Below are 144179 nucleotides of genomic sequence, written 5' to 3'. Positions count from 1 at the left end.
CTCTCTAAATGCTGGCAATGAAAAGAAAATAGTACAAATAACCGAAAAGTTGCAGATAACCAAAAGGTAGGATCAACACTAGAATGGTCAGCAGCTTGGGACAAGCAATCACCTGAAGATGGCCACAGTCAGCAGAGGAAACAAAGTGCAATCCATCCATTTATATTACAGTAACACTGTAAGAACGCCAGCCAGGATCCACATTTTGTTCAACCAGGAGTTATAAAAGCAATCACACTCTGCTCTGATTGAGATATACAGCGAGCTAAGAGAGATTACAAGTCTTGCAAACAGAACAAAGAGCAGACCTTTTCCTCATTACTGAGATCTAAAAGGCAGCAGCTGTTTGTCCCTTCTGCATGCTTTCCTATTCCCTGTACCCAGCTGGGATCTGAAACAAAAGGGCCAAATTCCTTGGAGATCAGATGCTTCTGTACAGTTTAGTTCTTTGCAATATGCAGCTCATCTTCACTACTGAGGCCCTTCCAGAGACAAGTCTGGCCCAAAGCAGGTAGTAACAAAAATCTCAGAGGAAAACTGAGTTTCTCTCAAGTTTTCCAGCACAGTCGAGCAGATCCAAGTGTTTCTGATAATCATCAAAACATTTGGATGTTCTCTAAAGCTTATCTGAGCCAACCAGAACCTCAGGCCCTTCTGGGGTTTGTCCTGCATTGGTCTGACTAGGCTTCAGACAGTCACTGTATTGTATTTTGAAAGTGATTTACTTTGTTGTGCTCAGAGCTGCAGCCAATGGAGTTAAGAAGACTGCACTTCTGTGCCATATCACACATGCTCATATGTTTGCTTTTCCAGTCTCTGCTGTTTGATCCTCTGCAATGGATTCTATACAGATACAAAAATTATACGTGACGCAGGGGAATAAATTCAAACAAAACAGAGGCTACTAAAAAAAATTATTAAAAGAGTAGCAGGGATGGGATTTCTCTGCTACAGGCTAAGTAATGTTAATTTTCTAGAAGCTGATCCAGCCTTTATACTCGGTGGCTCAGCACTGCAGGCAGCGCATCTGTTTGCTGTGTGAAGGTCCTGGGTTTGGGAAGGACTTGGCATTCCTCCTCGTGTGGTCAGCAGGGTGTCTAGAAACTGATGCTTCGCTTGATGTGGCAAACTACAGGGTTCCAAGAATAATGATGTCTGAAACATTTTCCACAGAATAAACAAATAAATTTATTCCTTCTTCCTCCTAGTGACAAAGCCTAACTTGCTATATTTAGGGCGGCTCTTTCTTGATTTATAGATCGCAGCTTAGTATCTTATCTTATTAGTAAGATATATGAGAACACGTACATCTTTGTCTTTCACGTAACAGCCTTTAGCCTGTTGACTGAGTTTCAATTGAATCTGATGGGGAAAAGGTCTCAAATATATAACATTCTTGCAACCTTCACACACACAAAAAAAAAAATAGCACAGAGAAAAAAGGGGTTATATAAGTTATCTCTTAAGAAAAAGGCTGCAGTGTTAGCCAGACCTTTATTGGATACCAGATCGCCTGCTCTTAAGGTTTTCCTCGTCTTTGAGGAATGGCAAATCCTAAAGACATCACCTAAAGCACTCCCAAGAATTTGCTCAGTCTGCATGCCCAATCAGGGGTATGGCCACAGTGCAGCATTAACAGTTATTATTCTAGATCAATCAACCATTGCCCCTAAACGTCTGGGAAAGAAAGGCTTCATTAGCTCATCTTCCCATAGGAATACTTCTTCTGAAGTAATTTGGACCAAAATTCAGTAAACAGAAATTTGAGCAACAAAGTGTGTAACAAACAATAGATCTCAGCCCCTGTCAAGACGTGGCTTCCAAAAGCTTTTCTTTCTTATTGCCTGTTTATTGAAAACAACACTGAAGTAACTACTATAACAAACTAAGAAGTAGAATTCCCATTTCTAAAATGCTAACATAAAAAGCTTTACCATAAAGAGATGTTAACTTGGACAAAGCTTTGATTTCCTGAGACACATACAATCAATCCCTCATAAGCTCTCTTAGATCCATAGATGCTGCCCAGTAAAAGATCAGTGGATCTTTCACCACTTTCATACTCTCACTCCATCTCAAGTTACAATTACTGAAAAATTTATACAAAAGCAGTTCAACACAAGAAGGATATTCCACTGCAGAAGATACACACTGATGGCACCCAACACTTACCAGAGTAAGTGAGAGACTCAAGTTGCATAATGGTGAATTAAGATGAGAACTTTCTCTTACGTTAATGGAAATCATGAAGAGGGTGAGAATGTAGCTCATGTTCACAAAGCAAAGCTATAACTCCTTGTGCATCCAGTGAACATGGTTGGAAGAGTAAATACAGCAGGACAAGTTCATTCCCACTCTGGATCACTGTCAGGTCCCATTCTCCTCACTCAGTGGCATGCCTGAGAAGTCTTGGATGGAAGCCCTGATCAGCTAAACGAAGCCAACCATTGCTAATGTTGAACTCTGCTCGCTTATGAGATGGCACAAAATCCAGCCCTCACATCCTGCAAGGGTCCATCCTCATTCAGCTGAACGATGGGTTGTCAGCATAAACATACGTGCTTGAAAGTGAATTTCTGTTACCGCAAAAGAGCTAGAAGGCTGAGAAACTGAAATCTATGTGAGATTCAGATAGCACACAGTCAGTTTCCCTATTAATATCCACAGCTTCCAATTATAATGTTACAAGGAAAAGCAAAAGACTGAAATCTGCAGATAGGATACAGTCAGAGAAGAAATGAGTAGCAGTTTCCTTGAGAATTATGGCTGTGTATGTGTGGCATACCATATATATGTATACATACACACAGAGAGACACAGGCATCCCTAGAACCTATTGACAAGAGGTTACAAAGACAATGATGATCATATCTAAACCGCACAAGACTTGCCAACTGCCAGGGTAGTGGATGCTACTATTCCTCCTACAAGCAACCAAGAAGCCAGCAGGCAACAATTTCACTGGGGTCACTATTTACATGAGAAGCATATAAAACAGAAGCCAAGGTGTAACAGGCTTTCCAGTTCATTACCCAGTCCGAAAGCCGATCCAATGAATAATGATTTTATTTCTACACTACCCTAGCATCCAAGTCCTCTGCCATGGCACATGCATTACTCTGGCAAGAAGGTGATAGGAAATTTGTACACCGGCGCGTGAAATGAAAATGAAACTAGGATGAAATTCATCCAGCAAAATAGCAGTCAATTCAAGGGCTCATTGGATATGTGTGAAGACTGATTTGGTGCCTTGACTACCAAAGAAACACAAATTACGTGTAATTAAAACCTGCACAGAAAAGTTTATGACTATCCTCTCAAAAGTATCACCATCACCAGAATCTCCACATCTTTGAAGGGAACAAGAGCTGCACTGACCATGATCTCACCTGTTGTCTTGAAGAGCAAAGCAACGCTAACTATGTGGGACACCTATCATGGCTGTGTACACCAATGGTCTTAGAGGTATCATAATTCAATCATGCTCAGTATTTATTTGGGGATAACTGCTGTTATGTAGGACACTGGATCATGAGTAGTTAAATGGAAAATGTAAAGTCTTGGTGAAAGCTCCTAAAGCCTTCCAAGGACTTTCCAGGTGACTGCTGCTAGCTGTACAGAGTCAAGTATTGCTCTTCAGGACAGAAATATTCCCTTTACAGAGGCACAAGGAAAAGAGCCCGAATGTTACACCTAACAGCAACTAAGAATAGGTTAGTTCTTAGTTGACTAGTAGAGCTTTCAGAAGAGGTTGCTGGCCCCAGCATGATCATTTCAGGCTGATAATCAGTTGTGTCATTAATTTGTTATGCTTTTTAAACTCCATCACTTTGTTTTTCAAAACCATCTTAAGTTCTGACTTTTCACTTTTACTTAATTTGTTCTGTTTGTGTGCATTTTAACAGCCAGGGTTATTAAGAGTGGTTTTAGAATGGGTCATGTTCAGAGATGAAGTCATAAAAAGAGTTTCAGAGAATTATATGCTTTACCACCACTGTGCCATCACCCTATGGCAATTTATCCATCTTCCTGTCTTATCTGAGCTCCTGAAATACATGAAGCACAGCCTAGAATTGCATTTTAGCAGCAGGTTGGAGTAATAGATGCTACAAGGAATAGTGACATTCCTGATGCGTGATGTGCTGTGCACCACAGGGAGTTGAAATCTCACTTTGTATGCCTTATGGCAAGCCATAAATTCCTGATTTTATGTGCTGATGTAAAAACCTGTTTAACGAATCCATTGGAGCAGACTGCCTGGATCAATGTTATGACAGGCACACAGAATCCCAATGGTATCCTAGGAGGAAATATCAGAACATCTCGATTCAAAGGTATTAACGTGCTCACGAGAACACATTAGAATGAAGGAATTCCTGTCTCCATCTGAAGAGGCTCACTGTTTGTTGTAGCCATACAAAAGCTGAGATGCAGCTGGTAAAAGCACATATTCTGTTTCCATCACATCTGTCCCTGAACAAATTCTGTGGGCAGCTAATGACATGTAACAACTCCCCAGACAAACTCATAGTGTTCTATGTAGCTAATGTTATTTGTGTATGTGTGTGTGTGTGGCTGGATGGCAATGTATTTTTAACAGAGTGGAATTCATCACTGTTCTTGGATACTCGGAGAGACAAGGAGGACATATATATGAAATACATTGACAGGTTTGAAAGATGAGTAAGAAGGGATCATTCAGAAGCATAACTAAGTATTACACCGGAATTTTCTCACCCAACATACAAAGAAGTACTAGGAAAATCACTTCTTCACGTTGACTTTAAAGGTACGCATCACTGCATGCACTAAAAGGGTATGATCTAAAGACCCATAGAAATGTATGGAAAGCTCATGGAACAGGCAGACCATAACAGCAACACATACTGAATACACTTATATTCTCGCCACTTGGTAGAGGTTATTATTAAAATGAAGTTAGCTACAATCCAAATAGTCAGGCCTCATTCCTTAAGTTTTACAATTGCTCCGGTGTGCATATACTTGGAACGAGCCTTTGATAACCTAAAGTGCTGTAAGATAATGCAAAAAACAGACAAACAAACCCCTCAGCTCTGAGATTCTGAGATATTCAGAGGAAACGTACACACTAATAATTAATCAGTCAACAGCCAAACAACAGAAACACACAGAATCAGAATGACTCGGATTAGCTCACATTTAACAGTGGCTGCAGAAAAACAATGGGAGTTGTAGGACAGACCCAAATGTGTTTAATTCATGGACACTGCATACAAATTCCTTTCTGCAGCTGCTGAAATAAAATAATAATAATAATAAGATTGATCTTTATCTGTGTGCTCAACATTTCCCAGCTTAGAAAAATCTTGAAAGCCCTGGATTTACGTGGATTTAGCTCTCAGGAAAGAGGCTCTGAGAGAACTTTCATCTTCGTTGCAAATCCCACAAAGACATGACCTTGCCATTTATAATGCCACATAGCACATTAGAAAGAGAACTACCATACCTGGAGAAGAGGCTATGAAAGTGTAATGGAACAAGCTTCACAAAGGTTAGCGTGTGTGAGGTAAGAGTATTTCCTCAGAATAAATCATCTTGACCAAAAGCAACGCAAAGTTAAAAGGTCTGACTTTCCTCATGCATGTGAAATTCAGGTAGGATTTTCCTGCTTGAGAGAGTGCGCACATTATTCAAACAACTTTGAAAGGCTTCACATTTACTGTCAGGAGATTATCCATCTGAAAATGCAGTTCCTTGTTTCAGATGTCTTTCAGTTCGGCACATAAAACATTAAGTAAGACCAATATTCGACGCAGAAATTAATGTACGATCCAGGGATAATTACGTGCTGATGGCTTGCATTGAAATTCGTTGCTAACAGAGAATATTGGTATTGTCAACGAATGAAAACATTCTCCCCAACACCAGCTGAGCCTGTCCTTTGCCCAAGAAGAACTGAAGTCTTAAATTAATTGTCACAACACTAATCCAACTCTTTGCCCAATTAGACTGTTGCTTGAGTCATTAGAGTTCTGATGAACTGTAAAACGTTGTCGTGGAAGCTCACAGTTTTCCAGTATCAAGGATCTCAAACAGTAGACGGAAAAAAGAAATAAAACACTTTTGTACAACATTAATACGGTGCACCGCAGATGGGAAGATACTTTCCAGAAGCAAGGGTAGATAGCTGGAGTTGCACCAATTTGTCTCTCAGTTCTCTGCCTTCAAGTGAAGGAAGTTACCCGCATGTGCAACCTGCTTAACCACGCTTGTCAATTCCACAGAAAGAATAGCTAGCTTCTGTTGCTTTCATTTTGAGCCAACATGTTCCTGTGTCCTTTGTGACAGTTCATTCAGCATGATCAACCCGTAATAATATGCAGTACACGTTCTGTGTTACATAAGCTTTTTCGTAAGAAATTAATTTTTTATTGAATTTTTAACGTTAGATTACTTTTTTCATGAAATAAAAGATTGTATTTTCCAGTCCATGGATGCAAATCTACAGATAAATAATGCAAACAATGTTAAAATACCAATAGATATCAGTCTACTACAAAATAATTACTTACTTCCCTAGAGAATGTTTAATTATTGCTCATGGAAATCACACACCAGTAATGAGCAAGCCAAGAAAAATCTCCTTTTCAAAGAGCTGAAATACTACTAGCATATTTTGTCAACTAAAATGCACTACATACTCCACTCTTTGGCTCTAAATATGCTGTCCTAGAGATGGTGATTTCTTGAAACATATCAGCTCCTTTTCCTTGCCTAGGCATAAGACACATACCTTAGTAAGCATCTGAATGAATGTTAGATATTGCATTCATCACAGCTGCCAGAGCTTACAAATATCAGTTGTTTGGCACATGGCTTCTCACGTGAGAGTTTTCATAGGCCCCTGTAACATGCCTGGAGGTGCTTATCAATTTAAAGATGGGCAGGACAAGACCATGCTGAACTGACAGCTACTACATTCATTTTTGCATATACATAGTGTGGAAGAAGCAGCAGATAATTTGGACAGTTACTTAATAGGTAAACAATCCATCAGTTCCCCTAGAAAAGGTTAAGTAAGGTTCTAGGCTTTCCTTACCTAAAAAGAGATCAAAGGGATCAACTCCATCAAACCTACAGCCCAAAAGAGTTCTCCAACTCTTAGATCATCTTTTCAAGACACGCAAGAAAAGACTGTAAAATCTGCATGTTATAATCTCAGACTCAAAGGTAAGAAAATGCTTAATGGCAGTAGAGTGCTGGAGCCAAATCCGATGGTAACACAAAGCAAAGCACAGCTCCTGGTAGCATTGTTGTGCCAATGCTCAACAGCTCTTGAAAGACTGATCTTGTCAGGGTCTCAGAGAAATGCATTTAGGCAGACGGCATCTGACAGCATAGGTTGCTTTATACTACATACTTGTTCAATGGGGTAGAAAAAGAGAGCATTGCCTGTCACCAGGAGAGAAAATCAGTACCAATTCAGAACAAATACCAGGTCTATAATGGCTGTACACAGATGTTACTAGAGTAAACTTGAGAAAAACATGATTAAAAGGCTGAACAATCATCCATCCCCCATTGGGTGAAAACATTCAGAGAAGCTTGTTGAGTGGGAACATGTGCAAAATGAATGAATCGTGCATGGACCCCAGATGCACGGGAACATCTGTGATGATGATGCTGGCATAGAGAACTACTTGCATATTCATGCCATCGTTATCATGACTTCTTATCCTTTGTCCTCACTACAGTAGACAACATGGACCTTTAGAAGCTTCCCAAAGCAGTTATCAGCTCATTTTTTCCAAGGGTAAAAAGAGATTGCCCATTAGTGTAGTGTTTCTGAAAGAGACTGAAACACGCCCTACGGGCATTCTGAGAGTAGCTGCATGTTGACAGTCATCCCCATTGGACTGACCAACACCTTGCCTCCCTTCCCCCATCTACCTATACCAATGGTTTTCTTCTCCTGTATGCAGACCACAAGCTTTTGAGGCCAGAGATCTTCCCTGTGTGTATGCACATACACAACACAAACACTTTATGATCGACATTAACAATACAAGCATACAATAGTGCTAACTTCAGGAGCACTCAATTCAAAACCATCATTTAAACAGGGACACCTTTACAGTAATCCCCAATATTTGCCATCAGGAATTAAATTAATAATGATGTTATATGCCTAAATACACAAGGCATACCTAACCTCAAAACAGTGTAACAGCAGTGCACAAGAAGCTGTATCAAGGAGTCCTGTCCTACACTGATAGCCAGCTTTATCAGTACCCATGTGCTATAGCTGACTTTTGCAAGCCTCTATATCATAATTCATAGGATCTATTGCTACCCAGGAAAGAATTCACATTATGTCAACTGCAGGCAGACTTGATGAATTAGAGACTTGAAAGAGTTTTTTCCACTGTTGCATCAAGGAGATGAAGCAAGGGAATAAGAGAGCTCCAAGCTACCCTCACCGGCACAAGGGAACGCTGCTATCCAGAGGTTGTGCCACCAGCTGGCAAGATCCACACCAACCCTTGGCCAGGCACCATTCTCTCAGGGCACTTTGTGATGCTGATGAGCAAGTTATCCACTTGGAAACAGTATAAATTTGTAAACACTGCAATAGGTTGAGACTGGGGATAAACAGACTTTGTAAATAATGCTGTAGATTCCTCCTCCAAGTGGCACTGGGCAAGTCCCACGGTTTCTTTGCATTTTGTCTCAAGTGATGAAGGTGAGAGCAGATCTACTTCATTGAGATCTACTGATGGAAAGATGTTAAGAAGTAGGTGGGGTTCAGTACCAAATTCTGTTTCCAATCAAGCTCAGCCTAACATATATAGACTACACAGGAAGAACAAAATACGTAGGAGGATGGCAACATTCAATGCTTGATCATACTGAACTGCTCCTGATTTATTTTAATACATCTCCAAAGCTACAGCTTATCAGAGTCACCTGAATAATCCAGTTATAATTCTATTCCATATTTCTACCTAAAAAATTGAAAATCTTTAGTATGCAATTAATATAGCTGGCAATGACACAGCACATACATCTGCCTTCTTAGACCAGCTGAGGTTTAATAACCAATACGCCCGATGGGCTCAAATAATTTAGAGCTCATATTTGTTCTCAAGAGTGGCTCTAGTTGGCCAGAGGTTTCACCACTTCCCCATAAATTAAAGGGAAGAATGAGTAGGAGAGGGAGGGATGCACAGGGGAAGAGGTTTGTGGGAGAAATTCTGTGCATGCAGGAGACAGCTTTGAAGACGGCTTCCCATAAGAAGCTGCTTTCGTACAGTCATTCTGAAGTATTAAATTTTGATAATTCTTTAATCACTGCAGTTTAATGAGGTAGAGGCAGGAGGTGAAAGGGGAATCCATCATGTCGGTTCAAGTACCTGGCTCTCTTCCTGCTGGGAGCATTTAACATAACGCAAAGTCTAAAGCCCTTCTTTTGCAGCTGCAGCTCAGAGAAGGGGTTCTGTAGCCACCCCAGGGCATGTGGTTTCCCTGAAGAAACCTCATTATAGAATCAGAAGCCACCCTTCATTTCCCAAACAATAAAAAAAAAAACGTGCTGTTCAAAAAAAAAAGCACAAAGTGGATGGATTTAAACATAAGCTTTTTTTAATTTTAAAGTTAGTCATGAAAGATTATTTTATCCTGTGGGATTGCCTGTTGCTTGTGTCACTGCAGATCTTTTTTGATGCAGTGCTTAGCTTTTAATTCACACTTCATGAATATTAGCTAATAAAATCCAACCCAAGTCTCCAGTGATGCTTATGACCTCTCAGGTATTATTATTATCTTATTATATTATTTATTATCTTATATTATTATCAGGTATTATTATCTTCATGATGAAGCTCTTATATTTTATCCCTCAGAATCTCCAAGCATTTTGTAAATAAACAGGTTGCTTTTTGCACCGCTAATACACTGAGAGTGAGGTAAGTGGCCAGCATCAGCAAACCCTATGATCCACCCTGACTGTGCTGCTACCCAGGTAGGTAATGTGCACTGCACAATGGGGCCAGAATGTCAGAGAGGAAATAGCAAGCTCCCTTATTTTACAATAGCTATTAGAATCTGCTGTTTTAGCAGATATACTTGCACAAGAAAACGCAGTAGTGCATTTCCATTGTAATCACTGTGGAGCTGCTGCTGCCTGTTACAAAAGGCTAATGCTTGGTTGTTTCTGCCCACGTGGAAACTCAGCAAACTTGTTCCATATGGAACAAGTATATCATATATCCATATATCAAGACAGTACTGGAGCAGCTGCAGCTGGTACCTTTCTCCAGCATCAATTTGCTTCTCAGGAAGCGTGGATCTGGACATAGTTTTTAACACTGGGGAAATGTGTTATTTCAGATCATGTCCACACAGCCAAAAAACTTCACCCAGTTCCTATCCTCTGCCCTTCTTGTCAGTACCTTAATCCTTCTCTTATTAATTTGATACTAGATCATCCCAAGAATCATTGCTATGATTCAAGATACTGAAAAGCTGTCATAATTTTTTTAGATCTGAGCAAGTGCCTTTTCCTTCATCCTGTCAGACAGGATGTTAACAGTTTGCTGCACATAAACCACAGCATAACCCCATCCTCCTGCTACTTAAAGAAATCTAAGGTTTCACACTTATCACTTTTTAACAACACTTAAGCTGTTCTCTTACTAACAACCTTTGAAAACTGACGTATATTCACACAGAGACAAACATATGAATTATAGTTTTCAGACCATCACTATTAAAGCACCTCCTTGCAGCAAGAAGATTACAAAGCACAGTTACTTTCTACATGAGCGTTCTGATGTGCCCAGCAAAATCATTTTAAGCAACTAAATGCTGATTCCCTTGTAGCATGTCCTTCCAAACTGCTTGCATCTGCTAACACAGCAGGGATGGTCAGTGCTGGTTCAAACGTGCATACCCCAGAGCAAATCCAACCAGTAATTCTTTCTGTGTTATCCATTTCCTGCAAGAACTGCTGTAAAGCTCTTTGTATTTCTCAGCATCTGATAGGGAAGGAGGAGCAGTGTCAGGGAGACCGAGGCAGCACACCAACAGCCTCAGGTACAGAAAATGCCAGCATGGGAACCTTTCCTCATAAAAGCCCTCAGCACTACAGCTGGTAAATAGACTCTGTTTTAGCAAACATGGTTTTCAAGACCAGAGTCTAAGCTAATTGACAGTGCAAGCTTGAAGAGTCTTTCTTCTCTGACACACAGATTTACTACCATCAATGTATCCTTCATCTTACTACACTGCTGCTTCTTGACCCCTCCAAAAGCCATGCAAGAAAATCAACACAAAAGCTAAATTCACCAAGTAAATGCCTTTCAGAATAAGGCTCTGCCAAACAAAATGCAGGAAAATTGTGTATACAGATTTTGAAGCCTTGAAAAACAAAAGAAACTGACAGCATGTTCCCTCCCAGCATTCTCCTCTTTCTCCTTCCAACTGCCCATAAATCTCCAGTGTTAGACTAGACCGCCACTAGTTCCATAGATAAAAGTTCAGCTTAAGAAGTCATCAGAAGTGTAATTTTAACAGTGTGGCCATCAGCCTTCACTTGCTTGGAACAAACATTTTCATTTCTCAGAGGCAAAAATCTTCTTATTGCTTCATCTCAACCACTCAAAAGAAAACATTCCTTCATTTGAAGTCAAATTTCCCAAGCCATTCTGAAAGCTGTAATGATCACCTTTTTCTGTTTTTTGATATGTACTAGAAAAACAAAGAGGTTAGCTTCCTTCCCTTTATACGCAAAACATCACAAACAACATCTCTAAAGCCAATTAAAAGTCAGGCATGTCATTAGCAATCCACTATCCAAAGGGAAGGAGAGAAAGAAAGCAACACCACAGAGTATTGATGCCCATTTGAACACTGATGGCTTTTTCTTGGAGAGAGGTTGAAGTGCCATTTAGAATACATACGCTCGCTTGCCTTTATTTTGCACAGAATTGGTTTTAAAATGGATAAAGCCTCTTGGGCTCTCAGAAAAGAATTATCCTCTTCCTTTCCCCCCTTCTCACAAATAGAAGTCAGCTCAGTATTGTTTTTCTGTGAAATAAGTTCTGCTTAATAACAACAATCCTTTCCTCTTTGCTCACTATTAAGGTCACCATTCTCTTCCTTTCACATATTTCCCAAAATTACTGGTCCCACAGTATGTATTTACTCCTTTATAGGCCTTCACAAATTGATTCCAAGCTTTCCAAAACATCTCCAGCTCCCTCTTTAAAGACTCAGATTAAAAGGTACTGAGACAGGACATACCTTTATTCAACTTTCTATCACTGTGAATTACTGTGGAAATACAAGCACTTCCATTTCCCTTCTCCTTCACATAAACTCAAGTTTGCATCAGTGCCTGAACTCAAACCTGAGTTTCAGCTCTCCCTGGTTTGGTCATCTCTCTCCAACTCAGCTCAAGACAGCCTGCAAGGAAGCAGCATCTCCAAAACAAACCACAACTGCAGTCTAAGCAATCCCAAGAGAGAAATACGAACGTCACCTTCAGTCAGAGCCTTCATGCTATAGCACATGAAGTGCTAAACATCTCCAAACGCCACAGTCTCTTGGTGTCAGTGCTGTACAGACATCAGTATAGCATTTTCTAGCAGCAATACAAGCAAGCTGTGGACTGAAAGGCCTTACGTTGTCTAAAACATCTGTGCAAGGTGATGACATTTCCCTTCAACTTCTACTTGCCCTTATTTTGTTTGCTTTGAGATACCAGATTTCACAAGTTCTCATATTCTGGCTCTTATCAGAAGTATACATTTGTCGTTGATAGCTTTTACTAAAAGTTATTATTAAAAAACTTTTCACTTTTATCTCTTATCTCTTTCCACTCCAGAAAAACCTTATCACTCCTTTCACTAAGCGTACGATAATTGGAGCTTCGCAATTACAGGTACAACACACATATTTAATGGACCGATTTGACAAGCTAAAAGAATTCTAGCTCGCTTATCTATTTAGCGTTTTAATAGTGCTTCTTCCCAATTAGTCTGTAGTTATAGTAACCAAGGTAATTGTCAATGACTAGAACCATAAATAAAGTAGATCTGTAAGAGTCAGCAGAGGAGGACTTTGCTCAAGAAACAGGGGAATACATTGGAAGGTTTCAGAGTTAAATGTTTCAAGAGGTTTGAGAACAGGAGTTGGATTAATAAGGATCCTCAGGAAAGACCAGCAAATACCAGAAGTGTTCTTCACAAGCACCAAGTGTTGGTAGAAAAGCTGAAATGCAGAACCCAGATTGCAGAGCCATGGGTTCATTTGGCCAACACTTGTTATTCCAGGGCAGCCAGATGAGTGCTTTGCCTGTACAAATACTCTTCTTTCCCTGCCCCATCCTCAACTTCACTTCTCTTAAGTTAACGCCATAAAACAGTTGTACACCCCTCAGACAGGCCTTTATCTTTCTTCCTGCTCCAATTATAATCATGATCTTACTGAATATATTCAATTATACAAAACTACCCCAGGTTTTCATGAAACAAAGCCAAATTCCTGCCAGGGTAGGGAAAAGAAGCCATGCTAAAATACAGAGGACGCCGGTTTTTCAGTGTTCTACTGATTTCCCTTTCTTTTTCCCTGAAGTATTTTCCAAATACCTTTTTCCAACATTATGTAAGAACACAAAGGGAAGTTTCTGAGCTTGCTTCCTGCAGATATTAAAGTCAGGGAGTCTCCCCACAAGGCTGAATACTTGGCAAAACTTGTCCCTGCTTTACAATTCTTGTACAAAGACCAGCAAGATCTCCCCAACTTACAATGTGTTGCTCCACCTCTACCATTGGATTTAGCTTCCTCATTTTTCTGCCTAAGCAGAAAAAATAGCAGGCAAAGTTCTGAGTGCACCTTACTTCCCCTGCCTATAGCAGAAACTGAGAAGTCACGTACTTTTCAAGCAGTTTTTTTTTAAAGATCTGGGAGCTGGAAACATAGAGCTTGTAAAGACGCATCAGATATACATCTAAAACATGTAAAACAAAACAAGCAAATCGATGTGTGCCAGCAGGCTGCAGTCCCAATTCTCAGGGAAGAAAAGTCTCTCTTCAACTATAATAAAAATTTGCTTGCATAAGGCATGTGGAACCGTGCATAGAAGAGTATAATTAGGGCCTACTAGGAATCTATACAGTGATTGAATTGCTAAGGAAATACTCAATCACCCATTAATCCCCCTGCTGCAGAAACTTCCTCTCTGTGACATCATTTTCCATCTAGAACTGCAGGACTCCCAAAATTCCTTTATTCTAAGGCCTGTTCTGTCTTTGCACTCTCTTGTACAAGATAAGATGAAGTACAATGAGAACAACCACCTACACCAACAGACAGTGAGGCTCAGAGGTCTCAAAGATACATTCCATCCTTCTTCAGAGAACAAGTGTGGCTGCTAAGGTTGAAGTAAAACATAACTAAATGCAATAAAGGGAAATAAAGGGGGGGAAAAAATGAAGGAAAAAAGCAAAGGAAAACCATGATTTTTAAAGAAATAGAGGCAGAGAAGTGTGCTATCTATAGCTGTGAAAATCAATGCAAATAGCAATGGGTTTAAACTGAAAAAAGGAAGAGCCACATTAAAGCAATGCACAGGAAAGGACTGCCTCTGGAAGCTGCAGTGTGACAGATTTTATAAGTACGGAGTATCTTTCCCTGATGGAGAAAGAAGGACAGAATGGCCTTTTGAGATCTTTTCTAGGTCTGCAGTTACAGAAGGGCATCCTAACATTGGCTTTTCTTTGCAAGAAGTCTCTGGTCTGACACACATCAGTTCTGTATCCAATACAGCCAATTCTCTTCCCCTAAGACAACCAGACAGCACTTCTTTTACTTCCTCAGCCTTCAAACTCCCACCAAACCATTCTAAATTCACACAGTTGGGCTCAAAGTACCTTTTTATTTCATTTTCCCATCATTAAACTTGCATTAAAAGATGTACTCCACGAACTGTCACTCAAAAAGAACAGAATTTTAAAGAATGTCAAAATAAACCTTTTCTCAATTTTTCAGCGTTTTTCCTCGACCTCTTTCCCATCCTGACTGAGTTTTACAGAATCAACATTATTATTTGTTTTCAATGACCGGGGTATGCAGCCAGAGTATAAAAAAAATGATAACAAACGATTATATATAGTTACTACTCACATACACACGCAGGCATATTTTCTCCCTTTAAAGGCTACAACAGCCCCTACTCAAACATCCATCCCTTTCACATTCTCAAGCTCCCAAATGCATTGGTGCTATCTGCTAAAATCAGATCCTACCTGAAATTAACAGATCTGCTGGCTCAGATTTGTTTCTTTTTTAAGCACATACTGCATCGAATATGTTTTTAGATCACGAACACACACCCCTACTCTGGAAATACAACTAATTTTCAAGTAACCCTGCACTGTCAAAGGGATATAAGAAACAATCAGTGCCAAGATGGACGTTTCCAGCCAGTTTTCATTGTGAGAGCACTGCAGTGGAGGATATACTGCCCAGTTCACAACCCTGCTATTTCTGTTCATTGCATCTCTGCTGCTCCCATTTTCCCTGAGCTTTCATATGCCTGCTGGTGCCTGCAGTCCCACGATAGCTGTAATCCAAGGGCTGGCTGCAGCCAAGAGATAGCCTCTGCCTCTTGGCTGCTGCTCTGCTTCCACACGTCCCTGTGCCTGCACGTCTCAGCACCTCCTAGCAAAGCAGAGTGGGAAGCTTACATGGCCATTGCTCTTTTTAGCTGTATTTTTCTCTCCTGCGTCAGTGTTCAGCCAGATCACTTCTATTATTTGTGCGCAACTACATGCCCAGTGTTGGCACAGAGAAGGAGGCTTTTCTCACCCATGAACCTGTCTCACAGCTTCTGCCTGCCTCCATAAACCCTGAAAACCAGTAAAAAAAACCAGAAAGCTACTCAGCCTTAACTCTGTACCACAGTGTAGGTGAGTTATTTTATACCGGAGTTTTCAAATGGAGCCAAAAGCAATTATGCACATGAAACAGTGAAATTCAGCATGAGAAGATGCATGCTCCAAAGAAACACCTTCACCTTTCTAATGTTTTAGACATTTAAGGAACACAAGCTTATGGATCGCATGAAGAGGATAAACACTTCTGTTGGTAATACACAGATATTATTTGCATTTCTGTGTAGCTTAAAGCCAGCTTGAGGTTATACAGACACAAAAGAAAAGGACGGCCCTTGCCAAGAATCTGCCACATGAGGAAGGAGATGAGTTCAGGCAGATAAGGGCACAGAAGTAAACAGCAAAGCAGGACTAAAGCTGCATCACACAACAGTCTCAGCAGCCAGCCAGTCCCAGCTTTGAAGACATTGCAACAAAACAGAGCTCAGAAATTTGTTTTAAAAGAGTAATTTGAAAGGACCATGAGATGGCTTTGCAGTGTGCACGCGTGTGTCTTTTTCCAGGGATGAGGCAGAAGCACAAAGCTGTTTCCTCTTAATATTTAACAGCTGGGATATAGGGACTGGCATCTGAGCCTGATCAGATGTGGGAGCTGACTTCTGATACCAGCCATAAGATAAGGGGTAAGGCACAGACAGGCTGTGAAAGGCCTTAAAAGTAAACTCCAGAGATTTAATGTGATGAAGAAAGAGGCAAGGAAGGAATATAAAGAGAGCAATGACACGGTCCAAGTGACAGATAAGGAAAAAGATCATTGCAAAAGAGCAGGTTCAAGCATAAACATAGCAAGAATTAATTAGATTAGAGCAGAGAAAGAAACATCGCTGCAACTGAAATCAGAGCCTCGCTGCCACTGTTAGCTGCAAGGAGGGTTAGGGAAGGCTGCATCCACAGACATTACAGAGAAAGAATCTCAGAACTGAAGTTAAGTATGAACATGAGAATTTAGGAAAAACATGAAAAGCATATCAAGTATTCATTTTTGCACATAGCACTATAAACTTCTCTTTAATAGCTCAGTCTCTTTCTCTCCCCTTCCACTAAGCAAGTTCATCCTGAACTTGTAACTGGTGCCTCAGAACAGAGCACGGCACTCATGTGAAGAAAATCTCTCAGCTGAGGTTGGTTTTCCATTCTAGACTGTAGAATTACACAGCAAGTGAAGCACAACAAACTCTAGATCACAAGAACAAACCAAAATAACCTTTGCTGTCCAGTGAGTTTTTCTATACTTTCGTGGAAGAAAGAAACACGTCGCTGTATTTTTTATTTAGCTTCAAAGCAGATTCCCATTTGAAAATGGGAAGTTTCTTACTATGCAACCCCACCAAAGGGAAGGGAGATGTTACTGATCAATTCAATCGAGACACCTGCTGGGTATCTGCTGGCAGCCGGTGAGGCTGTGCTCCTGGGCTCCCCCTCACCGCTGCAGGAGCAGCAGTTGCACACATCAGGGATTACCCCAGCAAAGTGATGCATCAGCCTTTGGCAGAATAAAGTAAGGACAAGAAAACAGCAGCCTTCAGACATCACTGTGTGCAGTACCCTGGGTGCTACCACGTTCCCCTGCTGTCACTAATAAATTCCCCGGTAAGAACACAAAGAGTTTTGGAGGTGTCGCTTTTTTGCTGCTTTCTTTAGACAGTGGAAGCATTAAAGTCAGTAATGTTGTTTATCCACATGCAGCCATGTATAGCAAATACATATGCTTAGAATAAAGAAAGTTCCTCCAATGACCATCCCTACGGGAACAGAATTTCCATAGCTTTAACCCAAATAATTGTTGTCATGCAAGAGGTAGTTTTTGTAATACAAGCACTGACAAATACAGATAGAGCACACCAGGGACTCTGCTGCAGTTGGCATCTCAATGAACCAAAGCATGCATAAATAAATAAATAAATACAAAGGTGGAATTCTGTTAAAAAGGAAACGATCTTGTAATATTTCAGTCCTGATTCCCTCTCCAAGAATAAAAAAAAAAGAGAAAAAAACACCTCATGAAAAATAAAAATAAAATAGGGAATAAAACTGAAAGTAGAAATAAAATGAAACAAATATTTGAAATCAATCTCCATGCACAGAAAATCCTAACACAAAAACCAGCTACCGCCTTCATAAAAGCTGAGAGTTGAGTTTTCAGGACGTTCACATACCTGTCAAGTAGCCCACACTGCTGCTAAGGCAAAATCCCCCCAGTGTTTATGCATCCAGAAAGTGAACAGCTTTCAAAACTTGCACTGTTTGGGCAGGTGCTCAGCATCCTCATTGATTATCCTAAGAAATTCTGGAAATTAAGCTATTTCGGTTCTCAAAGAGGAGATTACGTCTTCAGACAACACAGCCTGAAGGAGATGTCTGCTGTAATGTCTCTGAAGACACAGTTTGGCCTCGTTATGTATAAGAAACGTCACCACCAGCTTAAAATTAAACTAAAACCATCACAACAGAAGTGACATGCTGGACTTCCATAAGGAAGATCTACACCTTTGGTTTGAAAGCTCTGGCCAAGTGAAACAAAAGCTAACAGGAGTCCATTGGGAAGACACGTTAGCTTCATGTACCAACAGGCCAGCAGTGACATCCAGCATAACTATGAACTGTATTTAGAGACAAAATGTAAGAGGTGCTGACAGAAGGTCTTCAGGCCAAACCCTCAGCTTTGTTTGCTCTATTCCAGCAGGAAAAATAAAACTAAACCCATCTGAAAGGTTAATCAACACAGCAGCAAGATACAGATACTACAGAAGGTCAGTTCTGATTCGTATTCATGACCAGAAAAACCATAATGACAGAAGTAGAGCTGAGAGAAAAGGTAAAGGGTATGAAGGCTGCTCCAGAAGTAATGCCTCCAATATCATCATGTTGGTCCACGACTTTGGAGGCAGATATTGGTGGTATGGCAGTAGAGGTTGAACCTTGTATCAATACTGCATTCCATTTTGTTATTGTATGACAGATGGCAGCAGAGTAGTAGTGACAGAATGGTGTCTGATATGGAAGAGCAGATGAAGCAAGACGGTGTAATTGAACTCCTCTATTTTCTATATTAGACACTGTTGTTGTGTTCTTGGTATCTGTTGTAGTTTTCATGGAAATAGGAGGAATTACTTTCGGAACAACCTACATAGCACTGCAAAACCCAACAGCTGCCAAAGCATTTCAATCACATATTGCTTAAACGGGCAACATGAGGATAAAACAACTTGGAGAGTTGTCTCTTGCCTTTAACGCACCATTTTCACAGCAGGAGTGCACAGATCCCAAACAGCTTCATCAGAATGATTTGGCATAAACATGACATTATAACTAAGTGCACCAATACACAGACTAGATCCCAGGCCAGAATACTGCCTGTGGTGCTAAAAGCAGCATACTCTGCATCAAGAAAACACTGCAGTCTGCACAAGTTGATTTCCCCACTCTTCTGTTGCTGGTACCCAACCTTCCAGAGGCCCTTTTGTGTTTCCTCATTGACAAGGACGATGGTGTTGTTAACCTTTTGTAAGAGTTAAGAAGTTGTCTTGATAAGAAATGGCTTAGCTGCTTTCACCTCCTTCTGCCCTGTCTCTATGATTTATGAATTAAGACATGGTTCACGCTGTGAGGGTTGAAGAGCCTGGGCACATACAGTTCTTTTCAGCTGCACCATTCTACTTGCTCAGATCCTCCTTTAACACCGAGTTAAATTTGAACAGTACCTGTTAGTAAACTTATGCTATGCTTGAAAGAACTCTGAAAAGGTTTGCAAAACGCTGTAGTTATTTTTTGAAGGGTCTAATTTTTTCCTTTGTAGCCATCTCATTACTTTCAGAAAGCCTATACACATTTTCAACACCACCAAAACTCAAAGAAGAAAAAAGAAATAAAGGAAAAAAAATAATAAAATACAATTTGATACCTTGAAATAAAGCAGGAAATGTAATTAAAGACTTCAATTACTGTTGGCATTTTCAATTCTGTTGCTGCAGGAGGCCATCTTGCCAGAATTGGCAAAGCAAGACTCCCCAGGGAGAGGCTCCGAACTATGTTTCAGACCACTTTATTAATCATTTCATCATCAAAAGAGCCTTATTTAAGCTCAGCATTTAGCGATTAAATGTTACACATTAAGAGCTGAATATTCAAAGAGATCTGCTTCAGACTACTTGGTGCACGTGCATATGTGCTTTCAGCTTTGTTGCACTGAGTGCATGGAACAGCTTGGGTGCATTCACATTTGAGTCTTCAAGCTGAGATGAATCACATGAGGACAAGATTTCAGACCTCTTTCCGCACACTGAAAAGCCCACCGGTGCTTTATTTACAAAATTACAAAGCAGTTTATGTAGTGTGGAACCCTACACACAAGTTCTGTGCTCACAAAAAAAGAAGAATCATAACGTTCATTGGCAGAGGATTCATTTTCAAATCTCATTTCAGGCTCTTACTATCCAAGTTTTATGTTATTACTGAGAAGACTAAAAGATGATTTACATTTTCTTCCCTTGGGGGTATGACACTGACAGAGAGAAAGTGACTTCTTCAGAGAGTACTGAAGTCAGAACGGATAAAAGACGAAGGAAAGTAATTTGCTGTGCACCCAGACTTTGTAAAGAATAAAGCTTAGACATCTTTGCAGACATTCGAGATCAGGTTGGACTGGACTCTGAGCTCCAGATGGAGCTGTAGGTGTCCCTGTCACTGCTGGGGACTTGGACTAGACAACACTGAATGATCCCTTCCAACCCAAAAGAGACCATGAAGTCTGGAAAAATGCAGTTCCCTCATTACCACTGACCAGAGTGTTTAAGTTTATGCAGGAAATAACACACTTACAGGTAGTAGGCCTTGCTAGTTCTCAAGTAAAATTGGCTCACAAGGAGGCAGTGCTGGCATTTCTATACACAAAACCTGCAATTAGCAGAATTAATCACAGGGAATGGGGTACAAAATTGTATGAAGTTCCTCTAAGGGGGAAAACCTCAGTTCTTACTGAAGTCAACAAGAGTTGTCAGCAGACTATTTTTTTTTTATGTAGGTACTACGTGTGATGACAAAGGAAAGCTGAGGATCACATTTTAAAAGCCCGTGAATGATGAGAGGAAAACCATCAGTCCTCAACTCATCAAATGACCTGGTGTTTTATAACCTGGTACTTCCACATCTAGCCTGTCTCATCAGGCATAATCTCAGTTATGGAGGCATATTAATGTTGCTAAGTGTGCATAAAATATCATATATGAAAATAAATGGAGGAACAGCTTAATTTACAAATAAAAATTTTAAGGCAAGCAATTAAGGTTTCCCCATCCATTTCTTCCTCCAAATCATTCATTCCCATAAAGGTTTTCTGTGACGTAAAATGATACTTACACATCTACAGCTGATAGATTGGCCACCGGTTTTTTGATGACTACCCAGCATTACAGGCATGTGACTAATTTGAAGTGACTTTCAAGGCTATCACAGCATTTAAATACGCTTCAGTGTGTCAGCCACCTGCCAAAACTTTAGCTGAATCAAGCAGTTCCAGATCATTGGAGCTCTAATTATTATAAGCACAAGTGGCTCTTGGAACAGCAGTGAGCTCTACACAACTGTGTTGGCAAGCACTCTACAGGCAAATGAATTAAACTCCACTTGCTGATTCTGATTACTAGATCATTCACTATTTTCTGATCGTTTGGTTTCACAGGAAATTAGTGTCAGTGCTGAATGCTTCCAGCATGATAGAAGGTGTGCTAAAAATACACGTATTCAAAGCATGTAAAGGCAAAAAGCATCCCTCCATTTATGCTCATGTGATAACAAGAAACTAAGCTGATGCATTTTAAGAAGCTATATTTAGCCATAGAGCAGCAAGAAACTTTACTGCTTATTCCTTGCCTCCTACAGATGCAACACTAGGACACATTAGCTGAAAACACCTTTGGTAGTTATGGTCCCATCTCTATTAACACCGGTCACACTGCATGTCAGGAAAGCACCTGTTAACACAAACAAATCATTTCTTGCCTCCTCGCTGTGATAGAATCTTTAACATGAGGGGTTTTCAGGCCACGATGATGTGTTGGGTTATGACTCCTCCTGCCCGCTAGACAGACAGCTCCTGACTCATCAGTAGGATGGAAGACAATTTTCAAAGGATCCCAAAACGAAGATGATTTAGAATTATTATTTCTGACTGTCAATTCTTTCAAATTTCATTTGAAATGGCATGAAAAATTATGAGTGTTGCCTAAATATATACAAAGACTTTTAACCATATCTCAAGTTGGAAAGATGAGCTCAGACTTTCACTGCTTTTAGAGGCCACAACCTCACTCAACAAGGACCACTACAAGGCAATTCACATTTGTGTAAGGTGAAAAATAAATAGCAGTACAAGCTCACAATGGATAAAGTCCCCAATAAAACAAGACTGTCTTCTTCTATCACCATCAGCCAAGAAACACCGATTAATTTTGAAACTTAGGCAGTACTGGGAGGGCTCTGTATTGACAATGTTAACACAGCTACAGCGGAAACAGCAAAACTGAGTTTTGTACACTGCTAAATTAAAATGCTGCACATCCACCACCTCACTGCTCTGGCTTTAGTGGTTTTAGTCTTTGGAAAACTAGCAAGCAGTTCTTCCTCTATCCTGGAATCCTGCAGCTACCACCAACCTTCCAGTAACTATCAGTTCTCAGATTATTATATACAGCGCATGTCATTAATTAGATGAAATCAAGTGTTCTCTATTATTAAACATTGTTCTGCACTGCAAATTAAGTTTCATTGCTCAAACAATTCCAGAATGATGGGAGAATTGCAAAGCAAGGTCAAGTAGTTTCTCATTTAGGGCACACCATTATAAAGCATGAAGATGTTCTATGACAGACTGTAAAGTTACACATTTTTCTTCATATCACAGTAAACAGTCATGCTAACAACTTGTCATTCCCCAAGAGACCTAAGCTCTATGTACTGCATACAAACAAGTGATGTAATTCTGCATTCAGCTTTATAGAAAAAGGATCGCAGTTCTTTACAATCCATGTGAAAACAGACTCAAATAAAAAGCAAATGAACAGCGGAATCAGGAAGCTATCAACTTATTCTTTCAGCTGATGCAAGGCACTGGCATTCAAACCACAAACATGCTCTGAGAGTTGCTGTACAGAACATTTGCCAGTCCTCGAACTTCCATTTTCTGCCTTCTCGGCTTCTTTTCCTTTGTCTTTTGTACATGTTATTTGATTCTCCATATACCATTTAACAATTAAAAACTCCAAACTGAGATCTACATACAGGCAAAGCGTGCTTGCTGAAAACACACCAACATCCCCTAAATACAGCACCAGACTTCATGGGATTTCTTTTTCTTCTTACAGGACAGCTTCAGTTACTTCATATGCGTTAGAAAATAATTATTTGGAAGCCACAGGAATTGTTACACGCTGCAGGGCACCACAACTGGTGGAGAAACACCAAGTTGTGCCTGCACAGCAGAAGAGAGACACTCAGCACACTAGCTAGGGAATGGATGTGCACCAGCCTATAGCTCACTGTGCCAGCAAGTCCCCAGGGATGTCAGCAAGAACAGGCCAGAGAAGCAGCAAACTTCTCCCCACCTATCTTTAACTTGCTCAGGGGAAGCAACGCAAGCACAACGACCCAGACTTCTCATCATGGTTGCTTTTTTGGACTACCTATCCATGGAAGCCACACTGCTGTGAAGCACTGCCTTTGTTGTTCAGCCAGCAAGGTTACAGACAGATGTGATTCCTGCTCTGCCACTCCTCTGACTCCAGCGCAGACACCGCTTTAGTCATTCCCAAGTGTTCCCTGCAGCTCTGAAGCAGGACAGCAGCAAGAAAAATCTCTGTTCAGTTTTGAAGCAGAGAGGTTGGCACAAACCACATTTCATCTGCACAAACACACTTTATTCATGCATCTTTCATTCCGTGCTCTGTGTCTCCTGCGACAAAGTAGTCTGACATCCATCTGGTGAGAGATAGCTGAGTACAGTTTCACTCCACTATAATAAAGTTCCCCGTGCTAATCCCCCAGGAAGGCAGCAATTATCTCCTACCAGACAGGTGTTAAATGCTGCCTTCCAGAGAGATTATCCCATCCTCTCTCGCTCCCTTCTGCCCTAGCTGCACAAGGGATGCTGGTAAATAGAATATGCCACTATCTCAATAGCAAAGAAGAGTCATTAGCTCCTGATCTCCTGACAGGGATTCTGAGCAAAGCAAGGATGAGCCAACTTTGTACTAGCTCAGTTCCTTACTTAGAGCAAGATGAAAAAGACCACAGTTTTCCACAGAAAGCTTTGAAAGTGATTCATTTTTCAAGATTTCAGATATTTTCTTTGCCTATTATTTCTATTCCTACCTATCAAAATGGCAAAGCAGAAAAGAGAATGGGAAGAAAAAAACAGCACCTAAGAAGAGTTGCACGCAAATAATTTGTTTCCAGTTTTGTGAGATGGGCCTTCCCTCGCCAGCTAGAGGACTGAAAAAAACACTGTAACTTCCCACAAGAACACAATCACATAAGAGAATAGCCTTAATATCACCTGAAGTTAATGCCACTTTAAAGACAGCCAACTGTTTTATCAGCCATCAAGTGGTTGTGTGTGTGTACATATATATGTATATAAAAATAAGCAGTCCATGCACATAGAAATCTGTGTAGAAATACTGGCCCCCCACCCAAGATTTTTACTATTATTATTATTCTTAAAGGATTGGAAATAATGAAGACAATAATTACCACAGCAAATATCTTAGATTTTCCCACTCTTCAAGAAAAAAAAAGACGAGAATTACATTTCTGATTACTCCTAAATACAGACATTTTTAAAGTACAATTCTTGCTGTTAGGCACTAAATCTTCTAATTTGACAATACAACTTTAACAATAGAAGAACATTCAAAGTATCAGGTTCTATTAATTCATTATTCAAGAAAATATTTCCATTCCTCTTTAACAATTTTTTAATGGCAGATATGAAAGCACTGCCTATTCAGCTCCCATTGGGAAGGTTCAAATCACAAGCCCTTCCCTGAGCAAAAGCTCTTCTCACTCGCAACAACAGTGGTTGGATTCAGATGCTTTCACTCATCATCTTGGCTTCTTTTCCCAGTGCCCAAACTTCCCATCAAGCAAGAATTCAAAGAAACCTTCACTTCAGCTTCACTGTAGATACCAATGTCACAAAAGGAACAAGCGAAGGTGAAAAATCAAAATTAATCTTCAACTTAGAAGATTAATAGACAGTCTTTGCTTTAGCTCACATTCATTGCACAGAGCCAAAAGTCTGTGAGAGATATTCAGCCTCCAGAGAGGAGCAGAGCGTCCTACCAGTATGACTCTATTAATCCCAGTCTCCTGTGGCCAAGTCTCTTAGCAGAGTGGCTGTTAGTCAATCCCTAGCACTCAAGAGTGATAAAGGGAAGGATTAAGGTAGAAATATGGGATCTGAGCATGTGTTAGGAAAAGAATCCTTAATGTTAAGAAAAAAATAGCTTCATGAGAAAGAAGATACCAAAATGAATGTCTGAGTGCCGATGTGCAGCCGCTTGTCATTAAAGCAAGATAAAAGAGCATACATACAGAGGTATAGTTCCAGAGCATAAACAGTTGTCGTACTTTGTTGACATTATTAATGTTGACTTCATGTGCCCCGCACAGCAGCCTAAGCTAGACAGTAAGGAGGCCGATGCTACCAATTTGCTGATATCACAGGCACAACAGCACATTGCTACCAAACTCAGACTACTGGTTTAATGCTCAGGAAATCTGCACTGCAGCAAGTCAGCGTAGGGAAAAAGAAAACCAAACACATGTGGATCATAGGGAGATGAGAGAAGAGAGATGGTGCAAGTAAATCAAATCAGTTACAAACAACATTAACATCTCCTTTGGTAAAGAGCTGATAAATCCACCTTTCAATTAATTAGCATCCCTCCAAGAAGTCCCTCACAGCAAGTAAGATCTTCCCCCAGAAAGCCTGCAGGAGCCCACATTACTTTCTACTGTACAGCCCTGACACTACTCATCTGTCACAGGGAATCACAAACAGCTACAAGGGCCTCAGGATGCTCTTTTTTCTCTGTCCTCTCCTCCCCTCCTACAGAACAAGGTGGTTTTCCACACTTTCAGCTCTACCATCTGGAAGAGCTCTGACATAGATGAACCCATTCAAAACATTCCCTACCAGCTTCATCCCACTGACTGAAAAGAGTGGACAAAAGAGAACAGTCATCTACATCCTTCAAAGCAGGCAGGCTCTCAGCCACCCAGGGATACAGCCAAGGGCTGGAGCCAGCTGTGAGTTTGACAGAGCAGGGACCTCAATGAGGGGCAGGCAATGCAGAGGCAGCTCCAGAGCATCATTTCTGCCAGCCCCAGAGGGCTATTACAGCAGGCTTTAAAGCTCCTCTGGCACCATCAAGATGAAGTTGTATTAACCACCATCTGGATCTGCCAAAACACTTCAGATTATGCAGCAGTAATGTTCCAAACATTAAAAGTCACTATCTGAGGAAAGTTAGAGAACAGAACAGGAGATACGTAGGTATTCCGGTGGAAGGGCAGTACTCCCAGCTATACATACTAAGCTGTAGCTATCAGAGTTACAGGGAAGCAGGAGTAAGTTTTCCTTCAAACTTCACCAAATTTTAAACAAAGAGGAGTTTGGGGTTATAACTTGGGATGAAAAAATAGAAAAGCTTCTTCTCATCCAGCTCTGCTCATTGCTCCTGAGTAAGCAGATGTTTGTGGGCCACGTGTCATCACAAGCTATCTTATGCAATTCTTACTCCCCTCACACAGCCCTAACCTTGACTTTAACAGGACTGCATATAAACAAGTAAGACTTCAAGTACCCAGCAGTTATCCCACTGCGCACCCCTTTACCATGAGATGCCTGTGAAATACATAAAATAAGAACATCATTTTTGTACCCAATTATATTTAGTAGCGTCTTTTTCTACAGCTATTTCCTTATAAACCTAGGATCTTCTTCTAGTATTTAGTAACTCGCTTGTTTTCCTAACCACATCTTCCCTGGGGATGTGCATTCAATCACAAATAAGCTGTTTACTCCTTTCTGACCAGAACCTACTTATGAAATTGTGGCTATTTTTCTGGGCAACACTTCCTATTGCTAAAAGAATTCCCTGTGGAAATGCCCTACTCATCTACACTTCACCTCCTGGTGATAGGTAGTGTAATTTTACATCCCTTGCCTCCTGAAGGTTTTTCCTTCTTTTTATTGCAAGTCCCTGTAAAATTAAAATGTCTTCACCAAACTAAAAAGGCATGATTGAATTATCACCAATTCCCCCTCATTCCTCATTGCCTGGCCCTACTGTCACATTGAGAAGGATACCAAAACATTCCTTTTATCACCTGTAGATTTCATCTTTTAGTGATGGAATAAATAAATAGAAGCCCTCACGGGGAAAAAAAGATAACTGCAGGAAGAGACTGAGGCAAGAGAATATAGCTGATCTTTAAGCTGTGACCTGTGGTAGTAAAAGGTACCAACACAAAACCCCAATTACACTGAATTCTTAGATGTTCAAAAGGAGAAAGTGCACACAGCATAGGATCACTTGGATATATAAAGTCCTGTCAGGTGAGTGGGACTGGACAATGCAAGGATATTCTGAATAAGAATTTTTAAATGCACAGATTGCTCAATTCAGAAAAACACAAGTGCTATAAGGAAGTAGGTAGCAGGGGTTATCTGGATGAAAAAATCAATGCAGACTGCTGGAGGGCAGTCAGAGGAAGAGACTGCCATGTAGAATGATAAAACCAACAAACATCCTGCCATGTCCAGCTATGACCCTTTCTTCCAAGTATTCTGCCATTAGTGGATCTGAGATACACTTCTTCCCTCCTGCACAGCACTATGTGCATCACTCTCATTTGTCAGTTCCACAAATTACCCCCTTCCCATTAACAAGTGTTTTCTGCTTTTTAATCAATATGATGATAAAAAAGATTTAAGCATCTTCATTTTTATGCAAGTAACACAATAACTTTTCAGAACGATTATGACTGTATGGATTTTCCCTGTAAGTCAGTAACTGCACCTACAGCAAGTCAATGTTCTCCTTTCCTCACCAGAGATTTCTATGGCCTGAGCTACCACTTTGTATATACTTTTATTAATGCTCCTATTGAGGTTCACTCTCCAAACCACCAGCACCCACATCATCTACTTACTGTTCCTCTTCCCACTGACCTAAGAAAACCAAGTGGTTAGGTGCAAATTTTACTGGTTTGACTGCTTATGGTGAAACATGCACTGTAAGACGGCAGCAGAAAGGGACAATAACTTGGGTAGCAAAGTGACCGCAAACGATCTTGAAAATGTCTCTGGATATTTATGCAGATGAAAAGGCCTTGGAGTAACACGACAGCATGTACTTTCTCAGTTTATGGATTAGTCACCTGTTGCAATACATAACCTCTCTCTCTGCTCTGGACTGCTGTTCTGCTAACAGAAGCTAGCCCAGCACAATGCAGCTGATAGACAGCATCAGGTACCCAGCACTTCCCATCCTGTCTCAGGCTCTGCTTCCCTTTCAGCACAGCAACTGGGGGTACAGAATCATTCCCCCCTTCTAATCAGCAACACATTCATACTGTTACGTGTTACTGCACACATTGGTTGGCATCAGCACACGTTTATTACATCTGGATTTACTGGATCATTTTTATAGAGCTTGCCATTCACAGTTTATTTAAGCATACTGCTCAAGGTTAGATCTTGATTGCTTCCTAGTGCATACATATTTGAAATACATTTTGAAGTACAGAAAATACTATTCACAGATAAATATTAAGTTACACTGCTGAAAGTCTAAGTGACACCGTTAAAATGCCATCACACAAAACAGTAACAACTTCTCCCTCTGACTGAAACGCGTGTAGTTTTATTATCAGAAATAGTCTACAGTCTGGGAATAACAATAAAAAGCCCACAGGTCATATGGTCAGAATGACCATAAGCCAGCAAGGATGCTGGTATTTAATAGAAACAAGTGAAGATGTACAGAGAGTTCTGTTACTTGAACGAGAGAGAAACAACTTTTTCAGTAGATAGTAACGTATACTAAATACAGGCACTAAATTTTACTGAGAACAAATGCGTATCCTTATAATTGCATGTGGGCGTTGTGCCTTCCTTTAGTAATTCTTTAATACTAGTATGCTTAACTGGAAACACAGGTAGTAAAGAAGTCTGAGACAGGATAAGAAGAGGGAAGAAAAAAAGCCTTTGTATATTCCTAGATGTCATTTTAACAACAGCTGATACATTACAATTGTATGCACTTTTTAACTGCAAGTAAAATAGCCATTACACTTGTAACATTTTATGTGCAACGTTATTGGAGAGAAAATGGCTTTGACAATATATATTTGAGAAATTGTTGCTCTTATTCACAATTCATGAACACAGCTTCCCTGCAATATATCAAATCTATAGCCAGGCTTCCATCACATTACCTTTTAGGCAACAGTTAAACTGATACTCTGTGGTTTATAGGACAGAAAATCAAGAAACGTTTTTCAAAAACAAAAAAAGATTTTATCTGGTGGTAAAAAGAAGGATTTAATTAAAACTTTCTATCTGTTTCTCTTGAAGTCCTGAGACTTAGAGATATTCAGATCAGCCAGAACCCAGTAACCATCACCAGAAGAGCATGAAATCCAATGAACGGGAATGCAGTAAGTGCAAAGAATGAAAAAATCTAACAGTGCCAAGGTTCCATTTTGTTCAGCTGTTACTATTTTCACACTAGTGCAAATGCAAAACCAAAGCAAAAAGCATCAAACCCACATATATTTAATAGAAGACAATAACCTGGGAATATAAACATGGGGACTGTGGCAGTGCAACTCATTAAAGACACAAGAAAACCTTTCATAAAGAAAAAAATAAAATTACATTTTCAGAGCAAAACTAAGGTAGAGAAGGAGGAAAATAGAGGTGAATATTTATAGACTCTCCAAGCCATTATCATGTATGTGTAAAGGGCACTAACTGTAGATTAATCGAGTCTCTCACTTCTATCTGCTTCAAATCCAGTTCATGTTGATTCTTTCTCGTGTCTGTTAAGCAGTAGCCATAAAATGAATTTTTTTAGCCATTCCTCAGTGAAAAGGCTCCTCTAATTTACTAGAAGAATGCAGCCAAGCTTCATCTGTTCTGTGACATTACAGCAAATAATTAGAGTTATCTAATCCTTCTGTATATACAGTACACAGTTCAGTTTTCATCTTATAATGGCAAACTGTCAGGGAAGGCAGTTGAGCAGCCAAAGAGAACGATAGAATTTAATGTGTTGTGTGTTTCAGCTATTAGAGAGGGACACCAAAGTACTCTCTACCCAGGAAACAGGAGGAAGATTTTCCAAAGTGACAAATGGGTAGATAGTCCATCTTCAGCTCTACTTACATACTTTGGTATCCACAACACTCCTAGGAAAGCTGAGCTAGGTAAAAGGAGACAGAACATTTTTCCTCTTGCATTTCAAGTGTAATTGTATATAACTGTATGGTTATGCCACCTATACACTAAAATTCTCTGGTTTTCCCATTGCCTACACATAGTTTAATCCAGTAACCTTACATTCAACTTCAAAGACAAAAGTGCATTACCTCATCTCTATGCCCATTAGAGTGACTACGTTATTTTCACTCTAACACTGCATAACTCAAAGTATTGAGCACTGAAATCTCCAGCATCCACCCTAAGAATCTCTTTGTGTAGAAAATAGGTGTGTACATGAAGACAGTGAACTCTAAAAGTTAAGTGAAATTCAGATGGACTGACTTACCCACATTGATACTTCTAGGGTTACATGATGAAAGGCGCATGTATACCTAAACATACATCCCATTATCACCAGTAGTTGTTTCAGTTCCAAAAGAAAACAAATTCTGGCTAGCCTCAATCAAAGCAGGTAGCAGCAGTAAATCTTTAAAAACAACAGGAAAAGATTTCAAAATATGTGCTCCATAAATAATATACAAGGGGAAGCTGCAAGTGCAGTATTGATCCCAGTTGTAAGTTGAGACGCAGAGAACTGCAGAGCTGGCACTCACAGCCTTCTGAATTGACAATAAATCCCTGGTTTGCCAGTATCCAAATGATTATTCTGCACATCTCTAGTTGGAGGGAAGTCATTAATTAGTTTGGTTTCCTCACACAGGAGGTAAAGGTAGAATTATCCCACAGTGCTCTGTGGCCTGCACTTTATTTACAACTTGTGTGGGACCTTCTGCAAACTGATGGGAAAAATCATCTCTCAGTAACTGCAACATAGCCATGCAATATAAAATGGAATCAATGAAAGAGAAAGGTAAAAATTATACCACAAATGTATTACGTATCTGATTACTGATATTAAAAATGTAAATGCTGTATAGCTGTGCAGCAAGGGCATCTGAAATGCTCAATAAATTAAAGAGTGTAGCCAATAAATGTTACTCAAACGATGCACCAAAGGAACAGAGTTACAGGTGTTCTCCTGTGTAGAATGCTCTCCTCAAAGGGGACTGTCTGCATCATGAATGCAGCACAGGTGTCTAACGTCAGATGCTCCAGATATTCTTAACAGTGCCTAGGCTGATGCATGCATCATGTCACAGACACACAAAGAAAGCATCCTTCTTAATTTCTGTATTGAATATGTGTGTTGTCGCAGAAAAACTGCCACTGTGTCACAGCCAAAGAACTACTTTGTGCAGCTTGGTTTGCCATCTCACCCTAGAACTATTAAATACAGAGGGTGCTGATCTATAGGATGTATTTCTCAGTTCTTTATTTTTGAAAGTAAATACGATTTTGAAGGAAAGAAAAAAAAAAATCTTTATACCACCACTCAATATGAAACACTTCTGCAGATTTTTCATAGCACAATTTATTGTTATTATTAAACACAGCTTCATTTTTGGCACTTTCCTGGTGTCTTTCTCCAGGACTTCAAAGCAAAACAGAGAAGTGGAGAAAGTGAAAACTCATCTGCTCAGGTGCCAAGGTGGAGGAGAAGTATGACTAGCAGGAGATAAGAATCTACAGATCTTGATTTACTGAAGTTGGAAAGAAAGCCAACCAAATATTGTAGTGCATTCATAAATTTAATAGGGTTTTAAAGAGGTTTACACCATCTTCAGGTAATAGATTCGGTGGGCTGTGCTGCAACTGTTCTATGATCTGTTTTACAAACCTGAAGGAACAGAAGATCTTAAAATCCCTTTAAGCATTTTTATTCAACGCACCAAAGAATATCACAGAGCTAACACACCACCAACTGAGATCACCACAGATCTTACTTCAGGTCTCCTGTAACAAGATATAGGGCATATACTTCCCCAAAGCATCACTGAAACTTATAGTTAAACAGAAATAGAACTACCACAGAACAGCAGGGCCCCAGTACATGGCATCCAGCTAGTTTGCAACAAAGACAAAGAAGGTTAATATGAGAAACTTCTCAGAGAAATCGAAGAGCTGAAAAGTTTTAAGTACTTTGCCATACTCGTTTCCTGTAACGCTGATTTCTGATTAAGCATCAAACTACTTTTTAAGCCTAAAAATAAGTCACATACAAACAATTTACTGAAAAAACCCTCATTTGAAAGCTTCTGTTCTTGCTGCAAGTCAATAATTCAATTTATCTGCACAACAAAGTTCACCCTGGCCACACATTCACATTTTCTCTCAGAGTCCTCACTCCACAGACTCTGTACAGAGACACTGCCAGGCCTGTCTTTGCAAATCAAGATGAAAACCTGCTTAACAGTTGAAGCCTCTTAATGCAAAGCACTGCTTTCTGTCCACAGTGTGCAAAAACAGCAATAATCTACTGCAAGTTTCACTACTAGTTGCAATGCTTGTGAGTACAGATGAGGAAGAGAGGTTTCTAGTAGTGCAGTCCTTGTCTGTACAGGACTTCATATGTCAAATGTTTTCATTCAATCCTGAACACAGTTTGCAGTCAATAAACACAAAGTCAGCATTGCTTTGGACTAGCCAATATATTCAGCATTGGCTTCAGTTCCTGCCCAAGGCACAGAGAATTACCTCAAGAACCAAAACACAACATTCTCAGAACACAGAAACAGCAAAGAGAAGCTTCTCCACTGGATTTCATCTTGCTTAAGATAAGCTTAAGTCATTGCACAGTTTAAATCTGTATTATGACATTTTATCGCTAAGGGGAGGAAAAACTAAACAAATAGTGTAAAAACCACCTGGAAACCATTAACCAAATCTCATATTTCATTACTATTTTGCTGTGTATTTTCTGAAATAATAATTAAATCTGCTTTCATGGTGACAGATCAGATCAAGTCTCTTCAAACTGATATGGTCACAGACTTCATAGTCAAACATTTCTACCTCCTCATGTTACATGTGCTAGAACAAGCATTTCTGAACAGATATTCTTCCACAAGCTCAAAAATACTTTCAAGTGGATAACATTGACTTCAGACCCCATGGCTTTTCCATTAACTTTTTGGCTATCAAACCTCACACTGAGCCAGGAATGCACTTATTCAGAAGATCAGAAGGGAATTCACACTGTTGCAAAGCCAGGATTCCAGAGCATTCTTTAGCATTAAGTACAGAAAAAACACTGAACAAAACTTAGTGAAACAGGAAAAAGTGAGAAGTTAAACTGAGGGACGTTTTTCCACCTTGCTCATAGAGAATTAGCCTACAAATATAACTGAAAGATAACAAGGACTTACAGCATAGCTACAGCTCCACTAAGGCTGTAGAGCCAGGTCTTCAGCCACTACATAATAAACACAACTCTATCAGTAAATGTGTATCCATCCATTTCACTTGGAAAACTGTCATGAACACAGCTGCCCTAATATCTAACAGGGCTTTACTCCCATCAGCCTCTCAATTACTCAGCAATAAAAAATTAGAAGAGTAAAGCTTATAGGAATACAAAGAAAACACCAATTAGAACTACACATGTATACACACATACTGAGACAGTTGCTGTAAGAAGCTTCAGTTCTTCCATGCCATCAAACAAAGACAAAGCTTAACTTTCTAATACACACTAAGGCATACCAAGATGCGTAAGAATAGAAAATAAGTACAGATAACCATATTGAAGGCCATTAAAGGAAAAATGAGATACATTAACATTAAAAAGAATAATAATAAAGGAAATGCTCATATAGCTTTAGGACAGTGGCCATGTGGAAGAAAAATACCCCTGTTTTATTTGCTTAATTCATTAATATGCTTAGCTAAACGTTAAGCATTTAACCCAAATATTTAGTCTTTAGTTCACGAACAACCTATGAATTCATATTTTCTAGTTACTTTTTTCTAAGGGGAAAAAAAATCACTTCAGAAAGATGAGAGAAATGAGAAAAAGTGCAAAGAGTTAAAGGCTAAATTTTATCCTAACTTCAAGACTCTGATTTTAGCCATCAACTACAGCCCTACAAAGTACAAAGGTTATGAGTTAGTATCTGACTTACCTCTAATGAAGAAAAAGTTAAGAAATCCTGATCAGAACACCTGCTCTTTCATCCAGGACATCCAATAATGAGAGACAGAAGCACTGAGATGAAAAATAGTGCTAACACTTAATTGAAAAAAGTGTGTCTGTACAAGAATTGCCAGCCAAACTTCCTGCTCCAGGTTCGTAGCCCTTCCACCATGAAGTGAAGAACACAACCTGACCTCCCATGTGCAGCTCATCAACTACACCTGAGGCATTACCATCCAGAAAGCAGCAACAGATTGATTTCAGCTGATTGATCCATGTGTTTTTTTAATTAGGGGAAAATACTTCTCAAGTGGCCTTGATTGAGGTCTGGAAAGCATTAACACCTATGAACTGTATTAGAATCCCTTATGAAATTACTGAAACTATGAGTCAGCTGAACTGTTGCATACGGGCATTTATTTGTATGGAAAAACAATATTTTAGGTAAAATAGTGCTCTTGTTTTTCCCTGGAGAAGACTAAATTTCTTTTCTGTATACATATTAAGTAGTTAAATGTAAAACATTTATGAATAAAAGTATCCAGATGGATTTATAATAAGATGAGCTTGAGAAAGCAGTTAGAAAGTAACTAACATTAATAGGAAAAAAAAACAGCACAGCTATCCTGCTATATGAGATGCACACACTCATTAAGTTAGCATTCCACTTTCCATAAATGCAAAACTTGGCAGTTTTGCATCATTAAGTTATGCTTTCTTGAACATACCCGTGAGTTTTGATGTGTTGACTCAACACACCAGAGACTCTGCATGAAGATCTCACTGTGCCACAGGGACTACAGCTGAGATGCAGTTCAGAACAGCTCCCTGCACTTACAGCAAGGAATGATCCTAGTGTGAGTTTCTAGGCTGTCTCCAGAGAAATGCAAGGTTGTTTTTTTTTCTATCCCAGATACTGCTTAAATGAAAGAAACCACCCCTACCCACGTCACTAGATTCCCAGCTGGTGCAAGTCAGCACAGATGCTTTCATTTTAGTTCAGTGACTGCAGTTTACTTCCACCTGAGAGCTCACTTACAGCCTGCAGTCGATAGGCCCATTTAGTCTGGTTGGGGGGCAATCTTTAAGAAAACAAAGAGCCTAATAGGAATTTTAGAAGTCTGTGTACCTGAAAAAAATATTTTAGGAGACCTATTTTATTATTAAACATATTAGGACTAGAAAAGCATGAATGAACTGATACAGAGAATTGCATGAAAATCAGTTACATTAAGAATTTATTCCTAGAAGTTTCCTTTATACCCACCTTTACTACAGACTTTATCCATTAACGTTGAAATGTCACCAGCATTTGTTTTTAGCTCCAAGCCCTTTAAGTTCTGTACAGCATCACTGAATTGCACAACTCAGAAATCATTGGGATGAGAATATTTTTACTTAGGCAATTCTGCTTGAGCAGCCATGGGCGCCCTTGCACAGAGAAAGCTAAACTGCATTAGCAATGCCCCCCAGCAGAAGTGCTCCTACCTCTGTTGCTGGCTGGGTGTTCTTGTTTCCACAGCACCCATAAACTACTACCATCAGAACAGAAAGGTGAGGATATCACAAGAATAATCTAACAGGCAGAAGAGATGCACCAAGAACTCTTAACTGCACTGTCTTCTTTAGTGGCTTCTTAGGCTTAGACTGACTTCAAGCAAGACACCACAACCTGTAACATAAAAGCACTGCCTATACCATAGTTTCTTTGCCTGTCCTAAACTCTGCTTACCATGGCCCAGTGGGCAGAACAGCTGCTTCTTTGTGCTGCTATTCGTGAGAGATTCTCAGCTCAGTTCCTGCCTTGAGAAATGATTTTTCTACCTGGCACAGAGATTTTAACAACATTTCACAACCAGCAAAGTCGTTTCTGCTTCTGTTAGAATCAGGCAGGGCTGGGCTGAAAGGCTGGAGAGGATTTATGGTGGAAAGACAGAATTAGGAAGCTTCTATGTAAAAATGAAATCCCTTTTCCTAGCAAAATATTTTGTCACTTACATCAAGGAGACGCTGTATTACTGCTAGGGTGTTTTAGAGAGAAAAAGGCATTTCCTCTTGGCCCATCTCAATGCAAAATGTAACATGTTGGTTTGAATGATCTCTGGCAGAAAAAACATACTACATAACAGCCTCATAATTTGCAGTTATATGGTAAATCAGTGACAGAATTAAGCATACACAGCTTCATTTCAGAATCCCAACTCAACATCCTGAGCTCGCTGACCTGTAGGAAATGTAATGTATCAGTGAAGCATAGCTATGCTGTTCCTATAGTGGAAGCGATATTTCAACAGCAGATTGCTTCTAATAGCATTCAGGGCCAGGCTGTGGCTGGGAATGAGTGCTTCCAAGGGAGAAACTGCAGAGATGGTGTATCACACCAGAAGCAGCCAAAGTCTTTCTAGCCCCTTTCCAACAGTAGCACCAGCAGCGTGGGATTAGCAGAGGGTTGGGAAGAAACCAAGTCTGCTTCACTTGGCTGGACAGAAATAAATGGCTACAGAAGACTCGGGTAACAGTAGGCAGGCTCAAGATGTTCTGTGGTTTCCCTATCAGCGTAGGAACCAGATGATTCTTCCTCTCTAAAAATTGCCCCTGTGCTTCAGTGAAGTAGATTCTCAGGAGGAGCTCACTATGTTTTCAAGATAGATTTCCTTTCCGCTCTTATTATTACTCCTTCTCTCCAGGGATATAGTATAGGAAGCATTTAAGTAAATAACTAAATGATGATAGGGGGTGGAACACGTGACATTTCTGGCTTTGCTTTGCAGTCATCTGTCAAGGATCAGGTTGAGGAGAATTATAAAGCTTGAAGTAATAGTGGTTCAGTGTCCCTGCAAGACAGAACTCATTGTGACTGGCTCAATGTCGATTTATAACCTGGAGCATGAAGCCTTTTAAACTCTCTGTAATTTTTCAGCTGCAAGGGATTTGGGGATCTTATCAGTGAAGAAATAATATTGTTAAGGCTTCTTTCTTGCAAGTGTATCAGGCTTCTTATTAAATCCATGAGCTCCTTTCAGAAGTCGTGGAATAGAAGTCTTAAAGATCACGTGCTGCCAGCATTAGGCATCCCTGAGTCACCTGGGTTATAGCTGGATATGCAGGCAGTAATGCATAAACATTTCCTCTATGTGACATTAATCAGCATACTTTATTAAAGGATACAACAATACTGCTTAGCCAGGATATGTAATAAAGGAAACTGTCTGATTTAAAGTGGTATATTCCAAGTGATGGCCTCGCTGCCTTGTCATTCTGACAAGGGCCTGTCACATCTAATATTCCAGCTCCAGAAATGGATTCTGATTCATAACTCAGGGGTGGAAAGTATCTGCACCTTGGCCCCACATCAAGACAGCGTCTGTTCATCCCTCTGTACTTACAGGTTCCCTGCCTGAACTATGATACATGAAATGTTATTGGTTTTGCTATAAATAAATAGTGATAAAATCACCCGGTCTTTTCTTTAAATCCACTGTGGTGATTTCTTGCACTGGTGCATTCCCTACTAGCTACAGATTGATGGAAATGCACATGCGAAACACAAGCTTTGCTCTCCTGTTGCCTTAGCATGAAGTCATAATACTGAACATCTCCACTAGAGAGAAAACCAAGACAAGCTGTAGTGCTGACACAGCCAGACAAGCTGGAGTAGTCGCTGTGAAAAGGCACATATTCCTTCTGAGGGACTCTTTTATGTCTCCAGGCCAACAGCACTGACAAAAAGGATTACTCCATAGTAACTTATAGTCGTATTTACCACATCACCACCTGACCGCGTGAATAGTAACTTGTATTGCTGCTACAGCCATTCTAGCAAAGCTGCAAATACATTTCCCTATAGCTCATCAACTAAAATAAAATAACATGCACATCTCTGTGGCTTGAGAACTGCAGCACTCCAACCTAACCTCCAGAAATCAAACTAGTAACCCCCAAACAGACAAGAATAAAACACTAAACCTATCACCTCCGCCAGGCTTTTATTAAATGTTTTCATATATGTATGTATATACCTATATAATCTAGGAACGGATTCAAAGTATTAATCAAAACTGTACGCTGGCTATTCCCTAGCATCGCTCACTGCAGCAATTTTATTTTCTATACAGGGAGAACACAAAAGGTCTTGGCATTTGAAAGTCTGATAAAATTTCATTTGTAAGTTTGTCTGATACAGGCTTCAAACATATCAAAATGCTGTAAAAAATATTAAACGTGACAAGCAATACGGTTAAGGCAGAGTAAATCAAACCCCCGCATGCAAATCAAACCTGCCAACTCAAGAGATGGAGCGTTCCAGAATATTCAGGTCTTACTCAGAGCACACAGTGTCACCAGCACAACTCCAATTCCTTTTAGCAGGCTGGGGAAGCCAACCTGTTAAAAGTGATCCACTACAAAGCTGTATATTACCATCCTATCCCAGGATCCTTGTGGACTTCTTTTAATGATTACCATTTTATTCAAAGGGAGAAGGGTGGAATAAAAAATATGTAACTGCCTTTTAAAGAGTAGTTTCAATAAGGTGAGTAGCGAGTGTGGTTGTTGTGTTGGTGTTAAATGCTGTTATAAATTGGGGGTGATTTGATTTGGCTTCGACAGTATGTGAGGGAAAGGAAAATAAAGCCAGCAGGAAATGTGTCAGCTCCTCATACAACTTGAAATAGTGATTGTTTCAATAACAGTGATACGGTTTGCCATAAACATTTCTATTGGGAAAACACTACTATGCTATGATCATTACAGCAAACAGAATTAGAAAGTACTCATAGAGCAGCAGAAATTAATGTTATGAACTATGCTGTTAAGAATATAGAAATGCTAACATGGGGGAGAGGGGAATTTGTGTGTGAGCAGAGCTGTGTACACAGATACTCCAGATACTCTGTGGTATCAGAAGAGAAACAGAACAGCAGCAGGAAAAATGAGACAAAAAGGGGACGTAATATTTAAGGTGTTCCTTCTTCATCTGTTTTTACAGAATAAATACATCTAACATTGCTTTTCATTGGTGATTTAGACTTCCAGACGTCTACCCTGGTTTGTTCACCATACCTACATAATGTGAAATCTAATGAAATATATTAAAAAGAGAGAAAATAAACAAAACTGATCAGGTCTCGGAGTTGTGCATAATTGTGTCAGCCTTCAGATTTTACAGGAACAAGAGCTGCTTTTATATTGCACACTGACACACACCTACATAAACACATCATATTCCCAAAGCCTTCTGGTACGTGAAGTATTTTTGGCTTGATTTAGTAAATTGCAGGCGTTTTATACAGAAAGCCCATTATTTACCCCTGAATTATTTTAAGAAAGCACTCTGCACAGACAAGCTACCAGTTTTCTGAATGGAAAAATGGGTAAGTTGTATATAACCTGTGACCTGATGGGCACAACACCCAGGAGTCTCAAAAGTCATTTCTACAGTCTAGAATACAGAGCAGATAACAGGATAGGAAGGATACTGGATGAGTGACCCAAATCTGCCTCTGGAAGACACCCTATGGGCTTTCTGCATGACTCCTCTGTGATATAAACATGGTCTTTGAAAAGAAATACCCTTAAGTGAGAAGAAAAAATAATAAAAAAAGGAAACCTAGACACTTGCAAACACAAAATAATAGAAGGATCATCCGTTTTGTTTTCAAAGCAACCTGCATTGCTGCATTTCAAGCTGAAAAGAAGCCACTTTTGCTTCTCTGAGGAGAAAAAGCCACTATAGGGTTGATACAGAATACTCACACAAAAGATGTGCCTCATGCAAAGATTACTTCATTTGTTCATTCATTTGTTACTTCAAAACAGTCAATCCCACTGTATCAATATTTCTTTAAAAATATAAAGCTTTCCCAAGTTATGACATTTTGCTGCCTCACTCTTAGCTGCTTCATGGCTGACTTACAGCCCTGAGAAAAAAAGCAGCTCATTACAGAGAAACTGGTATAGCCTCAAATCCAGCAGCACAATCAGTAAATACAGCTATTATCGTGATTAATAATCATGATACTATGAATGAACAGGGGCAAAAGATTGATGGTGAGAAATGCAAAGAAAACGGAGTACATAAACATCCATTCCTACCAGTGGATGACAAAAAAACCTGAAGCTATCTAATGGGATGCCACTATTAATTCCTTTTTAGACTAGATGGGCAAATATTGATTAATATTTACGACTCACATCATTAAGTAGGTAACTTTAACTGAGGTTGCTCTCATAGAACCTGTGGGATGGGGAAGCATCAGCTCCATCTTAGTTGGTCATCTTGGAATTTCCTTCCATTCCTTTGAAATGCAACAGAAAACAGTGCACAGCTGGGAAGGATTCTCAGTGACAAATGTTACATTTAGAGCTGTCATAAGCATATACTTTCAAGTATCACACTCCAGTGTGTGCCAGATCTCCTGAAGGCCTCCTTTGTATGCATTAGGTACCGGGGAAAGTTGACCTAGGATGAAAATATTCTGTCTCAAATCTTTCCACACTTCTAGACATCAAGATATACAGCCAGACTGGGTCAAAGAGTTGAGGCTATAAAGAAAAATCCTGATCTTTTTATCATCTTATAGCGCCTAGGAAATGAATGTATCCACAAATAGGGGAATGTTTAAAAGCTGCCTAGTAACTTGCTATAAAATTTAAAATTCAGTCTACTGGATGCCATGCATAGATGTTTACTCCTTTCAAACAATTCCTATATTTACTATGCATATATACTCAAGGAGTTCATGTTTTTTAACACCTTGCCTTTCCATGCCTACGACCTCAGCAGTCAAGCAGTAAAATCCATCAATTTCTCTCCCAGAAAACAAACCATATATCAACAAAAGGAGATTAGACAGTCCCTCTCATAGCAGTTTTTTCCTTGCTTTCTGTTGTCTGATCATCAGCAGCTTCAGCTGAAGTTCTGAAAGCTCAGCTGTTCTGAGAATAGGACAAACCAAAGGAGCATCCCCTCAATCTCAAAACACTTGCTATGAACACAGAAGTTGGATGGTCCTGCTCAAGGTCTTTATAAGGACATCAAGATATGGTCTTCCTGTTGGTAAACTTGGGAAACAGAAGACATACCTGTACTTAGGCATAGCAACACAGACCTGAAATGAGGTAGATATGTTCAGTAATGCACAGAATTTCTGGTGTCTTACACCACTGAAATTAATAGATTTTGAATATTTTCTATTGTCCTTGCAAACACTACCTATATTCTCATAACCTTGATTTAAGATTAGCAGTGCTTGAGGCACAGAAGCTCTTAGTGCATCAGGATTTGATCAAAACAAAAACTCCAATGGCATGGATATGTTTCCATCCCGTCCCTGTTCCCTTGGCCTCGCTCTGCTCTGTGTGGGACACTGCTGTGACTGCATTCTGTTTCCGATAACTGAATAAGCCTAAATGAAGGGAAAAGCACCAACACTAAAAAGAAAACACCTGTGGTCTTTATTTGTAAGCTGCAACCATCACTAAACAGGTGGGGAAGAGTTTTTCCTCAATACAGTTCCAAACTGTGCTTTTTCTTTTCTCTTACAGGTCTGGCATTTCACAGCATCATGTTCAGAAACAAAGAAGCAAACCCAGGCTGTTGTTAAACCTTCTCTGAATTAAAAATAATAATAATTAAAAAAAATAAATAAGTGATGACCCTTTTTTCTGACCTGCTTATGACCATGTTGGAAGTAAAACACAGCTGGAGCTCCAGAGGACTGCTGGCCTTTAGTGTATTCTATGCTTCCAGTCAAGCAGTGGCCAACTCTGTACGTGTGTCTATTCTCACCATGGAGTTTTTCAAGCAAATAATCCAATGCTGTTAAAAGCTGATTAAATCCTGCCTCTCCTTTTCCACTGGAATACCACTCATATCACTTCCCATCCAAAATAATTGCAAATATCATTGCCTACATATAGCCAGAACAGAATATATGCTACAGCATCAATGATAACAGGATTCATGTTGAGTCACAAATTAAAAGCCCCTTTCCTCAGAAAAATGAAGGACTCACTCTATGATACTCCTTCTTCCAACTCAGCCAAAGGGAATAATTCAAGGCCCAGTTGTGCAGTGCTACAGAAAAGAAAGGGAATGTGCCTGCTCTATGAAGCAGGTGTTGAATACTGTCATAACTGCAGCCAAGTTAATAACATTATAATGAGCAGTAATAAAGAGTCAAAAGCAATAAAAAAGGAGAAAATAATCTCTCCAGAATCATGCTGTACTTGGTATACCCTGAGAGAAAAGGGTATTATTGAGTGGAAGGGGAGGGAGAGCAGAGGAGGAGTAAGGGAGTTTCTGATCTCGGTACAAGTTTTTGACTGGAAAATAGGGAAGGCTGACAGACCCACAAAGACAGTAAATGCAGAGTTTTGTTAATGTGGTGAATTTCCTAATACCAGCATGCAACATATTTGCGATCCCGTTCATGCAGTTCATGAGCAAAAGTTCTATTTGACGCTACAGGAAATTCAAATGTAACCTGTCCACTCAAGATATGGTTTCACATAGGTCAGAAAATTATCTTCTCTTGTGGAGCAAGCAGTCGTTTTCAAAGGGAGCCAAGGGCTATGGAAATCACAGGAGGCATTCCACTGATTTGTTCTGGGTTTGGATCATGACCTATATGAAACATTCTAATGCAATAGTGGAAGGGAAGGTTGTGCAGAGACTGTTGTCTGCCTTTGTTCATTTTCTAGCTCATATTTATACTCATGTGAACAAAAATCCTCTATGACAGTGAAATAGGACCACATAAATAAAAGTCATTTCTTGCTTGCTGCAACCAAAATAACATCATTTGTGTGTTGTCTGCACAATTTCAATGGTATTAAAAGAAATCCATAGTTTCACCAGACCCACCATCCACATACCTCCCATTGTTAAAGTTACATATTTTTGCTGTAATTAACGTACTTCATATTCCACAAGTATTTGTTTCAAACCTTGTTTTCAGCTCTGATTTCTCTGGAAATTCCTATTTGCTTCCTCAGTATATTGCTAGTGATAACAGCACATAAATTGCTGCACAGCTCTGATTCCTGACTATCATATACTATAACAAGAAAGTTTTCTTTCTATGCTATTTTCGAGTTTTCCATATCAACTGCCTGCAAAATCTCTAATCTTTCTCCAATGAGAATTCTGAGGTTCTGAATATGTGGAAACTTCAAGGAGAGGCGAGTGTGCCCAGAACCTTTGGAAATGGAGACACTACATTTACCTTTGACTTTCCAGTCTAATTCACCAAGTAAGCTGCTGGAACCAGGCTGCATCTTACTGCATCCCTATCCCTGCACAAAGCCAGCAATGCAATAGAGCTGATCAGCCACTCCACAGCCTGTCATTGCACCAATTCTCAAGTCCTGGTTACATGTTTAACATTCATTTCCCACAGAAACATGCAAATTCAGTATGCTATATGAGTTGGGGTGGGGGTGGGGGGGTGGGAATTCAAGCCCTTTTTCCAACTCTTATTGCCTTTGCATCTCATTTTACTTGGAAGGATTTGAAAAGAAACCTAAATGAGGATTCTGAGTTCAGTCAACAACTGTTTGGACGGAGAAGACATGAAATTGCATGTACAGTTTTCTTATGCTGAGGTCTTCGCCTCTACCCTGCTCAGAGAACTTTACTCTTACAATTCAAGGTATGATTATGTTGCCATTCCTACCAAAACTGAATACTTTTCTGTAACTGAAAACTGATTTAGGAACTAAAAGCTGTGACATGATGTTGCGTGTCATCTCAGCACCTTCTAAAGATCCAACTGTACCCCACATACCAGTTTTCCAAGAAACCAGACAAAAAGTGACAGCAGAAATATTTAAGGAAAAATGAACCTGCTGGAGGAAAAAAAAAAAAAAAGAAAGAAAAGAAAAAGTATTAAAATATATTGAATGCAAATGTGATTGTTTTTAAACCCAATGTTGTTGTAAGATAAATTCGACATCGGACAGGCTCTTTAAAAATCAATTTGCACTTGCTTCCTCTATAAAGATTTATCCCTGAGAAAAAAAAATCCATTAGTATTAAAGTGCTTAAAAACTTGGCAGACTATCTCCAAAGGCATCAATTTCTAGTGCTAATTACCACTAATTATTCACTCAGCAGTTGTAAGTTGCATTCAGTCCCTGAGGGTAGAAGAGAGATTTGTCTCTCTCCTGCGTAGCATGTTTCATATATTTGTTTTAAGAGATTTTTACATTCAGACATCAAAACAAGACTTGGAGTTCTGCAGAACTTTTCTGTCAACAGGAAAGTATCAAGGTTTCCTTGTGTACAATGAGGAATCTCTACAGCCCCTGAGCATCCTCCACCTGGCATGCCGGGTGTTCTCTATCACGTTTCTGTTGGACCCCACATGATGTTTCAGTGTCTAAGCAGATTTAATTTAGTAGGTTTCTGGCTGCTCAGGCTTGAAGGTCTAGCATCCAACCCGGCTGTTAAACAGCTATGCTTAACTGACTCAGAGCTTATTATTCATGACCACAGTTACTACAGAGGCCTTCACATGCTAGATCTCCAGTGCTGAGACTTGGAATCACACCAGACCCCCCGCATCCCTTGAAATTTACTCCTTCAAGCACTATGAGCAGCTAATAGACTTGGATGCTGGTACTGCTCTGCAATGGCTAGAGATGATTCAACTCTTTTTCCCCAAGGTGAGTCAAGATGGAAGTTGGAAAAGCAAAATTTTTCAAGGAACAAGGCGTTTATTGGGATATTTATTTAGAAACAGCAAATGATTTCACTCTGGCAATTTCATCCCAAGCCAATTAAACTCACGTCTTCTAATTTAAAGGTTTGTCTCGTTGGTGCGAAATTCAACTGAAATGGATCTTTTTGATTCCCTAAAGAAATAAAAATAGTTGACAGTAAATGAATCCCTCTGTTCCAAGAAAAAAAATGTTCTTTTTAAAATGCCATAATTTCCCTTCTTGCCCTTCTAAGTCCCTTTCGTATCCCTGTGTTTTGTTACACTGCCAAGTAAGTACTAGGGAAAATAAAGATAATTAAAAGAGAGATTGAAATTGCCCAATGCAAGAAGGAAAGAAAATGGGGCTGAGGGGAAAACCTGTTGAGAAGAATACAAATGCAGCGTGACACCCCTTCTGCTCAAGAAAAATAAGATAGATGTGTATGAGAGAGAGAAGCAATAAAGGGTCAGTAATAAAAGAAATATATCACTTGTAGAATTGACTAGACTTTACTTGAGATTTATAATCCATTCTAACTGTAGTAATTTGTGACTCCAGGAGACAGACTGCCTATTAGATATCTAGGAATAAAATACATACAATGAGTGAACTCACTTGCTCCTCCGTTGTGTTATTTTAAATAACACACTCTGTAGCAGAAATTCTTAATTTAATTCAATTTTCTCCCAGTCAACAGATGACAAAAACAGACAGAATGACTCAAATTACTTTAACCCCAATACTATGTACAAGTCAGTAAGTGAATTTGCCTGTCTCCTAATTTCTATGCTCAGCGTGACACGTCACATCTTCCAGTGTTCCTTTAACTTTCTTGGATCGACACATCTCTGATCTTGCCTACAAATGACACTCTACTCTTTACTCCTGAAGCACACAGATGAGTTAGGTGCTTCTCAAAATCTTGGTATTAGCTTTCAGTAATTGATCCAGCACAGCCCATCTTGGCAGCACAAGGTGACACTGCCCTAGAAACTCCTGAAAGGCCAATGGTAACATGGCATGAGTTTCACTGTCTGTGGGATAAACAGGACCGTGCTTGCAGATGTTGTGAAATACAGCTGCAAAAGTTACTTAGAAGAAACTCTTACACAGCCCACTCTTATCAAAACTGTAATTTCCTGATATAATGAACCAAAGCCTCAGCTGATAGGAATTGCTAGACTGCCAGAGCTGTGCTGATTTACAACAGCAGAAATTAGACTCACTGACTACAGCTGAAGTATGAGCAGAGTATGGAACCTTTCAACACAACTAAAGGCACGGTGAATGCCTGAGCACTTGGCAGGTTTATTAGCTTGGATGCAGCGCTATGTGAACACAGTAGTAGCTTCTGGTAAGCTTAGACCAAGGGAGAGTAAATTTGCATCTAAGAGCTTCTAGAGGTCAAATCATTAACTTTACAGCATGATCGGTAAATGTTCTCTGAGAATATCAGAATGCCTTTGCAAAACTGAAATTCACTGCTTATTCACAGCTCTCAGCAGTCGTGTAGTTCCACTTCAAGAAGAAAGTGAAGAAATGAAGTGAAAGAACAGGGAAATTTCACAACATCCAGTAAATGGCAGAATTTTATTCCTCAGTTCAATTCACATCCTGGTATGAAATCACTGCCTTCATGCGCGATCCGGAAAGGAATTGTTTAAAGAATCTGATACCTGAATTTAATGCAATTTTGGGACTTCTTTTTTTTTTACATTTCCCACTCTTTGCCTCTCAGTTGTTTGAAGACATTTTTCAGAACAATTCTCATGTTTTGCTTTGCCCCTTGGCTCAGGAGGAAGTACGTCTTGCCTTGTTAAAGAATAATTAGCATGTTCTATTAATCATCTCATTAATAGAAAAGAACCGTAAGTGACTCCTGAGACTTCTGAAAGTCCTTACTGAAAGAAGGAAAAGCAGAATGAGAATCCCTTATGGATGTCACTTTTTTGTACATTCGGTGGGACTATTTGTTAATTAAAAGTACTCTTTACTTTTGGTTCCGGTCAATGTGAATAAATTAAGGTGATCAAATTGATTAAATTCACAATCCTTGCACCAGTTCAACTGATAGTTCCATCCTACAGACCAAAAAGAGATATCAGCTTTAAACAGAAAGCAGTTACAGGAGGTTGCTGTGCTGGCATGTTCACAGATTCCCTTAGCAACGTTTTGTTTTCCTGTACAACTTTAATTTGTTGTCTTTGAAAGACCTGTGCAACAAATACGGCTTGCAGGGGGTTAATTATTTTAAAGGGGTGATTTTTTTTACAACAGTTGTTTCTTACGCAATCTTGTCTTCCACTCTACTGAGCAATTGAAAAGATTTCATATAGGACCAAACTTATAACGGTAGAGAAATTGCACAGACCCTCCAAGGACCTGGATGACAAAGATACAATTTAACTTGCAGTTCAGGGATATGGGGACTTCTTGCAAAGAAAATGGAACTTTAAGACATAATTTGAAAGCACCATAACAAATGCAATTTAGCTGATGCTGACATGACATGCTTCTCAAGGACCCAATTAAACTCCAGCCATTTCTTATGTAGTTGTGGGTGGTCACTTCGGATCTACAGATTCCTGGCTATTCACCACCAGAGGACTGGGAGGAATGGGATCATGGAAGGATTTAAGCACAGCAGACTGTGCCCTGCAGCCATCTGTCTTCATTGCAGCCTCTTAGCCTGGCTGCAGCTGGTTCATGAAGCGTGCTAGTCAATGTGCTGCATGCAAACAATATGGATGTCAGATGAGTCTGGACTTCAGAACTGGTTTAGAACTGGCCTCTTTGAGACAAAAAAATGTGGATGCACCCACAGATGGATGTCATGTTCATTTTTATGGTAGCTGAGGACACAACCATGTGTATTTTACTTGTATTGGTAACTTTTGCCAGAAAAACTAATGCTGCAAAAGCCCGAATTCAACCAAAATAAGGATTCTGGTCATTGTCATTAAACTGCCTCCAGACAGTCAAGTATTTAATGAAGCGTGTCAGTGTGCCCCAAAGAACAGATGAGAAATTCAAGGCAGTGAATTCATGGTTTTGCATAACATTTGGAATAATTCTATAGAAAGAATTTGATCCCTCTGCATCCATGTAAGCAAACTCAATTCACCCAAATGGAAGTGGGTCACGTTCTCAAAGCTTACTGAAACATATGGAAAGTTATCAGCTTTTCCAGGCTTTGGAGTTTGTCCCTAAATCCACAATTACAAAACAATGGAGAAGTCAAAAACAGAACCCCCCAGAACTGTTTTGTGCTGACTTCTGGTAACATTTCTATTGACATCTGCCTAAAGAGATTGCCTTATACCTTCAGCGAACAACCAGAAACAGTAATCAGTGTAATCAGAAGTATCTTCTCAAGGTATAACCAGAAAGAGCAAAGTGCACTCTTAAATACAAGGGGAATCTGCTTCCTCTTCATACAGTCCATTTCTCCTAGAAGCTGGAAGTGATCACTGATAGAGTGTTTTCATTTTCATTGCTTTCATGGTTGGGAATGAAACTTGGTGTAATTTCATCAGAACATGCGTATTTATAGTGAATCTGCAAAGAGCTGTCAAAACAACTGCTATCGTGGCATTACATCGAATCTTTCAGATTGAAAGCCAGAACAGAATCATCAGTCCAGACACAGCAGAGAAACGCAGAACCATGAAACGTGTATTCAGTTCAAAAACATCCCAAATGCCAACACAAGCTGCAGCTTCCTCAGCAGCCAGTGATGAACTCTAATGTATGAGAAAGGATGCTAGAGTGGGCCAGTTGCTGAAATGCCTTTCAGTAAGGCTGATTCCAAGCCATTCCCTTAATCCGTTATTTTAGTTACGTCCTATGATCAAACAGCAACAAACTGCTTGTTTTACCTCTTTGCCAAGTGGTTGAAATTAACTGTTTTCTTCCTTGGCTGTAAAATTTTTTCAGGGCCATTTGTATGGACCAGAAAACAGATGATCTCCGGGGAGAAAAACATTGTCATAAAGACTACAGTAAAGGAGACATCAAACATGAATCCAAGGTAAACATGTCTTCATCCATTAAAGGTCTTACTCACACCATCAGCCTGAAAGAGGATGCCCGTTGTGCTCATTAGTGATCAAGCAGCTGTTGGTGCTGGCAGCAAACATACGAGAATTGGCTATTTGGCTTTCTGAGCTCATCCATATTAATGCCTTATTTCCACAGAGCAAAATTTAGGTGCTTCCTGAAAATGCCCTTGGTGTCATCACCTCCTAAACCTTGCCAGGTAGATCGCTCCAAACATTTATTACTTTCAGACAGAGAAGATGCTCCCCTGTGTCTTTATTTCAATTTAAATTCCATTTGTGCTCTTTTGTCAGATTTTCTGCATTGAGTTATGAATAATGCTGACATTAGCTCTACCATTATAGAGTTTGAGCTCTTTAATTAGATCCCCTTATTCAACTTTTTTTCTGAGGTTAAGGTTTTAAACCAGTCCTCATAACTCATTCTTTTAAAGCTGAAGGCAACGATGTCAATGCTTTACTCTCTTGTTCCTCTTTTTCACATCCCGTAGTATTCCTTCCAATGTAACAACCAGAATTCATTGCTTCAGTTGTGGGCTGTCCACCCACAGTGCAATGACAGTCACACATGCTTTGGATGTGCATACTAAGATACATCCTCATTTCTGCATGCCTAAAAACCAGCTCAGATTCCAGGATGTCCAGGACATCCTTTCTGTTTGCTTTCCTAATTCACAACTCTTGCATTTGTTTTGCTCTTTTTGCAGTCCCCACTGTCTTTGCCTCCCCAGCACATAAATAGACACCTTAAATTCTCACCTAGTTTTCAAGTAGAAAGAAATACTGGGAGCTACTGCTGTGTTTCTGGATCTTTTAAATTAGAGGTTTAGATTAGTTAGAGACAGCTGCAGCTCGAGAAATAAAAGATTCCTTATGTACACAGCATCAAGGAGTATTGTGAAGCACCCAGTTACAAGTTCACCTTTAAAATGAGCAAGTACTACTGCTGCCATCTGGCAGAGAAACTGAGTCTGGGCATTGAAGTACCATGAGCTAAGAAAGAAAGGCTAATGTCTGAAAGGGCAGCTCTCAATTTCTGAGCTCTCAGCTCTATCCACTTGAAAACAGTGCAACTGTCTGCGAAAATATGTCTCATTTGCTGTATGTGCTGTCTCAATATCAAGTATATATTCATTGTTGCCACTTCTTCTGTCTTCTTTCCTGGATGCAGGATTTTGAAGCCCATAGAAGAAATGTTTCTCTCACTGGAGGTTTTTTTAAGGACAACTTACAATGTAGACAGAAAGACACATTCACGTCTCGGTATGCTGAGAGCAAAGCATGAACATCTCCTTAAGGAGGACATAACTAAGACATTCAACTAGTCTGTCCATAAGCTCTGGTAAGCAAGACAGTCCTCTATTCTATGAACCTCATTATGGTTTATGTCTTGCTAAGTGATGCTGAGACAAGATAATATCCAGCCCGTAAAAGATTCAATGATAATGATTCTAAATGTTAGGCATGAAGAACCAATTTCTTGGACTGGGGGAGAGAGGGATGAACAAACCGTACTATCCAGTGTCTTTTACAGTATCTGTATCACTGAAGAGATATGGATTCAGAATGCAGGAAAGATGCTGTGCCAAAATTAAATTGCAGTGGATTGTCTATTTCACAGCAACATTGAAATTAATTTTCTATTTCTATTATGAAAAAGGATCCCTGAGAGTTTGAGAGCAGGGGAAAAAAAAACGCTTTGTAAAATGATATGCTAAATCCCCCCAAACAGACATTAACAGTAATGGTAAGGGACAATCCACAGCTCCGTGGCAGAATAAAGGCAGCTGAAAGTGTGTCATCACCCCTTTCTATGACAGCTGCCTCCAGGATCGATATTCAAAGGAGATTCAAAGTGGTGACACAAACCAAAACAGGCATGCACAATTCCTTTGGCAGCTTGAAATGGCAGGTGGGAATGGAGCATCTATCTGTGCCCAGCAGCCTTGACATGTAAAGCCATTTGTACTCACTGTAACCTAATCCTACTTTTTACCTGCTAGAACACACGGGCAGAAAGGAAACAAGTCTATCAAGAAGAGCGAAACGCAGGGTGTAATTACACTCTATGGAAAGAGACAACTAGCTGAATTTCCTTTTTTAATAGTAAATAGAACTAGTAAGATCACCAGCATGGTCTTCCCCTGCAAAACAGATGAATTTGGCCCTACCAGTATAGAAAGACAGCCAAATAATCAGGGGTTAACTGTCTTCAATAAAAGCCTCACCAGAAGCTTATTTAGAGGCACATTCATAGGAACAATTACAAAAAGACTCAATGGAGACAATCTGAACTGTAACAGTGGTGTCACATAAGGGAGGTTACTGTGGTGGGGCTGTGTGTTCAGCTCCCCTCAGCATCCAAGATGTTCTGTCCCTGCGTGACCATTAATTCTGACGTATGTGCATGGGTCTGATCCCTGCAATGGATCCAATAATACATGCAGAAGGAGAAGAGGACACTGAATATGAGTGTGTATTCCAACTTCACATACATTCCAAGCCTGGGAGTGATGCACCCTGAGGTATTTCAGCCAGGATTTATGTACCTTTTTAAGAACAAAAGGTGAAGTAGGTCTGACTTTGAAACTGCAAGTGCAGATCACCATCAATGAAAGGAAAGGGAGAGAAGGGCTCAGAGCAGGTAAACAGCAAAAAAAACCACATCCCCTCAGTGCACCTTCTCTTTCCAGGTATTTCTGAGCAAAGCAAAGCAGCTGAATTTCACTTTCTTTGCTGGAAGTCCTCTAAACTTCATTGCTTCCTTTCACTTGTGTAACCTGTGCACAGATTCACTGAACACTGCTTGCAGCAGACTGTGTAATAATTTAATGATTATGTTCACAGGAACTGCCTGTACTCTGTTGCTTTGTTTTCAGAGCCTTGTGATTGGGACACAGGAAAGGATGTTCGCTATTTTGCTTTCTGATGGCTACTGCACACACCATGGGCACATCATTGCACCTTGTTTTTACTGTAAGCCATTATACCCAGGGAAATAACATAAAGCAATGCAGGATGCTATGGGCAAGGAAAAAAGAGGCACAGCCAGCAAGGAATGTGCAGTGTGTGCAGAAGGTGACAGAGAAGAGGGGGGAAGAGACTTTAAACAAGCTTTGGTTGCAGAGCAACCTCTAAAACTATGAGAGAAAAGTCTATTGAGATCGTGGCAGCCCAGGAAGGACTGGGCTGGGCTGAGAGCAAACTTGAGAAGGAAGATAGCTGCTGCCCAGCTTCAGGGTGTGTATGTTGGGTGATGAGTTGCTCACACTGCTGTTCTATATCACTCACACATTTACTCAGTTTGTATAAAATTTATGGTTCTGCTCTGTCTTCTAATTAGACCTGGTTCTAGGATTTGCAAAGCCAGTGCTCTTGGTTCTTAAAAGCAAAAGATCCTTGGCTGACCCCAACCTCTTGTGTCGAGCCATGAAAAGCATCATGTCAAGATGTACAACTGAGTTAGTAAGAGCAAGAACTTCCCCACCCCACCTCTCACAGGCTCCTTAGTCTGCACTAATTAAAAGACACACACACCTGTCAGAGATGACTTGCCCAGAAGGCACAAAGCTCTGCCCTCAGTCCCACATAGACCCCCAGCCTGGGCCCTGCTGGAGCATTCTGCCTGCCTCAAATTAGCACAGCGCAGGTACCTTGTTCACAGCTTCTCTAATCAATCAGTTATGCACACAGTCCTTGTGTATCCAGGCACATATTTGAAAGTATAATTGCCACAGCAAGACAACACAAACTAGAAACATTAACAAATCTTATTTTCTCACATCCCCCTTTCCAATCGAGGATCTGAATAATTTAGTACGGGTTGACAGCCCTTGATTACACTTTGCACCTTTTAAAATTGTCTAAATGAAATTTCAAGTAATTGAAGCAGCAAGTGAAAATGACACATCTTTGTTGTTTGGGTTGTCGTTGTTTTTTTGCTTCATAGACACGAGTGCTGGAAGTGACAGTTTTTAGCAGCCTCAAGTCTGATTCTCCAGCACTTTTCTGCTAGGACAGTGAAATGCCTGATGCATGTATGTATACGTTGGGCTGTCTGCAGGTAGATCTATCCAAGGGGCTGGGGAAAGTGGAACTCCTGCAACTGGCAGAGCCTTCAAAAGGTACATGCAAAGAAACTGCTGCTACTTATCAGCAAGCTGCATCTAACTTTGCTAGCTGCTCACTTGAGCAGTAAGTTTATTAGCAAGGGGACCTTGTTTTCTGCCTCTGGAAAGTGATAAGGGAGTCTATAATATTACAGAAATGAAATCTTTATAATTACTGTTTATAGGAGTTTAGACTGTATACAAACTGTGCAGACATCTTGGGAATATTCAGCGTGGCTGGAAAGCTCAGAAAATGAGTTCTAATTTGTAGCTTTCGAGCTTAATACCAAAAAACAGGTTTCCTGATGGCATTTCTAATTTTAGAATGCACATTACTGAAAAAAGAAAAAATCAATCTGATACTTCTTTTTGCCTTTACAGGAGATCCATTAAACAGGGATGCAAAAAGAACATGCTTTCAGCATATAGGTGACTTTCACATTCCAGACTTCAAAACCCAGGCAAGACAGAGAAGGTTGCAAATGCTAAGCAGCTCCCAAAAATAGGTCTGTTGCCCTTCACAGAGGGAGGAAATAGAGGATTGTAGCAGAATGAATACCTGCAAGATCTCGGAGCAATTTTAAGCCTGCTCTTCCAGACTCATCTGACATTCTAGTGGGAGTCTGTTTCATATTCTATCATCCTCTTCACCAGGTCACACATCCATAATATACAGTCTTGTGATCTAAACTGTCCTTCTTAAAAGGGATGATGCATAATGTGATCGATTTTTTTTTTTTACACTGACAGAAACAGAACTGTCTAATTACAAGTAAATCTTTTGTATGCGACAGGCCCAGAGTAAACGAGAAAAACACTTTTTTCTGCCCATAAAGTCTGAAATGAACACTTCTTAAATGATGACAATGGAGGGAGGAATCACTTCAGGCTGCTAAGGAAGCTTGAGGAACACCGAGGATGCTTTGTCCTTGCTCTTACCTATTGATTAACAGTAGAAGAATTTTTAGTGCAGGCTGGAAAAAAAAGTCTTATGTAAATCAGACTGAATCAATGCCTCCTACAACTGCAACATGGAACTAAATTCTGGGCAGAAGAGATACTGGTTAATTTCTGATAGCGAAGGAATTGGACTGGCAGCACATTCTGAGACAGACACAAGATGCAGCTGAAAGATGCGTGGACTTAGCTGAAAAAAGAGCAATTTATAAGGACTGGTTTTCAGCCCATTTTACTGAGGTCTCAACCTTTCACAGAGTGCATTTGTACTTGGTGTAAACATGACCTTGCAAACTACGGCTTCTTCATGATTTGCTCTCTTAGGACAGCTTTCAATGGATGGCCTTGAGGACCATTACTGAAAGGAGCCCATGCTCCTTCCATAGGGAAGCTGGCAATTCTTTTTAAAATGAATGAATGGATAAATACACGCATTAAACTTCTTGCTGGCTTTTTTTTAATGATTTTAACTATTTACCAGCTTCCTCTTAAAAAGGTGATGTATTTTATTCGCAGAAAAGTAAATTGTTTCTAGAAAATTAGCACGTTTTGTTAACGTACTGTTTAAAGAAAACCTAATTGGCAAAGAAACCCACTAACAACCAAAGAAAACAATCATAAAAGGTTTGGAGAGAAACATTTCAGATATTTCAGAAAGTTATTCCCATTTAGCACCGTGCACGGTTCTTCAAAACACAAATTACACATGAGATGTTATCCCTGGAAATCTAATTTAGTTATTACCATTTTCTTATATAGAACAAATGAAAAGAAACACAGAGAAGCGGAGAAGAAATGAATCTATCAGAAACTGAAGCATGTCAGCACGGAGCGCTGGCATTTCAACTCAATTCTGCAAACAAAAAGAATGATTACAGAAGGAAAGAATTTAGAAGTAAGCAACGAAGGAAAAGAGGCATTTATTACAAAACGCCATCGTGCAGTGCCAGATCTGGTTAAGTACAGCGTGTCACTCCCTCAATGGTTAGATGCTATTCAGTTTAAATCAATCTGACTTAGGACAGCCATGAGTGGAAATTCTTATAAGATGCCACAGAAATATAATCAGCTTCCAGAAACCCTCGCTCTTCTATCTATAAAGCACAACAGCAGACTAATATGAGTTGAGGATGAGCAAAGCTTGATGATGTGAAGGCCCACCCTGCACAGTTTCTGGAGCACACATAACACATCTCATCAAACTGTAAGAGAATTTGGAGTACAAAGTTTGCTCATTCTGTATTTCTAAGTGAACATTTTTTCCCCCAAGGATGCTCATTTCAGCCTCCAGAATTAACTTCTGCTTTCCTGAATCAATGCATTTTTCAGCTCCTCCATGTCAAGAACGCTGAAGTGAAAGCTTGGATGCAAGTACCCCTTGTACCCTGAGGAAAACATGCAACATGTTTTTGTTTTTCTCCCATTCCTCCTGTGCTCATGGTGGTTGGGGTTTACAAATAGCTCTGGCTTTTAAAACCAAACCATGCAACTTGATTCATTAAAGCACTGAAATGTCAGAGAAAGTGGGACAAAGATCACATCAGGCTGATGAGTTTGTAATTACAATGACTGTGTTTCTCTTCTCCCAAATGCCTGGCGCTGCATGCAGAATATGCTTACAAACTAGAGAGGAAAACTGAGCCTGCATAGATGCATAGATGATGCTCTCTCACTGCAAGAAAAACAATGGCTGGTAAAAGTAATGATCCTGTGTGTTTTGTTTACCTGGCTTTGGCAGCGATCCTACATGCGCTGCCTCTTGCCTGCAGTCCATTGCTTGAGACATATTGCAGAATGACACTGTTATGAATACAGGTATTATCGCTGCTGGATTCCAGGTGATTCACTCCCTCAAAATTGTGAGCATCATTAAACCAACTTTCAAAGTGTTCCACAACTCCTGAAAGGGACCAGCACATCATACAGGCCTCCTTCAAAGGACTCCCCTAGGCACTACTCAGGATTCTCCCTCGTGACAGATACTGCTGCAAACAGCAGCTGCTTTGCCTCTCCTTGTATTATCTTAGAGGGAGGGAAAGTGAGAGCTATGAATCAGCCGGCTATCAGGAATCCAGGGATAATGAAACAAAGAATAATTAAGGTGCCAGAAGTACCATTTGGCACATATAAATTATAAGTAATTTTTGAACACTGGTTTTCCCAGCTCCATAAAACTTCTATTCTTCCCTGGTGAAATCAGGCCAGCATTGCAGCATAGAAACTGCGGAGCGAGTTCTCATAACAATTATATTCTACCCTTGTTTCTGTTTTGACTTGGGAATGGCAAGCTTTCTGATGGAAGAATGAAGTTTCTTATATGCGTTTACAGATGGCTGTCTATTTGAGTGACAGACACATGTTGGAGCAGCGTTAAGTGCTGTCACTCTGCTTAAGGAGTAGTTGCTTTGGAAAGATTACAATTTTATGCTAAAGAAATGATATCAAACTAAAAATAAATAGTGCAATTAGAAAGCAAACATTGTTTTTCTTTCAATTCTAGACCAATATTTGTGCCAGGAAGTAGAATGGATACACACATTTGTTTGCCTAGAGGGCTGCGATCTTTTATCTTTTTCCCAGTGAAAGGTGGATTACAACTGTTCTCAAATCCTGAAGAAGTTCTGGAATTATTATTATTCTTTTTCCCAGAGGAAATAGAAAGGAACAAAAAGCAATTTGGTGTTGCTACAAGAATCTTTTCCCTCCTATTAAACAAACCCAGGGAAAGCCAGAAAAAGAACTCTGCATTTCAAAGAAGGCTTTTTTCCCCCGTCATAAACTCTGTTGTTCCCGTTGATTCTCTCTAAAATTCCCAGTGCCACGTTAACTTCTGCTCAAACCGTACAAAGGGAAGCACTCAAACATCAACGTATCTAGAAAGGCTTTTTAGCCAAGTATGGTGTAAGAAAGTCTGAAAGAGAGAGGTTCTGCCAGCAAACTATGAATTCAATGATTCTGTGAAATGCAGAAAGCACTCGGCAGCAAGTACTTGGATGCCTACTTGAATTCTATTTGTCTACTTCTATTTTGAAGTGAAAGAAACATGGATGTACCCTCCAGTCATACGGATTATGAAATACATTCCAAGAGCACATTCAATAATATCAAAGATTGGAATGAAAGGCTGTTTATTCGAGAGTTTGAGGGGGAACAGACCTAGAATGTACCTAGACTGCTTGGATAAATCACCAAGAAAAATCCTGGACTTGAGTAAAAGTGAAAATGCTGAGCCAGAATTCGGGAAGACCAAATGAGATGGTTCAGCAAAGCCTTGTCAACCTGTCATCAAATACCTGATACGGAACTTATCTGGTAAGGGATTAAAAGGGGATGTGAGTCACGATGGTTTTGTGGAAGAAAAGTTTTGTAAGACTAACTTAACTGTATACCCTGGTAAAACCTCTGGTATTTTTTATGAAAGTAACACATTTAAATTCCTACAAATGTAATGTTAGAATACTGTAATGCACAATACTCTGTTGAAATTTAGCACTTTACCTCCCCAAGGCAAACATTAAGTGAATTAATAACAAGCCACACGGCAGATTTTACAAATCTATTTTCAGGGAAAGCTGTCGTGGAAAAATGGAATTTTAGTGCATCGCTGCCTACTAGAACTCAATCCTTTCATCAGTGATCCAGAATTAACTGTAAAATCACTGTTGAGAAAATTGGTGGCTGCTGTAGCTACTGCTTGTAAGAAAAATTGGTTAGAACAATGAACAGAGCTACCTGGTAAATTGAGGGGAATTCAAGCAAGGGGCACTTATACACAGTCAAATGCAACTGGCCGTAGCTGAACACACAAGGAAGGCAGGCCATGCCTATCACACAAAGGATTTATAACCTGGAAAGAAATTGCTCTGAAAAGATTTGTTGCTCAAAGCTGATATGCAGCTGAAAGTGTGAGAATCCAGGATGATGCTGTACCAAAAAGGTCTAAAAAAATCTTTGCGTAAACAGGGATAATGTGAGTGGAAACGCAGTTTTTATCTCCATGCCCAACACTCATGAGTCTGATATAAAAATTCTTCTTGCAGCTCTGGTACCAATACCAGGAAAAGAAGCATAAAAATGAGATTCAAATAGATGCCTCACAATACTGTACTTAAAAAGCTCATTCTACATAGCTTATCATAAAGGAGGGAAAAAATGTGCCTTGAGAACCAAGAGGAAGATAAAAATGCCATGTCCTATAGTCTTTTAATCTGGTAGAGTAAAAGACGAGAAGATAAGAGAATAAAGATAGGGGCCCAAAAAAAAATTCCAGTATTTTTTTTTTTCAGTTTCAGACTGGTTGTGCCTTTACAGAAAGTGTTTCAGTAAAACATTCCTCAGCAAAAGCAGTATGGGAGAAATGCCTGATCTTCCATCGTAGAGACTGAAAGTTTAGATTAGTACACATCAGGTGCAGCTGTAGGACCTAAAGGCATTTCCATTCAGCCCAACACCTTTCATTAAAGGTAGCAAGGACAGCTTCCTTTAGGTAGTGGACACAGCACTAACAGCCAAATGTTCTTGTGTTATGCCTGAATAACCTGGATGCCCCTTCTGCTTCCATAGCTCACACAAGAAAGAAAGGCAGTTACCTTGTACTGGGGTTGGTACCCATATTCCTGACCTTATATGGGCTCTTACACAACCTTCTCCCCTCAGAAAAGCCTTACACATTTTCTTAGGTGCTACATCAAGCTACCTTCCACTCCTTGGGCTGTGTTAAATGTCCAGTGCTCTCAGATGTGCTCTTTTTTGGGGGGCTGAGTGGCAGGACTAAAGTTTGGGGAGATAAGAATCCTTCTCCCTGTAAAGGCTATTCAAATCTTGCTCTTAGACACTTGATTCCAAAAGGAGACTGTCATAGGTCTGATTCATTCATTCCTTTCAGTTTGCTTCTGTCAAAAGGGAAACAACACAATAGCTGTTCTCCACTCACAGTTGAACTGATTTTCTATCTGTGCTAAGGAATAAGAGTAGTAGAACATCCAAAAACAAGATTAGGGCTGAATGACATCTGTCTTTACCCCGTGAAGGAAAATGGAGTATTTAGAAGTAATTTACACTTGATTTTTATAGGAATTTAAGAAAATATGTAGGCTTGCTTGAACCCTGTGATTAATCCACTCATCTGCAGTTGACCTTGTAGCGATACCTGAATTAAAGCTGCTCAATTCCATGCTGTATTTGACACCAGATTAATTTCTGGTCCTTCCTGACACAGTTATTCTTTTAAAAGGCTTTGAGTATTAAAGAGGAATAGTATCTACTGACAAGGAGATGGGCCGTTCTAAATTAGGGCCACTGGATGAGCAGATGTGAACAGACTGATTGTAGCTACTGCTGCAGAAAAAAAAAAGAAAGAAAAGCATTCAACAGTTCTACTGGAAAGTAATGCTTGTTGTAAGTACAGTCTATTTCTATATGGCTGAAAATTTAATTCTAGAGTGCTGCCATCCAAATAATGAGGTCAAGGAAAAGGATGTAGGAGCATGAGGACTGCAGTGTATAGAACTGCACTGTACTGCAGACAGTACAATGGAATATATTGGAAGGCTGTTTTCTCACTGATGGCATTTCAGAAAGAAAATGCATTTTATATCTACAGCATTTCAACCCATTTTAGAAATGCAGTTTTTCCTATATGTGAAACTATTGTACTAGTTTATCCCTGAAAATGGGTGTTGCAGTGCATTAGGATTAGATCCACTATGCCATCCCATAAAGCAGATGAAAAGAACATGACTACTGTTAGGTCATTTGCAGATGCTGCCAACAAAGAATGAATACTTAAGGAGGGCATTTATTTAAAGGATTGCTTTAGGAACCAAAGATGATCAGTTCAGATCAAATGTCCCTTACTGAAAAGTAACTCATGAAGAAACACAGTCCTTAGCTGCTGCTGAGAAAAATGCACTCTAGTTCAGGAGGTGGCCAATAAAGATGGTTTAAGTTGAGTTTGAATTTCTTTGGCTGGTTTTAGGCCTGTTGGCAACACACAGATTGTGAGCTCCCTTCATGGCACCGCTGTGGGAACACAGCCTAAAAGAGAGGTTTGACCACAGCCTGCTCCTCTCAACAGTCATTTTTTCTCTAAAACCAAAGCAGGTGGGGAAAATGAGGTGGCAAACATTCACTGAAGTATCTCTTTGGAGGAAACCCCTTCTGAGTTGGATTTCCCCCTCCCAGCACAACTAATTCACCTGTGAAGGGAGGACAAACAGAAGCTATTTTACTCCAGACATACAACCCAAACAGGCTGCAGCGCCACGGAATCCCATCCAAGGAGTCAGCTTTGTATCTCATCAGACACATCTTACAGCACATTTTCACATTGGTATCAAGAAAATCTCTCTCCAGAAAGGATTCATCCTTTTGCTACTAATGGACACAGACAGACCAAGAAAGTGAGAAAGAGAGAGAGAAAATACATGGATAGAGCAAGTTCAACATACAGACACAATTATTTTTCCTCCCCCTGGTGAACTGTACATGACCAAGTCATAAGTTTCTGGCATTATTTCAACGCCAATAAATTCACTTGAGTAGTTACTGGTGGATGCTCATTTACAAATATCCTATATTAGGAACATAAGTTATTTGAGCGGCGTAGACAGAATTAGTGTTTCCCAACATTTAACATCTAGATCAAGGTTTCTGGAATGAACACTGACAGTTACAAATGTTCCTTCTGTTAAAATTAGCTGCTTTGATTAAAAATTGTTTGGTAGAACATTCACAAGAAATGAAGTCTGAAACAGGACTGAACTCAATTTTGATGAAAGGGTTTTCTTTTCCAAACTGAAATAAGTATTCAGGAGAGATGATAGAACTGGAAAGAGACCAGCATCAAACCTCACATTTTTCCTTAGTATTCTTGCTTTGAGCCCCAGAACATGCACTGTGAGGAAATAAACTTTGCTGTACAGCTGTGCTTTTTGACTAATGAATTATAACTAACATCCCAAAATATATTTATTGCCAAAAAACAGTCGTTCCACACTCAACACATTCCATACATGACTACAATTATTGGTATGAGCGTATCACCCTGGGAACAAATGTTGAATGGGAATCTATGGATATTTACCACTTACTTCATCTTTCTCTTTTAACGTGAGCATTAGATAAACAAGGTTCTTTCTTGTACCTACAGGGAGAACTACTACAGGGTGCTCCTCACAATTCCAAGCTCCTTTTGCTACTCCTCTTATTGCAGCAAGTCATTTTAATGTTTCAAACTCCCCTAGAGGGTTACGTTCAGAAAAAGCTTACTTAATTACCTAGTGATTCAATAGATGATTCATCTGAGATTCACTTTAGCATCTGTAAGTCCCGGTTGTCCTTATTCCAGTGGCTTCCATTAAAATGTCAATCATACCATGGTTACAACTAAGGGTTTACCTTTACCTAAGGCTGGCACCTGACTTGAAACCTATGAGGACTTTTATTAGAATAATATGGACTACTTGTGGTCTGAAGCCTGTGTGAATATTTCATTTCCTCCCTGAATCAAAGCTTAAGAATGCCCACAGCTCTTCCCCCGAATTAAACAGTAAATCATTGTATTTTATAATCCATCATAAATGTAAGCTACCAACCAAAATCACTTTTCATTCCAATCACTCTTTCTCCTACAAGCTAACAGTAACAGCAAATTTGTATAACCACTCATGCAGTAATCGGTTCATTCTGTTTGATTTCTCTTCCCCAATAAAGGAAAAATGATGAAAACATCTACTCCACTTTTAATCTTCATTGTAGTCCAGTAAATAGAAATAGTAAACATAACAGAAAAGTGAGAACATCCTCAGAAGCACAGCAACCCATTTGATGTATGTTTTCGTTATCTCTGTTCACACGTGACAGGTGATGAAGAAAAAGGAAGAGTTAATAGAGCTTGTATAATTTATTAATATGTGGGTAGTGCGTGCATGAACTTACATTAGGAATCTCAGCTAAAGCCATTAATGTAAAGTCTGTATGAAATACGTATATGATGGAACAAACATCTTCAGCGCAAGTACAGTGAAGATACTGTATGGATTATACAAGGACAAGAGCTAGACAATAAGGTCCTGTTGAGCTCAAGTTATTCTGATTATACAGGGAACTTGTCATCTCTCAATAAAAATGGAAGTAGAATATTTCTGGCTTCTGATAGCCTGCTCAGTACAGCCTCACAGGTGAGCATTCTCTTACAAGAAGTGAATGAAGCATTACTAAGAACTGCAACAAAAGTTATCTGAAAAGCAGGTAATGCATGCTTGTTTTACCTTTGGGGGCTTAACTGTTGGCTCGACTGGAATCCAGATCTCCATTAATTAAAAGGAGGTGGATGCTCCCCCAGCGCATCTGCTATTGGGAGTGCTGCTAATTTAGACAAGCTGGTGTTTAGATGGCATTAGATTGCATTCAGGACTTGGACTGATTAGCAGAAGACAGAGATCTAAGATCCAGGCTAATAACAAAATTGTTTCCAATTCCCTAGTTTGGGTTATTTTTATTTTTCACCCTGCAGTGAGCAAAAATAAGAAGAAAAGCCACAGAGACACCACTGGTTCTGAAGTAACTGCATTCCTTGGCGATTCACAGAGGCAAATTGCTGGCTTCTTTGAATGATGGACACGTGATTGATTTATGATTGCTGCTGATACAGTTACTTGTTAAAGGGTAAAAAAGAAAACAACATAAAAAACGATGCATACTTTTGTAAGGCAGAATAATGTCTCAAGTTACTCTAAAAGTCCCTGGAAGGGATCTCATACAAATCTGAATGTCTAAGGCCTAAAGGAAAATGAGGACTCAACTACATGCACCATATAAAGTGGCACTGTAAAAAGACCTTGAATATCATGCATGGTCCTGGTCCTTTCTTCCCAAAAGGAATATATTACAAGTGGAGATGTTTCAGAAAATGAACACTAGACCATGCAGAAACTCCCCATAGCAGGAATAATAGAGTAAATCAGGACTATTCGATTTAGGAAAAGGATCATTTGGAGGAATGTGTGCTCACTTTCATGCAGAAGTGAGAGCATCATGTGAAGTATGGGCTGGCTTGATCAAAATTAATGGAATGAGTAATTCCTCCCTCTACAGGCAGCAGATCTAGGAAACTTGAAAAACAAATGGAGAAGAAATCTACATGGAGATCATCAAGGAGAAAGTGAGCATATACTAGGAATATAAATTAACTGCATATTAGGAATTAACCATTACATTCTGCTCTATTTATGACCACACTATCAACACTAAGTAAATAATGGATTTCTTTACATAATTCAGCATACTGTGCAGCTTTAAGCAGCTGAGACTGAGCAAACTCTGAACATCAGAAGCCAGAACTAAGTATTATCACAGGCATTGCACTGCAAGGATGCATCAATAGTGCTTTTCAAAGGCCTGATCTACCAGCTCTTCTTGGTGATGTGCCAACATCAAGCTCAGGATACCACACTTAGCAGAGTAATAGTGGTATAAATATGATAATTACTGGTTTGTAACATCTATGGCCTTGACTTGTAGGAGATGCCTACAGAATCCTGTGCATGGTGTTGGTTTCGACAACTAATTTACAGCCAGACTGAGACCGTGGCGAACACCTCACTTGCTCACAACCTCCCCAGGGACTCCAGGCAGTTTCCTGATCATAGTTTTTCAGACAAAACTTGTAAGAGCGGTGCGAGATTTGTAATTAAAACTGTTAAGCAAAAGCACTGGAGCTTAATCAGTATTTTTTAAACCCTATTTGCTTCATGTATATGGAGATGCCACCCAGGGCCAAAAGCAGTGCTGGGAGTTTCAAAGAGTCTATCGCTTGAAGTGCTGACCTAGTATAACCATTTCATACATGAATTTATTTAGAAGCCTACCAATTAGACAGCTTCTTTGTAAGGTAAACACGCATGAATCATCATACGAGGTCTGGAGAAGAATTAAGATCAAGTTTATTTTTTAAATGGAATACAAAAAACAGAACAGTGAAGGTGGCAACTTGGCACATGCACGATGCATCAATATTTGCTCTGAGCAATTGTTTCTCTGAAGATTAGAAGGGCTGAATCTATATGCATGAAAGATAATTTGAGCTGAGTGACATGCAAGGAAATCTCTCTTTTACTTGGAGGAGCTGCTGTAAAGTGACTATTTGAATAGCCACTCAATTAGTAGTAGCCAATACACGATCTCTGATGACTAAGACAGTATTCAGGGAGCACCTTTTCAGAATAAACTTTTAGACCAAGTGTGATTAAGACTGTCCAAGAGTTTAAGTTTCCCCTGATCACTTCAATTAATTTTGAGGTCTGTTAAACTGGTGTGAGTGTGCAAAGCAGATTTCTACAATCAACTCTCAATTTAATTGCTTTTATTTCCCTTGAGGCAACTCCAATCTTCCTTCCCTTCTGCACTCTTACTCACTTCTCACAGAAATGACCTTCTAGCAAAGGGAAGATTCCAGTGTATTTCAGCTGTTAACAAGGGGGGTACTTCATGCACTTCATAATATTTGCACATGCTCATAAATAATATCTTTTATACTAGATATTTGCTCAGTATATAGTGTTTCCTTGCTACCTCCCAAGACCCTTTAGTTCATTATTTCATCTTAACCATTTTCTTTCCCCCTGATGCAAACAGCATCAAAACTCCTTTCTAAGTGATGAGTCTAAAGAACCATTGGACTCTAATGGGGCAGAAGCAAATGCGTAACTGCTTTGCTGAATTGGGGCCATGAAAATGAACTAACTTGCTTGCATGTCTCCATCAGCCAATTGAGTGTTGGTCTTTCATCAGCTGTGGTTAACAATAGGTTGAGAATAGCTCAAGGCATCCTCAGTGGGAAGGCTCTGCTTGGGGAACTGCCTGCTTCAGGAGAACAAACTGTCACTCTGAAAATCCTTCTCTGAGTTATTTTCTTGATGACTGCTCAATTCTCACTGCACACAAGGTCTGATATTTAGAACAACCTCAGCTAAAGCCCATATATTTTGTTATTAAATGCCGGATATTGCTTTAACTGGACACTTTGCAAATGGACTTAATAAGAGGTGTATCCAGTGACAGACATTTATAGCAACAGTGCTTTATCTGCTAGATTTAGTATGAATATACTGAAAAATCATACAAGCAAAACAATCTTGGATGTGCCTGCATTACAGCCTGCAGTGCAGCATACAGACAGAGCAGCTAGCTGCAAACAACTTACAAGGTTCCAGGAGTCCAGCAATGGCAAAAGAGCTCACAGCAGGTCAGTTTACTGTGTTCCTCACAAGTACAAGCCAGTGAGTTCTATGATGCATACAGATATCTCATTAAAAGAGAATCCAAGGCAAAATTAAAAGTGATGGTATTTGTGCAGTAAATCAGCTAGCAAGGGCTTCCATACATACAAACACAGTAAAAGGACTGCTAATTGTTAAATCTGCTCAGCTGAGGTGCAAATCAATGCTGCAATTCATAGGGGTTGTATGCAGTTTACAACCTATCCGTTTCATTTTATAGGAGCAAGGGCTGCTCCAAAAGTAATGCCTTCTATTTGATTATTTGGACCGTGACAGCAGAGGCATCAAGAAATAGGAGGAAGGAGAAAAATCAGAAAAACACGTATTTGCTGGTCACTACTGCAGTAATACACTGAGATCAATTCAGAATCAATTCCAGGGAGACACAGACATTGAAAAATATACCTACATCCCCTATTAAATAACTACTATGCTTTACCAGTTAGAAAACTCCAGTGAAACACAGACAAGAGTCTTTTTATGACTATGCTGCATCCAAATTGGTTCACGCAAATAAGCCTGGTAAAAGCAGATTCATTCAGCATATGCAAATCCAGACTGCTAGTTCCAGGAGTAGATTCATCTTGTATAAAATTAGGTCATTGTCTCCAATAGATGAGGGAATCTACAATGGCCAACACTCTGTAGAACAAATGACATCCTTTTCAAATTGGTTTCATTAGCCTCTTCATCCTATCTGTATCCAAGTAAAATGTTATCTGGTTTTTTAAAGGGACTCCTCTCAACTGTGAAATTCAAGGAACTTGGTTTATGGAACAGTATTTTCTTCTGAGATCTGATTACAAAGTATGAATTTAATAATCTGTAAAGATATGAACAACCTTTGTAGTCAGTACAGAAAGCTTTTCCGTTAGCTACTGTGAGCACTTGGGTTTAGACACTTCCAGTTCATTAAACTAATTGGATAAGCAAGAGTTCATTCTTCTGGAATAACCAGTTGCTCCAGGAAGTGTTGCTGACAATTAAGTAAGTGACACTTTTTCTTCTGAAGCATAACCAGCGAGTGTCCCAGCAAAGAGCTCCGTTCTAACAGACATACCTCCTCAGAACAAATCATTAAATGGCGGCTATAAACCAACTACACAGAAGTAGGGTGTTTCCTCTAGTTCTTCAGGCACTTCCTGAACACAAATACACTGTGAACCTCTCTCTGACCAAAGACAAGTGCAAGCCTGCATATTTCAATGCTATTGGGCACAGATGGTGGGCAGGCTGCCTCTCATCTCACCACGCAGAAATAGCTGATACTGTTTATCTGTGTTTGTCGTTTCAAGAAAGGCAGCTGAGGATGCTTAAGCTCGGGATAAGAGAAAGCTAAAGTAACTTAGCTGGATGAGCTTGAATTTCACAGGATTACTTCTTATTTTTATTAGAAAGCTATAATGTGATTCTGCTCTCTTTCTTCCCCAGAAAGATCATGCAGAATTATCTGCGTTCTATAGAATTCCTGCAGCACAGACTCGGAGCAGCATGGCGTACTTCACTGCTTTCAGCATGCATCATACATATTTAACTGTTTTCAACATCTGTCATATATAACTGTCTACTACATTCTTGAACAACTGGAACAATTCAGGAAAGTGAACTTTATTTTTCAGCTCTTTGCTATTTGGGAGCACAGAGAGTTCAATCAATTCCTCAAATCTCCTACTACACTCAAAAGAAGCCTAGATGGCAAAGAAATAAGTGAGACAAGTGCCATTAAAAATATAACAGAAATGAAATAGCCACCATCTCCTATTCCACCTACATAGTTTGCTCTTACTCTGTGGGTTAAAGCCCCAAGATTAATTTCATAGGTAATCTGTGGATCACTTTAGTGGTGAAGGCTGTACACCAAGACTAGTAAAGCAGTGCGGTTAATGGCATTCAAGCCTTTCTGAGTGCCTCTTCTGCACTGGTTTTCAGAATATTGTTCTACATTTTAGTGCTGTCACATTCTGTAACTCCTGTTATCAGTATGACTGTGGTTACAGAACCAAACTGGAAAAGATAAAGCATCTGGCCTTCTAGAAGCTCAGTGACTCAGTCTTTAGGGTAGCTGAGCACCAACTTTGCAACGTTTGAAGAACCTGCTGAATAGAGCATGCTAAATAGATGTCTGTATTTTAGACTAATTTCTTCAAATACAGCAATTAATTCAAAGCTAGCAACACAGATTTCCTTTCTAGGCCTGGGCAATCAAACAAGACATTTGAAAGGCATTATTTTCCCAAAAGAAAGCTCAGACCTTTGTCATCTCCTTCAAGCCATGTGAAAAGCCGCTATGTTAGCTCTTTTACAGCTTGATTGGTGCTGCAACGACTTAATTTGGCTGACTCTATAATTAAGAAGATACTTAAGACTTGTCAGCAACAACAGTCAGCTTGCTCTAAGTTTAAGCTGCATGACAAGGATGATACCCATCTTCAGGCTTCTGAATATAACACATTAATACAATTGTCAATGCTTTAGCATCATTTTTTTTTCTCAAATTTCTTCCATTTTTTTGGTCTATCAAGACAAAACTGCATTAGAAACGGCTCTTATCATTTTAATAGTCTTTAAATTAGGCTGACACAGCCTTAAATAAAGAGATATTCTATGGAAGAAAAGAAAGAAAACAGAGAAACTGTTTGTAAAACATAACACTTGTGCCCAAAGGGACATATCATTTTCATATTTTAAATCTGAATGCATTTTAGTTATTTTGTGTTTTTGCAGCAATCAGTTCACATTATGAGAATAGGGTAGTATAATTATGGAAATTAAGTACAGATTTCAGTTGAATGAACTCATCAGATGGAATTACAGCCTTTCTAGATTGGTCGCCTGGCTTTATGTCAGATGATTTGCATAAAACATTTAGCTTAATGAGAAGTAAACAACAAGACTGCAGAATGTATTAACCCAAGGGGGTGTGAGCTGACATGTAAGAAGTATTAAGGTAGTGGCATTTTTTTATTATTATTTCAAAGGCAAAAAGGAAGCCTTGAGAGCAGATTAGGGACATAAAGGTAATTCTGGCTGGTGCCATAATTCTTCATGACTTATTCTTTTACCACCTACAGTCATACTGTGAAATAATTTTTCAGGTTTATTTACATTCAGTTGCCTGTCAGCAAACTGTGACATAATCTAGTTATGCTTTCTGATAGTGTTCACAGTCACAAACACATCTTTGTGTTCAGAAGCTGAATTTTCTTCTGGTCAGTAGTCTGGAACTTGCTCAAATTATGTTCTGGGATATCCAGGTATTTATCTACAATGTCTGCAAAGTCTAATTTTCATTGGAAAGTACAGTGCCATACACATGCATCTTTAAACTCAGAAACACTACCATTCTAAGAGCACATTGATAGCAAATCTACTCTATGCAGTGAATATTAAAAGGGCTCCTTCTTTCTGTTCCCATGGCAGCATCAGCTTATTGGATGGGGTTCTCCAGGAGGCCTAAGCAAAGCAGGCAAGAGATGCTTGGAAAACACTACTCTTCCTGTTCAGATTTTTCAGTCTCTGTCTGCGAGCTGCCTTTCAGCCTGATGCAGCTTAGCATCCCCATGACACTATTCCTTCTGGGTATGTTTTGTCTGATTTTAGATCACTTTTTGAAATGTTCCCCTCTTACGCTAGAAGTTGCACTTGCATTAAGAAAGTGCTAAATGAGCACCTTGCTCTTTGTCTACAGCACTGTGGGCTGAAAAGAGAGACTGCAGAAGAGAGCAGTTTCTTCCCTGATATTTAAGCGATTTGTTATTAATAAATCATTCAACACTGTACCTCCAACAAGAGTAAAAACGTGCACAAATGATTACAGGAGACAAGTTAGTGCATCTTAAAACATAACCACTCATTAGCTGAAAATAACCACCCTCAGTAGATAAGCAGCATTGCTTCCGAGTTGGATTGCTTGTGATCATCTGACCATACACACAGAGCTTCCCCAAACTCCAGTCCCTCTGACTGCAAATCAGGCAGTCCGTTACTTGAAAGAAGCGTCCCCAATTAATAACGTGCCATTCACCAGCCTCACACAGAGAAGAATAAAAGTCCACAAGGACAATTTACGTCCTGTTGCTCAGTCTTGCATTTAACCTACACATGTGATCAACTCAGGGAACAGCCCAGACCAGTCAATAAAGAAGAAGTTAGAAATTCCATGGCAAGTTTTGATTAAGGTACTCCTGACTTCGAGGCATGAAATAAACTGCAGTGTTTCAACGGGATCCTGGAGGTACAAATTTTACTGATCTTTTTTCCTCAAAAAAAAAACCACCCTGTGAGACTGTCTGAATACAAGAATACGAATAAACTTTCATCTAGGGCCGCTGTTACCCTTGCCTAGAAAGGACTAGTATTGGGAGAGATTGCCTTTCCCAACTCGTGACTGTTGGTGACAACACACAGAGAAGTTACCAATTCATTGAGATGAAAAACAGCGAACCACACGCTGTGTTTAGATTTCAAAACAGAAGTTTGTATGGCAGTAGGGAATGGGAAAAAAAACCCACTCTGCTTTTGCTGCCACACGTGTTCGTTCTACTGCTGAGTTCTCCTTAATGAAATATTGGCCCCGGTTCAAAGAAGCAGAGTAAGAGATGAGAAAGAAATAGTGGTGCAAAAAAATTACTGACCCTTGAGTCGAGTTGAATACAGAAGCAGCGTAAGTAGAGGGTTCCTTAAAGAGTATGTATGACTCTATGAGATTATGACTTGCTGCACTTAGAGTAACAAAGTGAAATAGGAAAATCTGGTGTGCTGGATGAACGTGCGTATCTCAGTAGAAAAGATGAGCTGGTAGCAAATTAAAGGCTGCCAGGTGAGCAGCCACACAGCCAATATGAGAACAAGATTGCTGCTCATTTCAGAAACGTCACATGAAGAGCCTTTGGGATCTGACCTGTAGCACCTCCAGCCAGTGGGAATTTTGCTAGCTATACAGCTGACTCAGTCCTCCATCCTGAAGTCAGACCACATGCCATTACCACAAACACCAGAGATTCTCTCATCCAAGCAGTGTTCTAGTGAATACCACCAGAAAGAAATCGGTATCAAACCTACAGTGGTTTCTTCAGAGAAGAGAGAAAAACTTCCTAGCTGTTCATTTTCCAATGTGTGTCCATTTTCACCCCCAGTGACTGATTTTCAGCATCAACCCACTTGCCCAATACTCCAGCAGTGCTGCTCACTATGCCAAAATGCCAGCTTCTGTCCTACAGGGAATTCTCCTTCAGGGACAAAATTCCCCTAGACAGTCTCAATACAGAAACGTCTTAGAATCATAGATTCTACCTTTGGGATTCTTGGGGATGAAGAATGCTACAAGGAGATGCCGGGGCTTGTATAATTAAAGATGTGAGGAAAAAAGGTATCTTTTCTGTTCCCAGAGATAATGATGTGCCTTTCATACAGCTGGAGTAAATCAGAGGCAAAGCCAGGTCTCTTTGTGTTTGTAATTCAGCTGAGTAACAGTTTATTTCTCTTTCCTTCGGTTTATGCTCTGCTATAAATCTGTACAAGGCCCATAGCTCAACCATCAACTAAATAAAGTGATACTTCTTGCTTAACAAACACATCCTACCTCTATTGATCACAAAATGCGTTCCAAACTTAAACAAGCATGGAAAACGTAGTGGGGAACAAATAAAATAGACCCAATCATTTAAGAACATAAGATGACGTTGAATCAGAATATAGAAACCTAAACATAAAGTCATGCTCACCCCCCCCCAGAACACTGATATTGAGGGATGTGGGAAAGGATCTGAAAGAGGAGTTCTCAGAGGAGGAGAGACTGTCAGGAAAGGAATACCCACCAACTGTTCAGTTAAAGCTGGCCCCCGTGCAGACAGAAATTAAAGATTCATTAAGGCAGAAACACAAGACTAGAAAACAAAGTCTAGTGATTATAGAATTCAGCTGAAATAGTTTGGGGAGGTAATTTAAAGATTATGAACGGTGCTCAAACTGTTTACTGCATGTGGCCCCAAATCACTCGTCCAATAAATCAGTGCCAGAGCTCCTGATGCCTCCATTGGTGCCTTGTCCACCTGCATGCCACAAATCCTTCCTTTATTAACTCCCACTCTCACCAATCCTGCAGCAAAGTTGTAGGGAGGAAGGAAAACGCCCTGCCCTTTTAAGAACCAAGGAAGCAATGATGAAGCAATAAACTTTCAGAACTATGAAAATGAAAGCCAAACCAAAACCTGAATCCCTCCAGATCATTCCTTCCTAACCTGACCTGGGTCACTGGGCTGTCTAACCTCTTTACTTTCTCCTTACAATAAGAGATCCAAGACTCCTCACACTCCATGAGCAGACGCTGCAGACAGTGCTCTGATGTCCCATTCTTAAAGCAGGAAAACAAGAGCATTACAAGGTATGTGTTTGCTTCCTATCTTGAAAATTAACCAGTAACTATATTGATAGTCTGAAAGGCATTTTTACACCACGCCCCCTGTCTAAAGTATATATTGGCAATTAAACTAACAACTAGAGTGCATTCGAAAGATCTGCTGTGCAACTTCTGTCATGTTTTAGACTATGTCTCTTATGACATGAGCTGCTATATGACTCTCAAAAAAAGGAACTTTTCCTGTTTCACGCCATCCAAGAGTGCAGAAAGGAAACCGGCTAGAAATGAAAGCACAACTTGTGTTTCAAAAGCTGTTAAAGCCTATGAAAATATTTAGATTTGGGTAGTGACTGCCACTCCCACACATCAAGAAAAAGTGGCATTTCTGAATGGCATCATTACAGCCTGAAGAAAGAAGAAAAAGCCACTTTCAGGTCACCTTTCTCAACAGTTTCTTTCCCTGGGTGCTCTGACAGAGCAGCTCTCATTTGCCCCCCTAACAACAACCTCCGTGCTGCACATCACAATATGGAACTGGCCAAAGTAGGCCCAGTCTGGCTTGAAAAGGTTACATTTGGGGATCTTTCCTATAATTGAATCTATTCTGAGTTATGCCCTCCTTATATAAATCCCACCTGCAGACACACTTCAATTTCCCTATTTATTAATTTATTTGGGGAGGGTGGTGCCAAGTGTTGAAAGCATACAAGGAAATCAGCATACTTTTCAATTAACTCCTCTTTGAGGTTTCTTAACAGTTCTGTGAGGTTTTACAGAGATGTTGGGAAAGACTTGTTGATTGCATCTGTCTGTAATGACTAGTTGTGGAAAATGAATATGCAGCATGTATTTATTGAATTCTGCTCTGAATCTGAATGGGGTGCTGCTGCTTAATTGAGGACTCCAGTAGGTGTCTGACAACAAGGTTTTTTTTTGGTCTCATTCCAGAACAAAAATAAATACATTTGATTTATGTTTAACAGTATGCTGACATTTCCACAGCTAAAGCACAGAGATTAGAAAATATTACTCCAATAACAGCGTTGCTCAGTAAAGTTTAAAGGGGCCACAAGAAGAGCCCATAGCAACAGAGATAAAGTGACTAAAATACAGGTATTAAAATAATTCCAGGTCTTCTAGTGCCCACGAAGGTCACTATAAACTTCTGTGAATTGAAAGGAATTCTTCATTGTTTTCTTATGTGCTTTGTTTTCTTCAAAATAGGGTCTGTAAGTGATGATGCTTTGCTGGAATCTCTTAAAGTGCACCAACATTTACCATAAGCAAATGTGTCTGTTTCTATAGGACACCAAAGCCACGTGTATCTACATGAAGCTTCCTCACCCATGTCACAAAGTGAGTTCTATAGTGAACATACTCATCTGTGTCCATCCATGCACACAAACACTGTTCACCAGTCTTTAAGTGGAGAAATTCTCCTTTGCCTTATAGCATACCCTCGGTTCTATTCCATAATAAACATCCTACATGCAGTCAAAGAGGTATTTACCACCTCTGCAGTCACTCAGGCTAGTTTAAAACCAGTTTCCACTAAGGGCACCTTAGGACACTGTTTAGAGCTATTGACAAATCTCTTGATTAAATGCATTACCACATCCCACACGTGACTGCACAAGTATTATATCTTTGACAAGAAAGGAGACATGAAGCCTAATTGAGTTCAATTTAGAAGGGCTGTAGAACAAGCCAGATACCATGGAAATGCTGTATTTTACAGTAGTACTGTAGCAATTTTTTTTTAACAGCAGCTGAAACTCATTTCCACACTTCTGACTTAACAAAAGAAAACACAGCCAGGGCTCCCAAGTATAATTAAATTGGTATCCATCGTTCAGCAGTAAAGCACTGTAAAGCAAAATCTCTTGCAGGGGCTCTTTGCCCTTTTGTTTCAACTTGCAGAAGGCCAGGACAGTTGAAAGATGAGCAAACATCCCTCCAGAAATAGGAAATAAGAATGCATTTCTGCTGAAGATTGGAGAAGCAGTAGCACAGCAATGCAAATACTGGTGTGTTTACAAATATTTCAGAGGGTGCTCTGAATTTCAGGGGGGGATATATAAACTCCTTTACTTGTAAGGATCTAACCCAACGCCCACTGAAATACATGCCAACAATAGTAGTTTCACATATGAGTCTGCAGATTTCCCATATGAGCTATTATCATCTGCATCACCCAAACTTTAGGGCCGTGAACCCATAACAACTATTAGATTTCTGTATCATACATAGGAAGCTGAACTTCCAGATGTCTCCGAGAGCCAGGAGCACAACACTCACTTCTGACATTGCTTTGCTTACACCAACAAATCACCACAATAAGATCCAACAGAATTGCTGCAGGAAACAAATCCCCAGCAGTATTAAAGTACACATAGAGCTGAAAGGGAGCTGATTTGCTTTCAAAATCACTCTCAACCCAAGTAGGATAAAAAGAAAACAAAGAAAAAACCCAAAACAGTCCATTTCTGTGAGCAGAAATCTGCCATTCCAGGCTCCAGTTCTTACATACTGGCTCTATATTGCTGCAGTTTGACTCCTAACACTGAAATTCTGGAATGCCAGGGATAGTGCCACGTGTGCAGCACTGTTACCTGCTCTGCACCAAGCCTGCTTGCATTAGCAAAGCAGAAGTTTTAATCATTTATATAAACATATGATGTAGCACTTGAAGGCATATTAGTGAAGTATTGATCGCTGTTTGAGACTTGTTCATGCATTTTGTACTAACCTAACTCGTAGCAAGGACCAAATTGGACAGTGATGTCAATATACATACATACAGACAAGTGTTATTTTGCAATGGTTCCATCTCCACAATTCTTTCAAATAGTTCTACAGAACTAAAAGCAGTAAAGTAATTAAATTACCCTCCAAATGACCAGTGAAAACAATGCTGATTTTAAAGCAGGATTTAAATGCTTGCTTCACAACACCAGCATCAGCCAAACCGCGTTTCCCAAATCTTTTGCATTGTCAAAGTATTTTGGCTCAATATGAATGCACAACAAGTGGCTCTTGAGACACTGGCAAAGGCATCTGTTATGCAGCATGTAGCATCCAAAAGCCACCTGTGTGTTCGTAGATAATGCGAGGCATTCACATGTCAGAATGGATCCTTTGTGGGTTTTTTTTTCTGAAGTTATATCTAAATAAATTTCTCCTGCCAAGTACATTTGAAGGAATTTCCAACCAAATGATAACATGATTTTTCTGAGTCCCTATTAACTCAGCTGCCTTGATGTGTGTTTTTCGTATGCCTATCTGCTTTGATCTGCATCACTGTTATTTTTTTTGCCTCTCGCTTCATCCAAGCTTTCTTATTATGCTGATTTTCCCTTACTGTGAAACACTCTTTACTTTCCAGCCCTCTCAGGCTCACCTCTGAACTGGACCAGAATTCAGGTGGAAGGTATTCAGTGCTGATGCTACTTCCTGTATTGTCTTTCCAGCACCGCTCGGAAGCTAAAAATACAACTTAAAATAGCCAATTCTTTCACATGGCAGATGAAATTAGGGTCACCTTCCACCAGACTTATTAACAGTAGAATAGTTAAGAGCAGAAGACATCCAAAAATCTGGTCTTCTGAGCAGAATTCAGTGGCTGCCCTTAAGTCTTTAAGAACATAACAGCAACCCTGCTAAAATCATCCAAGACTTGAAGCAGGAACTGCAAAGTAGTGCTGAGGGCAATGCTTCATTTCCTTCTGTGATGGGGTTAATATACTAATGAAGTTCTACCCGAGGTCTTTGTTCCCATCAAAACTATTAAGTACATCCCCAGGAAACATTCCTGGTTCAAGAATAGTACAGCTTTCTCCCCACTACAAAATTCCTTCCTAGCAGGTTGTCCTGCTGAAGAAAACAAGGGTAACAATGCTACCAGAGACAAGGATGTGAGCGAGAACAGAGAAACTCTGGTCTACCTTAGAGTATAAGCTCTGCATCCTTTATAACAAGGACTTCAGGGCTTCCATTCAATAAAAATACCACGGTGATTTAATGAACTCTGAGACACATTCTGGGTGCAGATGTCGGACTACAAACATGAAAGGCTGAAATCCTGTTTCCTTGCTAACAAGGTACAGCCTCGTGTCAAAGCTCATCCATACTGCCAGCCAGTGTGCCCCAGTTCAGTGTAAAGGGCAATTTCCAACCAGAGCCATTTGGGTTCTGTGCTGACACTATTAAAAATGATGCCAACAGCAATAACACTTTTCATACAGTGGACACCTGTATGCTTGGAATAGGAGAAAGAACATCAGCTCATTTCATTTTGGCTTCCAAACGGCTGCAGGTGGCAAAGCTATTTGCTTTTTAACAGCAAAGAATGGGGTCCAAGCAAAAAGGAAAAGTCTGTTACCTCATAGCCCTCTTCTGCCCCTTCACATATATTCATTTAGAATTCGGTAAGACGCAGACTGAAAGTAAATTATATTCCCCAGGAAAAAAAATATATATATATCTCCATAGTGACTTAATACAATTCTGTAAAAAATCCCAAGCCACAAAAATCAAGGACACTGCATTGTGTGGCACAAGTACCATTTGTCACAGCACAGACACCAAAGGCACAGCACTAAATTGAGCAGAGTCACTCCTATAAAAGCAGGAATGCTCTATAGCGAAACCAAATGCTAAAAGCAAGGACAGAACCTAAGTTTTTGTTTACATTCAGATCCAAGTCTACAAAGATCATTTAAAAACCACAGTGTAACGGATTTGTTCCATTATCAGATTGTGTTATAGTTCTTTAAGATAAAATACAGGTGAATCCACTGTAAGAGGGGTGGGAAGGAATGAACATAGCTGGATTCAGATGGGCAGCTAAGCACGCTTTGGGGGTTTCAAGGATGGTAGGCAGATCTGCAGCACAGCTGGGAGCCTGTGGTTCATGCTAAGAATGAGAAGAGCAGATAATCAGGCTCCAGAAAGGGGAGGGGGGAACATTTCTGGAGCCGTAGGGAACTGAGTTTGCTGCAACTCAAACTCATTGATGGAATCCAAGCCAAGCTTGGAGCCAAGAGTCCCTCCTGTTGGACACTGTGGACAAAGAAGCCATCCAATTTTCCCTGCATTTTTAAAAGGAGACAAGCTGCTTTTAACCACATATGAGTTTGAAAAAAAAAAAAAAACAACAGTAATTTGTGAAGCACTTTCAGATCATCAGAAAATACTATTTCCAAGGGAGGGGAAAAAAAAGTGGAAATTGAGTGGTAGGAATAAAAAAAATACACAACATCACTGTACAGTTATTTTCTATGGATGGTTTGGTACAATATTCTTAATAGGGTTTGTGAAAATCAGGATGCTTTCCTGAGTCCAGGTCATTTCCCTGTGCACCACCTCACCCAACACCTTTGCAGCCACGACCAAATAGGCTTTTTAGTTTATGATGCACAGAGCAGATCGAGACAAGCAGACTGAATGGAATAGAAATTCATTTTTGTCAGTAAAGGAAGCAACTATGAACTGCAAGAATTCCACTAGGACAAACAAAGCTCTATCCACCAACACTGACCTCAGGATGCCAATGAACCTGATGGTCAAAGAATATTTACTCCCCACTGTATTTGCAGACAGCAGCACATGGAAGAAAATAGTCTGAGAGAAGCATCTGCACTCAGACCTGGGAAAGCAAAAGAAAGCAAAAAGGAGGCAAAGCAAACCCAGTATGTTCCATCTTAGCACTGGTGGGCGAAGCTGTAGCTGTAAAGGAAGACTCAAGAATGTAAATGGACATCAGCAAATGAAGAATATGATGAAGGAATCACTTTAGTATTGACATGCAGATAAGATACAGATGTCCACTTCTAACAAAGCACTGAAGCAGGATGCAAAGTCACCTACCAGCCCTAAACCAACAACTTTATGCTGTGCCCAGGACAAAACCTCACCTATGCAGCGGGACTGTGAAGTAATGCAGCAGCACTGACCTGCAGATCCTCCAATTCAGAGCTCTTCCTCCTTGATTTGCATAGGCCAAACAAGATAGTTTTGTTGTTTGTTTTTTTAAGCTCCATGTCTTTAAGATATCCTTATTTAAAACTAGGAGGCACTGTTAGCTTCATTTCTGTTGTTTGATAAAACCAAGTTTTCCCTGGAAATATACCCTTAATCAATAGAAAAATAAGTCACTGCTACAGAAGTTGATGTGAGATATGAAAAAATGCATTATTTTTATTCCTATTATTGTTTAATCTTACTTAACGTTTTAAAAATGACTTTTCTCCTGCCTTACACAATGCACAACAGGACTGTTGATCCTGTTATACCTAAATCAGCAGCAACCTCAAGCAGGTGTTACACTTGGGAGACAACACACTGTAAGCAATTAGAGAACTGTATGTAAATACATAATTTTGTCTGAGAGAAAAAAAAAAAAAAGCTCTTTGGTGTGATTGAGCATCATTTAAAAATTCCCTGTTAGAAAAGGTAAACAGCCACCAAGCTGTTTGATGCAGGATCTGAAGATGTGCTTCCCTGCAGGACAAGCCCAAGGAATATACTGTTCATCTCTGTATGGCCAATGGATGCTTAGGCCTGAGTGTGCTGTAGAGTTTTGCAATCTTCATTCCCAAGACACTCTGCTTTTTGAGGAACTCATTCACTAGACCATGGTTGCATGCCCACTAATGTTCCTGAGTAAGCGTGTACATCTGTGACACACACACACGCTCTTGTAGTAGTCCCATTGGCTCAGGATGAAGGAGGCTGTGACAGGCAGTGTGAGCAAACAAGGAGAGCAAAAGCAAATGGGGACAGCTTTGGCTGAAAGTTCACTGATTTTACCAGAGAGATTTTTTCCAGGTAGATTTTCCCCTAAAGTTTCACCCTTTCAAGTGACTTAAAAGCTCTCAACTTCAAAATATCTCAAGGCCTGGAGAACCACAGCCCCTCAGGAAGCTGCATGCACATTAGTGCCCAAATGGAGGCCCCAAATGGGGGGAATCTCTTACCAAGAATCCTACACCAAATGAGTGGGACGGGCATGACTTTATTTTCTTCATCCCAGTGCTTATTGGCATTAGCCATCACACCTTCCATTAGGGCTGATGTTTCCTTCTCTCTCTCAAGACTGTAGCCTGTTATTCTCATGACTGCTACAGCTAGTATTACCGATTACATCATAAACTATAGTAACTGTGACTGTAACTATAGCAGCAGATTTGCATTAGAAGACTTCCCCCCTCACCAATACAACCTGTTCAACTGAATTGAGGAAAAAATTCTCCAAATTAGCCTTATTTTTATCTTCAGGGCATGTGAAATACCAATGTTTCCCTCTCTTTGCCTGTCTTAGATATGCTTGCCTCTCTGAGAGGACTGAGAGAAGTTGAACTTCAAGAAGTGAAGCTTCCCCAGTGGGAAAGCATGAGATTCGAGGTGTTGAATTCATTTTAGATGACGTTTCAAGATTCTAGGGGTTTCTTTCTGCTGCTTTGTTGTTGTTTCTGTTGAGTCTGTCAGGCAGAGAGAGTTAGTTGGGACTGTTGTATGCTACTGCAGCTGAAGTATCTTTGATATCTGACCTCATTCATTTGACCTTAGCTTGGGTGTCTTTACTATACCACACTTTGCAATTCAAATATGCCCTGACTTGATTACACAGAAGCTGTTCTGCAAACATACTCACTGACCTGACTAACAACAGGAACTGCTCCTCTTTGCTGGGGGCAAAAATAAAGCCATGAGTATTTCTTTAGACACTTTGCAAGGAAATACAAGTAAATCTTCAGTCAATTAGAAGCAGACCAGTATACTTCTAAGAGTCTCAGACATTCACACCTTCCTTCTCCAACTACACTGCATCAAGCTGATACTGGCTACTAAACTCCAGCTGTGCTCTGAAGAGCATTGAGCAATGCCATGTAATCTGACACAGACAAGCCCATGTTTATAGCTGCCATGCAAACAAGCAATGCAAAGTACATCATGTGCAGGCTTATCAAAAAGCAGGAGTCAAATCTGAAGAACCACAAACTCCAAACCTTGGTGAAAGAGCTGCTCTCTCCTTTCACTTCAGAGCCGTGATTCCACCTCGCCTTCAGAGATTACTGTGTTGCACATGATTAACAGCATAAGGCAAATTAATATTTAAGAATTCAGCACCGAAAGGTAATTACTCAGCTAGCACAGGCTCACATTATTGATGCTTGGCTCCTTAAGAGATTTTTTTTTGGAGTGCCTATAAACTAAATTAAGACATTTAAAACATTATGGAATTACACATCATTACTTTTCCCGATCTGCATATTTCAGCAATTGTTTATGCTATGTAGAATGAAGAACTGCTTCTTGCAAGTTATTTCTAAGAAAAGCTTGGACTCAATTATGTACCTGCAGTCTCTGATAAGAAAGGAACCATCCTCACTGTTGCAGCAAAGGGTTGCAAGCAGATGTAAAAGAATACCTCCTTCATAGCTTCTAAAAACACACAATGAAGTGCATCCCTCCACACAGTACAGTACCCACTTCAGCTCACTTCGACTCTTCAAAGAGCATCAGAGAAAATCTGTGGGGCTTCACATTTCTACACGACCCATCCCACAATCAGAGCACTGCCAGCCTCAGTTTTGGTCTAAAAAAACCTTGCACAAATGCACGGAGCTGTTACCTGCCATCAAGCTGCAGCTGATGGAGAAAGCTGTACTCCTCACCTCAGTAACACAACCAGTCATGAGACAACAGACTTGTTTTCTACGCCATTTTTAGAGACTTAAGTGTTTCTCTAAAAGCATAGTCACACTAATCTTGTAGCTACAGCACATTCAACAGCCAGTGTCCTACATAAAGAATGAGAGCCATGGTTAAATATCATCGCTTATCGGCCAGAAAGAAACGTTGTATTACATATAAATGTAATGCAAGAGATGTACCTGGAGTTTAAAAACGAATGTTATAGTGGCTCTGAATATATCAAGAGCCGAAGTGAGGAAATAGAACTCTCCTATGTATTTTTCTATGAATAACTGGCAACATACAGCAGAGATCAATATAAGTTTTTGCAAGAGGCCACTGATGATTTGAACTGTATTTGGAATTCTCTGCACAGGCCATTGTATGCTGAATCAAAACTACACAGACACTGGTCATAGTTGAATGAGAGAATGAGGATCCTAAGGGCCTTATGTGAAGTGGTCTTGGGTTAGAGCCAGGGAGAGTAGGAATAGCATTTGGATCGATGCCACAGGACAAGAGAATGGCACAAAAATAATTACACCGACAATATTTTGCAGTATTAAGCAACAAAGGCATGATTTTGAGCATATAATGCCTATTCACTTGTAACTGGTCCAAATGGGATCTCATTCTTCACAAAGAGGGCTTGGAGAAGGGCCTGACAAATTGTCATCCTCGTGCTGTACCTACATATGTTCCACAGCATACAGGGGTATAACCTTAAATTAATGCATTTTATAACTCGAGCAAAACTCATCTCGTTCTGCGGTGTAGAACTGAATGGCTGCACTTGGCAGGCACTGCTGAGCATTTAAGACCTCTCTTTACAGGCAAAATAACAAGACTCATCAACCCCATATTGTGCTCTTTGCTAAAAAACAAAACAACAAAAAAAACCACCCTGAAATTGGAAATAACATCTGTGAAGTAGCCTTCTGCTAAACAAAACCCAACAAGATGATTCACGGCTCTTTTATCTGAATAAACAGGCCACCAATAATTCAATTGGACCCTCTTCAGTCCTCACTCAGCCTACCAGAAGATAGCACTGGTTTATTCTGTGCCCTGGGGTTTAACTAGGGAAGCTGCTGTGTTGTCATGATAGCTTCACAATTACGCGTTACCACCAGGGGAAAAAACAGTAATATTACAAGAGACACCTACACTTGACACTGTTGCCCAAACGAAAAGGCAAAGACATGAGATTTGTGCTAGAAGGCTGGAAGAGAAACACGCTATTCACTGGGGAGAGGTGAAAGAGCTGTAGGACAGTCTGGTGTATAACAGAGCCACCTACTGGAAGGCTGCCGCTGTGAGCTTCTCTACCTCATTCACCTGCCTTCAGCCTCCCCAAATGAACCCAACATTCACATCTGGCTCTTATTAGCTGTCCATACTCGTGCAGTAAGGTATGGGTGAACACTAGATCTTGGTTGCTGATTGCCACACACCTAGAACAGGAAGCAATCCCTGTGTTTAAGTCGTGTTTACACTGGAATAAAGCTGCACGCCTTCTGCAAACCAGTAGTTTGCTCAGGTAGAACAGTCCACCCTCCAGTTATGTTGGAGAAAAGGAAGTCAAAGCAGAAGAAACGTGCTGTATTTCAACTCTTCCTTTGCTTCTACAGCAGAACAGGAAAGCTTATTTTACTTACGCAACGCACTGTTTTATGATGGGCTGATTCACCAGTGCTGAGGAACATTCTTCCTTTTTTCTTTTAAGAAACACTGAGTAACCTCAGCTCCCACTTCAGGAGGTTTTTTCCATCATTCCTTCTTTTTCTCCTGCTTTTTTTCCTCCCCCTGAACTTCCAAATAGAAAAAGAGAACCCATCTACCTAGACAAAACACTGCCTGTGTAGATGCTATAATTCTTCTCCCAGCAACTATCACATTTCTTGAAGTAATTTCAAATTAAGTCTTAAGAGCTGCAATCAGCCACCATTTTAGACAGACAGACCTGCATTTGCATCTATCATAGTCACGGTGCTTATGAAGTGAAATATCACTCCTAAAATGAAGCAGATTACCTTCCATGCCCTGCTGCCAGATGGCTTGTATAGACAGTAATTGAACAAATACTTCCTAATCTGCTTTGATAGTATTTTTAACTTTATATTTGAGCTCACCATTAACACTGATGCTTCCGTGCAAGAAACCTTCAATCCCAGGGAGACAATCAGCTGAAGAAGCCAAGTGAGTCAGAATGAAGAGGCCATTCATAAGACTGCAGTCCACTTCTTCAGATAACCGAGGAAATAACAGACCTGTAATTTAAACACAAAATCATTGCCATACAGATCATGAAATTTCACTGAACTATAATGTTAGCACACCTTATGTGTGACATATACACAAAAAAATGCTAAATTCGATATTTATGGTTAAATGCTAACATCCCATAATAGTTTTACAGTAGCGAGTGGGCCAAACTCCTTTTTTCTGCTTTAGAGTTGGCAAATAAGCAGCCTCCGTCCTAAAAAACCTGCATATGTGGCCTACTGCCTAAAGAGTGCACGCACAGCCCTGCTGTCAGACATGGATGTACATCACTTCTGAGCATCCATAAGAATACAGCAGTCAAAGGGGTTGAAAGCGAGGACAACTAGAAACTGCAAGATTGAAAGAAGGGCTTCTGCTATGATAGAAGCTTGTGATTTGAGCGGTAGGTGTGTCCTCGTGGCACTCTGCAAAGGTGATTTTGCACTGCTGTGCACAGCTGGCCATCAAAGAAATATCAACTATAGGTTACCATCTTCCTGCCCCTCCAATGAGCAACACGTCTCTATTGTATTTGTTTTCCTTCCTAAGCTTGCTCAACCCCACAGATATAAGAACACCTTCAAAGTTTTACAGAGAGGGGTCTTGGCCTTCCTTGAATTTCTTATGTATACATACACATGTAAAATGCTGTGGTTAAATAGTCAAACAGCCCTTCCGAAAGAAAAAACAGCAGCCATTTATTCTCACCAAATCACTCCATCTCCCAGAAAACATCCTCACTTTCACTTCATGGGAGATTTATCTTAGAATCATTTAACAGCCATTAAAAAAAAGTTGTGGGTTTTTTTTTTTTTCCTTCCCCTCCTCTCTTAGATCCCGAAATCATGATGAGCTTGTAATTAACCACAGTTTGTAGGGGATTTGTGAAACTATTATGCTGCACTATAAGGACACACACTTTATCAAGGCTTGAGCATGGTCTAATTAATAGAGATAGCATGCAGCCCATTAATTAACTCAACATGGTAATCAAGCATCCAGAAACGCTGCTTAACTAACCCCAGCGTACCCATGGGCAATGCATTCAGTGAGAATGTGATATGTCATCTGCTGTACGGCACACAACAGTGTTACCTTTGGAGCGTGGTGCTCAGGGGTTAACGTGACAGAGACTGTACAACAGCAAAGGATGAACTTCTCACATTGCCCCACGAAGAAGAGTGAAATGGCCTTAATGGAATGATCACCACCTTCATTAAACCACAGCTAGAGATCTTTGTCCCTATATTCTATGTCACCCATGTCTTTCATGCAATTATCAAGGTTTGCGGAGTGTTTGCAGACACCAAGCAGTGCAGGAGAGCACAGTGCAGGAGAGCACAGCAGGGGTGCCAGCGGGTCACACGCACTGGTGCAGCTTCCTCACCAGCACGGCATGTAGGCTCCAATTCAACACTGGTAAAAACTACAGGAGAACTTCATCCCATGCCCATGTTCTAGGGAAGAGTTAGTGGTAGAACCCCTTGAGTCCACTCCACCCTCATTGCATTTTTATGGGCAAAAATAACGTGAAATACGGAAAACTCCTCAACATCCCTCAGCGAATTCACCCCCCACGCTCAGTCACTGCACGCCATTTCAACACCCAAAGCCTACCTGAACCGCCGGCTCCAGCTCCCCGCCCCCAGCTCTCCTGCTTTCAGCTGCTAATTGCTGCGGCCGGGCTCCAAGTCAGCTCTTTGTTCCCGAGACCTAAGGGCCATATCTTCGATTAGAGAGCCTATACTTAAAGCAAAGCTAACTGCGTCGTACGCCGACGGCGCTTGTCGCATTAATGGAGCGCCGCGTGCTTCCTCGCACCGGCTGCGAGCAGAGCACATGCAGACCGCTTCCTTCAGCCGAACGGGCTGAGCGCTGGATTGCTTTGAGCTGAGCCAATCAGAGCACGGGTTTTGCTCACTTAAATTCTCCTTCCCCCCACGAGGCAGTTTGCTGAGTGACCACCTGTGTCCTGAGGCGGGGCTGCAGGAGCAGCTGGTGCTGATTGCAGCTGCTGGAGCTGTGCAGAACCTTCCAGAACCTTCCAGAACCGCAGCTGCCCCACACAGGTGCACAAAGAAAGGCTCAGGTTGCAGGAAGGGCTACTGCTGTCATGTTGGTCCAGCTTGGGCTTTTGTTACATGGAAAGCAGTGAAGGAGAAATAAGGCTGAGGTGTCTGTGCAAGAGAAGCTGACATTTAGGAAGCACAAAGGAAGGATGTGGGGTCCCTGCAAAACGAGATAAAGCTGAGAAGGCGTGTTTCGGTCAGAAGGATCTGGTTAAACACACTTATCTTGCAGATACACGACAGGAGATGCCAGCTTAGCACCTGCGTGTGAGTCTTGTTTACTGGACAGAACGAAGAGTGATACAGGATACAGAGATAGTTCCAGTCGGGCAAAATAACAAGCTCTGAGTCCAGATTACAAAGTGTGTATAAACAAAGGGAACAAGGGGTGAGCTGTGGGAGGTGAACTGAGAAGAACATGAACCTATGTCAGCCTATGGGGAAAAGGGGAAGGGCTGACCAGCATTGGGGTGCAGGGATAAAAGAGGGGCTGTGTCCCCCAGCACTTGGAGATGCCCCACAGGGGTATCCCTCAATGGACTCTTCCTTTGCTTGAATAAATGAAGACTTTCATCTGTTTCTTTATGGGATAAAGATGATCGAGCAAACTTGTGCTGGCCAACATTTTCCTAACAGTGGGATGATCTCCATCCGCATCATGACTCTGACCTGCTACTGAAATTGGACTTTTGTGCCATTTCCAGCCACCGCTCTTTGCTGGGCTGTCTGTATGGAGAGCCCAGAGGAACTGGTGCCGATTCCTGGCTTAGAGCTGCCTTCCACGTGCCGTCAGTGAGACACTGTGGGAGCCGTTTAATATGTGCAACGCCGATTTTGTATAGCGATAATTGTTTTTAATCAGAATGTTGTGCACTACGAAGTCAAACACATTACAGAAGTCTAAATATATTATGTCAACACAACTACTTTAAATTAAGCAGAGCTAGGCCCAACTCAAGAGCTGTTCATTAGGAAGTAGTGTTGATTTAGGAGGTAACTATCTTGCCCCAGAAGAACTGTTATCCTAATAATTTTGCCTAGGATGGAGCTGCTGGGAGGGAAAGCAGCACACTACAATACTGTGGTCCCTTTACTCACTCCATGATGTGGGCTATGTGCAGCAAAGGATGTGGCAGCATTTGGTGCATATCATAGTGACATTCAGTCCTGCTGATGCTATCATTGCTGTTATCTTTTCCGTAGCAAAAGTGCTGCAGACCTCCCTGTTGTCTGCAGTAATTAAATATCAAGATGCCTATCCTACGTGTGACCGTGCTATTGTGAGAGGGGTGAAAACCTTGAAAGCTGTCCAGGGGTTAATTTTGGAGATGTATTGCTTTTTAAAAATGGTTCATAGAACCATTTTGTATAGACAGTAATGGGCTCATTTTTCAAAGGTGCTGATCAATGAAGGTAGCATATGAGCAGCAGGCTACGCAAGCTTAAAAGAAAGGATGACCAAGATGCTCTCTGTGCTCTTCTCCTGGCATAAAACAGAATCCTCTGCTTATGCATTCCTCTGCCACTTATTTGAAACCAATTTAATTTGGGCATTGAAAGTTGTAGGTAGCGTTCAGCCTGCAGAAAACAGACAAGGGATAATGAAAAAGGGGCATGGCCTAAGTTAACAGGCTGCTGGCTCCTGCCCTTCCCTCTTGGCAATGCCTTTTGTGAAAAGGGAGGAAAGGAAAAGAAAACCTTTTGCTTCAGCTGGCAGAGTGATATCAGATACAAAATTGTCTTTAAAGTGCCCTCTAAGTGAGTTAAAGTAACTAACCAACCTCAATGATTGTTCTGGTGGAAGGGCAATCCTGCAGTATTTTTTCTTTTATTCTAAAGGGAAGAACATCTGCTTGTCTTCACTTTTGGCCTCTTTGCTCTTTAGACCCCAACTCTAACAAGGCTGTATTTTAGCTCCTATCCCCATGTCGATGTGTGTAGCACATGTACACCATCACAGTCTGTTCATATTAAAGGCATTATTTTGATTCCTAAGCATTTTGCGGGCTTTATATTTTCCAGTGGCTGTATTTTTCTCAGGAAAAGAAAACTAGAGGTGCAAAACAGTATAGAATAAGCTCTCATTCTCAGTCACATTTACTGTAGGCAGATAAGATTTATATGAATGGGAGACAAGAGACCACGTACCCACCAGAACTGATGTCTCAAACCACCCCTACGCAGTGATGATTTCTGTTTTAGCCTCTTCCACAGGTCCTGTCACAGTGAGGATTATGGTTCAGCAGCTAGAAAGTGCTCTGTGAGCCCAGCATTCTCTGTATCCTCATACAGAGCTGCTCACAAACCATGTTTTCCTTTAGCCAGGCCTTCCAGATCAGTAAGCAGAAGGGGGACACAACATTCACCTGTTAATGTGACCACTGTTTGTTGACCATGCAAAGTGCAGGCTATTATCTGGACCCATTAAAGCCAACTCAAAGGTACATCCTCTGGGAACGCATACAGTCTCAGAGGCTGATGTTTTTGGACACATCCCAAGGTGCACCGTGTGTGTATTTGGAACAGTGGAGGAGAACCACCCACCACCCTGGCTAAAATTCAGGTTAATTAGGACCCCCTCCTGTCTCTGTTTCCTGATGATTAAAGGATCACCCGTAGAGATGACACCTGTCAGCACGAGTTATCAAAACACATCAATCTATCACTTAGTGTTGCTTTGGTTTGTATTTTAACTAAAGGAAGCATTCTGTTTAATTCAAGTAGTTTTAACTACCACCAGATCTTCCGCATAAGGAGTGATTGCAAAGCTATAACCCAATTTGAGAAAGGAAGACAGCAAGGCCAAATTAAACCGGCAGGTTTGAAAATCTGAATTCAGTGGCAGTTCAAGTTACACACTACTCTTAGGTTAAAAAAAAAACCCTCCCTAATTCTATTTTAAAGACTCATTTTCCACAAATGGCTGAGCTGTTTAAGTTAAAGTGAATAAATAGCTAATGAGCCATTAAAGTCTATAAGACTGTATGGCCTCCGGGCAGTGGTACCTGGATTCAGCCAATTATAGTTCCCTACGATAAGATGAAGACATCAGGTTGTTATTGGAATATATAAAGGTTGAAGACACTGTTAATAAGTCACTACAGGATGTGATAAAATTGTTTAAACTGTTTAAAAACTCTCAATGTGTTTTGCTAGACACATTTTTACTGCTAGGTTTTTTCCCCCATAAAGTCTAATCCTTTCTTTGCACAGCCTTGAGAACCACGCTCTGCAATATTGCATTAATACCAAAATGTGATTTGTTTCTATATTTCCACGTTTTTAGCACGTACTCTGGAGGTTATGAAATATTAATAGTGGCAATTCTTCAAGCCTGGCATAGAGAGAACAGCAAGGAAAAGAAAGAAATTAAGGAAATACCAAAAAAGTGTTTTTTAAAACCAAAGCAACTGTCCAAGAAAGGAGCCATAAATTGTGAGAGCTCTATTTGCCTTTAAGCATTCCCAACCTCATGGAAATCATTCACACCTAGCTGCTGTATATCTATCCCTACGTCTTTTCAAGCTGAAGAACTCTTCCTATTCATAATGAGAATTTTCCTCTGTTGAATCTGTTTATTAATCTTTAATAAAAGATGTGGAGCCAAGCATATAAGATTTGACCATACAACCCAAATACATAATGAGAAACATGAGAAATCACCCTGAGCACGCAGGCACTAGACTTGCAAAGGTTTGTATATGTGCATAATTTGCATCCCTTGGGTTTAAGCTTTCCAAGGGGAGCAGAGATTTGTCCTCTCCCTGACTCACATCTTCCTGAAGAACTCCTGCACAACTTCTCTGTCTTCTTTTAAACCCTTCAGTGTCATCAAGCCCACCTAAAGTCAGGCCTGGCTAACCCAGACACACCGCAGCTCAAGATTTTGGTGCTTTCTCTTCTTTTCTCTGAGCATGCTTCTCTTCTATTTGTTTTCTGCTGACTTTACACGACAGGCTTTTGGGGCAGCCTTTTTTATTGTGTCTGCACAGCATTTAGTGCAGTAGCATCTTGATCTCTCTCCAGGGTGACTTGCTGTGGCTCTAGGCAGCTTAACTAACTAATGTAAAGGCAGTGCATCAGGGGGCGGCTAATGGGACAATTCACAGGGCCTAAGGTTAAGCATATGAATAAATACGCACCCAGTGAAAGGCTGCCTGATAAGAGGCTGAAACATTCCATTTGTTAAAGTCACCAAGCCTTTTAGCAGGAGAAAATTCTCAGTACCATTTTCTTTATGACTTGCTCTCCTATGACTTAAGTAGCAGTTATTTAAAGAATTGTGATTCTGTCTTAAGAACTGCCGTATAAAAGCCATAGACCACACTATATTTTTACAAGCATATTACAAACCTCCCTGACTGATCAAGGTTTTTGACAGGCACATTTACACATTTTCATTCCCTCTGCTTTCGCACATAAATGTACCGAAGGTTAAAAGCACACAGAGTCACTGGCATAGCTTTATTTCCCAGCAGCATAACTTGCTGAAAGACTTATGTTTGAGCCTTGAACCGAGGAGCATCTCGCCTTATCCCCTCCTGTGCCTGGAGCAGATCTTTGGGCCACAAGTGCTGCTGAATTATCACCGATGACTAATTCAGTTTTTCCCACTGTCACAGTTCTATTCTGTTTTGGCTCAAAGTCACCAAAGGGGAATCATCTTTCTACTAACTTTCGGGACCAGAACCTCAGCTTGAGTAAGTCATCATAATTCAAATGACATCAACAGAAATAAGATGATATTGTGTCAATTTATTTCCTATGTACGGTTGTTGCTCCAAAATGTCTATCCTTGCCTCAGTGTTGCAGTGTGAAATACAATATTCCATGTACATGCAATCCTTCTCAGTTGTGCAATTCCAAACTTAGTCAAGATGGGAAGATCTGGAATATCATAGTACCATAGAATCGCTGGGTCCTTATGAGAATGCCTTACTGCTCAGAGCTGCACCTTCCCAATGAATGTAAGCAGAGTGATGCTACAGGAGGGAATTTACTGAGCACGTGGCTCTCTGTGGCTGTGCAAATGAAGGGCTCGAGAACACTTTCTTGGAAAATACAGTACCAATCTTCATCCTACGAAATGGCTTCATTGATTTGAATCCCCTGATTTCACACCTACCTCCCTCATTAATGGCTTGTGATTGGGTCCCTGACTTTGCAGCGGTTTATTTATGACGCTGCAGGCTTAGTGGCGACTCACCAAGCTTAATTTCTTATAGACCCAAGGAAAGGAAGGAGGATGAGAGATGATATAGTTAAAGTCGCATAGCAAAGCAAATAAGGAATGTGACTACGTGATAAATACATCCTAAAGGAGAGCAGTATAATCTCAGACAATAAGGAGAGGCTGAAAGTTGGGGCATTTGACTACTTCCAAATTACATTTACATCAGCCCTGCCTTTTTGCGTGTTAAAGATTGCTCACAGCTACAAATCAGATTCTCCAGGTATAATAGATAATGAAGGGCTAACTTTCTAACGGCACTTCCAGTCATGACTATGTACTGCAATCTCCTTTTTATTAAGGGATATTAATGTCTTGATTACATTCTTCAGGGTTTTTTTTTTGTGGTTTTGTTTTGTTGGGTTGTGGGATTTTTTTGCATTTCTTTCCTATCACTATTAGACATTATTAGGATGCCGCTTGCTACAGGCCAAGAACGTAACTTAAAACTTGCTGTGAACAGCTGTGCTTGTTGGTCTCAGACAAACTGTTTCAGAAGTCCCAAGGTACAACGAACACATACAGGTGACAGGAAAAGAACGCAGCTTGGGTTCAGAAGTACTTCCGAGATGTGTAAGTTTTACAAACATGATTACAAACACATTTTGTAATTTAAAGGACGGATTACCTATAGGTTGGATGCAAGAGTGCGTACGTTTTTATTGCTATTGTTTTTTAATGGGTCCATTCTTTGCTTTGAGGAAGCAGAAGAAAGTAAGTGGCATACAAAACAGTAACACGCGTTTAATTTTCACCAAGAAAAAGAAAGCCAGCCTTTATTTTTGTTTGCAGCCCCAAGAATAAATGTAGAAATGAAAAGATTATGAAGTACAATAGTAATTTCATACAATGTAAACTGTAATTGCACTACAATCTGCAGCCATCAAAAGAATGTAATGTGTGAACTACCTGAAAAGACAAAATAAGCTGGCTAGGTAAACTTCCCATCTGATTTATTCTTAGTAAACACTGTGCTGCAGATGAACACCTCAGGTTCCCCTGCTTGTACGGCTGCCCTGCTTGTTGGGTATCCCCTTAGAGGAAGCACTGGAGTACTGTCAGTTTACAAGCAATCTATTAAGGGCCTGACAGGTCATCTAGATTTTGAATACCAAGGGAAAAAATCTTCACATTTTTAAAGTCTCCAGCTTTAGTATCTGGGTCTGCGCTTCATTAGGCTGCTCCACTTCTTGTTCAACCATGTTTTGAAGTTAGATAGCAGCTTTCGCTCGGTGTTCCTTCCAACAGCATCTATGCGAGCAAGAATAAAATGCTAAAGAAGCCAAGAGAGATTAAATTATTTCTGCAAATCATTCAGCAAATATTAACTAGAAAGAACTGAGGAAACAGGCACCCCCATGCCAAACCCGGTCTGTAAGCCAGAAATTGAGCAGTTCTCATTATCATGCTCCTGGATCTACATCCCATTGCTTTCCTGTCCATGGAATGGAAGCTCTGCTATGCTGGATGAAGTGCTCACGCAGTGGTTCCGTGTTTATAATGGTTCTGTAGAACCGAACCCGCAAGGAAGAGAGGAAGGCCTTCAGTTGTTTACAGCATCATCAAGAGGTTCTGCTCCAGTTATAGTTTCCTTCCTGAACTTCATGTTTTTTGATTTTTTATGTTTGTAAACATATATGTATTTTTTTTTCTCTGTGTTTTTGTGTTTGCCAAACTGAGAAACAGGTGAGCTCAGCTCTCTGTCACACGACAGAATGCTTGGATAACTACAGGGCAGAAAGGCCGGAGAAGTGCTTCCTCTGCTTATTGACACAGAAAGCACAGGAGTATCAGCCACACAACTGAGTGCCACTTGAACGAGGATGAATTGCGTTCTGAGATCGCATTGCTCAGCTGGAATGACCATGTAAGCACTGGGCAGCACAGGCTGCTCTGCCTGGTCCTTCTGTCCCAGCGCACAGAGACCATCTGCACAGAGCAGTTCCCAGCAAGTCTGGACCAGATGGTGCCAACCAAGCTTCTCCAGTCTCCATTTTCTCACCCTTGCTTGTCAAAACAATAAACCTATGGACTGAAAATGAGCGCTGTTATTAGCGATTCCATTTATAATGCAAACGTCTCTCTTTCTAACTGTGAATTAATGAAGAAAACAGGGTCACAAAGATGTAGCTGAGGAAGCCTTTCTGTCTTTGGATTTACTGAGTTTGCACAGATATAAAAAGAGAATCTGCCCACCCAGCCGCTTTTTCCTAATCTGTTCTGAGCAGAGCAATAGCACAATGACAGGAAATAATATTGTCATTTAACTTAACACAAATCAAATGCAATCCAGTCAGAGCCGTGCAATGTTTCACAAGCCTTAAATAGACTGAGCGCTCCTTCCTTGGGAATTAGATATTGCAACCATTCTACAATAAGGTAAATTGAGACGTACAGGGATTAAGAGCAGCAAGACTGATTTCTGTGGCTCAGCTGGTCTTCTTTTCAGAGACACCAAGAAAACATCTCTCTTCTTCTGTCAGTTTAAGCTGTAGGCTCTGACTGATATTGGTTTACAGTTGGTTTATTAAGCTGGACACCTATAACTTGCCATTGGTGATTGCTTGAGAAAAAGGGGAACTGTTGAAGTGAATCCAGAAAGGAAGCAGGTGAGACATGAGACCCGAATCTTAATTTCCACATATAACTACGAAGCCAATCTGGTTCCTACAGTGATATTAGCAACAGGTTCGGAAAGCCCTCTGCACTTAGAAAGAAAACAGATAAGCCAAGGAGAAAAATTAATACGCTTAAATTAAATACGGCAACAACAAATAAAACAGCAGACTGTTTGTTATATACCAGAGACTCTGCAGGAAAGCACTGCACCCATTATTTCTTATTATTGCTCCAGGAGAGAAATTCACAGGGAAGGCAAAAAAAAATGAAGTTAGCAATGATTTTTTCACTATGAACATTTCTCCAGGGATGACTTATAAAGGAAAAAAAATGTAGCCTGGGAGAAGAGAGCTAGAAAGAAAGGATTATCTACATTTATGTATTTAGTGAGACACTTGCACCCACACTAATGCTGTTATAGGGAAACCATTAAACAGCACTTTTACACCTCTTTTTATTTTGTCTTAATGCATGGAAGAACCGTTTAGTCAAGAAGTAGTAAATTGAACGATGCATTATGGCTAAAGCTGCAGTAGGTAGGAAGAGATAATCCAGTGTGATGCAAACTCCTTCCAGTTAGGATGAATCTCTGTTGTATGGGCTAATGACTGGAGTGGTTGCATGCACTAACTGGGGGACTCTTCACACAACTGCCATACCCATAACCATGCAACCTGATCTGGTGTTGCTGTCATCTTATCTGGGGAAAGCCAAGGCGCCCTAAGCATCCACTGCATCACTGAGGACCAATGACACTAACAGATACTCTGCGAATAAAAACGTATACACAACAGACTGATGTCTGAAGGAAAAGTGGGCAGATGGGATGGCAGACAGCAATGAGGAGGTGCAGCGTAACAAGAAAATGAGAAGTTTTCAAACACGGAGTGGTGGCAGAGGGAAATCAGTTAGAAAGGGCTGCAAATCGTTGATCTTAAAAGTGATTCAGAAACATCACAGTGTGAGAAGTCAAGAAGGATGACAGCATTTGGGTCAATAGCAGGCTTTAGATGAAAGGTAATACTACATGAAGCAACGCATCTAACATCATACAGAGCAGTAGGTACTGAAATGCAGATAAGTAAATAGAAGGAAGGCTAATGGAAATATAGAAGAAAGAAAGAGTATTGAGTAAACATGCCAAACAGAGGGTGGAACAGCTAAAAATCCAACAAAAGTTAGTACAGAATGAGGTTGCCTTTTAATAAGTTAGCACCAGCTGTTCAGTGGAGGATGGAGGGATTATGTTCATTATTTTATAAGTTCAGTTGCCAAATCAAACCTTAGAATCACTGGCCAGAATTGTCAACTGCAAACAAGGATTAGGGTAAATCTTTTGCAGAGGCACTGAGATGAAGCAGAAATGCATTTCCTGCCTCTCAAAATGTCCTAAAAAGTGATGGATCAGAAACAGCAGAGCCTACTGACCTAGAGCCTTCCCAGTTCAACATCAGTCTAATGCTGTATTAGGATGACTACTGTCAGTGTTTCTCCAGGGTCTGCAAAGGATGTGACACAAACTCAAACTCTTGGCCTGGTGGTGCTGGCAGAGGAGATCTGGCAGAGCTCTGGCTCTCCTCCCTACACACCAACCCTGGCTTCATTGCTTGTCCCCTCTGGTCATCTCCCCTTGGAAGTGGTAAGGGGATGGCAAACATGGATTGCCTGTGTTGTAGCTGGTAGGATGTCAGCCTGCTCAAACAGATGGGTCCAGACTCATGCCCAAGTTAGCTTATCAATAAAGCTTATGAGCTCTGACCAATCCCTTCATTAATATACATGTACAATTTCCAAAATGGAGCTAGCCTACATCTGCCTAGCTTAGGGTACAGACAATGGAGGCTGGATTTGTATGATATAATTGGATACAGTGCTGATAGAACCTATAGCCCTAAGTCATCAGGGTACATCAGTAAGTCAAAGAAAGGCTTAAGACTTGGCACATCCTTGCTGCACCAGAGCAGGTAAAAAGTATAGACCGAAAGATCCCTCAACTCTGTGTTCATTGACCTCATAGGCATCCTTAAGGGGTTGGTTTGGGAAATATTGCATACTGAATTATTGATCATCTGTCTAAGCAGAGATGGAAGAAACTGATCTGCTGCTGAAATGAAAATAAAGAATAGGGGAAGAAAAGGAAGTGGTAAAGTATAGAAAAGTTAATGTATAGATCACAAACACTACCTATATTAACAAATATTCATGTTATTCTATGATAGAATAACAACATTATCCCTTCTGGCTCATGTTAATACTTTGACTAAATCCTTTAAGTAGATTAGAAAGAATTACGGGACCTTACTGGAGGAAAAAACCTATAAACAGGTAGCGTGCATGCTTTCGGATAGATGGCTTCCAACAAAGTGCTGCCCTGGAACAAAAAGAAGGGGACAGCCAGACATTGGATTCTTGAGGGGGTAATTAGTGAGAAAAAGTAAGGTTTGAGATTCTATTTTTGTTTACATTTTGCGCTTCTCATAATTTCTTTGCTCAGCTGTTCCCTGTCACTCTGGACAAATTTCAAGACAAATTCCTTCACTCATAAAAAAAAAAACAAAACAACCCCAAGCACTTAAGGAAGGATTGCAAAAACAAGCTTCATGCTGCTTAACTTCATCTCTTTATGTGGCTTAATGTGTTTTTTTACACTTATTGGGTTATATTCTAGCCAGGCTAAGCTGCTGAAGTCCCACTGAATCAATGAGGTGGTACTAAATCCTCTGAAGGTTCCTCTGATTTTCACCCTCTAGCTGGTATTCTGACAAGCTAAACATATTACATTCCTCCACGCTTCTCTATTCATAAGAAAAGCTCCAAAATATAACTCAGATCACCTGCAGTAAGCCTACAGCATCTGAATGTATACACACATCCTCAAGTTATTATTACTTTTGATGGGCTTTGTTTTGGCCCCTGATTTTCTTTTGTTTTCCTCTTCAAGCCGTACTTCTCAGGCCATATGCTTTTCTAATTGGAGTGATTGCCCGCCCTGAATGCACAGCAAAACTCTCCTCACAGAACAACACACCCAGACAAAACACCACATTGTTTAAAAATACATAAGTGCATTCCTTGTTTGAGCACGCACAGAACAACATCTGTGATTTCAAATTCATCAAGAAGAACTTCAAGGCCATCCAAAGCAGACCGACACTGACCCAGCAGAAGTGAGGCCTGTGATGACTTTCCCCTCCATTTGGTTTTCTCCTGCAGTCACCTTTTGCTTCCTCTTCTTTATTGATACTGTTGTTGTTATTCTGAAGCGTTCCCAGGACCTCTCTGCTACGTCCTGAAGCTTCTGTACTCATCAAGAAGCAGAAAAGCACCTCCACCCCCAAGGCATAAAACACAGCTGAAAGAGCACAGACCATCAGCGCATCACACGGAGGTGTGCACATATCCATAAAGCTGATTGAACACACTAAGTTTACATAAGAACTGTTCATTACCACTGTGCAGAGAAGGTCCACTATCTGAAGTACTGCTTATTTGATTATTCTTAGTTATTTTCCATCTCCTGTATTCTTGTGTGAGTATTTGCTTTGTTTTTCATACCATTTTCCAACACCTTTCTCTCCAGATATTATGAGAGAAGAGCTGGGTTAGGGCCTTAATCCCTTTACTGATTGTGACTGTTTTCAGATTTATTTGGATTAGTCATTCTGCAGATTTTCCTGCAAAAACATGCCATGCCTCTTATTGCTACAAGCACGAGTGACCACCCTACAGCAGCCTGCATCTCGTAGGACAACCTTACAAAAGGCACTTGCTGTGTACCTGCATACCCAGGTGAGAGAAGGCAAATAATAATATTCCTTTCTTTTTTTCTCCTGAAAAAGGGCAGTTCCCTGGAAATTTGCAGCAATGTGCTGCAGTTTCACATGAAGAGCTGAGATTGTGATATAAGTGTCAGTCACTTGATTGACAGCATGTGAGGAAGCGTTATTTTTCTGTTCCTCACCCTAATGAAATTCTGATGACAAAATGGTGCTTATGAAGCCAGGCACTCTGGTATAAGTGCTCAGTAACAAAATATATTGAGGTCATATGCTGACAACTCGCTTAAAGAAAACTAACTGAAGGTAAATTGGAGATACACCTCTGTAATGCCCAGTAAACGTGTAGGCCTTTACTTTTTTCACCCAGTGGTTAGCATGGAGCTGCCATTAAATTCTTTAGTTGGTAATTCCCCCCATACCTGAGGAACTGGATGGATGTATATTTTAGAAATCCCACCTGTTAATCAACTTCAAGTAGCAAAGATCTGGGTCCAAACAGCAATAGAGCCATGCTGGGAGGAATCCATCAGGCAGGGCAAACTTGGAATTCAGTCACACATACTTGAAGCTCAACTTCAGAAAGTTCCCTGTAGACATAAACCCTCTTCTAGCCCTGTGTGAAGGCAGGGCTTGATCCATGGGGTCAGCACGCTTAATGGATGAGAAGGGCTTGTTCACTCAAGTTTGTTCCTGTGGTATTGCCTTGTTGGAGCCCACATCCCATCTGACTTGCTTCCTTTGCTGCTCTGGGAGATGCTTTTCTCACAGTGAGCAGGTTTGGCTCAAACTGTTCAAATGCCAAGGAGTTCTTTGGAGCACTGCCATGTATTAGGGGATATATCAGTTATTTTACTCCTTACAGCCATTGAGCTGAAAGGACTAAGAGGGGGTAATGGTTGAGAAGCAGTGTGGGTGGGTAGCAGATGAAGGGAAGAGAGTGGGCAAGCAAGTTTTCAGGGCGTATGGCATCCCACACTCATAAACTTAAGTAAAGGTTTAAGGTAACATCTTTACGCCCAGTTGAAACTGCCCTTCTAACACGATACTCCGGTGTTGCCATTCTCAGTTTTACGGCTCACCTGTATGATCCTGAGAGCGCGTGGGAAGCAACATACAGATGGGGAATAATAGAAATTAATTACTCCGTTAACGTAAGTGGATGAAATGCAGGCCCTATTGAAATTAATATCAAAGCACTTTCAACCAAGGGCAGGACTTCACTTACGGGATGTACCCTGGCACAAAGCCAGCGTCGGGGGCAGCTCCAAGCGGCTGTGCTGGCAGTGATGGAGTATGGGCACGGTCTGGTTTTTTCAGCTTCCTTATTCCTATTAACACATGCAAATGATGTGCATTTCTTTGTCCTTTTCGCTCCAGCAGCCTCAGTTAACTTGCTGTTAACATAGATTTTATTGCATCTTTTGAATTGGAGAGAGGAAAAAAAAAAAAGAAAAACAAGCAGTGATGGAGGGATATGAAGAATAGCAAAGTAACAAAGCACATATACTGAACCTATCTTATCCTTACAGTAAGAACCTGATTAGAAGTAGTGGACTAAAATGTACAGCATGAAAGCATCCAAATAGCAGAGGGGTTTGTAAACTCATGAATAAGTTTGTCAGATAACTCTCTGCTGTGTTGCATTTTTAGCTGTATCCTTGTAAGTGTTCCAGAACAGTGGCCTTTGCCATATTCCACAGCTACGTTCTGAACATGTTTATCAGACATATGCCATTCAGTGGTGGTTGTTAAATGCTCTATCCGTAAACCATTATGCTCTCCTATATTGAAGTTTCACTGCAACAGGCAGCTGTTTGACAGAGAATAAACTCCTGGGGACAGCAGCAAATCAAATTAAATATATCTCTACAGAGCTATCATAGGGGGTTGCATGGCTTGATAGGCTGCATCAAGAGCAATAAGTACACAAAGGAAGAGCAAACCTGAGATAAATCAAGATAGACCAAATGAGCAAGCAGACAGACAAATCATTATGGGCTCCCTGAAAGTCATTAGGAGTTCTAGCATTCATTTCAATAGGAGCTGTATTTCAGCTATCTGTCTGCACAGGAAGTTTTTAATCCTATAAGAGTCAGAGAGATTATCTAATTGCTGCCCTCTTCCCTTTCACTTTTATAAGCTTAGCTGTGGGAAATGATACTGCTAATAATTAAATGTGCTGAGAAAAATACTTGTGCAACAACACAACAATGAAGATTGGGTTCACTTCCTTTTATAGCATTTGTTTTCCTCGTGTAAACCTTTAAACACCTAGAGTTTAGTAGTGGCACTTCAAGCAGCACCAAATCCTTACATCCTTCAATACACTGAAGCTTTCTTCAACTTATTTTCTACCCCAAACCTGTTCTCTCAATACTCCCTTTCTCAGCCACTCCTTTCAACTTGGCCATACTCAAATCCTCAGTATACTTTTTCAGAAGGAAATGAATGATAAGTCCATGCAGAAGTTAGAACAACCTTGTTCTGCTTTAAAAGCATGCAAGCCTACATTATTCATGCTGTTGTTAATATTCCTTCTCACCTTACAGTTCACAGGTTCCTGATTAAACTGTGTAACCATGGCCTGCCACAACAGCTTGTTTTGTTTTTACTGTTTTTCTGAGTAACCTTATCTTAATCGAGTTCGTAACAAAATCCACGGAGAAATACAGTTATGCTGCTCTGACTCACAAAGTAATTTCTTATATTCAAATATTACCTTTGTTTTTCCACAATCGCTTTGTCAAGCATCTCTCTAAAGGCTGCCTGGGAAAAGGTAGGAGAGAAACAGTGGCCAGCTGTTCACTGTTAACAACTTCTGTGCAAGAAAAGGCTCTGCAGCAGTTGTCCTACTTCCCCCACAGCAGCCCCAACACCCAGTGACACGCAGCCCATGACAAAGTCTGCCACTGTCAAATTAAAAATAGGCTTTATGTTATGCCATAAATGAAGCATAGAGCTTCAGATATTCAATATGGGATTAAAGACCTCCAATGTAACACACATTTGGGACACAGAGATGTTTGAACTTTGTTCAGAACTCAAAAGGTGTTTGTTGTTCCAATTAAAAGTTTATCCTTTCACTGAAGCTGATCTGTTAACATAATTTTCACGAACATGATTCCTTGTTCCTTTCCTTCTAGAGAAAATAATACTAAAATCAGGTAACTGTTCCAGGGAAGTTTCCTCATCACGAAGCTGAAGAATCAAACTACCATTACCTTAGTCCATTTATTCTACTAAACCTTTGTGCTTATTTCCACAGAAGCAACAGGAGACGTATTTTTGTAGGTTGTGAAAGTCTAAAGTAAAAGCCTGCAGTGAAATACAGAGAAAGTTTGTCTGATGCAAGAAGCACTTACTGCTTTCCTCTAGCAGGGCTATGTGATAGCTCAGCATGGGCAAATGATCTGAATATCCTCAGCTGGGGCATTATTTGGTCTCTCATTACCTCTCCAGGACGTGGTAGAACACAGTTCCTGTGGAACTCCATACAAGTTGTACCAATAGGCACCTCTGTCTGGTGAGAAGAAAAATTGTGTAAGTTGATCATAAAACAAGCATAAGTGACAAAGTAACAGCATTTCTATTGATTTGCTTTCAAAAGGGGGATGCAGCTGTGAAACTGTCGTGCTTTTATATGCTGCACCTAGCACCACATCAGCTGTCACGGCTTATTGAGGATGTGAGCCACTCAACACAGGCACTGCATTCCTCCTCCCTGTGCTTTGAGGGGCTTAAAGAACCTCTGATTGAAAGTCGAGTCCTACAGGCAGCACCATGTAACAGTCCAGATAGCCCAGGTGTTGTGTTGCTGGTTACAGCACACTGTGACCCACAGTGACATCCATTTCAACAGTACTGGTTAAAAACCTGCACTCAAAATCACTGCCCTGTGCTGAAACTCGCAGGTTGCCCTGTTCCAATGGGAAAATACAATTAGCAGTGGGAGGGCAGCTGAAAGGGCAGTGTGTAAGCCAGTGGTAGAAAGCTGCAACATTACCAAGCTTTTCTCTTTTTTAAATGTCTCGTTTCAGAACTAAGCAATGGAAGAAGAGACAGTTTTTAAGCTATTACCCTTTTATTCATGCCATTTCCCCCCCTCTCCTAAGACATATCTATGGGTGCTGTGTGACAGCTATCAATACCATTGCTCACAGCTTAAGCACCTTTGATACCAATTAGAAAAACAGAGAAATCAGAAAAAGGCAAATGCATTTGTTAGCTTTTTATCCGAAGAGCAATTTACAGAAGGGTAAATTCACTAATGATTTCAGCTGTGACACTTCAAAGTGAAACACTGTGCAGCGTTAACATACTCTAATCTGTCTTAAAACATATTGAACTACGTGGCTGTAGCACCAGGAAGAATGACTTAGGGACCGTTGTACTTCAGCTCCTAAAAGGACAGGCAGTTACCTCACCATTACGAGCATGCTTTTAAAAACTGGAGTAACACTTCTTGCATGTTGTGTAGGGGGAAAAAATTGGCCGCCTCTTGTCTTTCTGAGCTGTGAAGGTTCACTTTGTACAATAAAAACCTTCCCTAATGACATGCTTATTACCCTAAGAAGTAGTACAGATGGTGTGTATTCTCTCTTCAGCACTGTTCGTGCTAAGATCACTCTTTAGAAGCTGGAAATGCAAGCACTGTTAGACTCTCAAGAGCCGATGACCAAGGAAAGAAAACTAACAGCAATTAACAGCTGGTGGCTTTTATGAGCAGGCGCTGTCCCACCTTCATCCTCAACTGATATTTCTGCATTTGAAGTTGTACTAAAAACTCAATACAGAAGTCACGGTAGGACTTTGGCCTCCCATTGCTAGCTTATCAATGTAACAGATGAAGTGACCTCAGAAAGCAAAACGCATCCAATAACCAAATCCATACCCACAGCTGAGGAGGAAATAACTCTGCAGGTGCTACAGTTCTGATGGAGAACAGATGCCATACAATAAATGCGCCCATCCGTAATAGCTCCTGTAAGATGCCAGTCATCTTTGTCTGTAACCTGCTGCTCGGCCCCACATCTCCAACAACTTCAAACAGCTCCTGACTAAATCAAGCTGACTGCTAAAGCACAAAGTTGACCAGTAAGTCAGAGAAAAGTGGCATACACATAAGTTAGAGAGGTAGACCTGTTCACAACATGCCAACCAAGCGGCATCGGTAAGCAGCTGAGCAGTCAGCCCTGCAACCACAGGGTACAAAACGCCATTAGAATTTGAGAGGAACTCATGGCTGCTTTCACATAACAAAATGACAGGATCTATTTTTCTGATTTTAAAAGTGACGGGAAGAAAAGGAGTTATGCAAGCTTCCCTTAAGCTGAGATACATGCATAATGCAAGTGGTAACACAATGTTAACAAGGTTTGGTTTTCTTCCTGGTAAGAGAATATCACTGCAAGTTACTGAATGTTTAACACTTAGGTCTGAGTCCTCCAGCTCTGAAAACAATGAAGGCAACTTTGCATAGGACAGCTGATGATCAGCTGTCATATTAAAATGCTTCATTCTCATGGCAACAAAAGACAGTGGTGTGATCAGACAGAGAGAAAATTGGGCACTAGAGAACAGCATCAGTTTCTGCTGAGATTATGGTCTTACTTCTCTGGTGATACGGCCATGAAGAAAGGCTGCCAAGGGAAGCAGGGTCCACACTGAAATACACAAGACATGATTTAATGAGAAAGTTTATTGGTTTACAGAGCACACCGACCTCTTCGTTAAAACAGCTCTTTATCAGCTCTTTTATTTCAGCACTTCCTTCTTGCTCATTATACTTCAGCAGAAAAAAGTGCAGTTATAACACTACGTACCTGCTTCCCTGAGAAGCCCTGATTTCCAAGAACATAAGCCTTTTCAATGCTCCAATAAAGCAAAAGGTTCAGTGCAAATTTTAGTGGTTTTACCTTAAATTGTCTGGGGGAGAAAAAGACAAAGGCATTGCTGAAATAAAACTGTGCACTACAGTTTTGCTAATATATTTGACCAAAGAAATTTACCTTTTGGCACAAGAACTGGTGGGTTCTCACCAAGCAAACCAAAACAATGATTTAATTTGCTACATTCTGTTGGTAGGCAGGCAGTGCAGCGACTCCCAGGAAAGCAGGGCACACTCTAGGGCCAGAACTCCCAACATCTCCCCCCTTCCTCCTTCTTTTCCACAGCTTTTATTGCTAGGTGTACACCATACAATATATTCCTCTGGCCAGTTTGGGTCAGCTGTTCTGCTTCTGTCCTCTCCCAGCTTCCTGCACACCTGCAGCCTGCTTGCTGGCAGGGCAGCACAAGAAGCTGAAATGTTCTTGGCTCTGTGTAAGCACTGCTCAGCAGCAACTACAATCCTATCGATACCATTGTACCAAAATCCAACACACACCATTATATAAGCTTCTATGAAGAAAATCAACTCTTTCCCAGCCAAAACCATGTCATTTATACACGTTTATTACCAACAGAATAATAGTATGGAAATTACTTCAGCCATACAAGTTACCATTGGATTGTAATTGTTTGAGAGAATTTGCTCGCTCCTTAATACATACCTCCAATTCATTTGTACACAACAGATGTCTAGTACTTCAAGTGATTCAACTGCAACAAATCAGGCTTTGAATATATGGCAATGCAAGCAAGACAGCTGATAATTTAGATAATTTTGTACCCTGCTGTGCTTAGTAAATTTGTTTTATAAGGGATGATCACATTCAAATACAGACACTGCAAAATATGACAGCTCTTTATAAGTGAAAAACACTTGTCCTTAGTTTTAAAGTTTGCTATTCTGCTGGAACTGCGACACCAAGGAAAGAACCTGCTCTGAGGCTTTGATGGCTTTTGTCCCCAGATAGGCTGCACTGTTACTGGCCGTATCCTCCAAGAAATACCGGTAGTTCACCATCATGCCACAGGCAGCAGCAATGCCCCGAGGGCTCGTGTCTGCCATCCAGTTTATCCGCCACAACACGGAGCCATTCTGAAGGTGAAAGTTTGCTACTGGGTTCAGTGCATAGCCACGGTGTTTCTCCCCATACAAATACCAGGCACACAGTCTCATAAGTGGCAAATGGAGCGTGTTGACTAGTTTATCTGATCGCACCCATTCGTTGTTATTTAAGAGCTTCTTTAGTGTTTCAGTTGTACGGTCTCCTGTGATCTGAGACAGTTCTTGGCGTTCTGATTCTGTAAAAAGTTCATTCTTTTCCAGTTCTTTTGTCTGCGAGGAGAGGAGACCAACGAGCCATTTTGTGAAGCCGGGGATAGGCGACAGAGTAGAAAAAGTTTTTATCTGAGGAAGTTCTTTCTGCAGACAAAAGGAAAGTAAAAAAAACCCTCATGAGTTCCATCATGACTGACAACGAGAAGACGAAGGGTTCTGAAAATGAACCAACAACCAAGTCCCAAGAAACACTGGATCACTGAACCACCAAAGTTGGAAAAGACCTCCAAGATCATCCAGTCCAACCATCCACCTGTCACCAATATTCCCCACTCAACCACATCCTTTTTAGACATCAAGTTAGCCCTGCTGAAGGAGTGGGGAGAAAGACAAGGAGCAGAATGAAGTCACGGCTGTAACAAAACAATCACTGTGTTTTAATTACTGATCATAAAGGAAAGTGTGCTAAGAATAGACATTTATCAGCATTACAGAAGCATCTGAATGTCAACAGCAAATTGTCTTTAAATGACTACAAAACACATTTTCTTCTACTTTAAGCACTTCCCAGATAACCATTAAAAAGTCATCATCACTGAGATGCTATCTCACACAGGCAAATGTTAATGGAATGCGTGCTGCTGGGGTGTTCAGACTGCACCTGCACTGCTGCATCTTCAGGTACTGCTGTGCTCCACACCACACTGCTGTCTACATCCTGTTTCATGAGGGTACAGAAGCCAGGGAAGGCAGACCTGTGGCATATCCCCATTACAAATGGGAACACTAAGACACACAACATTATAATAGCCTCAATAACTGAACTAATACCCTGATAGCTATTTACCATATTTTATATTTTTCCTACTTATACGAGGCTTCCCAAACAGCTCGCTGCTCTTCTGCAGGTTTCTGGTGTTACGATACACCCAGCCCAGTTCAGTTTTGTGAGTTATGGGTACATAAATGAACTAACCTTGCTAGCTCCCCTTATCTGAAGTTCATTAAATAGTAACAAATATGCAAGTCACAGTTCCTTTGGGACCAGGCAGAAGCAAGACAGGTAGACAGAAGACACAAAGAAACATCCCTTTTCATCTCTTTGGAGGACTGGATAGAACAATAAGCAAATTATTTAAGAAAAACACTCATTTCAGTATCATATTGAACAAAATGGCCATTTCTGTAACCAAGCAAGCCAATGAGTTCCTGACCAGGTCATAGTCTCAATTACTCCAGCTACCATAGTCCGACAGTGCAATACCACTGATGCATTGATCTCCTGTAACATTTTCAAGTCTCCCACTCAAGGACATAATATTTTATTTTTAAGAGTCGTTCTGAAGCATAAGTGTGCAGAGAATACAGCATTTGTAAAACAGAACAGTTTATTTTGGCTGTGCTCTTACTGCAGATGGTGGCCAGGGAGAGTATGGATATAACAAGTAACTTTTAATTCAAGAAAATATTCCTTCAGTATTTTCTCCTACATCTTCAGAAAGATTCCTCTGCTTTTGAGAAAAGGAGCAATGATCACACTGATCTTAAAAAACAAATTGGGGGGGCAGGAAAAGGGCAAAAGAAAACAGAACAAAGCAACTCCATACCAGTTAAAAAACCTTCCCTTCCCAGCCCCAAGCTAAATATTTCCCCAGGGATATAAAGACCCTTTCATCCATAAATCAGTTCATTATAACTTTAAAGAAATTCGTACATAGAACCAAATGAATCTTCTTTTAATCTCCTTTTATCCATCTCCATGCAGTGTATCTCAATTAAGGAGTATGCCTAATCACATCCAGGATCCACTGTTCTCTATAGCAGCAGGATCTTAATTAGTATGGTAAAGGAGAATTATGTTCAGGTGCTCCCTTATCAGCTGCACTTCCTTTGGTTTAACACTTGCTCCCACCCTGAGGACAACACTACTAGCACAAAAACGTTGCTGTACAGGATACACAGAAAGATGTCCCAGGACTACATTTTTAAGTGCTACTGGAAAAATACATCAAGATATTTGTCCCTGGAGAAGGGAGCCAAATAACTTTCAGTTTCGTCAAGATGCTAATGAGCAGCACTACTCATTACCTTCATTTATTCACACACAGCTGAAAGCTGACCACTGGTGGGTGGCTATTCTGTGCATGGCCCATAGCTTAACTGCTGATCAGGACACTGCTGGCAAGTAACCAGACCTTCTGCATGTCAGCACTTTGCAGCTGGACAGATTTTTGCCCAGAAGGGAGGGTTATGTATCCCTTCTGAAGATTCAGTGGCCCAGTGCCCACCTGCCTGTCCATGCAGTAGTGATGGATGACAACTCAGCAACTGTCTGCACCTGCAAATGAATCTGAAGGCATGGAAACAAAAAAAAAAACTAAAACCCATGAAGTGAGATACCCATCTTACATCAGCATCTTTAAGCAGCAGCAAGGTTTCCCCACAATAAGTACTGGATTTCAAAATGGAGGTTTTTCTTTTTCAATGTTTTCATTCTCTGCTGGGATTTGAAGTTCATCTTTACTCCACAGCACTGAGAACACAAGAGATGGGGATAAAGCGGCAGAAGTGTTCGAATTAATGAACTACCACAGGGAAATCTGAGATGTGCTGCCAGAGGGAGTACAGATGTCACTCTTGTGCAGCAGGGAGTGGGAAAAGGAAAAATCAAAACAGTTGTTAGAGGCTATTTTCCTCTAGATAGGAATTCAAGGAATACAGGATGTCTTTCTTTTTGACCCAAAGATGGGATTATATTCCTTAAAATGTTCACCTTTTGTTTTTCCTGATGATGCTACCTCATCCTATCAAAGTGCCTTTGGGAACACACTGCTTAGGTCTCATTCATGAATTCTGCACAGATGTTTAGGGTTAAAACCTGACAGGGGAAGACAGAAAGTACTGTTGAAATGCAGGAAGCAGAAATTGTTCTTTCAGGTACAAGGAAAAGCTGATTGGTCCAAGAGAAAACAGTGCTGACCAAAAAGCAACGTCCAGAAGTCTTCTACACTGTATCTGCTGAAAAAAATGCGCTATTTGAAATCACTGTTTCCCTGCTGAACACAGCTAGCAGGTTCTCGCACAGAAGCTGAGCCATTCTCAATCTCCTATAAGGTAACAGTGCTGATCTCACCTCCCAGCACACAGAGCTGAAGGAGTAACAACACACCATCCACAGTGACTAAAGAACAAACAATCCCTTCCCATTACTGTGTATTAATAGTAACCACTGCAAAGTTGCTAATTAAGTACAGTCATTTTGCTTTCTTGTGATGTTGTCAGCTCCTTGTTTATCACTCACGTCCAGGAGCGACTTCCTCAACAAGTACAACCCAAAATATTCATCACAAATTTAGTAATTTCTGTTCTATTAATAAGTACCAAATGGGAAATAATGTTGTTTTGTTGTTTTTTTTTTTTCTTTTTACACTTCCTACAATAGATAAGGCATCAGAAAGTGACCCCATTTTGAAGCTGAGTACAGACTGCTACATATCTGATAATTGCTCGAGTTTAGGAGCTTATCTGAAGCAGCCACTTCTTGTAGAAAAATAAATAGATGCAATGAAATGTGCACATTTATGTTGTAGCTAAATTGATGTGCTAGTTTCTAAGGCTATTGATGGAGATCCATCAATGTTTATTTTCTTGTCAGTAGCCCACACGCTATTAAGAAGCAGCTGCTCATTTTGTTTTGGGGTAGATTTTTGGGTTTGGTTGTCTTTTACTTGTGTTGTTTCCCAATTTATCTGTATCTCTGTCTTGCACTGCGAAAGCTGTAAGTCCAAGGTCACATTCTTCATCAGTGAAAGTAAAGCCTGTTTTGGAAATTATTATCTCCCCAGGTCACCTAAATCAAATTAAGGTAGCAATTATCAACGGCCCAACCAGAAAGCTAAAACCTCTCACCAATTGTTAAGTGTTCCATCAAGTCACACAGTAGCAATCAGTTTTCTCCCCCAAATGCCACAGGCTGTAAAATTGAGAGTAGTTTTCTCAAAGGCTTCACCAGTTATCTGTGTTTGTCATCTGCAGTCTGAATTGCTACCATGTGCCTTTAGTTGAGCAACAGACCACTTAGAGAAGCTACAAACACATTCAGAATTAAATGCCTGTCTAATGAGAAATCTCTGTCTCTCTCCACGTTCACCAGCACCTATCAGCTTGCTAGAAAGGCATCTGCCTGTTTGCCAGAACCCACTTTTTTTCCTCAGCTAGTTTTTGGAATTGCTTCAGAATCCAGGTCATTTCCAGGAGCACACCTAAACTTAAGTTCTTCACTCCCTACTTTATACACGCTAATATGACCCAGAATGCATAGGTAGCCTATTCTCACTTCTGAACAGGTAGAACTGGGACCATGGTCATATCACTGCACTAGAGAACTCAGCTTGCTGCTTACCCCAAAGTAATCCAAAAAGGGCATACTTAGATAACAACAGAAGCTGGTTTACAAAACCTTTCCAAGTTATTTGTGTAGCAAACTTTTGTTGACAGTTGCCCTTGTCCATCACCCAAGCTCCCTCTGTGAGATTCTACAGTCTTGTTCTACCCATCCCCTTTACACAGTTCTATTACAATTCCTGTGGCAAATACCAAATCACAACAACCAAGGCAGAGATTAAAGATTCAAGCTGCCAGCTCTGAGCATACGAAGAGACAAAACCAAGGATCCATTTCTGTGACTGAACTTCACACAGTTCTCCATCTGCTTAAATTATTGCAAGACTCAGAGCAGTGGCCATTAACTTCTATATAGAGCCTCAAACTAACTATGCTTAACACTGAGGGCTGTAACCTTCATGAGAGCCTCAACTGCAGCAGTTTTCCTAATGGTCCTAATAAAAACATACAATAAATATTCTCATTAGGGAATCTATAACTGATGCTCCTTGACAGTGAGAAGTGCCACCCTGCATGTGTAGCATGTATGCAACCAGTTCAGAAGAATCAGCAAGATTTCTTAACATTAACTTCTATCTAAGTTGCCCATTAATGAGACTTCCTTTTCAAAAACCTGGTCATGACAGAATTTATAGGCATAACTTCCATTTTTTCATATTTTATTATCAGTTTAATTTAAGATGGTCTCTGGAGCACTCAGCCATTTAGCAATGCCTTGAACAGGGAGTTTACTGCAAAATAACACAAAGGTGAAAGGAAAAAAATGTTCTTACTGGAATCCTCAGCTGTTTTAGACAAAGGCAGGTAGCAGCTTAATGAGATGAAATTTCTGACATTATCGAGATCCTCTTGCTAAGATTACCACCAAGTCAACTCGGCACTACTGTTACACCATTTATCCCCTTTCAAGTGACTACAACGCTACTCCAAAGAATTACATCTCATCTGAATGTAGGCAACCTTGCAAAGCCCTTTACTTACATCTGACCAGAAAGAAAGAGTGCACATTTGTGCAGTTGAAGGCACTGAAGAGGGCTTTCAGAATGCTGGGAGAAGAGCTAAAACAGGTTGCCAAGAGCAATACTGAAGAGAGCAAGAAGTGGGAAGAAGAGAAGATTCTGGCACCAAAACACATTATGAAGCCACATTCTTCATAGGGAAACAGCCCGGGATTATCATTTCTCTGACTCATCACAGACCTACAATGATACCCCAACAAAGTCTGTTATCAGAAGAAAAAAGAAAGAATGTTTTAGAGAGAAAACATGCAGGTTGTTATAGTTTTAAAACAGCCTTAACGTGGCTGTTTGATAAAATGACTATTTCCAACAGATTGGGGCATTAAGCCCATTTTACCTCACAAGTTACAGCACCAAAATAATCATGCCTTCGTGTGCTTGTAAGTGGTGCTTAAAGTGGTTTTGGATTAAATTTCATCTTTTCACTCCAGCTCTCACAAAAATGATATGACTTGCTATCTACCTAGGAGAAAGGCTTTATTTTGCTGTCCGAGCTTTACAAGATTGTCATAAAGTATGATCAAATGAAAAGATCTCTGGAAAAAGAAATGAAATATATTATAACTTCAGATTTCTGTATCTGCTGTCTTCATATCCATTCAGCAGAGAAACAGATCCACAGTGAGTGCGAGGTGAAGCTGTCTGTCCCCCCCACACCAACAAAGCAAACCAAAGCCATGCTTTGATTTTGAATCAGAAATGTGCTGAAGAGTAAATAAATAATCCTTTCTTGTACTACATTCCCATCATTAGAACAGCCACAGTAACTGGGTGGGCTTTGGATTTCATATGACTGCAAGACTGCAGATCTGTTCAATTGAAAAAATATAAATAAAAATAAATTATCTCAACTTCCCAGGAACATGTTAGAAAGATGACTGTATGAAGCTGTTCAGAAGGCAAAAAGTGACTGATGAGCAACATACATCACAGAACAAAACCTTGATATAGAATAATACCTTATTTTGTTCGTTGCTATTGAAAATAAATGTGGCTGAATAAGTTCATACCGCATCACAAAGATGGACCTTATCACCACAGGGTTTAAAATATTAACTCATCTTAGGTTTGATTTCTTAAACTTAAAAAAAATAATTCCTTTGCATTTCTAATTACACACACCCTGTACACTCTGCTAATAGACACAACAAATGACTGACTCTGGTTTTCCAAATTCAGTGTCAAAACTCATCTTCTTTATTTTCTTCACTTACTACAAGGAATGGTTTTTGCTTATGAAATCTGACTCAAGAGTAACAAGCAAAAGCCTAGAAATCCCAATCAAATAATGAGAGACAACAGTGCTAGATGATCATGTATGCCTTGAAAAGATACAGAAGGGCTGGAGGTGCAAAGTGAATGTGTACAACGTGCACGAAAAGTCAAAGCGTCCGTGCAGTGTAAATATGTTTGATAACAAATAGAAGAAAACACATGGAAGCATTATTTACTACAATATCAATCTTACTATTTTCCTTTTGTAAGTCCTATGATAAACAAGAAGGTAACAAAAAGTCATTGAAATCTTTGTCTTTCAGATGTATTTTGAAAAACAGACAACTGTTGTGCTGACTGAAAATTCTATCTTAGATGATTTAAAAAAAACATAAAATCTGGAGGAAAATATTTCTACACACTCCCTCTTCAGCACTAGCTTCATTCTTACAGCATCTTCCTGCTTTTTAAGTAGATTGATGGCTATTAAGTGTACTGGGTGAGAAAATAATGGCAGGGGTGACTTACTGCCTGAGTGTGAAGTCTGCCAGGCAATTAACATTTTCAGATGTAAGACAAAATTAGGAACAGTGAAATTTAACTTTAATAAAGGTCTGATCTAAAGGGAAAAATCTGACCTGTAAATAAAAGCTGGTTTTCACAGATTATTAAAGCTCAAGTCAGACTGCACGAACAGATCGTGTCTTTAACTTCCTGAAATAGTGCACTCTGCTCCACCTCATAAATTCTCACCTGCAGTCAGCTTAATCATTTCAGACTGACTGAAGGATGTCTATAAGAAGACTATCTGGCCTTGTTCTGAAGAGATGAGGAGATCCAGAATTCCAGCAACACAACAACAGTTACCTTCTGTATCCACATCTACACTATATCCATGCAGTATGAAATACAGTTCCAGCAAAAGGGATAAGAAATAAGAGTAAAGAAAACAATAGCTGTTCCTGAATCACAAGACAGTAGCCTGTTTCAGATGTTAAAGGCATCTCAGCCAAACTGCTTTTTATTCATTATGTATTTGATGAACACTGGAAGAGGGTTGCATTTCATAATGCTGAAATGTAGAAATTTTGTCTTAATTATAAATAAGAAAGCAATTATTCTGTTGGGCACATTGAATTTCTGAACTTGCACCTCTGTTATCTAAGTATGATATGTCTATTTTCCTTTGTAACTCACTCATAATTTTTTCAATGTTGTAAGCAATTTAGCGATGGACAAATACATTGTCAATGGGGTTATATTATGAGAGCAACTCAATTATCCAGAAATAATTTCAGATTTGAAAGCAGATAACTGCATGAATTTATCCCAGCTTCCCCTCAGTCAAGATCAGGCAGATGGCACAGCCTAATTACACCTGGACTAACTGCACGTTAGACAATTAATCTAAAAGCTGTTTTGAAAGCAAGAAGCAACAAAATTCAGCCAAAATAGCCATTAAGATAAAAAAAACCCAGCACAACAAAATCTTCAGGGCAGCCAGCTCTGATCCAGTACTTGACTAGTCCATCATTCTGTAGTAGCAGAAATTTGGTGCATCCAATTTTGAGTTACTTTTAATCAATAGAACTGAAGTAGTAAATCACAGACAATTTTCCAAACGTTCTTAGTAATCCACATGTTGGAACAACTAATAAAAACATAGGCACTGATCATTACTTTGAAGTAGTAACTTTGTTAGTAATTTAAATATTAAAGGCTCTTCAATGAAATAATGTACTTAACACAGAAAACTGACTTTCTCTTTCACAGCACTTTGTGTAAGTTAATTCCTTTCTCCTGTTGCTGGGAAGAAGGCTCCAGTAGAAATTAGTAGTCCTAAAGCTGCTAACAATAACCTTACAGCATGCCACGATATTACATAAATTCCTAGAACTGATTTGCATAAATTAATTTATTTCTGGTACTTGCAAGAGCTAAAGACATTTTCCTTCCTATACTGTAAGAAACATCTATGCAGAGACATAAATATATGTATAGGGCTTGGATGGGAGTATCACTACATTGACTCAACTGAGGGACAGCAGTGAATCATAGAATACACATGTCAAAATAAAGCTAAACCATATCTATGCTCAACAAAGAGTGCAGTTGGGATTCTTAAGCAACCCATGCATATGGTTTGGCAGATTGAATAATTCAACCAGCACATGTCAACTACATGGCAGTAACTACACCCAACAGCAGAAAGCATTCATCCAACTCTTAACCAGATTTTCAAAGGCTGACCTGGTAAATTAAAAGCGTAGCTGAAGACCTAACAGACCCCACCTTGAAAAATGAGACAAAATGGAAACTAAAACAGCAATGTGAAGTGAGCACATTGGCCAAGCAGTACCTTACATGCACCCTGCACACCTACCTGTAGCTCCTTTACCACGCGTTTGATGAGGTAAGTCCCAAGTTCCACCCCCTGCAGTCCTTGCTGAGTCAAACTGATTGAGTAGAAAATTGCTGTTGTAATTTTGTCTGCATCTTCTGCTTCTAGAGGTTCCACTTCTTTCACTATGGCCTGGGAACGTAAGAACAAAACACAATATTAAAATAGTAATTAACACTAATAACATACAAAGAAGCCTTTCTTCTTAACTTTCAAATACGTTAACATGTTTCTCACGGAGAATAATGAATAAAGCAGTGGGAAAACAACAAAAATCCAATCAAGACACAAAGGCTGTTTATTCATTAGCAAGTATGTGGGTAATAATGGTAACGGGTTCAACATTTTTAGAAACAACTGTTAACTACTGCTTGTAGGTTTTAATTTTGCTTACTGTATTTTCTTATTTATGTCTTACCTTTACTTACTGCTTTTGAATTTGAACAAAACTCCCACATTTTTGTTTACATAACAGGAACAATACTCAGAAAATCCCTATATTTAAGAGGAAAGTCATCTCATCTCTTTACAAATGAAACAAAACCACATATTCCCAGACTGTTAAAAATTAGAGCTTTTAGAGAGTACACGCTGCAATTTAAGCACTCTGCTGTGGACTGAATGTATCAATGACTGTACCTGGATGCTGCTGGAGATATCACTGGTTAAGGCAACATGCAAGACTATCAACGGTTCTCCTGGGATTGCACAGTGAGAAAAAAAGTAGCATCTTCTATATGACCCCACTCGACGCTTCATATCAACCCAGTTTCTAACAGGATGCACAGCTTCAGAACTCAATGAAGAAAAAGAAACATTTGTTGTTTCATTTAAAGAATGCAGTTGCCAGTCCTACAAACTCAGTACTTTTGGCACTGATATCAGTAACAGAACTCCCAGATTAAAAAAGGAGAACCAGGCTGTGATTTGAAAAAGTAAAATCCATCATCAAATTGTGACAAAGTCAATTGTAAAGGTCTACTGCATACCAATCCTGTGGTGTTCTTTGGGATATACTTATGAGATCTCACACCTTCTGCTTACTGCAGGAGACCCAACTCAGGTGACTAAACCACGGAATGAGTCTTTACATGCCTCTAAGGAATTCATTTTCCCAAATTTCAAAGTAGAGATAACATGAGCATCTTCATAACATACCTCAGAATTTTCATAGGAAATTGAGAAAGGGATTTCCAATCATAACATTGTCTGCTAAACATCATTAAATGTTTAGGCTGATGGACACCTTAAAGCATTTCTGCTTTTCTACTTCAGCCCATTCTAAAACATATTTGCCACCAATACAAACATGCACTAACAGTGCACCACCAATGCACTAACAGTGTCACTTGTTCAGCTTGTGTAAGATCTCTTTTCTTTGCCTCATCCACATTTAAGTCATGTACTTTCACAACTTTCTTTAGAGATTCATTTTTCAAGCTTTTCATATAACAGAGCACCACACAATTTAATTTTTATTCAACAACCTTCAACTTCATCACTATAATTTTGAGTATTTGACAGAAAGTCAAAAAATAAATGTTGTAGATTTAAAGGAATGCTTATTAAAAAAAACACCATGCTCTCTTCACATAGAGTTTACACAACTTCTGCACACCTCAACAGTTCCAACCACGAAAGGGAGCCTCACTACCTGAGAAGTAAAACATGTTCTTGAGTACTGGCACTCCATCACACTTAAATACTTATTCTCCTCCAACATTGATTGCTATGACTGCTGGGGCAGACTGAGGGGAGAAGGTGGAAGTGGTGCTGGAGGTAGCAGTGGCAGCAGCACCTGTGGGGAAAAAGGGAGTGCAAGAAGGAAGTGTAGTGGGAGTCTGGGTGTGCAGGAAAAGTAACAGCACCACTAGGTGCTGCTGGGGAAAAAGTGAGAAGGATGCATGGAAACTCATTTGCTAGAAAAGACAGCAGTTTATTCACGTAGTATATGAGCAAAAAGTGGGGCAACAACCCCCTTTTCTTTACTTCAAAACTGTAGTATATTTTTGCACATATTATTGTATATATATTGCATATATGTGCATTCTTAACTGAGTTAAATGTAACTGTTCCTAAACTAACACCTAGCCTAAGATTAAGGACTGGAAAAGTGCTTATCTTGAGAATGGTGCATCTGTGCAATCACAAGCATTTCATTGCCATTACACCAATGAGAATCAGGAAGTTTTAACACTTACTCACTGATTTTCTGGAGTACTTCACAAGGTGATTGCCATGTCACCCGCTCCAAATTTAGGAATCCTGTTGAAAACCACTCTGAGAGCATGTTCTTTAGAACACCACTCATCTCCTGCAAACAGGAAACAAAAACAAAAGGAAAAAATAAGCCAGGGAAGAACACAAACATGAGAAAAAACAACCCTGATCATTAGGAACTACAACACTGGGAAGCTCAAGGAAAACAATGCACATACTCAAGATCAAAGGCATAGCAGCTCAGCTTTCCACACACAGGACTAAAACAATGAAAGTGTTAACCGGGAAAATGAATTTACTGTCAGTACTAAACTGCAAACAGGGAAACCAACGTTAATGCAAAACACCATAGGGAGAAAGCAGACAATAAGTAGAAGCATTTGAGAAATCTTGACAGTAAAGCATCAGTTGCATAGATGCTCAGATACATTCATTTAAATAGCAAGAAGCAAATCATGGGAAACTTGATGAAAATAAGGATTTGAAATTCAATCTAATTTTCTACCTCTGTATCCTCTCTGAGTATTCAAGATGTTCATGCCTTGAAGATTACTGTAGCAGATTCAATAGCAGTGGAGTGGCACGTGCCCACTCGGGATAACGAAATGGGAAACGCACACCTTGGAACACAATGCAACATCACCATAGGCTTTACAGAACTCTTTTAACTTTAGTATAAATGTGAACATTTTTCAGCAAGAGAAACAAAAGCAGCAGCATAAGACTGCAAAGCTCAAAAATGGCAGCAGACTTGGAACAGTATGATACCAAAATTAAAGTCAACTGTAATAGCAAATACTTTCAGAAGCATTCATCATCATAATGAATTTTATATTCCACACTAATTTCCTGCTGCCTATTTTATTAAAGATTTTCCTAACTGAAATTCTTTATTTGAGTTTGCAAAGTCTTCTTTAACTCAGCACAGCATGAATATCCCTTAAAGAGATTGCAAAGTTATTTTTCTTTCTTATATTTGCTCTGCATATAGGACACAGCGTGATGTCAGCACCAACTTATCAACAGGCTGAAAAGAACTGTAGGCTTAGCTGAAACTAACTTCATAACCATTCATTTAAAACCAAAAGCTGCTCACTTTCTATTCAGCCCTTTATCAAATAGGCACTGCTGTAGATACAAAACACATAGACATAAAATTATGCTCTGATGCATGTTAGCTTGCTACATCTAGCTAAAATAACAGGAAAAAAAAGTAGAAATCCATCTAGAAATTAACACTTCCTACTTAAAACATTTTTACCAGAGCTTAGCTGTAGCCTCACTACTTTCCTATGGAAGCAAAACTAGTCCCCAAAACTGAAACAGAGCATAAGTAACATAGATTTTGTTGGCCAAAGCTGGTTTCAGCACTTCAGTGAGGTCCTCAAAGAACTAATATTTTCAAACCCAGACTATGCTTGCAGCCAACTGAGATTAGATATCTTAATTTGCCCCAGGTCTTCCTGCCAGAATTAAATGTACTCTTCCCACGAAAACTCATAAAGCAAAGTTGGTGCTATTGACCACAGTTGTAAACTTTGCAAGGTAAACTCATCACAAATCCTGGCTCTGCACCACATAGAAAACAGACAAATGTTCCTAACAGAAGAGTTTGGGTTTTTCCTTTTCACTCCATCTCACTTCAGATTTACTAATTTGTGTTGGTGAATTACAGAAGCTTCTGTTTGGCACATCATTTTGCCTATGCAGGTGAACCACCTGGAAGAAAACTACCATTCATCTGCATAGAACAATTCTGTTGCACTCAAAGATTTAATGCTGTCTTTCTATGTTATTTTTCAGTTACATTCTCAAAAATATAAGAAGAGCTTGCTTACTGAAGCATAAATTGATGCATACTGCAAATACTGAAAATGTCAATTGTGTTGTTCCAAACACAGGGAATATCCATAAACTCTTCCATAAGGTCACATCAGCAAATCTGTGTATATTATTTCTTTATTGGTCTTTCTCAGCAGAGCTGCCTTTATGTTATAGAACATTGTTGCTGGATGAGCTGAAAGTCTTTTGTCAAACTATTCTTCCACCTGCACTTGTACCACAAGGCTGTATATGCTAGTAAAAAGTGAGCAGGAAACTGAAATAACGTACTTCAAATTCACCTTCACGTTCATTTGTAAGGTAAGCAAAACTGGAAGACAACAGAAGCTGCGGAATGCAAGTCCCCAGCACGTAGATAAAACATACGTGGATGCCTGCAACACATCCCTCTGAAGACTTGAGAGAATGGAGAAAACCCATCCTGCTAACAGACACATCTAACCTACACTAGCAAAACTGTTTGGACAATTCTTCTAGGCCACCAAAGAAGCAGCAGGTAGAGCAGGCAGCAGAGCTCCAAACAGCCTGAGTAGCTACAGCTTCAAGAAGGGCTCCTTCAGGAAGCTATGCAGGAACTGAGCAGTGCAGCAGAGCAGGTACCAGCCCACAGCCTCCACAAAGACAGCGAATCAATAACAGTTTTAATGGGAGAAGCTGAATTCCCTTCTTTTTTTACAGTATGCTTTTTCATATGATGGTGTGAGTGCCCTCAGCAAGTGTACTCTGACTCTTGTTCCTTCTGGCTCTAAGGATTCCCTTGTGAATCCTTGTTTCTGCCCAGCTCTGAAGTTTATAAAAAACAGCCGTATATCATTTTAGTCAAACATCCTTCATTGTAGCAATGATCTCCCCATATATCTCAAGGTTGTTTTGTTTTCTTTTGTAAGGGCACAACACAAGCCAGTAAATTAAGCCACAGTTGTCAGAGTCAACACAGACAGAATCCTATAGCTCTCTTGTCACCCACCTGCTTTTTGGACAACCAATACCATTTCAAGCTGCAGTCTAGTAGCTAGAAGGGAAAATGCTGATGCTGCACCCTGCTGTCATTGAGTCCCCCACAGGTGTGGGAGAAAGGCAGCTGTGCTATATGGAAACTCACAAGTTGAAAACACAGAATGAGATGCATTTTGCCTCTTGAAGCAGCTATGGGTTTAGCAAGCACATTCTTTGGATGGACTATGAAAAATTACCAGCTATACTTTGGCTTCTATTGGCTATGTATGATAAGCTGTGATTTTGTTAAAAGACAGAAAAATAGAGGCTTTCTGATCTTCATATCAGGTCACTGTTGAGCAACAGATGGGAAAACCCTTATGAAAAGGGTATTAAGAGAACCTGCCTGTGATGAGGAAATTACCTCAATGAGGAAACAACTTCACCACCTCTACAGGTTACTTACCATAACATATTGAAGGAACACCAAATATCAACGCTTTATAAACCAGTATCTAACAGCCCAAGCTGTTTGCGTGCTGATCCATTTTGAGGAAATACAGATAGTTTATATTCATACCACACAGCGGTGGGTAATCCTTGTTTCAATAGGACTTTCAAGATGCAAAGTAAAAATCTAAGGACTGTCTTAAGAAATGTTTCAGACCAGACAGAACCCAAAAGCCAGTAGGCAGAGTTCTATAATTCTCTTCCATCATAACCATCTATTTCATTTTATTCCCATATTTGGTTTTCAGTGCATTCACAAACAGCTATTATAAAATTCTTTTACCAGTTTTTCTTTTATGTATGGCAGAACTTAAATCCACAGTAACTAGAAGTGCCTACAGGGGCCTTCAGACAGGTAAACACCAAACACTTCTTTCTTCCTTAGGAAAACTTTTCACTTCCAGTTATTTCTCTAGATAAGGGCTTCTTAGATCTTTAAGGGAAACTGTTTCAATATTTAGAGTGCCAAAGAGCAACTGTTTCATACAAGTGAGCAGATAACCTAATCCATTGGGAACCCTTGTCAATGAGGCTGCTGCTATTTCATGGAAACAGCTAACTTCAGGTCCTCGTACAGGTTGCTGTAAGAGGAAAGAACACTCAATTACAGAGAATTCTTTTATTTCCAGCAGACCAATACAAGGGCAACAAGTCTGCAGATATGCCTCAACTACTGCTTAATTGGGGAACCAGGTTTGCTTATAAATCAATTTGACAAAAATTCTTCCTTTTCCATTATCTTTTTTGCCAGCAACTTGTACTTTCAACTTTCTTTTTCCTAAATCATATGGAAAGGTGAATATCTTAAACGCAGTAGGTCAGTTATTTGCTACCTGGAATAGTATTATGAATTCTTCACTAGCACCTGTATTTCAAATGTTGGGACTGGGGAAACAAGCAAAACATGACTCACAGGAAGGAGAAGCTGAGTTTGAGAAAGAAGTAATACAGCTGAGAGTGTTCTGCACTGTAATGAGGGGAGCTGAACTCAAAAAGAAACCCAAAAAAAAGGATTTCAGCAAATTTCACTCTGTGTACTACAAGGGAGCTCATCAGAAAACAAACTCATTTCTAAAATCACCATAAAACTTCACATAAACCTTCCTTTGGTGGAAGGAAGGGCACACGAAGGACATGAAAAAGGAGAAAATTCAAACAGCATCACAAAAGATAACTGTGCCCAACTACACCCTATCTTTCCAAACTATGCCTTCTGTGCCAGTACTGACTTTTAGCCATGGTCAGCATAACATTGTCCACAAGGCCTATGAAAATAACAGCTGAGTCATACATAATGGAGAAGTAAATCCACCTCTGGGACAAGAAACAGAGAAACACTTTCATTCGCAATATGCCCTGCAGCTTTTTTGGAGGACCTCTAGGAGAGAAGGCTGTATAGCTTCAGCTGAAGATGATGCTGCACTAGCATGCAGCACTTCACCTATTTTGGTAATGATTAAGGAACACTGAAACCAAAGCAAACATTTAAAATACTGAGCAAGACACTCAGTTCAAATGCAAGACAACCTTTCCCAAATACCCCAGGAAGAAGGAAATAACACAGTTGCAGTCCTCACTGCTGTAAAAAATGAATTAGAATGACTTATATGAAACTCCAAATTGAAAAGAAACAGCATCCAGAGTAAATTCTCACAGGCAAAACATACAGAAAGCCAAGGCAAACCAGGGCTGCTTCAAGCTTCCCTAGCTGTGTGCTATTTACTTTGCTCTCGTTTTAGAACACATTCCATTTGAACAACAGAACTGATGAACAACAGCAAAAAAGACCACAAGGACAGGCCTGAGCACACAAAGAAACCCAATGTTCCAAAAAATGCTTTGAGAAGACATAACAGAATGCCTACAAGAGCCTTTTTATTGAAGCTTCTGTTCCACAGATACCGTTTTCCTACTTTCAAGTGGGTTATGTTTGACGTCACACTGTATTTTTTTGATGTGTGTTTTACAAAATTCCATTGTGCTAATTCTGCAGATTTGGTCTGTTGTTACTTGAGATGATCCAACTAGAGGCAGAGCGTTACCAACTGTCACCACATTGGCAATATGCAAGGACCATACAGTTTTTCTAGCAAACTTAGCAACTCAGCACTGACTTTATCAAACTTAATTTGGATCTGAACACTGAGAGGTTTTAGAATCACAGATTGATTCAGGTTGGAAAGGACCTCAAAGTTCACCAAGTCACCATCTCCTGCAGCAGACAGAGTTGCCAAGCACTAAATCAGGCACCCAGTCAGGCTGCCCATCGCCCTATCCAATGTGGTTTTGAGTTGCCTAACTCACTGTCCTTCTCTCAAACGGAATCTTTGCATTATGGCCTGACAGCCCTGCCACCACCTGCTGCTGTCACAGACAGGAGTTGTGCCTCTACACATCACTTCTGCAAGATTCTGACAGCCACATCTTCAGCTGCACTGCGTCACTGTGTCAGTGCCACCCCATCACAGACACCCGGCAGTGAGCCACGGCCCGGCCACACACACCTGACTGCCTTGTAGGCCCCCGCCCTCACCTTGACGTGAGGCCCATCCACCGCCTTGCTCGCCAGCCCCTCCACCAGGTCTCCCCTCAGCTCTACCAGGAAGCGCAGCCCGCCCTCCAGGCGGCCCAGGTGCTGGAACAGCCCCCGGTACCGCGGGTTCAGATAGTAGCGCAGCCGGTCCTCGGCCTGCAGCAAGGCTCCCAGCTCCCTCTGCTGCTCCCGGGCCTGCAACACTTTGGCGCTGAACTCCGCCACCCTCCCGTGGTCCACGCCGAAGTCGCGGGCCAGGCGGGTGAGGAGCTCAGCGCGGGGCGGCCCGGCCAGGCCGCGGTAATACCGCATGAACTCCGCGCTGCGCAGCTCCGCCGGGGGCGGCGCCTTCTCTTTGGTCTCGTAGGGCGGCAGCGGCGGCACGGAGCGGCTCAGCAGCTCCTCCATGCTTACGTCTGAGGTACCACCGCAGCTCGCCGTGCCCCGACACGGACCGGCCGGCAGCGAGACACGGAGCAACCCCCGCGGCACCGCCCGGAGCTCGCTCAGGAGGAGCCGTGAACGCAAACACGGAACCAGGCGACTCATCCTTCCAGCCGGGCCAGGCCGCGGCGCCGCCCTCGGAGAGGCAGCGAGCGCGCTGATTGGCTGGCACCGCGGAGCCGCCAATCAGAAGCGAAACGTGGCGTAGAGCGGTTCCTTCACGGGCGCTGCCGGCCGCCCTTCCGTGCGCGGAGCGTTTATCTTCCTCAGTGCGCGTTTCTTCAAGCGTTGGCTGTGAGACCCAGTGATTCCTGGGTCGTTCTCAGCTGTCACTGCCATTCCCTACTCACTGCCTCTTAGCCTGAGGTGCAGGCTGAGCAGGCGCTGGGTAAAGCTCCACACTGAGCCCTTGGCCCTGACACAGAGGCAATGTGAGTAAAGATGTTATTTCCCAGTCCCGACAAGGTGGGGCCAGGCCTTATGACATCGACTCAGTCTGCAATAAGTCCAGGAAGTTGCACAAATTTGATGGTGTAATCTGATGACACGGTCCTGCAAGCAGCGTGCACTTTGGAGCCCGTAGGTGAGCAAAGCTGTAACATCCATGCTCTCTGGTTGCTGCAGATCCAGACTTACAAAGATGAATTCTTTTCTTATTGACACCCCACGTACTCTATGCTTACTGTTGTTACATGCCCATTACACCAAGCAAAGTACACAGGTCAGAGAGATGAACATCGAGCAGCAGTTGTCTCTGCTTTGGGAGTCATAAGGAGTTATCGATTCTCTGCAGCTGAAGTAAGAACTGAGAACAGAACCAGGCCATCACCGCCACCGAATAGAGCGATGTGGAAACAGCACTACTGCTGCTGTGTTATCAGCTAATTAAAAATTTCTAGAACAATGTTAGAGCTCCTGGGGACAAAATAAAACCAAACCAAAAGAAAACCCAGCAATGTCAGCAGTGTAGCACTGGGAACTGCGGGTCATAAGATAAGCTTGGAAACCCTGAAGGGAGGGAAACATGACTCAGAAGCATTAGAATATATGAAAAATAGCTTTAAAAAAAAAATTCAGTTCCACAGGCAATGAATTACATTTCCAAAGTTCCCTTAACAACTTTGTAACTTCGTTTGCAGCAAAAGTAAAAACTCAAAAGTTGGCCGGTTAGTCCCTCTCCACCTCTGAAGCCTGTGGAAACCGGCTTCTGTGTCAGGTCCACATACTAACATGGGTGATGACTTTCACCGTGTAACATGATGACATGTGAACGTGCAGTGTTAGAAACAGCACTGCTGCAGTTTTAAATGGCTGTTAGTTAAACAACTAACATTTCTTAGATACATGTTCATGTAATAAATCACTTTACAAGCCATGATGCAGATTTGGTCAATGAAAGCCTAAAATCAGTGTCAGAAGCCTACATGAGCCTAGACGGTCTATCTGGTAAATGCACATCAGCTCTGAAAGCAGCATTATAAAATGGTTGCTTCTGACTCAGCCAAAAAACCTAAATGCTTGTGAACATAGCAAGACTTCTCTCCTAAGGGTCTTGGGAGCTTGTGTAACTGTGAATAAATAAAATTGAAGCATTAAGGAGCTTACAAAAATGTAAGGAAGCCTTATGCACCCGTTCAGTTTCTGCATGATTCAGTGATTGCTGGAAACTTCAAGAAGCTCAAGAACAAAATGCAGGAGGGGATGGAAGCTGAAGACTTAGTACCTTCCAGGAAACAGATAGCATTTCTCAGATCAAGAACGGCGTTTCTGGCTTTTAGAAGTCCTACACAGAAATCCTTTTTATTCTTTTATTTGACAGTCCTCTCAGATTGGCTTTGGTTATTATTCTTAAAATAACACAGTTGTCTTGCGTAAGCCACAGGCCATAAAAACTAGTTACCTACGTTGTTCACCTACAAGAAAAAAAAAGCATTGTGATGTAAGTTATAAGGCTTTCTGAAGTGAGAAATTCCTTTTTAAATCTTCTATCACTTCTTTTTGTCCCCTAGGGAAAAAAACATCATCTGCTTCAGCTGCTGCTTCAAAACTGAAAATACCCCTGTTTGTGTTGGGACCTGAGGGCACGAACAGACCTTAATGACCAGCTTCACCCAGGGCCTTCTCTTACACGCTCCCATGGGCCTGGGAGACTTGTTTTGAGTTAGCCTGGAGTTTTCAGTCCTCTTCTGAGCTGTGCTTTAGGAGTGTGGGTCTCCAGTTCCACCAGAGCTCTGCCCATAGGACTTTCTAATCTACAACTGCAGTCCTGCTTCCACCGTGGACCTGCTGAGCTATTAATGTTCTGTGCCTGACTATGGCTGCTGTTGTGGTGCCTGATCTTGACTCTCTGGCTTTAGTTTGCTCAGAGGATTTATGTGATGATATAAACCACTGACTGAACGTGGCTGCTAACAAGGCTTGCCTTGCTTGGTTGTGATGAGGCTCTTCCTGTTCTCATCTCCATGCCATGTACAGCATGGCCAACCCTTCCTGCTCTGAGATCTTGCCTTCCTTCAAATAGCAAGGACTTTGCTACTTGGGATGCTTGGAGATGAATTTATGATATTCTTATAAACAGAAGATTTTTTTTCTTTTTGACTTTGTTGAAAAATGAATATTACTATCAGAAAGCTGGAGATTGAAAGAGACTAATTATGCTTCAGTAATTGCAACTTTTGTCTCCAAGCAAAAAGAGAAGCGTATAAAAGATGGTAAGTCAATCTGATCCTTTTTTTTTCTTTCTTTCTTTTTAATCAGTTCAAATGTTAAGTAAAAATAAAGAAGATAGCCTGGATTCTCTGCTCAATAATTCCTCTGTAATTAAGATATGTGTGTGCAAGCGTATGTAGGATAGGAGTCTTAAAAGAGAAGCAAACTGTACTGCTATCAAAAAGAATAGCAGAACTCCCATTAACTTCAAAGGAAGGAAAATGGAAACGTGCATTTCCAACAAAGCCTGTGTTTGTAGCTGTTCATCATAGGGAGGCTGACAAAAAAACAGCCCCACTTTTGGCATAAGAGTATTGTGACTTTTAGTCTTGTGTGTAGTAATCATGCATTTGCACTGGGTTGTTTTTTTTTTCCAAGCATAGCTCTCAAATTAATTTAAGTATCTGCTAGAGCATATTAAAAGCATCTAACTACTTGTTTTATTGAGAAATGGCTATTTTCAGTTTGATATTAAGGAAAAAGCTAAGAGACGATGATAAATGGCCTCTTCCCCTGTTTTTCCTTCAAGGTTGGTGAATTAGCAGTGCTTACAGTGTCATAATGCTGTGGCAAGCTGTGTTGCAAGCTCTAAATGAGTTTGGTAATGGCTTTGGAAAGAGTTTGTAAAATGACTTTAAAGAGTCTTATTTTGAAGATTTCATAAATCTCAGAGGGTATTATTGGAAGAAAATCTGCTGTAGTTACTTAGCAAAAAAAACCAACACACACACAAAAAAAGTCTTTTCAGCTTTTATATTTGGCCTTCAATTATTTAGGCCCTCCAGACAGGCAATTCTATATGGCCGTTCTGGGGTTTGTTTTGTTACAACTCCCAAAACTCTCTGTTTCAAATTAGATAGAAGTGTTCAGTTGCCAGAGCTTTAGTCAGTGTTTAGCTTTAATCTTAATTTTAAATAAGTATGGTATTCCTTTATTGAATTATCTGGCTTTAAACACACGAGGCTTGTACGCAGAGGATACAGACTAAATTCTATGCTCTCAAGTGAACAAATCTGTTGAAGCTTCATTATAAGTCTAGCTGGGTTCAATGTTTTCATTCCTGATTCTCCAGATCTTCAAATGCTTGCTTAATTTGCCTGCAGTGAGCACTGGTAACGAAATGAAGGACTGAACAGGATAGGTATCTGCCTTTAAGAACTGATCACAGCGATGCTTGTGTCAAGTGATTAATCTGGCTGAAATAATGATTTTGAAGTTAAGGATTTTTTTATAGCTGTCTGAAGATTCAGATCTTACTAGTTCTACCAGTTTGAAGAATATTCGTAACTGTCAGTAGATGGTACATTTCTCAGACTCAGGTTTTCCTTTCTTTAAAGATAAGAAAGGAAATACTCTCGATTCTAAGGAATGTCTTCAAGATTTCAGTCTACAGTTAACGCATAGCACTTTCATTTTCAGCCATAGGTATTAAGTCCACTGTTGGAAGTTGCTAACATACATACAAACCTTGATTTGCTTTGTTGTTTGATGCTTGGTTTTGCTCTTAGAGAATCTAGCAGATGAGTTTGTGTATTTGCTTCTTTGTTGTTGCCCCAGAGTCATTGTAATTAGCATGGAAGTTAGCACCATAAAAACTTCAAGCTGCGATTTTTCCCCCCTCATCTTCTTTTGGTAATTAATTTCTGTTTCAGTACGAAAAATAACTTACAAGAAGTCTTAATTGATTAAGTTTGTAGTACTTGTATTTGTACACCCAGTTTGTGCAGCTCCTTGCTATTAATTCTTGTTGAGGCGCAGAAGACACGTTAGAGGGAAATGAAGCCAGTGGTCAAGGCAGATGCTCTTGGTTATGGCTGGCTCTCGTGCTAGGTGGGCACATGAAGCTGTAGTGTGATGTGCATTAAACTTTTATGCTTAAAAGACATTGTGCAATACACTGGGAAATCCTTAGGTTAGTTATTTCTAAACTGATGTTAATAATTTTTCTTGTTGCATGGCTGGGGCACTGAAAGCAAAGCTTTGCTTCTGTAGTAGAGGCCTAATTTCTTCTACCTGGATTATGTGCTGAATGGTGTGTTGCTTGTGAGTGACTGGCATTGGATGACCAGCCTCTATCTCTAATGAGAGTGATTTGTTCCTTTATTTTTTCCACCTCCTTCCAATTCACCTTCAGGCATTTGCTCAGTGAAAGGATTTACTAGATCATAGGAGGAACAGTTCTGGATGCAACACAATTATTTACCCTGTACATCTTGCTTCTTTTACAGTTGGTGTTTAATGGTGCATGGATGAGTGCAGACTGGCTGTTAAGATCAAATGAAAACTTATGTACTCTCTTCTGTGCTAAAAACATTCACCAGTTTTAATAGAATAAAGCAATTATCATGAAATTAAGAGAAGTGGCAATTGCTTTACACAGCATGGAACTTAATATTCAGGAAACACAGTGTTTTAAAATCTTTTTTTTTTATACCAATGGCAATGAAAATAATGCTTTCAATATGATTGTATTCAACAGACTTGGCTTTATGTTGCTGGAGTTTCCTACAAGGAATTGTAGTTTGGAAGTTATCTGTTGGAATACTGCAGTGCTTGGACTCACTTTTCTTGTCCCGCAGTGACTTGCCATTTCACGTGTGCTCTGGTATCTCATAAAGTTAGCAGGAGTGTAATGAAGTGCTCACAGCATTTAGTATGTGTGTAAAACCAGTAATACTAAACCAGTCAGGATGTCAGTGTATTAATGCCTTTCATCAACCGTACAGGCCTCTTAAAGCTCAGTTCTCAATGAGGTCTCTGTCTTATTTTCACAGCCAATGTCTATATCGTATGTGTGTGCAGTGGGTGGGGAAAAGCTTTCACTGAGCTCTGAAGGAGGCTGTGGGAAAGCTGGTGGAGGTTGCTGAACCTGAGCAGCACTGGAGATCTGGAGCCATAAGCCACAGCCCAGCAGGCACTGAAGTAGTTGTAGCTGAACAGTGAAATCTTTATTGCCTCGTAAAATGGCTTTTTCTGCCAAAAATTGATTGCGTTCTGGTTTATGTACTAATACAGTGTATCTTGGGGATTCAAAGTGCTTTGGTGTGCTTACTTCCAAGAGTTGCAAATGAGTTTACTGTCAAGCTCCAGCCAGCATTCCCCTATCATATCGCCCACTATGACTGTCCCAAATGGCAGATGTCAGTGGCTTGTCCCATTGGTCGTTTTCCTGCAGTCAGAATGTCTTTACCTTAGGATCCTCACACTCTGCTTTGCACTGAGCATTGCTGAGGTGCAGTCTTGTGTTCACTAACACCGCAGTGTAATACAAGGTGATGGTTTTGAAGCATGAGGAGGCTTTCAAGTAAATGATGAACATGTTGAATAAAGAAGTGATTGCCCAACTGTAGGCCTGAGCAAGTATCTCATGTTAGCACGCACTTGAATTTCAAATGAAAGTGCTCATTGTGCTGTCATTAAAAAAGAAACAGTGAAAACCAGACGCTATGTCAATCAGTCCAAGGGCCAAGGCTAAAATGTAATTCGTACTGAATGCAGAGAGCTCCTTCAGCATTAAGTTCTGGCCGGGATGTAGTCCTTATTCCAAAGCCTGAATTTTTGAGCCTTGCTGCATACAGCTGATGCAATTCATGTATAAACATGAGATTTGTGAGCAGAAGCCAAAATGTGAATGTCTGTGTCCAATTTTGGGAGCGAGGGGACTTTTCTGCATGTTGCACTTGTGTGTGTGTGTGAAGGTACTGTTATGCCATTACTTAGAGATCTGAATGCAGCTGGGGTATAGTTCGTAGTTTTCATTTAAACTTGTATTGATTGCTGACCCCAAAGAAATTACCAACAAACTGGAGCATGACAGTTTGTGCCGTGCAGTGGTGTATTTCATTTAATGTGATAGTAAATATAGTTATACAAGGGGGAAAAGAATGTGAGGGAGCCTCGTCTGATGCTGCAGATGGCTTTTTACAGTACTGCACGGGTAGCTGTTGAATTCTCTGAAGGATAGGAAGGAAAAAAGGAAAAGGAGTCAAGGCCACAACCTCAATTTACAGCATAACAAAATTAGAAATTGAAAGGATTTGGGAAGGGATGCTCCTCTTAGGAGGAAATTACAATTTTATGTCTCTTGATACGCCACTGTATGTCTGCCCTCGTAATTGAGTGCCGTACTGAGGATGTGCAGTGTTTCTCATCTTCCTTTCTTCAGTGAGTAGGTTGGGACTGATAACTTCTCTGGCTTTGACGCTGCAGGATTTGATGTGCGCAGCCATGTGCTTAGAGCTGAACGTGGAGCAATGCTCAATGGGTGCTGAGCGAATTCTCAGTAATACTGTGTGTTCAAAGGGCTCTGGTGTATCCCGGGTATTTGCACTGATAAGCAAGAATCAAGTGATTACTGTGTTTTCTGGTGAACTCTGAGGCGGAGATGTGTAAGAGCACACAGATTCACATGATGTTGGCTTGGCTTGTGGGTCATCATACAAAGACAATGTAGGTAATGGCTTTTTTTTAACCTGTAGGACTTGCTTTGTATATAAGCTACCTAGCCAACCCCACTTCCTATTTGACATTAATTTATCTACACAGACTCCATCCCCACATAGATATATAAAAATTAAATATTTAAATTATATTTATAAGTTCAAGATATGTATTTATATGAGCATTCTAGAACTGCATCATAACAAGAGGTGATGGGAGACAGGGGTAGCAAGCTGGTAAAACGTGAAGGCAAGTAAATAAATGGAGTGTTTCAACTTTTGTGTTTTTAATTCATCAAGCAGAGTTCTCTTCCTGTAGCTTTGTCATTTATTTTTCTTTCTTTCTGAATGAACTTAAATGCTTCTTCTTTGCTTTGTAATTATGCCACAGATTAATATATTGTAAAAGAGCTCATTTTGGAGCCTGAAATTAAGCCAGTTCTTTTTCAGCTATTTCTTAATTACTTGTGTAAGTAAGAGCCATAAACCCATGGCAGAGAACGAATGAAAAAAAATTGAAAAACTTAAAAGGTGTGGGGAGAGGTGACAGTGGCATCCATTTGGCTGCTCTAATAACAAATGGCTTCAAATGCTCTCTGAAACAGCCACTGCACAGGAAATATTAAAGAACTCAACAGTCTGCGTGTAGTTATGGAAAGAACATAAAGTTTTCAGACAATGCTCTCATCAGGGATCCCAGTTGTAAACAGTCTGGAGTGTACCCACTTAATTATATGAAAACCTGGATGATGCTCTGGGGAAGAATTAAAAAATGCAAAACTGCATCCCGCATTAAAGGCGAATATTTAATCAAGTCAAAAGCTTCGTTGTGCTCTATAGCAAGCCAAGTTAAATCTAGGCTGCTAAATATTTTATTAGTGTTGATGTTCACTTTAGCCATATATCAGATCATGGTAACAGCAACAGAAGTATTTCTTCCACTTAGGGAGCATGGGGCTATGATATGCTACTTTCCTTGGCAGTTACGATGCTTTGTGTGGAAAGTGGCTTCAAGGAAAGCAAATCTGGAGCTGGAAGGTGGCCATGCTGCAGTGAGTTAAGATGGTGGCCACGCTGTGTAGGAGAGAGCAACTCATGCCTGTGTACCATTCTTTTTACATAGCTGTGCCTCTTCAAATGTATTAACATGTATTTTAAAAGGGAGCACAGTAGGAACCTACCGACACAGACTATTTTTACTCAAGCTTAATGCATCACTAAAGAAGAGAGAAACTAAAAAATTATGGTTTTCCTTTCAACACAAGCTCAAATAGCTGAAAAATACAGGTTTTCTTGTATGGTACTTCTGAAGCCAGTCGTATTAAAATTAATTATGTTTTAACCTTTTTTTATCACTCTCAGCACTTTGGCAAGTTAACTTTGAGAAAGGGCAGGTTTGTCTTGCAGTTTGGGTCAGCACAAACCTCCATTAGCTATAATTTATTTGTTATGTGCTCAGTGCTTTATGATGCCTGCAGTGAAGGGCCACCATAAAAGCAGTTATACACATAGTATGCAAGAAATATGGTTTTCATACTTCTGAAATCCGGGACGCTGTTTAGGGATTAATGCTTGACTGCGTGCCATAAAGTAAAAATGATAGCTATCTTCTTCCTTAAATGTTAATTTCAAAATTCATGGAGTTCAGTAGGTCTAAGTGTTTCTAGAAACTAATGATAATTACAAACCCAATGTTGTTTTTGGCAGTTTAGTGCAGTTAAGCTCAGAGTGGGAAGTCAAGAGCTTTTAGTAAAAATATATCTTATTAGGAGTCCACGTGTTCCAATAGTATAAGTAGATTTCCAGTGATTTTGAGAGATTTTATTTCCTTGACGCCCAGTGAGTAGCAGCACTGCAAAGATGCTGGTTAATTGAAGGTTTGATGCACTTGGAGGCAGCTGGCAGCAGGGCAGAGGTGTGCCCCAGCTCGGCATTTTTTGCTGGTATCTGATCCCTACTCTCATGTGAGCCCAGCGTTGGTTTGGGGCCACAGATGGATGTGGGCATTATTCCTGCATCCACAGTCATTTAATTTATTAAATAGAGTTCAGCTTGCCTTCTGAAGGAGGAAATCAATAATGTTTTATTACCATCCTATAGCTTGATGCCTTTTGAAACCATCTTCCTGCTCCAGTGTTCTGCAGAAATGAAGCCTTCAGTGTTACTCCTGCACGTGACTGTAACCTTTTTGAACCTCAGATGACTTCTTGTTGTTATGTTCTACAGAATAAGAGCAAATGCAGGAGGAAAGAAATTTCCTTCATTATCCAGATAATTACCAATATCACATTAAATATTCCTCCAACTTTTCACCTTTGGGAGGTGAATGGTTTCCTTTCCTGCTGCCCCTCAGGCACATCCACATAAGCGCAGCTGCTTCCTGGCTTCAGAACTGTTGGGGTCTGCCCTCTAAGGGATATCTAAACACAGAGCTGATCTCCCCAGCCTGCAGCTTTGAAGTTTACCTCATTAACTGTGGATCTGTTGGCTTTTCTGTCCTCCTCTATTTGTTAATACTGTAATTTTCAAATTGCATTGCACTTCTATTATCTTACTGTCTGTTGGTTTAATTGACTTCTTGTTTGCTTTTTTTCTTGTGTCCAGTTTAAATGACTGCATACAGCAACTATTGTGGAGGATACATGCAGTGACAGCCCCAGCAATTCTATTAGTGTAGGCTGACTCAATCAGATATTTCAGAAGTTACTGTAATTGTATTTAAATTACATACTTTTCATATTAATTCAATCCTTCATAGTCTGAAGAATTACTTTGTAGACAGGTTATATTGTTGAAAGGGTAAGAAGTGTCTAAACCAACTAAATACCAAATTGTGTGTGCTTCTGAGCGGTACTGTGTGCTATGTGTTTATAAGTGGAAGTAATGTATTTCTGGAAGCTGTAAGTTAGATAAACAACTTCAAGCTAGAAAGGCCAAGTCTCTCACAAATTCCTTCATTTAAATGTGTTCTGTAGTTTTATTCTGCAGTCTTTTTGCTATGACCAACTCACCAAGCCCTTAAGCAGAGCTTTTCTCAAGCCCTATTCCGCACTGACTCTGCCATGCTTCTCTTTTCCTCTTGCTTCCATTCCCACAAGATGCCCATTCAAACACTGACTTCTTCAGAAGTCCCAGTGTGTCCTTGGATTGATCCACGTTGCTGCTGTAGTTCCTTGTCTTAGGCCTGTGAATCTTTAATGAGGAGCCACAGAATTCTTTAGGATTTCACAGCTTTCATAAATTATTTCCAATAATTTAACTAACTCTTAATACTCAGCTAGCAATGCCTGCTTTTAATAAGTAGTTGCTGTTGTGGTGTGTTCTGTTGGTTGTTTTTTTGCTTTTTTTGTTTGTTTGTTTGTTTTTTGTTTTGACAGAAATATGGTAGAAAGCAATTACATGAGCAATGCTATCAGCAGATGTGAAGGGATGCTCGCACTTGGCAGGCAGGGAGCAGGCAGTGCTGTTCAGGTCAGCAAACTTGTCACCCAGCTCTGCTGCGGGCAGGAGGGCAATCCTGCTGCTGGCTTCACTCTGTTCCCTTGAGACACCATTGCTTGAGATCATAGGCTATTTTCAATAACAAAATGAAGCTGTGTGAGACTTCAGTGTTGTGTTCAGTTGGTCCTGGGGATCTGTAGGGAAAGATTGCGTTGAAGAGCTTTTATTTAAAAGATGGATTATTTCAGGCACTGAGAAGTTATTACCATTATGATTACTAGCTTATCTGGGAACATCACTGTATTTCTCAAGATCTTTTGATGTAAATGCTGTGTTGTCTGGTTACTGAGATTCTGTCTTACAGATGTTTTGTTTCATCTTCAGTTAACTATTGCAGGTGTACTGTCAGTGTGTTATGAGAAGAGATACTAAAAGACAGTAAAAAATGGGAATGAAGCTAAGGGAGGTATTTTTAATTAATGTCAAGTCATTGATTATTGGAATTGGAATCTCTAATGCATGAGCATCTTGCTGCAAGAGGAGGTATTAGATGATGAAGATTTTATATCAATTTCTGTAAGCCATGCTTGTAGGAGTGAAATTGGATTTCTGGTATGTACTGCAGCTTCTTTCTTGCACAGAAACAAATAAGTATCTAGGCCTGAAGGTGGGTATCTTAGACTTCAAATAGTTGTAGTCTTGCAAACGTCTGTGTGAGCATGGATGGTATTTCCCTGCATATATTCTTGAAGGGTAAAGCCCTGTCATGCTTTGGAGCAGTTTTTCTCTGCTTGTGCAACCAATTCACACTTAATAATTTCACTGCTGTAGATCATTGTAATTCTTCCACTTATGCGGAGAAAATAAGTTCCTGATACACAGGTTTGTAACTTCTATGAGCAATCACAATGTTGGATGGATTGGGGGTTTCCTGTTGAAGTGTCATTTTGATCTATGAATCTTCCCTGAAATGAGTACAGAGAATAAAGCCACCACAATAAAGAAAACTAATGGAAACAAATTCCAACTGTAATAAGAGACCAGCAAGAAGAACAGTCTTTAGATACCTCTGGCTTCAAAAAGCTGACAGTTTAATTAAAATCATTATTGGGAACACTAGGTAACATAGCTTTGCGTTTGATAGGAACACTTTGTGAAATAAGTGTGTGTTTCTATTTCAAAATACAAATTAATTGGTTAGTGGCTAGAAAATGACTGATACTGATAGGCATTTGTGCCATCATCTTGCACTGCTTGGTGTCCAGCTGTGTTACAGGTACCGTTAAGATGGACTGAGTTCTCAAGTCCTGCCAAATGAAGCTGTCTCAGTGTTTTGTCAGTACTTCAGATGCTACTGAAACAAGGCTGTTGAAGCAAAGCACATATATAGTTAAATACAGAGCCTTACATATTGAAAAGAAACAAACAAAAAAAAAAACATATTGAGAAATATGAAGTAATTAATGATGGTTTTTGTTTTTTTTTTCCCTCACATTAGCACTAATCAAAAATGTGCATACCATCTTAAATGCTTTTAATAAAACCTGAGTTACAGGTGTGGTTCATTTGGGATGTAAGATGAAAGCCTTTCTGAATAAGAATATTGAGAGGTTCCCATCAAACCTCATAGACAGTTGTTTCTAAGCTTATCTTTTCAAAGTTCATGCAAAGCACAGTGTATGTCTTGCTTATCTCTGGCATGTTGTAGTGCTTCAGAATACTGTATGACAATCATTTACTTTACACCACTGTGAGCAAGTAAGAATTAATCCAGCTTTACAGCTGGGCTGAAAGAACAGGGGCTAAGCGATTTCCTCAGGGTCATCCAGAAGATTATTGGCAGAGCCAGGATTAAAATTTACTTCTAAAATCCTAAAATATGAGAATTTTTACCAGGCCTGGAAAGGGGGGAGCTGAGGGGTGAGAGAATAAGAGTCTCTTACGAATTTAATAAGCAAATTGAAACACTTTCTTGCAAGCTTGCTTCTGTCCACTGCAAACCACGTAGACATACAAGAAAAGAATTGTAATTTTTCTTCCTTTCTGGCTTTTCTCTTTAATTTGTGGTGCTTAAGATTAACTGCTGGGGCCAAAGTCTTCAAAGCTTCCTTTCTTATACCCTTGGTAGGTAGGTCCCCTTGGGATTTATGTTCACACAAATGGGGGGTGAGGAGAGTTGAGTCTGACTGAGAAGAGATATTTGCATGTTCTTTAACCTTTGTATATACTGGGACTGTAAGAAGATTAGAGTCAATCTGGGAATTTGAGTTTTTTGTCGTGTTTAGGGTTGGGTTTTGTTGTTTTTTAAAGTCTGTATATAACTCTGTTTTGATGCTTTTACTTGGCTCTCTGGCAAATATAATTTAAGTGATTGTGATGTTACTACAGAGTGTAGTAGGATCTATTTATGCTAAAAAGCATATTCAAAGATCAGGAAGCTACATGAGGGGGGAGTCTTCATTCATGCTCATTACCCCGTTATACCCCTGGTCTTCTGTTCAGGCAGCATAAATAGCTCTCAAAGTCATCCTGAAATCAAGTCACCAGTTGGCAACTCTCATTGTTTGTCAAAGTCAGCACTGGGAACTTTTCAATAATATGTAGCTACTTCTTGCAACATTATCTTCATGAAATAGCTTGACAGTATTGCTGCCTGTTGGAGCCAGAGTTCAACCCAGACATCAAAACATCTGTTTGTTCATGAAACTGGCAGATCACAGTTGCCTTAAGGTTATGCAATAATTCAGAAACCACTCCTGAAAGGAAAATATTCCTGTGCATGTGAAGAAAAGCTGCATGAAACATCTGCTTGTCAATTGCTTGAATTTACTCTGATCAGATACTTAAGAATTCAGATGAAATTACCACCCAGGAGAAACTATTCATCTTCAGAGTGGTCTTTTTGTTGTAATTTTGTGTGTATAGAAACTCTGTAAGCTCACAAATGTAATTGAATCTGCAAAGCATGATGATACCGATAACCTCCTGGGGATTCCACTGCAATGATCTAATTAATGGGGGGAGTGATTTGACTCATGAAAATGCTGTGGTGCACAATAAGAGGAATCTGTAAGTATTTGAACAATGTGTTATTACAGATTGCTGGACTTGGGCACTCTGCTTTTTACAGCACATCTGGCATCACCTGATCCTTCAAGCTAAGAGCTTGTGCTCTTCCTGATGACATAGCATGGTTTGAGGCCTTATTGTGAGTGACAGTGAATGCACACCTGTTGAACTTCCAGTCTAGATTGCCACTTGTTACGCTGAAGCCAGTGCATCCTGCTGCGATTTGCATGTGCTTAACATGGCAGAACTTTGTAGCTATAGAGCATGATTGATTCCTGCTGTATATGTTCTCAGCTGCCACGATCTGAAGAAAGGGTTTCATGTTAAGGAATTATTTCTTGAGGTCTGGAAATGAAAGTCTTGAGGAGCCAGCAATAAAGCTTACATCTCAACAGTTCTTTAATTCATAATTTGAGTTCTGCTTGGAATGAAGTACTTGCTAGTGTGAGGGAAAAAAAATGGGCAAAAAAGGACATAAATCTACTAAAAACTATTTGCAGGGAGAACAGCATTTATTGGCACATTGCATTTACTGTGTATTGCTTATATAATATTTTCTTCATTTGCAAATACATTTGTAAGCACCTTTTTCCCCACTTCTTAAGAGAAACATAACCTCCTTGCATTTGTGGGTCTGTGATATCTAGTCACTACACTTACAGTGTGCTTCTGAAAGTGTGGTGAGATCTTGACAAAAGAGGAAAGAAGAACAGACAGAGGAAAAAAGACTAAAAAGTAAAAATGTTCTTAAATCAGGGAACTGTCAATAGCATCACACAAACTAAATTTAACAGCTAATTTACTGGTGACAGAAATATAATCCATGTAATTCATGCATCTAATATAATCTGTCATTTGTATTTAAGAAGGAGAGGAGAGCAAGGCAGCATCTAATAACATGTAGAAAAAAGATGAATTTGTAAGGAAACTGACAGAAATGTCCATTACCTCATTTTGTTCCTGTGGTGTTCCTCCCCTTTTCTGACAGGAATCTTAAGAGTTTGATCCTTATGAAATATAGAATTATTACATTAAAGGATGTCTTTTTTTTCCCCTCTTTCTTGTCAAAACTTCAAATTGTTCGATTTCAAAACCAACCAAATGAGAGTCAGAAGATTCTGACCTCAGCCCCATCTAAACAAAGGAAAGAGACCATGTGGTGCTTGAGATGAAAGATGTAGGGTTTGATTTCAAATCTCCATCAATCCTTCCAGATCATATTCAGGCTATGTACTGGGTACACAAAAGTGAATAGCAATCTGTTCTGTGTTCTGTGGCAGTTGAGGAAATCCAAATGCTGTAGAAGTGTAAGTATGCACTGATACAGAATTAATTTTAGAATAATAGTGGAGTTGAAGCTGAAAATAGAAAATGGGAGTGAAAAAGTTGTGGGACACGTGCAAATACTTGAAGCGAAACCAGAGTGCATTCCTAGTTGATTTTTTTCTGTCACTTTTGTCCGTGGCATGTGACGATTAGTGATGCTGAAGTCCTAAAGAAACTGCCAAACAGAGGAAAATCCCATCTGTTGTAGCAGCATGAGCCATTGTAGATTCATCAAACTAAACCCAGTATAGATAGGTCAGAGGTCTTGATAATCAAGACATTGACCTCAGGATATTGACTGTAGCCAAGCTCATAAAATAACTGCTGTAACTTTTATACTGACTAATGCTTTGTGGTGCACTGTGGTTTGTTTTTCCATCCCTTTGTAGGCTTTTGGATGAGTGGCAAAGGGGAGCGTGCAACAACCTCACAAAGCTGGGGTCTGTAGCTAGGGAAGAACTGTGAGTGACTGTTAATGTCATGGCTGAGGGAAGACGAGACTCTTCCAATTAAATGCATCTTGATAACAATATCAAAGAAGCTGCTCTACAAAATTGCATGGAAAGAATATAAAATATTGAAAAATATAAATCTAGTGTATAATCCTTCTTGCTGTGGCACACATTGTTTCCTGTAAAAATGTTTTCTCTTTATTACATGTTGTCATTTGGGAGTGCAGAGACACCGTAACACGCTGCAGACAATGATATTTATATGATGTGATAAACACATTCATCCACAAGCATTTTTCTATTGGCTTATGAGATACTGTTGATCTAAAAATGGGAAAATGTGTTTGTAGACTTGTCAATGGAAGCAGCAACTTATTACCTCTGGCTTTTTGTTCATTTGTATTGCAATCTTATGTTCTTTTGTTTAAGCAAAAAGCTAGCTCTCCTCTGAATTGTATCTATGGCATTTATCAGCAAAGTGTAATGAAGACAGCATACTGTCTATAAGCTATTTCTTCTGCAGACATGGAAACACTGAATTTGCTTAGAGGTTTTTAAAACCAATACTCATAATTAAGTACCTTTTAGGTTTAAGTGATGCTAACACACAAGTATTCAAGCTTGAATAAGAAATTCCAGCTTTAATCTCTTATTTGTAATATAAGGATGAAACTAGAGATGCGTTGTTTCAGGAAAATTACGAACGTATTTATTATTTTATCCTATTTTACTTCAGATGCTACCATGGGGAAAGAGCTCATTATTATAGGTCTGCATAATAATATTTTTTCATGATTATAATCTGATTTTTTTTTTTATTGGATCTTAGTAAATACCTGTAACAGCATCACTTCTGAACTAATTTAATGCACATCTTTCTGACTTTTAAATTCTTTAATGGTCATTTATTTATCAGTATGGCATATGGGATCCTCAGTGGGCGCTGGGGCTGTTCAACTACAAAGGCAAGCCATAGCTGCTTCAGAGCTGGCAATCCAAGCCTGTGCCTGAAGGAGCTGGGGATGGTACATGTACTGTGTGCTCATCTCTGCTTGAAACTTCTCCAATGGAATATGTTCTCATGAGAAGACAGTATTGCTAAGAAGGAAACTTTCCACAAGTACATACGAACTTCAGAAGGATCCAGCTCAGACAGAAAAATCAAAATGAGTGATTTCAATAAATGTCAAAACACATCATTTCTGGAAGAGATCTTCTCGGATTGTGTTAATTTTTATTCTACATATTTTAAAATCTAATAATGTTTCTCCTGACATAAAATGCCTCAACTATTAATTTCATAGGAAACTCGAAGTGTCAAATTTGGAAAATCATAAAGAAAATTGGTTTCAATTGTTAGAGGTTTTGACCAGGGCTAAAAATCAGAATACGTTACACTCCCATACTGGCTTCTCAGGTGTTTATGCTATTTTTGCTTGGGATTCACTTCTTGCATGTGTGTGAGGACAAAGACAGAAGAAAAAGTCAAGCAGGAAGAGATGAAGTGACACACTGCTAATCAGAATAAGGTTGAAAGGATCAAGCAAGGTGTGCAGAGCAACTCAGGTAAGGCCAAAGTCAAAGTGAAAAGCTGTCACAGGTGGCTGTAACAGCAGGTAATGGGAGATAAAGCCCACTTAGGAAATCAGTCTGACATCAGCTTCAGAAAGCCATTGCTTTCTCTGCTTCAATCTTATCTCCAGTTTGGAGTCTTTCTCATTTCTAACCCTCCCCTGGTCTGATCATTTTATCGTGGTGTTGGAAACTAATTAATATTGTAAAATCACTGAACCTAAAGCTGGTACTAAACCATACCTTTTAATTTTGAAAGTCTTTGCAGAATGTCTTTTTCTTGACCTAATAAAAAGGATGAGCTCATATCTTGCTGTGTCATCAGGTTAAACCTTTAAAGATAGATTGCCAGGTCTGTCACAATGGTTGCCAGTGAACATTCAGTACGTCTGGAGTGAATTAAATACATGTGACAATAAGACATTAAGCTTTGTGCAAGCAAACCAGGCTAGGTGAACTGAGAACTCTCCTGTACCCTTTTTGCATATGAGTGCCAAGGCTTGTCTGTGTGCTTGCTGTAATCCTTGCCATAAATCCAGCGCTGATCACAACACTTAGGTAAGCACTCTTATGTGGCCAAGTGTGTTAGCAACAAAAGCAGCTCCAATGCTTTCAAGTTTACTTTCAGTCTGAGTTTGGTGATAGATCCTGAAAGAGACTGTAGAGGAACCAACTTAACCTTCATGTTAGGTTTTCTCAGAATCAATGAAGCCAATACAGCATAGAAAATGATAGTGAGGTGTCTTTCTGGGGAACTATTTTTCTTTATGTCACAGGTTAGATCTTCACTGCAAAGTGTTCACTGTTAGTGAAGGTGAAGAAGAAATACGAAGGGCTGTATTCAGTTCTATTATGGACTGTTGGTTCAGCCTAAAAGTGGCTGCTCAAAAATATGATTGATGGTTGGACAAGATGATCTTGTAGGTCTATTCCAACCTTGTGATTCTATGATTCTATCATCTCCAGTTCCTGATTTCTAAGGAGAAAAGCATAGCCGAGGGAACCCCTTTCAACAGAATCACCGCCATGGAAAAATGAGGCTTTTTCTTTTCTTTTTGTTTTCAAAAGGCTAATGTCAAAGTTAAGCTGTGATTTGTTTGTGAGTCAAAGGATGCTCATATATCCAGAAATGTCACTTGATTCTGTTTCGATGACCGTGAACTGTTTATTCTCAGTTCTTTCTTTTAGTACCTATAAACTTTTTTGAACAGTTACATCATCAGGCAGTGGTGACATTGCAATAGATGATGGCTGCTCCACTGGGCTTTGGGTCTATTTCTGCTTTGGGAGGGGTGGGGGAACACCGAGTAAAGTCCATGTGTGTAAAACGCAGGTGTTTGCAGGTGAAGTTTAGGAAATCTGTCTGAGGAAAAGCAATGTTTTCTTCAGCCATATCTACTTCAGTTATAAAACAGTGTTTCCACTACTGGCATCATTCCCGTGGGGTTGTAAAACTTGCAAGCAAGTATTTGAAATCCACGTACAGTTTGCTTTCTTATGGAGGTCTGGAATTTGAAGGAATAAACTGTCTCTTAATTTAGCACCACTTGTGATGTTCAGGAGGAGGCCTTCCCCCAAAGGGGCTGATTTAACTACAAGTTTAAGGGAGCAGCTGCCTCAGTGTTTGTGTTCAGGGAATTAAAAACCAAATTCAAATACCGTCCTTGAGAAGGGAAGCCAAGTGAGTTACAAATGCCCTGCTTTGTGATTGCTCTAATTTTGCAGAAAGTGCTAAAGCTAATGTAAAAGCCGCCTTGTATTCAATTTATATCAAGTGTTTTAGGACCAGACCAAGAAAGGTATAATTTCCTCCTTCAAAGGATAGTAATCTTGCAACAAGAAAGTCATAATGGGTAGAAGCAAAGCTAGGAAAATAAATGCATAAATGGTGTCACCTAAGCATGACAAGGAAAGAAACTACTGTTACAGAACTCACATAGAAAATGTAGCTCCCACCTCCAAGCAGAGTGAAGTGCAGAAGCAGGACTGCATTGCCTCCTCTGAACCAACCCTCAGAACTGTTCGGAAGAGTTGCTGAGAGCTGTGCTGTTTGCAAAGCTTGTTGTTCCTCTGTACAGGAAGCAGGTGGTGGTCCCGGTTCTGATCCCTTCTCCCTTACAAAAGTGAGGCCTTCTCTGTGTATAGCTTTACGCACTGAACGTTTCATGTTGGAGAATCCCGTAATCAAGCAGAATCTTTAAATTTGTCCTAATGCGTCGAGGCTGCAAACAGAACGAGGTAGCAAAAATTTCCACTTGTTTTTACAGCTCCTAGTTATTCTCCGCTGTTACTTCAGAAAGCAGAGCTGCATTTATTGCCTTTTAGAGCAATAGATTTCATGGTTATGTGACAGATGACTTCAGGCAGCACAACACATTTTCCTTTCCTGAGGTTTTCTTATATGTGTGTGCATGTCTGTAGTTAAATGGAAGATGGAATTATCAAAAGGAGTAAAAAAGGGAACTAAGGGAGGAGTGGAGAATGGTTCTGTCTCCAAATTGAAGTGCGAAAGTAACAAAAGAAATGGTAAGTACATGTTAGAATTTACATTCTGCTTTAACAGTAAAGCACCCAAATGAGGAACATCTAGCCTGAGATTCTTAAGCGTTCTAGGTAAACATATGCAAACTGCCATTTAAAAGACTCGGTAATCTTTTGTTGACAATATAATCTCTTTAATTGACAATCATGCTACACTTCAACTGAACAAACAGCACCCTAACGCTTGAGTACCCTTACCTCTCTTCAGATCTATCACTGATTAAAGCTATAAAAACAACTGCTGAGTAATATTTAGCACTTCGTTTCTAATTCTATAAACAGATATAAATTGTTTCCTAACTAGAAATAATACTGTCTTCTGAGTTGTGGTGGTTTTCTCTTCCAAACAGTCCTGGGAGTCCCTTTAACACCTTGGGCTTCATATTAGAATCAGATTCAAAACAGTGTAACACAAACTCCTGAAGTTTAATAACAAAATGAGACCAAAATCATAAAACAGATTTAACTTAGGCCCAAAGAAGAGCACAATCATTAGAGAGATAATTGACAGTGTAGTGTAGGCTTGTAGGTATCACTTTCAGCTGTGGTTGTAAATAGATAACTAGAGCTTAATGTTTAAATATAGAGTAGAGAATGCTTAATTTTTTAAGTTAAATGAGCAAGGATTGAAAATAATCTTGACTCAGAATGAAAGATGATGGTCTTGCATGTTAATGGGTGGCAGATGGAAGTGTTGCAGTGAAAAGTGTTGATGCTGAAGGATAAAGAAATCAAATGATGCTTGTGGGAGACAAAAAGGAAGTATGCATACTTGGCTTCTTTTTTGACCAGGAGGTCACAGGTTGTTTCTTCATTAGCTTACATTCTTGGTGAAGTGCTCTGTCGGTGTCTGATCATTTGGTTGACAACAGTGAAGCACCTACGAAGTGATCACCTTAAAAAACATTCTGCTGCTTCTGCATTTTGCAGTTTGGATCACTAATTGTACGTTTCCACTGCCCTGGTTGTTAGTTTGCAGATAAATGGTTCGCTTCCTGGGTCTGTGCTCAGATTGATGTCAGGACTGAAATGCTGATAGCAATGAGAAAGTTGCAAGGCAGTTCTAATGGCTGACGTATAGAAATAAATGTTTTGTGTGTTTTGTGACTCATAAAAAATCAAAAGATTGAACAGAATTAATTCTTTCACTTCTGAATTTGTAGTTGTGAGTTCATTGCTTGTTGCACGGAGGGAGATGATAGTCTCTAACATGTAATGGTGTTTCATTAACTTCCCTATTCATTCAAATTATGTTTTTACTGTTATAGAACGGTTATGTTTACATTTACATTTTATGGTCTTATGTTTACTTAAGAGAATAACTTGAAAACGTTCCACAGATGTAGCAGCCCTGAAAGTCTGCCACAATCCAGTGAGGAAAGTGCTTAGTTAGTAAATGTCATTTAATGAAAACAATCCACACCGAGGCAGAAGAAAACCCACCACTTTTATGACGGTCACATTGGAATAAAGGAAATACTGCTGTTGTTTGACCAGTGTGCAGCTGGTCCCATTTTCCTAGTGAGTGAGACAGCATTTCCAAATGGCTAAGGCATCTGAAACCGTATTTTGCTTAGTATAGTTTTATTAAATATAGCATGTGATACCCCCAATAGAATATTTCTGTGTCAGACCTCTGCAGTGTGAGCTCTCTAGGCAACTTCTGGCTGTTGTAACCAATCTATAAAATGGCAATTTGTGAGTGAGTTGTCTGCACAATGCCTGTGCTGATCTGACTTTTGTTTGTACTATTCAGAGCTGTAGGGGAAGTCTGGGGTTCTCTTCTGCTTCCTACTGTTTTAGTATGACAGCTAATTGAAGATTTGTGTCTTGCTCATCATCTCCCAGAAGCTAGAATTCATTTCAAAGATGTCTGCAAATGTGAGCAAAGGAGAAACAGGACCAAATTTACAGTCAAACATAACTCTGAATATTATTGAATAGATAAACCAGTGATTATGTGCAGCAGACAAACAGCAAGCTTCACATCTGAAAGTGCAGTTCTCTAGGTTTGTTTTTAGCTAGTAGTCACTTGAGTGAAACATTCAAGTTTAGAATGAATTTCCATTAGAGATTAAATGGCCGCAGAAAGCAAACATCATTCCTCATTCCGCACAGCATTCCTCAATACTTCCATGTATTTAAGCAAATTTGGTGGTAGCCCATTTTTCCCAGTGTCTGCTCCAGTAGCAGCGGTGACAGGTAAATGACAGTATGCTGGGAAAACAGATGACTCCACTGGCACTGAATGGGAAAATACTTAGAATACTCGCAGGTGAGATTGAGCAAATCTATTGTGTTCAAAGAATCTCTAATGTTAGTTTAGGAAGAAGGGGAATGAGCTTTGGGAGCCCTCCTACCTGGCTTTAGGATTACACCTTTCTGATGCTGGGAGCCGTACATTCATGGTCATTTCAGGCCAAGCTGCTACAATTCCCTAAGTTATCTCCTCAGATCAAACATCTTCCTTCAGTCAGTGAGAGGGTTAAAGCAGTGAATTCTATGAAATGACTCCTAGGGTTTGTCTCTCTGCTACAGTAAGATGAGTAAAGATCACGTTGCATAATTAATTATGAATTTAGTCACTTATCTTTCAAACCCCACACGTCTTCATTCATAAGGAGGGGAAACTCCAGAAGTATTAATTGATATTCCTAGTCGACAACATTTGCAGATAAATTCCAAGCTATGAATTTGGGCCCAGCTACCCATTTGGGGTGTCAGTTTTATGTGATTTGTGACTGAATTCAAAAGGTCTCTGTTTTGCATTTTGGCACGCTGGCTGAGTCTTCTTAAAGAAAAGTGAAAGTTGAAAAGTGCACTTCTAGAACATATTTTCAAGTGAAATATCATTCGAGCAGCTTCGGGGTTCATAAATATTTCCAGACAAGCCAGTATCTACCAGAAAATATTAAACAAGCATTACAAACCTAACAACACAAAGAATTAATTTGCAATGCTTTATCATAAAGGCATTTGCAAATAGATTCCTGCATTACTCCACTAGTTGTAGTTATTTGTTCTTTTTACACTGGAGCGGACGAAAACTCTTCTTTCAAGCTATTTGCCGCTGTTATCTTTTCATATGAATTGTGTTCCCCATACAGCACCCACGATCGATGCAAATATGCTTTGATTATTTTTTTTCTTCCACAAAGCAATTACCCATAAATATCAGAGTTCATTGCTGGGTTAGTACATATTGTACTACTGATTTTAAATTGGAGGACTCGCTTGTAAACACTTTCTTTCTGCATTATCATTTAGCAGTAGAATGATGTGATGCTCCATTGTCGGTTTATTTCCAAACACAGTTAAATGCTTGACTTCATCACCTGTAGATAAGAATCTTCTTTCT

General features: G+C 40.1%; 1 protein-coding gene and 1 long non-coding RNA gene across 2 annotated transcripts; both read right to left on the bottom strand.

Annotated features, from left to right (window-relative positions):
* Positions 1–54130: 54130 nt before the first annotated feature.
* On the bottom strand, positions 54131–84776 carry LOC140257095 (uncharacterized). Its single transcript, XR_011904953.1, has 4 exons — positions 84708–84776; positions 84504–84599; positions 82754–82891; positions 54131–54269 (listed from the first exon to the last, which is right to left on the bottom strand). It is a non-coding gene; the product is annotated as an uncharacterized lncRNA (long non-coding RNA).
* Positions 84777–102248: 17472 nt separating this feature from the next.
* Positions 102249–121611, bottom strand: MLYCD (malonyl-CoA decarboxylase). The gene is given in 7 exon segments (XM_072346831.1): positions 102249–103892; positions 112770–112919; positions 113427–113583; positions 114989–115101; positions 120829–121379; positions 121382–121482; positions 121484–121611. Coding segments are annotated over 7 exon segments (1734 nt in total). The 3' UTR covers positions 102249–103358.
* Between the last annotated feature and the right edge of the window lie 22568 nt (positions 121612–144179).

The sequence above is a fragment of the Excalfactoria chinensis genome, chromosome 11 (genome assembly GCF_039878825.1).
Source record: "Excalfactoria chinensis isolate bCotChi1 chromosome 11, bCotChi1.hap2, whole genome shotgun sequence".
Taxonomy (NCBI): Eukaryota; Metazoa; Chordata; class Aves; order Galliformes; family Phasianidae; genus Excalfactoria; species Excalfactoria chinensis.
The sequence above is the reverse complement of the archived record's forward strand: the minus strand, read 5'-3'. Positions and strand labels throughout refer to the sequence as shown.